Source organism: Odontesthes bonariensis, chromosome 22 (assembly GCF_027942865.1).
Source record: "Odontesthes bonariensis isolate fOdoBon6 chromosome 22, fOdoBon6.hap1, whole genome shotgun sequence".
Classification (NCBI taxonomy): Eukaryota; Metazoa; Chordata; class Actinopteri; order Atheriniformes; family Atherinopsidae; genus Odontesthes; species Odontesthes bonariensis.
The window spans coordinates 4,326,048-4,461,021 of record NC_134527.1 but is presented as its reverse complement, the minus strand read 5'-3'; the positions used below and the strand labels follow the sequence as shown (position 1 = coordinate 4,461,021).

Here is a 134,974-nt window from a genome sequence, read left to right as displayed (position 1 = left end):
GTTGACGAACCGGCGAGGAGTCAAAAGGTGCAAGCTATGTCGACCGAGAAGGTAAGAGTAATTAAATGTACCTGGGAGCGTGAGAGGGGTCTATTTGTTTTTGCGGTAGGTGTGCCAGAAAGCAAGTCGAAGTGCTTCCGCTCAGCTCCCGGGCCGGTCCAGCAAAGTTACATAGCGCAGTTTTTCCAACTCAGACCCCCGAAGGGCATAGGAGACAGGCCAATCGTAATATTAAAACTCAAACTCTAAGGTAGAAATGTTACATAGTATTGCTTTAAGACATGGGGGGAAAAAAATCATCGGGCAACTTTTTCAAACCTCAAAGGGCGTGGGCATGGCAACGCCTCAAAGTTTGATGACTCGTAAGAAAATGTTCATAAATGATATTGCTAGTATGGGATGTCATACAGCTACATGTCAAAAGAGGCGAACTATCCCTTTAAGTCCATATGCGTGTAAAGGCAGATGAGCGAATACTTTTGGCGATATCGTGTAATAGCTAATGAAGAATGAATATATTGGGTTTGCATTTTCCATCCTAACTTTTTCTGATTTGAGGTTTACAAAATAAAAGGCTCATATGATGCTTCATCTTAGTTATTTCTTTATATTATTATATAACATAGAATTAGCCAATCATAAACACAGCACAGGGTGACAATGTGTATCACACATTTCACGTTGTGAGCACACATTAAGCCAAGATAAATAATGGTGGTGCGTGTTGTGTTGTGTTGTGTTGTGAATGGAAGGATTGAGTACGAGGAGTCCTGTTAAGTTGCATTTTGCATAACAAGTAACTCTTTTCTGCCTCCTTTTAAGAAATGTCATCAGCATCTTGGTCATGAACCCAACAGGAGACAGTAGATCACCACTAGATGGCAACAATGTACAGGATGTATGCATGAAGACAATCAAGTTAAAACCTCTGACGACTTACTGCTCCTTCAGACTTAGAACACCATTTTTAGGATTTTACTGAGGTGGTAAAAAGATTTAACTGGAATAGGAAGATGGCAACAACAAAAAACCCAGAGGAAATGAGGTAAATAAATAAAAATTTAGAGTTTAGGAATAAAATACTGTCCACATGGTGCCAAACATTTCAACATGGATGTGATGTCCACACATATTTAGCAAACAATCAAGTGAAAAATGCTCGAATATGAGCCGTTGGAATTTTTCTAACCTTTATCTAATCATCCAATGTCAGCTTGTGAGGGCCTTATCCAAGATAAACACGAGTGATGCAACCACGGCTGTCTTTCTCCAGTGAGGCTAACCACTCAGCGGATTTCATCATTTGTTCTTTTGAATCAGAGAGCACAAAGTGCACACTGTTCACAGGAAAAAATACTCATTGCCGCTGGTGACAAATGCAAAAATACGAGGGCAAAACAAAGCTCTCAGAGGGCCGAGGCTCGGAATGGAACACTGGGTCCTTGTTCGTGACTCATTGGGTGAACTGGGGCAGCACAACAAACATTTCTTCACTCAGGGAATTCCTGAACTCTGTGCAGAAATCCTGCCCACCCCTCCCATCTCCTACCAGGTGATTATATCGCCCGGCCTGATGCGGTGCCGGATCAGACGGAAAACTGAACTCTGAGCAGCACATCATGAAGGTAAAAGCCCCCAAATTCACTTACCGTTAAGATGTATCCAATATTCTTTAGACTGTGTGATAATGTCTGATGTTTAGCGTTAATAATCTGTGTAAAAAGAATTTAAAATATCTTTTTTCCTCTTTGTCCACAGCTGAATTTGGCTGCAGCTTTGGTGTTATCTGTTGGCTTTGTGTCACAGATCCGGTAGGCATACTTACACATTTACGTCTTTACTAGGGCTGGGCAACGATTAAAATGTTTAATCTAATTAATCACATGATTTCCCTGATTAATCACGATTAATCGCATTTGTACGCAGAATCCAAAAATGAATCCAAAAGTATTGTATAGCTTTTAGCATTTAGTTTTATTTTAAATGTGCTGCCATATGAATGAACGTGCCATAACATTTGTTGTGCAAACACACTTTTAACATCAGCATCTTTCTGTAGTTTTTATGTAGAAGCCTCGCTCCACTGTCTGTTTCCTTGAATGACTTGCTGCTATCAGTTGTGTGTTTTGCCTTTAAGTGATATTTTAGACTGGAACTACTACGCTGAGAAGACAATTCAATTGCCAATGAAAATGGCCGAGTAAAAGTTCCGTAACCTTCTCCATGTTTGGTGGATCCGCCGATTACTTTCTTTTCCGATCTCTCTGAACTTTCCTATCCATTAAAGGCACAAAAGCCCTCCAAAAATTTAGTTTTTTTAAATAAAAAAATGTAAAAAAATTACAAAAATTACAAAAAAAACCTGCGTTAATGCGCGATAAAATATTTATCTGCGTTAAATAATCAATGCGTTAACGCGATAATCACGAGTTAACTCGCCCAGCTCTAGTCTTTACATTTCGCTGCAGTTTGTCAGTTGAATCATCTTATTAACGTGCATCTCTTCTGCGTTTGCTGTGGTTTTGAGCTCTATTTCCAGTGGCTTGTGTTAAATTTAACGGAGCTTGAAATGTCCCCTTCTCTCAGCTGTCAGCAGCCTGTACACTGCAGATGGGGATCTTACGGAGGCTGGTCCGACTGTGATGGCTGCACCAGGACAAAGGTGATTCAGAGCACTGCTCTCTTTATACTTCGTCATGCTGCTGGGAAAGACATATTCAGATGTTTGTGTTGACAGAAAATCATCCGAGCACTGTTAAGGTGAAAAGCACTCAGGCAGGTTTATTGAATAGTTCTTGTACAAGAGAGAGCAAGACTTCATTCGTCTTATTGTACCCGAACACAGGAGAAAGAAAAAAATGTCCTTTTATCAGACTGTGCAAGCTGACTTCTTCTTATCTCTCGATGAACCTCAATGAGCTGGACGGCCTTGCAGAGTGCGCAGAACAGAATGAACAATGAAACAAAGAAATGTTTGATTGGAAACATCTTGTGCCTGGGAAAAGAAGACCAAGGCTGTGTTCGAAATCGCATACTTCTCCCACTACTCATACTAACCTTTTGAGTTAGTATGCGAGTTTGAGTAAGCGAGAAGTTCCCGGATGCATACTAGATTCTCTGAAATGTTGGGTATGCATCATGAGGTTACTACTCATACTCAAACTACCCAAGATGCAACGTAACGTAACGTCGCCGATCGTCATTTCCTGTCAAAACGGCAGTTTCAAGCTAGCTACAACGAGGGTAGGTTCACTTCCTGTTTTCAAAACAAAAGCGCCAATTGTATGGTAATGGCTTTCCCTATGATAAAAGGCAACGGGTATTTTATTTTGTGAAAATAACAGGAAGTGCGTTGCTCACTGCGGCTAGCTTTAGTAGCGCCGAATTTGTGGGAACAAAATTGTAAACAGCCGGTATTTTGTCAGGTTTTCAACACGTTGGGGATCTAAACGACTACTTTCTCACCTGAAAATGTTTCAAATGTTGCTAAAGTTTACAGAGTTTAGAGCTTAAGAGAAATCAGCTTCAGGCCGGCTGATTTCGGCTCGGGCAGGAGCAAAATGCATTGTGGGTAAACGCTCTGCATACTGTCTGATCGATTAGTATGCAGTATGGAAGTATGTAGTATGTAGTATGCGGTTTCGAACACAGCCCAAATCTCACAAGGGATTTAAACATGATGAGACACAAGCATAAGGCTAAATAAAATGTTCCATTGCACTACACAGGATTCTAGGGGAGCTCAGACAGTTGTAGGTACATTCAGGCTCTGAGATGACTGGTGTGTCATTGACCAATCGGAACATTCTGCAGGCAAGCAAATGATGGCATGTGCCAAAATTGTGTCACAATAGCTCGAGCTCCGGGCGCTGAGGTGTTATTAAAGGCCACTGCAAATATTACAAAAACAAGTAGTTAATAGCCGAATCACACTCTTTTATTTTTTATTGAAGTACTTGAATTTACCTGGATTATTTTAATTTAAGCTATTTTGTAATTAATTAATTCATTTTAATCTATTTTATCAATTGGATGAACTCTAATTTGCCTAAAGGTGATTATTTAGTATTTTTTGTCTGTCTGATTGAATGCTTGTGTTAACAAATAAATCACAAACACGGTTCTTGTTCAGGCCTGTCACAGTTTCGGTAGTCACCATAGTTTTTCCCAAAGGGGGGGTGGAAGGTGAGGCAGGGGGTGTGTAGGTTGTTGCAATCTGCAACTTCACCAAGAAATATCACAACATTTTATGCACTGAACCTTTAATACTATTTTTGATACTTTATTATGTATTAAAGATACTTTAATACAGGTCTTTTTTCTGACCTGGGCCTCTTCAAATCTAGGCTAAAAACCTACTTATTTAGGATTGCTTTTAATACCCAGCAGTATGATGACACTTTTATCTTATTTAATTTTGTTGTATTTTATTGCTTTCACTGTTCTTTTATTGTTTTTATTTGTTTTTACTTATTTTTCTCTTTATTTATTACCTGCTGTAAAGCACTTTGGTATACCATAAGGATTGTCTGTAAGGGTCTGTATAAATAAAGTACATTTACATTTACTAATCAAATGATAAAATTTTGCTTGTGGATTTGACATTTCTGTGGGTTTCACGGTAAGTTAGTGTCATTTGGGACCAGGAACACACAAAAAGAGAGGCTGATCTTACTAGTAATGGATTTGTTTGTTTATTTTATTAACTTAACTTTGTTCTTTTTGCTTTTTTTAGGTGCGAACTCGTCACGTGGAGGTGTACGCTCAGTTTGGCGGGTTGCCATGTTCAGGAGACGTCTCTGAAACGCAGTCATGCGTCCCACAGAAGAAATGTCCCCTGGATTCAGGCTGCGGAGGCAGATTTCGCTGTACCTCTGGTATGTTGTAACACACAGTCAATCTTTCATAGTTTCATTCCTGTCTGCTGCCCACTCCAATATGTGGTAAAAACTGTTTACTGTTTACCTGATGCAGGTCAGTGTATCAGTCAATCTTTGGTGTGTAATGGAGACCAGGACTGTGAGGATGGTCTGGATGAGCGAAACTGTAACATAGACGACAGCCAGTACTCATGTGATCTTGCCAAAACACCTCCGAACTCTGACTTCACAGGCAGAGGGTGAGTAGTCACCACACCTTTTAGTTTACAGAATTAACCAGAACACGAAGTTAGGAGCAGAAAAACGTGTCACCTGTTGGATAAAAGTAAATAAAAGCATTTGTTGTGTCATCTCAAAGGTACGACGTGCTGACAGGGAAACTGAGAGCAGGCGTCATCAACACTCTGAGCTTTGGAGGGCAGTGCAGGAAAGTCTACAGCGGGGACCACAAAGTGACGTTTAGGCTGCCACAGAATATACTCAAATACAGCTTTGAGGTGAGTCAAAATACCGACCGTTTGTGGTTTTAACTAGATCGTGAATAGATAATAATTTGGATTTTTATAATCTAAAAGAAAAGGTTACAAATATTACAGTTTTAAAGGGATAGTTCGCCTCTTTTGACATGAAGCTGTATGACATCCAGTATCAGTAACATCATTTATGAACATCTTCTTACCCCCTGCTGCGTCCCGTGAGCCGAGTTCCAGCCTCGTTTTGGTGTTGATGAAGGTAGTTCGGCTAGTTGGCTGGGGTTTAAAAAATAAAGCGTTTTGCTTCTCAAAACAATATGCGTTCAAAAGAGTAATACATTTGTATCACAAAATCGTTGTCCAGGAAAAAGTCAGACCTCACAATCTCTTGGCCCTATTTTCTCTCCCTTCGTATCACTGCCTGCTGCCGCCTGCCGACAGCCGCGCCTGTTACGGTGTTTGCTGCTCGGAAGCAGGGGACTGCTCGCTCTGCACGGTCTACACAGCAGGCAGTGTCGTTTCCAGCTGGCACATAAACATTACAGTCAGTGAAAATCTTCATCCTGGAAGGTGTTTTTTCCGGAAAAAAGTTTGGTTTCAGTGTCCAAAACTGCGCTTGCTTTTGTATTACAGGTGCTAATGCATAGAAAAATGTGCAGTTATCAAAATCCATGTGTTTGTGTGTACAGAGTCTAACATATGTTCTTTGGGGCCAGTGATTATCTGCAAAAAACCTTCACTGCAGTCCACATTGTAGCTATTGTTGTTGAGTATCTCAGCCTGGATCGAAGGTGTGAGCTAACAACTTTGCATCAATGTGGTCTTAGAAGCTAAGACCAAAACAGGCAATATATATATTTTTTAGTATTTTTGGGGGCTTTTTATGCCTTTATTGGATAGGACAGTTTGATAGAGACAGGAAGCAGGTGGCAGAGAGAGGGGGAACAACATGCATGTACATGGGGCGCCTGCTCAACCCACTACGCCACGGACCACCCCAAAACAGGCAATATTGTATCAGAAGCTGCCCGAAAGGATAATTATTGAGGCGTGTTGCATTTGTCTGTATCTTAGGTGCAAGTGGACAATGAAGAGAGTGATGAGTCCTATGAGAGTTCCTGGTCCTACATGCAGCACATCCAGTCAAACGCCCTGCTGGGATATGACCGGCGCACCTTTCACAAAACGGTCAAAGATGATAAGGTGATTGTATAACTTGATCTGCTTCCCAAATCTGTAAGTCCATGATGGACCAGCTAAAAGATCTTTGTTGGTGGGCAGTCAATGACTTTTCCTAATTATCCTCCAGGCTTACAGACTCATAGTCTTGAAGAATAAAGTGAAGCTGGCCCAGTTTCAAAACTCTGCCCCCCAGTACCTGACTCTGTCCGAGGCCTTCTGGAAGGCCTTGACTTCACTGCCCCTCACTTACGACTACTCGGCTTACCGAAAGCTGCTGCAGACTTACGGCACACACTACCTCTCAGAAGGGTCACTGGGAGGCGAATACCAAGGCTTATTAGAGCTGGATCGCCAGGCGTTCACTTCAAGCAGTAAGAGCTCTTTGTGTGAATACTGCTGCTTTTAGTGTAAAACTTTTACATGCACAAATAACTTGATTTAGCTCATTAAATCTAAAGGGGAATGATGCCAGCTTATTATAACAAACTGAGGATGTACAAATGTTACCTTTATGCTGTTACTTCTTTCTGTTTTAAACCCCACACTTTAGATCCATTTGTCCCATTATGTATCAATTATTCACAGAAAAATCTATCAAAATAAACCTTGATGTGTTTTAAGTGAGAAAAAATGTATATATAGAAATATCTATACGAAGACATCCATCTTAAATTTGTTCTCTTATTCTAAAATATACATATAGTTTGCAAGAACGTTGAGTTCAAACTTGTCTTGACTAAAATGACACTTAGACAGATGTAACTTTAAACATTTTAACGTCTTTTAATACTAATCGATGGCGTGAAGCCCTGGTTTTGGTGGCATATAACACGGTAAACACATTACAAGAGTGTAATTTCATCAAATGATCTGTCATTTTGTTTGGTATGAAGACATCTGGAGTGTTTTATTCATGTTTGTGTCCGTCTTGCTTGCATACAGGTACAACAGATATAGAGTACCAAAAGTGTTGGAAAAAGGTGAAACGCTTTCTTTTCTTTAAGAAAACCAAAATCACCTGTGTTAAAGTGAAACAAGCTTTGGCATCCAGTTACGGTGAGTCAAAGTTCCCATGTTGAGACTTTCAAATGACTCTTGGGAGTCAAATAAAATCAGATAGACAATTTCAGTCAAAACTTGGCTATAAACAGACTTGATTTCCATTTTTTCCACAGGAAACAGTGTAAACAAATTGCCCATTAAGGTCAATGTGTTTGGCGGAGATCCGGCCTTCATAGCTAGTCTTTCTGTTGTGGATCTGGAAAACCCAGAAGCTAACGGACAGGTGTACAGTGACTGGGCCTCATCTGTCAGAGACTTCCCTGATGTTATAGACCAGAAGGTAGGAGCCACTTATGTCCTTGGGTGTGTCATAGGTATTGATTATTTGTGCATCAGTGCAAGTGCTGATTGTAGGTAACGGATACTTAAAATCTGTTTGGAGTTAGGTCGAGTTCAGACTGGCTGACGGTTGGATTAGGCCAGACCTCATTCCTGCAGAATCTCCTCAGGGTTTAACAAGCAAGCCTTTGTTTAGCCCAACATGCAGCTTTGTTGCTTTGTTGTTACCGCTGACCTAGCAAAGATTAAAAATGATCTGACTCACCAGCTGTTTCCAGTCTGAGCCGGTAAACAATAAACTCCCCAGATCTGATATGATATCACAGATATTCCCAGAGATTAAAGTACTTCCATAAAAAGACATCTTTTCCATTTTCTTCTTGTCCACCACAGCTGTGTTTTCTTCCTCCAGTTCTGTTTCCAGTTAGGGCAACGACTTCTACTTAAATGTAACCACTAGCATTGCAGCTCACACTGCCAAAGCTACACTGCTTAGTCGACCTCAAACCGGTCAAAGGAAACATGTGATTCACATTTCTTTTTTTTTGCATCTTCTCAAATAGAGGAGATTAGCTTCAGATTAGCTTAGTTACTCAATGGAAACCCAGCTAACGTTGCAGCCTCATATTACCAGCCAGTTAATTGAGGTTAACTGTGTAAAGTAGCTGAAAACCTCTATCTGATTTTTGATTTGCATGGATTATGATCAAAGGTGGGTAGAGCAGCCAAAAATTGTACTCAAGTAAAAGTACTGTTACTTCAGAATAATACGACTCAAGTAAAAGTAAAAAGTAGTCGTCCGAATAATTACTTGAGTAAGAGTAAAAAAGTGCTCGGTGAAAAAAACTACTCAAGTACTGAGTAACTGTTGAGTAACGTCTGATTTATTTGTTAACACAAGCATTCAATCAGACAGACAAAAATACTAAATAATCATCTTTAGGCAAATTAGAGTTCATCCAATTGATAAAATAAATTAAAATTAATTAATTAATTACAAAATAGCTTAAATTAAAATAATCCAGGTAAATTCAAGTACTTCAATAAAAAATAAAAGAGACTTAGGAAATGTTTAAAACATATGTAACCCATATGTAACCTAAAAAACAAACATTCACCTATCCATGGGGGAAAAAACGAGTTTAGGAAACTTACCGCTACATGTTTCCTCAAGTTAGATGTTGAGTTTCTGCTGAAATGTGCGTTTGTTTTGGTTGACACAGAAGACACATAATGTAGCTGCTGTTTCTCACTCTTTGTAAGGTAAACATGCTTTCAGTATGAGGCCTCGTCTGCGTCTTCATTCCCCACCGTTGGTTCTGACATTTTTCATCTGTTTCTTTGTTTGTTTGCTACGACTGCTAATGCTAAAGCTAACCCGTCCCGCCGCTGAGATTGAGTACGGTCACGTGACCCGACTGCACGGCTGCGTCTGATTGGTGGAACACAGTCAGGTGGTAGAGCCTTTGGAGGAAGTCTCTCTCTCTGTCAGAATAAAACATTAAAATGAGGCGTACGCGGGGGGATAAAAATAATGAGGCGCAGAATACCAAAGAGGTAAGAAGAAAAGTAACCAGCTCATTGTAGCCTAATGTAGCGGAGTAAGAGGACAGTTTCTGCTGCACACATCTACTCAAGGAAAAAGTAAAAAGTATAGAGATTTAAAACTACTCCTAGAAGTAAAATTTTTTCAAAAACTTACTCAAGTAAATGTAACTCGTTACTACCCACCTCTGGTTATGATTGTATTACAATGAATTGGATAGTTATTGGCTTAAATCAGACTGTATCTCTGAAGTGCCTGTGGTCTTGTTTCCCAGCTGCGCCCCCTGTACGAGCTGGTGAAGGAGGTGCAGTGTGCAGGTTTGAAGAAGCTCCATCTGAAAAGGGCCATAGAGGAGTACATGGCAGAGGAGCATGCCTGCCACTGCCGGCCCTGCCAGAACAACGGCCAGCCGCTGGTGGCGGGCAGCGAGTGTCGCTGCGTTTGCCGGCCTGGGACCTCCGGAGCGGCCTGCCAGATAGGAACTGTGATCGGAGAACAAGCAGGTAAACATGGGGAAGTTTAAAGTTCATTTTAAACTGGCATTCAGCCTAAAGCAGCAAGTTTTGACAGGACATGCCACAAAGCACAGTGAAATGATTAAAAAGGATCAGTGGCAGCTACTGCAGTTGGGAAAGTGGGACAAGAATGAGAATCTCTTCCTCTCGTTCTCACAGGGGTGATCCATGGCAGCTGGAGCTGTTGGTCCTCATGGGGATCTTGCTCTGGCGGTAGGAGATCAAGGACCAGAAGCTGCAACAATCCTGCCCCTAGAGGAGGTGGCCAGCACTGCATCGGGCTGCAGGCGGAGGACAGGCGTTGCGAGGAACCAGATATCCAATATTTACAGTGAGGACACTCAAACCCTTGTCTTTATCCAGTAGGACGGCAAATTTGCGAATTATTTAATCCCAAATGAATAGTCTTATGTTTAAAATGTAGATTTATATTGTACTTTTGTCAGTTTTCGCCTACAAAAGATAATTATGACCACTCACATTGTATTTAATCTAGGGCTGGGCAACGATTAAAATGTTTAATCTAATTAATCACATGATTTCCCTGATTAATCACGATGAATCGCATTTGTATGCAGAATCCAAAAATCAATTCAAAAGTAGTGTATAGCTTTTAGCATTTAGCTTTATTTTAAATGTGCTGCCATATGAATGAAAGTGCCATAACATTTGTTGTGCAAACACACTTTTAACATCAGCATCTTTCTGTAGTTTTTATGTAGAAGCCTCGCTCCACTGTCTGTTTCCTTGAATGACTTGCTGCTATCAGTTGTGTGCTTTGCCTTTTAGTGATATTTTAGACTGGAACTACTACGCTGAGAAGACAATTCAACTTGGCTGTAAATGCAGGAGTTTTTTTTTAAATTTATTTTGAAATACGTGCTTTTATGTTGAAACAAGTAAAACAGGAAGTAGCGCCGGTTAGCTCCGTGAGCTTCACACAGAGACCGAGGAGCACCTGTAGCGGTGATGTTACCTGCTAGTTTATCTTTATTTTATTAACTGTGTGAATGTGATGCATTCAACAGACTTTTACAATAATAAAACCTGCGTTAATGCGCGATAAAATATTGATCGGCGTTAAATAATTAACAAGTTAACGCGATAATAACGAGTTAACTCGCCCAGCCCTAATTTAATCTACAAATAGAAGGAGAACTAGAAAGCTGCAAGCAGCTGTGAGCGGGACCGAGGTGTGCGTACGTTGGAATGTGCGTACGTTGGGGCTGGAGCTGGACGCTGTAGTCGCGCAGCTGTGCCCTAACACACGATACCCTCTGCGTACGTACGAGCACATAATAAGCCGAATGCGGAGGGGTTTTTGAAAATTTCTAGGGGGCTCCACTGAGCCATTTTGCTCCGCCCACACACGATACCCTTTACATACGTACGAGGTCGTCAGGGTGGACGTGTGTGCCAAGTTTCATGACTTTGCGATGATGATAAGGCTTTCAAATCATAAACGCCATCACACGATTTTCACCGCCTGGCCACGCCCACACCGTTCAGAGTTTGGAAAAGTTTCTCCATGAATTTTCGCCCCCATGTCTTAAGACTAACCTGGCCAAGTTTGAAGCTTGTAGCATTAAATCTGTAGGAGGAGTTTGAGGTGTGGAAAAAAAAGACGTTTCCAACCACCAGCAGGTGGCGCTATAGGTGTTTATCACTATGATAATATGTACGCGTTCAGGCTGGGTCCAGCAATAACCGTATGAAGTTTGGGACAGATAGGATAATGTATGTGGAAGTTATAAGCGACTTAATTTTTAATGGCGAGTCATAAATTTGAGGCGTCGCCACGGCCACGCCCTTTGAGGTTTGAAAAAGTTTCTCCATGAATTTTTTCCCCCATGTCTTAAGAGTAACCTGGCCAAGTTTGAAGTCTGTAGCATCAAATCTGTAGGACAAGTTCGATCAAATGCGAGGTGTAGGGAAAAAAAGAAGTTTCCGACCACCAGCAGGTGGCGCTATAGGTGGATGTCACTATGATAATATTTGCGCGTTCAAGCTGGGTCCAGCATTCACCGTATGAAGTTTGGGACAGATTGGATAATGTATGTGGGAGTTATAAGCGACTTAATTTTTTGTGGCGAGTGATGGCGAGTCATCGAACTTTGAGGTGTCGCCACGGCCACGCCCTTTAAGTTTTGAAAAAGTTTCTCCATGAATTCCCCCCCCCATGTCTTAAGAGTAACCTGGCCAAGTTTGAAGTCTGTAGCATTAAATCTGTAGGACAAGTTCGATCTTAAGCAAGGCGTGGAATCGGTCAAAAATGGCACGAAAACGCACTTTCCATCCAAAATGGCCGCCTTCCTGAGGACGTGGGACCATTGCGGCCTGAGACTTTTTTGTGCGTCTTGGCATGTTGAATGAGTGTACCGAATTTCATTGTTCTACGCAAAACTAACCCCATTGCGGGCACCATTTTTAAGCATTGTAGGGGGTGCTACAGAGTCAATGAGCAACTCCCAAAAATGTAAAGTTTAGATTCTTTCATGTCGTCGACTGGCAGGTGGCGCTCGCAAAATTTCCTGAGTTTTCGCATACCTTTTGCAAAGAATAAGAAGAAAGAATAATAATAACTAGAAAGCTGCAAGCAGCTGTGAGCGGGACCGAGGTGTGCGTACGTTGGGATGTGCGTACGTTGGGCATGCGCTGGACGCTGGAGCCGCAGCTCTTCCCACACGCACGATACCCGCTGTGTACTTACGAGCACAGCATAACCCCAATGCGGAGGGGTTTTTGAAAATTTCTAGGGGGCGCCACTGAGCCATTTTTCTCCGCCCACACACGATACCCTTTACATACATACGAGGTCGTCAGGGTGGACGTGTGTACCAAGTTTCATTACCTTGAGATGATGATAAGGCTTTCAAATCACAAACGTAATCACACGATTTTCACCGCATGGCCACAACCACACCGTTCAGAGTTTGGAAAAGTTTCTCCATGAATTGTTGCCTCCATGTCTTAAGAGTAACTTGGCTAAGTTTGAAGTTTGTAGCATTAAATCTGTGGGAGGAGTTTGATAAAATGTGAGGTATGGAAAAAAAAGACGTTTCTGACCACCAGCAGGTGGCGCTGTTGGTGGATGTCACTATTTTATCTATGCGCGTTCAGGCTGGGTCCAGATATCACCGTATGAAGTTTGGGACAGATTGGATAATGTATGTGGAAGTTATAAGCGACTTAATTTTTCATGGCGAGTCATAACTTCAAGGCGTCGCCACGGCCACGCCCTTTGAGGTTTGAAAAAGTTTCTCCATGACTCTTTCCCCCCATGTCTTAAGAGTAATCCGGCCAAGTTTGAAGCTTGTAGTATTAAATCTGTAGGACGAGTTCGATCAAATGCGAGATGTGGAAAAAAAGAGATGTTTCCGACCACCAACAGGTGGCGCTATAGGTAGATGTCACTATGATAATATATACGCGTTCAGTCTGGGTCCAGCATTCACCGTATGAAGTTTGGGACAGATTGGATAATGTATGTGGAAGTTATAAGCGACTTCAATTTTTGTGGCGAGTGATGGCGAGTCATCGAACTTTGAGGCGTCGCTACGGCCACGCCCTTTAAGTTTTGAAAAAGTTTCCCCATGAATCTCTCCCCCCATGTCTTAAGAGTAACCTGGCCAAGTTTCAAGTCTGTAGCATGAAATCTGTGGGACAAGTTCGATCTTATGCAAGGCGTGGAATCGGTCAAAAATGGCACGAAAACGCACTTTCCATCCAAAATGGCTGCCTTCCTGTGTACGTGGGACCATGGCGGCGAGAGACTTTTTTGTGCGTCTGGGCAAGATGAATAAGTGTACCGAATTTCGTTGTCCTACGCAAAACTAATCCTATTAAGGGGACCATTTTTAAGCACCGTAGGGGGCGCTACAGAGTCAATGAGCGACTCCCAAAAATATAAAGTTTAGATTCTTTCATGTCGTCGACTGGCAGGTGGCGCTCGCAAAATTTCCTGAGTTTTCGCATACCTTTTGCAAAGAATAAGAAAGAAAGAATAATAATAACTAGAAAGCTGCAAGCAGCTGTGAGCGGGACCGAGTGTGCGTACGTTGGGATGTGCGTACGTAGGGGCATGCGCTGAACGCTGGGGCTGTAGCTCTGCTCACACGCACGATACCCTCTGCGTACGTACGAGCACATAAAAACCCCAATGCGGAGTGGTTTTATGAAAATTTCTAGGGGGCGCCACTGAGCCATTTTGCTCCGCCCACACACAATACCCTTTACATACGTACGAGGTCGTCAGGGTGGACGTGGGTGCCAAGTTTCATGACTTTACGATGATGATAAGGCTTTCATATTACAAACGCCATCACACGATTTTCACCTCTGGCCACGCCCACACCGTTCAGAGTTTGGAAAAGTTTCTCCATGAAGTTTTGCCCTCATGTCTTAAGAGTAACCTGGCCAAGTTTGAAGATTTTAGCATGAAATATGTAGGAGGAGTTTGATCAAATAAGAGGCCTGGAAAAAAATGAAGTTTCCAACCACCATTAGGTGGCGCTGTAGGTGGATATCACTTTTTTGTATGTGCACATTCAGGCTGGGTCCAGCATTCACCGTATGAAGTTTGGGACAGATTGGATAATGTATGTGGGAGTTATAAGCGACTTAAGTTTTTATGGCGCGTCATAAATTTGAGGTGTCGCCACGGCCACGCCCTTTAAGTTTTGAAAAAGTTGGCCAATGATTTTTTCGGCCCATGTCTTAAGAGCAACCTGGCCAAGTTTGAAGGTTTTTGTATTAAATATGTAGGAGGAGTTCGATCAAATGCGAGGTGTGGAAAAAAAAAAGACATTTCCAACCACCAGCAGGTGGCGCTATAGGTGGATGTCACTATTTTATATGTGAGCTTTCAGTCTGGGTCCAGCATTCACCGTATGACGTTTGGGACAGATTGGATAATATATGTGGGAGTTATAAGCGACTTCAATTTTCGTGGCGAGTGATGGCGAGTCATCAAACTTTGAGGCGTCGCCACGGCCACGCCCTTTAAGTTTTGAAAAAGTTGGCCAATGAATTTTTCCCTCCATGTCTTAAGAGTAACCTGGGCAAGTTTGAAGTCTGTAGCATTAAATCTGTAGGACAAGTTCGATCTTAAGCAAGGCGTGGAATCGGTCAAAAATGGCACGAAAACGCACTTTCCATCCAAAATGGCCGCCTTCCTGTGTACGTGGGACCATGGCGGCAAGAGACTTTTTTTTGCGTCTGGGCATGATGAATGACTGTACCGAATTTCGTCGTCCCACGCGAAACTAATCCTATTAAGGGGACCATTTTTAAGCATCATAGGGGGCGCTACAGAGTCAATGAGCGACTCCCAAAAATATAAAATTTAGATTCTTTCATGTCGTCGACTGGCAGGTGGTGCTCGCAAAATTTCCTGAGTTTTCGCATACCTTTTGCAAAGAATAAGAATAACTAGAAAGCTGCAAGCAGCTGTGAGCGGGACCGAGGTGTGCGTACGTTGGGATGTGCGTACGTTGGGCATGCGCTGGACGCTGGAGCTGCAGCTCTGCCCACACGCACGATACCCGCTGTGTACTTACGAGCACAGCATAACCCCAATGCGGAGGGGTTTTTGAAAATTTCTAGGGGGCGCCACTGAGCCATTTTTCTCCGCCCACACACGATACCCTTTACATACGTACGAGGTCGTCAGGGTGGACGTGTGTACCAAGTTTCATTACCTTGAGATGATGATAAGGCTTTCAAATCACAAACGCCATCACACGATTTTCACCGCATGGCCACGCCCACACCGTTCAGAGTTTGGAAAAGTTTCTCCATGAATTGTTGCCTCCATGTCTTAAGAGTAACTTGGCTAAGTTTGAAGCTTGTAGCATTAAATCTGTGGGAGGAGTTTGATAAAATGTGAGGTATGGAAAAAAAAGACGTTTCTGACCACCAGCAGGTGGCGCTGTTGGTGGATGTCACTATTTTATCTATGCGCATTCAGGCTGGGTCCAGCTATCACCGTATGAAGTTTGGGACAGATTGGATAATGTATGTGGAAGTTATAAGCGACTTAATTTTTCATGATGAGTCATAACTTTGAGGCGTCGCCACGGCCACGCCCTTTGAGGTTTGAAAAAGTTTCTCCATGACTCTTTCCCCCCATGTCTTAAGAGTAACCTGGCCAAGTTTGAAGCTTGTAGCATTAAATCTGTAGGACGAGTTCGATCAAATGCGAGATGTGGAAAAAAAGAGATGTTTCCGACCACCAGCAGGTGGCGCTATAGGTGGATGTCGTTATGATAATATGTACGCGTTCAGGCTGGGTCCAGCATTCACCGTATGAAGTTTGGGACAGATTGGATAATGTATGTGGGAGTTATAAGCGACTTCATTTGTTGTGGCGAGTGATGGCGAGTCATCGAACTTTGAGGAGTTGCCACGCCCACGCCCTTTATGTTTTGAAAAAGTTTCTCCATGAATTTCTCCCCCCATGTCTTGAGAGTAACCTGGCCAAGTTTGAAGTCTGTAGCATGAAATCTGTAGGACAAGTTCGATCTTATGCAAGGCGTGGAATCGGCCAAAAATGGCACGAAAACGCACTTTCCATCCAAAATGGCCGCCTTCCTGTGTACGTGGCACCGTGATGGCAAGAGACTTTTTGGTGCGTCTGGGCATGATGAATGAGTGTACCGAATTTCGTCGTCCCACGCGAAACTAATCCTATTAAGGGGACCATTTTTATGCACCGTAGGGGGCGCTACAGAGCCAATGAGCAACTCCCAAAGATATAATGTTTAGATTCTTTCATGTCGTCGACTGGCACGTGGCGCTTGCAAAATTTCCTGAGTTTTCGCATACCTTTTGCAAAGAATAAGAATAATAATAATAAACCTTACAGATACAATAGGGTCCTTGCAGTTTCACTGCTCGGTCCCTAATAATGATAACTAGAAAGCTGCAAGCAGCTGTGAGCGGGACCGAGGTGTGCGTACGTTGGGATATGCGCACGTTGGGGCATGCGCTGGACGCTGGAGCCGCAGCTCTGCCCACACACACGATACCCTCTGCGTACGTATGAGGACATAATAACTCCAATGCGGAGGGGTTTTTGAAAATTTCTAGGGGGCGCCACTGAGCCATTTTGCTCAGCCCACACACGATACCCTTCACATACGAACGAGGTCATCAGGGTGGACGTGTGTGCCAAGTTTCATTAAGTTGCGATGATGATAAGGCTTTCAAATCACAATCGCCATCACACGATTGTCACCGCCTGGCCACGCCCACACCGTTCAGAGTTTGGAAAAGCTTCTCAAGAGTTTTCTTCCCCCCTAGCTTAAGAGTAACTTGGCCAAGTTTGAAGATTTTACCATTAAATATGTAGGAGGAGTTTGATCAAATGCGAGGTGTGAAAAAAAAAGATGTTTCCAACCACCAGCAGGTGGCGCTATGGGTGGATGTCACTATGATAATATGTACGCGTTCAGGCTGGGTCCAGCATTCACCGTATGAAGTTTGGGACAGATTGGATAATGTATGTGGGAGTTATAAGCAACTTAATTTGTTGTGGCGAGTGATGGCGAGTCATAGAACTTTGAGGCGTCGCCACGCCCACGCCCTTTGAGGTTTGAAAAAGTTTCTCCATGAATTTTTCCCCCCATGTCTTAAGAGTAGCCTGGCCAAGTTTGAAGTCTGTAGCATTAAATCTGTAGGACAAGTTCGATCTTATACAAGGTGTAGAATCGGTCAAAAATGGCACGAAAACGCACTTTCCATCCAAAATGGCCGACTTCCTGTGGACGTGAGACTTTTTTGTGCGTCTGGGCATGATGAATGAGTGTACCGAATTTCGTCGTCCCACGCAAAACTAACCCCAATGTGTGGACCATTTTTAAGTACCCTAGGGGGCGCCACTGAGCCACTTTGCTCCGCCCACACACGATACCCTTCAAATACGTACGAGGTGTTCAGGATGGACGTGTGTGCCAAGTTTCATGACGTTGTGATGATGATAAGGCTTTCAAATCACAAACACCATCACACGTTTTTCACCGCCTGACCACGCCCGAATTGTTCAGAGTTTGGAAAAGTTTCTCCATGAATATTTGCCCCCATGTCTTAAGAGTAACCTGGCTAAGTTTGAAGCTTGTAGCATTAAATCTGTAGGAGGAGTTTTATAAAATGTGAGGTGTGGCAAAAAATGACATTTCCGACCACCAGCAGGTGGCGCTATAGGAGGATGTCACTATGATAATATGTACGCGTTCAGGCTGAGTCCAGCATTCACCGTGTGAAGTTTGGGACAGATTGGATAATGAGTGTGGAAGTTATAAGCGACTTAATTCTTCATGGCGAGTCATAACTTTGAGGCGTCGCCACGGCCACGCCCTTTGAGGTTTGAAAAAGTTTCTCCATGACTCTTTCCCCCCATGTCTTAAGAGTAATCTGGCCAAGTTTCAAGCTTGTAGCATTAAATCTGTAGGACGAGTTCGATCAAATGCGAGATGTGGAAAAAAAGAGATGTTTCCGACCACCAGCAGGTGGCGCTATAGGTGGATGTCGTTATGATAATATGTATGCGTTCAGGCTAGGTCCAGCATTCACCGTATGAAGTTTGGGACAGATTGGATAATGTATGTGGGAGTTATAAGCGACTTAATTTTTTGTGGCGAGTGATGGCGAGTCATCGAACTTTGAGGAGTTGCCACGCCCACGCCCTTTAAGTTTTGAAAAAGTTTCTCCATGAATTTCCCCCCCCATGTCTTAAGAGTAACCTGGCCAAGTTTGAAGTCTGTAGCATTAAATCTGTAGGACAAGTTCGATCTTAAGCAAGGCGTGGAATCGGCCAAAAATGGCACGAAAACGCACTTTCCATCCAAAATGGCCGCCTTCCTGTGTACGTGGGACCATGGCGGCCTGAGACTTTTTTGTGCGTCTTGGCATGATGAACGAGTGTACCGAATTTCGTCATCCCACGCGAAACTAATCCTATTGCGGGGACAATTTTTAACCATCGTAGGGGGCGCTACAGAGCCAATGAGCGACTACCAAAAATATAAAGTTTAGATTCTTTCATGTCGTCGACCGGCACGTGGCGCTCGCAAAATTTCCTGAGTTTTCGCATACCTTTTGCAAAGAATAAGAATAATAATAATAAACCTTACAGATACAATAGGGTCCTTGCAGTTTCACTGCTCGGTCCCTAATAAACCTTACAGATACAATAGGGTCCTTGCAGTTTCACTGCTCGGTCCCTAACTAAAGCGTCACTGTGATTTCTTCCATTACAAATTCCTTCAAATATATTTTCGTCTCCAGTCTGAATAGTTTAGTTTCACTAATATCAAAGGTTGATCTTATTTTTCTTATGTTTGCTCTCAGGACGATGGAGCCTCAGTGTTTTAGTCTCTCTGTGGCCCCACCAAAAACCTGTGGGTCCCCTCCGCACCTGTCCAATGGCTTCGTTCGGGTGAGGATGTGAAACCAACGCTGTCAGCTTTTTTTTGAGCCACTGCAGTTTCTTGCATGTGGCCCGAGAAAGGGTTGCTTAAGCTTTGCAAAGACTAGAGGAATGTTTGAAAAGTGACGCTTTTATGGTTGGTTTGGTTTTTTTCTCTTAGAATCCCAAAGATTTTTACATGGTTGGAGACAGAATGGATTACAGCTGCATACCGGGGTATTACCTCACTGGAACTGCTGAAGTCACCTGTGAGGAGGACCAGAGTTGGAGCGCAGGAGCGAGGGTTTGCAAAAGTACGTCTTACCAAACTCTTGTGGATGATCTATGTAGGTCCATATGATATTTGTTACATGATGCTTGGTGGCAAATTAGGCGATTATGAAGTCATAAATTGCTGCCATGACCCGGCTGAAGGCTGTAAGGTTGTCATAGCTCATGAAACATGTGGTTAAAATGTTGTCGTTTGTTTGGCTTCCTGTTCAAAATTCCCTTTTTTCTTGTTCCAGCTGCCACATGTGAGATTCCTACAGTCAACAGTTTGGTTAAAGCAACGCCCACCAAGAGCGTTTATGATATCGGAGAACACGTGTCCCTGTCCTGTCCCGCGGGCTGGGTGCTGGACGGCGACGTCTCAGAGATCATGTGCAGCTCCAGTCTGCAGTGGTCTCCTTCTCCAAGTGATTTTCATTGTGAATCAGGTAGAGCACAACATTAATAACCTCACTGTCACTGTTGTGAAGCCTTGTACCTTAAAGGGATAGTTCGCCTCTTTTGACATGAAGCCGTATGACATCCCATATCAGCAACATCATTTATGAACATTTTCTTACCCCCTGCTGCGTCCTGTGAGCAGAGTTCCAGCCTCGTTTTGGCGTTGATGAAAGTAGTCCGGCTAGTTTGCTAGGGGCCACAAAAATAAAGCGTCTTGCTTCTCAAAACAATATGCGTTCAAAAGAGTAATACATTTGCATCACAAAATCATTTTGTATGAAAAAGTCAGACCTCACATCGCTTGGTGCTATTTTTGCCTCCCTTCATATCACTGCGTTCAGCCACCTAGCGATAGCCGCACCTGTTACGGTGTTTGCTGCTCGGAAGCAGGGGACTGCTCGGTCTGCTCTTCGGTCTGCACAGTTTACACAGCAGGCAGTGATACGAAGGGAGAGAAAATAGGGCCAAGCGATTGTGAGGTCTGACTTTTTCTGGAGGGACGATTTTGTGATGCAAATGTATTACTCTGTTGAACGCATATTGTTTTGAGAAGCAAGGCGCTTTATTTTCGGGACCCTAACAAACTAGCCGGACTACCTTCATCCACGCCAAAACGAGGCTGGAACTCGGCTCACAGGACGCAGCAGGGGGTAAGAAGATGTTCATAAATGATGTTGCTGATATGGGATGTCATACAGCTTCATGTCAAAAGAGGCGAACTATCCCTTTAAACCTGTGGACGTCTCTGTGGTAAACACACTGTGACCTATTTTAAATCACTGAACTGTAGGAATTTGCATACGTCATCACAGTGTTTGTGGTGAATAGAGGGGCTCGAACTGACTGCAGTTTCATCTCTGAACCTAAACTTACATGTTGCTACAGAGAAAATAGCTCTTGGTTGTAGAGGAGAAGTCAGAGAGGAAGCTTCTCTGTTTCACTTTTAAGTGTTTATGAAACTTTTGTGAAACATTTCCAATTGCTGCACCTTGTTGGGTTTGGATGGGCATGCCAACCAGGTTATATAAGTTTTGCATAAATCAGGAGCTACAGGTGAGCACACGAGGGTGAAAACAGCATCCGTAAACCAAGCGTCGAGGAAATATTCGGCATTTTACCTGCTAGATATTACGGAAGCCCTAAACAGACATACAAAGATATATTTTATTCCATCCGTTTTCCCGTGATAACGAGATAATTTTCCTCCGTTTACTAATTACTACATTTGATGAGAAAAAAGTTGCATATTCTTGGAAAGACTGAGTTTTTGCTGTGTAATGAGATGTTGTGTTGTTGTGGAATGAAAAATCACACTGAGGAAATATTTTTGTATTTTACTTTTGCATTCAACTGATTTTAAAATTTAATTATGATGTTAATCGTATTATTTCACAGTCAAATCATATTTGGTGAGAGAATACACCAAATAGCTGCCAGGTTTGTATAAATTCTGATGCTGGAAAAGTAAAGACCAGCTCGTTTTGCCCTTTTTCTTTGTTTCTTTGTATATGATTTGCAAATAGCTCGCTGTGAACGGCTGCAGCCTCTGTTGGGGTGAACAAAGGCTCAGCCTATCTTCAGTTTAGTTCAGTTCAGTTTTATTCATATAGCGCCCAAATTGCGATAAATGTCATCTCAAAGCACTTCAAAGATACAGCCCAATTCATTGTAATAGAATCATCCAATCAATTCCAGTTAATGGAACTCCAAATGATTTTCTTCTCAGCGCCCACAGCTCCTCAGCCTCCGACCGGCCTGAAGTGTAAAGTGTGGGAGAACGTGGGAAGACGAGGGTGTGTCTGTAAAATGCCATTTCAGTGCCCGTGAGTATGATTTTAGATAATTATTTATTATTTCTCTTTTTTTCTTTTTTTCTTATTTTTACAAAAAAAACAACATTTTTCTCCAAACGAATCTTCTTTCAGGACTTCGCTTCAGTTGTGTGTCAGGCTGACACCCCAACAGAGACCCCGTTTATTAGGAGTGTGCCAGCTGGGAGCTCTGCGGTGTTTGGGACGGAGCCTCACGTGGACCGGTGACGGAGACTGTGACTGGTCGGAGGAGACGTTCACGTCCTGTGAGGACTGCCAGCCAGGGACAATCTGCCAAGGTGAGACTCCCTTATCTGTAATTCCTTAACTCAATGTAACGTTTTTGTTAGAGCCCTGGTTGGAAAGCCTTTTAAAAGTCCTTTAACCTGGTGTTATAAGTGTGCAACTGCAGAGGTGTAATCAGACTTTTCTTTTTTCCTTTTTACTGTAGAATCAGCAAGAAAATGCATTTGTCAGAATGCATCAGAATGCCCTAAAGACACGCCCACGCTGTGCGTCCGATCCGGTGTTGACGGCGCCTCCATAAGCATGACAGAATGTGAGGCGGGGGCCCGGCGGTGCTCTGGCGAGCAAATCAGTGTCATCAGCATAGAGGCTTGTCCAGAGTAAAGAAGGCTGTTATTTGATTTCTTTTTGAGTTGTAAATAGAACAAAACATATTGTCTAACACGGTCTGTATTTGTTATGATGTTTGAGGGCATCTCAGTTAATGTTTTGTCAGTTTTTGTTATAGAAAATGAATAAAACATTTTTTTTGGAATAGTTTCGGCTCTCCTGATTTTGTCACAGATTTGAGGACGTTTCTGTCAAGATGTGTGGCGTCGACCAGAATGCAGATATTAAAGGGGAAGTTCGGGATTTTTTAAACCTGGACCTTATTTTTGGCATAAAATACGTTCATCTACTCACCGATAACAGTTTGGTGAAAGTCGGCGTCCTTCGGAAGATATTTAGATCACTGGAGATCGGCGTATATCCATATAACGGGAGAGAACAGGGCAGAGACAATACAGCCTCTAAATAAGGCATTATCTGTCTTTATTTCACCAATACTTGTAATCTTAAATGTACATGTTTGATGGTGTTATGTAAAGGTCTAACAAAGCATGGCCTAAATTGGTGAAGTAAAGTGAAAACACTGAAAGGTGTGCGTACGTATTCCCCCTTTTGTTTTGAAACTCTAACATCACGAACATCCAAACAGGTCGGGAACAAATTTAGAAGAAATTGAGATTAGGCTTAGAAATTAATATGAGAAAAACCTCAGAAGCGCTCCATTATATCCATTTACCAAAGGATATATGTGGCGAAATAAGATGGTGGCAGCATCATGCTGTGGGGAAATTGTTCAAAATATAAGGAATGGTTGATGGAACTAAATATTAGACACAGTCTTGAAGAAAAATCTGTTTCAATCCAGATAATTCAGACTGGTTCTGTGTTTACCTTTCAGCATGACAGCAGCTCTAAGAGTACCGCAGAACCATCCAGTATTAAGGGGCCGCGGTAGTTCTGCTCAGGCTTAGAAAGTCACATTCCAGGATATTTGCAGCCGTCAAAGGGGGCTCTGCGACACGGCTGACTTGGTGGGGGGTGTAGGAGCTATTTTTTTTATTTTGTAATATTTGGCTCACTTATTATTTTGTTATCTTTTGGGGGTTTAGTTTGGGGAATACACCTTTTTTGGTTGTTTATGATATTTAGTATTGTTTGAGTTAATTTGGGTATTTAATTATGCTTTTATTTTGAAGGCACTGGTTAGCTGGGGCGCACTGGGAGAGTTTACTTATGGGCAGGCAGTCACAGGTGAGTAAGGCACCTGGGATGGTTTTTTACAAGGGCAAGAGAGGCGGCAAAGGCCCATTGTTCGTTTGCTTGGTTAGAACAATAAACCTTAATTTTTTTGGCAATGAACAATGGACTCATTTACATTTTTTAGTTTTTGATTATTGACACTGAGGACTAATAGCCACTACGGGGGGAATACTTATACACATCAAAGTTTAAAACTGCAGTCTGTCAGGATTTGTTGTTGTCATACGTAAAGTCCTAATTTTTGGCATTTTAAGAGTTTACATGATCTATCAGAACACTTGAAGTTGAAAACAGTGACCTCCGTAGTCGCAAAATGCAAGAAATGCTTATTCTTTAACCGAAAAATAAAAAGTTATTCAACTTCCTGTCCCGCCTTCATTTTTTTTTGTATTGGGGTATTTAATGTACTACTTTCAGAATCCCCGGACAGTTCCAGGCATTATGCTTGAAAAAGAGTTGCAGACTGCAGCTTTAATGTATTGTTTATTTCACATTTTGCAAACTTCTAAAACTTCTTTAAATTTGTGGTTTCAATGCAGAAAGTAGCCTCAGCGAATCGTAAGCATTTCAAACAATATGATCATTTTTACTGCTCATCTGGTCGGGCAGGGTCCCTCGTTGACAATTTCAAACTGATGGCCGGAACATTTGCTGCTGGCCAATAAGCAGAGGCTAAGGCTGCGCGTCACCTCGCTGCCGACCAACTTCACGCAGTACATCTTGTCCTGGTCAGATCTGGGGCAGTCACGAGGACTTCGGCACTTACACTCATTGTACTCTAAAAACACATTAAATCATTTTAGCCTTAAACACTTTACACCAAACGCAGCGTGCAAACCTAATTTCTGCTCACGAAGTCATTTTCAGGAGGTTTAACTGCACAGTATTAAGCTACCCTAACACAACCACAGTCAAATGCAAACTAGCAAACAGCTAGCAAACTAAACTAAACTAAACAGCAAACTAAAGTGGAAATCTCTCGTTGAACAAACTCACCGGAGCAGGTCTCCCAATCGTAACACGTGTCAAGACCACAGGGCACGTGAACGGAGCTCTTGGAGGACATCTTGGCTCTGAACTTGGCCCACTCCAGCTTGTCCTCACCTGCAGGATCACACTTACTCTCTCTGATGAAAAAGAGCGGATCGCCGTGGCATCGACCAGATTGGAAGGAGCAGAGGGACATCGACACGGCGACACCAAGGTCTACGTTCAGGACGCAGATGGTCTCTGGCTTTGAGCTGCGCACACGTGTACACTCAAAGGTCAGTCCAATGACAGATTTTAGACCGTGACACGATGCTGAAATGAATCCTGAAAACTTACAGGCAGCTCTCCCGTTCGATACAAACACAGCGAGAGCCCTCGAGCTTCTGCCCTGGACCACACTGACCACCGGGAACAAATGGTTCCTCTACGCCCAGGAAACACACAGGAAATCCCAACATTAGTCATTTAAGATTAGCTACTCTGATCGAAGATCCAAGACTTCCCCTCCAGCCAATCAGAGCATCGCTGTTCTTAACAGATCGATACTGGTACCCAGGAAAAACGCTCCATAATAGGTGACATTTTTGATGCCAAAGAGGGAAAAATGACAAATCAGCCCAGCCAGCATGTCCATGTGGGGCCCATAAGGTTTAAATTTGGGTTGCAGATAAGGGTCCCAAGTGGGTTTGTCCAGTTTCCATGGTGGCCTCACCTGTGTTTGCCCATATGGGTTTCAAGTTGCTGTGTGGCTTTAGTTGGACTTTGCATGTAGCCAATTTGATTGTCAACATTCTTTTACTTTGTGTGATGTGTTTATCTGTATTGCCTTTGGAATAATTTAAGGCTTAGGGTAACCCTAACCCCTAACCCTTCAAGTTGCACTTTGAAACCCATTTGGGCAAACACAGGTGGGGCCACCGTGGAAACTGTGGACAAACCCACTTGGGACCCTTATCTGCAACCCAAATTTAAACCTTATGGTCCCCACATGGAAATACTGGAGGCATAAAATGTTTAAACATCAAAGGGCTCCAGTCTAACTTTTTCCACTAGCAGCACAAAGTTTAGGTGCTATAATTTCATACTTTATTCATGTTGACCACATTACTGATAGATAAACGATTGGTCAACAGTTTAAATAAATCAGACTAAATAGTTCATTACCAAACATTTATCAGTAATAATGTAAAGATGGGAAAGATATTGGTGTCACTTCCATTGAGCTGTTGTTCCTGAGAGTCAGATTACAACTTTGTTTTTCCACCACATGAATGTGACCCATAAATGCAGACCAATCAGCTTCTGCGCTTGGCAAGTGTTTCCTGTTTAAAGTTGGCGGTTGAGTCAGAAACACAGTTTTTCTCCACTAATGTTGGGTCAGATGGAGAGTTCTTCTGAACTGTGGAAGGGGGGTCTGAATTCTTTCTTCTTTCTTTTTAAATGAACCAATAGTTCAAAGAGCAGTATGTTTACACGCATGTTTTTAGTCAAGCTACGGCTAGAATTAGACTTGGCCATTAGGTCTTTCATGCATTTGATAGCTGCCTGCCTTTAGGCAGTAGATCTGGACATACTGTGTCTTCCTTTGCATCTTTCTGAGGTTTTCTGCTGAGCTTCTCACTGTAAAAACACAGATTTCTGGGACTTATTTTCTGCACTGCTGGAAGGACTTCTGCCGTTAATTAGGGGCCGAGCAGTGAAACTGAAGGACCCTATTGTATCTGTAGGAATTATTCTTATTCTTTGCAAAAGGTACTCGAAAACTCACTTGACATGAAAAAATCTAAACTTTATTTTTTTGGGAGTCGCTCATTGACTCTGTAGCGCCCCCACGATGCTTAAAAATGGTCCCCACAATTGGGTTAGTTTTGCGCGGGACGCCAAAATTCGGTACACTTATTCATCATGCCCAGACGCACAAAAAAGTCTCTTGCCGCCATGGTCCCACGTCCACAGGAAGGCGGCCATTTTGGATGGAAGGTGCGTTTTGGTGCCATTTTTGACCGATTCAACGCCTTGCATATGATCGAACTCGTCCTACAGATTTAATGCTACAGACTTCAAACTTGGCCAGGTTACTCTTAAGACATGGGGGGAAAAAATCATGGAGAAACTTTTTCAAACCTCAAAGGGCGTGGGCGTGGCGATGCCTCAAAGTTCGATGACTCGCCATCACTTACCACAAAATATGAAGTCGCTTATAACTCCCACATACATTATCCAATCTGTCCCAAACTCCATACGGTGAATGCTGGATCCAGCCTGAACGTGCACATATTATTATAGTGACATTCACCTATAGCGCCACCTGCTGGGGGTTGTAAACGTCTTTTTTTTTCCACACCTTGCATTTGATCGAACTCCTCCTACAGATTAAATGGTAACAGCCCCAAACTTGGCCAGGTAGCTCTTAAGACATGAGGGGGAAAAAATTAGGGAAACTTTTCCAATCTCTGAATGGTGTGGGTGTGGCTAGGCGGTAAAAATCATGTGATGGCGTTTGTGATTTGAAAGCCTTATCATCATCACAAAGTCATGAAACTTGGCACACATGTCTATCCTGACGACCTTGTATGTATGTAAAGGGTATCGTGTGTGGGCGGAGCAAAATGGCTCAGTGGCGCCCCCTAGAAATTTTCAACAACCCCTCCACATTGGGGTTATTATGTGCTCGTATATATGCAGAGGGTATCGTGCGTGTGGGCAGACCTGCGTGACTACGGCGTCCAGCGCATGACCAACGTACGCACATCTCGGTCCATCTCAAGGCTGCTTGCAGCTTTAATTATTTTTACATCTGTCTTGATGTATAACAATGACAACAGGAAAGTTGTTAACCTGTTGGAGCAGCTAATTTAGCCCAAATAATCCCTGGAATAAAACCCCAAATAAAGATGAGTTGAACAGGAGATTTGTCAAGAACGCAGGAACAAAATGATCCCTTCATGCCTTTTATTTCTACTGTTTTAATGTCTCTGTAAAGCACTTTGAATTGCCTTGTAGTTGAATTGTGCCGTACAAATAAACTTGCCTTGCCTTGATCATCATGGGAAGTGTGAGATCACTGGCAGATAAACAGGAATGAGGACACAGCAGGAATATCGGGAAGGCAATACCGAGGCATGGCTGCGGGAACAGCTCTAACAGCTCAGCATTAAGATGATACAGGGCAGACGGAGACTGCAGACAGAGCGGTAACAGTGAAGGAGGAGGAGGGTGACAGGTGCTTGCTAACAACAGACGGTGGAATCCTGGACACGTCACTGAAAACGAGCATCTGCATCCCAGATGTTGACCTGTTGGCTGTGAGTTCCCGTCCCTGCTGTCTGCTGGGAGAGTTCACCTGTGATACCTGCCGACGCCGCATTTAAACTCAACGGCTAAGTTGTTGCTAAGCTAACTACAAAAACAACACCCCAAACCCACCGATGGTGAAGATTTCTACCACACCTCCCGCTCCGCTTCCCTTCGGCTGATTTCTATTTTACTTTATCTATCTATAACAATAGCACATCTTTGAGAATAATAAATACTGCGGCAACACAATTTCCCTTTGGGGATTAATAAAGTAATATCGACTTCAACTGAACTGAATTCAATCGGGCTAATGTCCTTGTCGCGGTATACACGCACGGGGGAGGAGGTTGAGCTCCAGATTGAAGCATGTCGGATAACCCGAAAACAGTCGACATTCTGCCGCTTCTAACTTTCTCTGAAGAGATCATCGTACATGTAAGTAATTGCCAAATTCAAAAAGTGAAAAATTGTAGAACTCGTTTTCTCCACAGGGCTACCGTACCATCAGTGCAGCGCAGGTCAGCGGGTAATGGAGGCTCCCAGGCGAGAAGCTTGTTGCAGGTGTAAAAGCCTGGCGGCGCTGGAATTAGGCCATGTGCTTTGCAGTTCAAACCCACAGCATCACCCACTTTGTAAATGTCTTTGGCGTTGAACAGCGTCATGTCATCAGGAATCTTTGGAGGAGCGCAAAACTTCCCTGAAGGTTAAAGGAGACCAGGTCAGAAATCAACGAGATAATCAAAACACATAGTTGCAGACTAAGTTTAAGGATTGCACATCTGGTGACTTACTGGTGCATTCTCCTGTCGGCTCACTCCATGTTCCGTCAGGGAGACAGTTAATGAACTGGAAACCCTCGAGGTCAAAGCCAGTGAAGCACTGGAACTCCTCGTCCTCACCAAAGCTGTAATAAGGCTTCGCTTTCTGGTGGAGGGGAAAAGGGCAAAAGATCCAAATATGCACCCTTGAAATCATTATTAACTTTAAATACCAGTCTTTCCTGTGACCTTTCAAAGTGGTCTCTGACGCTTGTTCTTTTAACATTTTCATTCGGACACTGACTATTTTTTCACTCTTTTTCAGCCATGCCCTAGTTCCTGAGCATCTTTTGAGGATTTTTTTCTGACCTATGAATCATTCAAGTATGGAAACCGAGAGCAATGATCGTTTTCTCGAGATAACGAGTTAATTTACCGATGGTTTTTGAGGACACTTTTTCTCCCCGGTCCGCCCCTGTTTATATGTGTTCATATGTATTTCTGGCAAAGGTGTACACATTTTTACCCCCCTTTCATTGAAAAAATGAAGGATGACAAAACAATGATCGTTTTCTCGAGATAACGACATAATTATCTTGTTATCTTGAGAAAATGGAGGAAAATTATCTCGTTATCATGAGAAAATGGAGGAAAATTGTCTCGTTATCATGAGAAAACGGATGGAATAAAATGTATGTATCTTTGGCCATTTAGGGCTTCCGTATTCAAGCCCTTTTGCACAGTTAACATTTGTTATCATGACTGTAATATGCTTCCGCATTAAATTTCATTAAAATACCAACAGTAGACATTAGTTTTTTTGTCGTTTGCAGTACGATTTTACCCTGAGGAAGCTGTTGGAAGGCCTCTTTGGCCTCAGACAGCCCTGCACACCAGGAGGCAGCTCATCCTTCCAGCCTACAGTGAAGTCGTCATCATTGTCACAGGACTCTTGTCTGCAGAGGACAGAGGACAAAGGAACCGGACGTTAAACCGACTTGTTTCCCCCAAATGAACACGCATGAATGGTCTATTTTCATCCTACTTTTCAAAAAGGGAGACGTGACACGGCTCCTCTTGTTTGCCCGGTCCATCGCAGGTTTGGCCTCCTTTAAGGGGGGCAGGGTTGTCGCACTGCCTCGTCCGATGTCTCCTCATAAAGGCTCCACACTTGCTCCATGACCCCCAACAGCTCCAGTAACCATCCACCACCTCTGTGGAAATGACACATTTTCAGAATAAGCATTACCGAACCTGGTCAGAGTTAGTAGCTGGTAAAGTCTGAGCTTATACAGGCCGCAGAGTTCACAGTGAACCACTAATAGAGCTGAAGACAGTCTGTGGGATCCAGAGGGTCGTACTAATGCGGCAGGACAGTGACTGAGTATCACTTCCATCATTTCACTGGACTTAAATGAATGAAATCACACCGTTTCTGAGAAACAAAACATCATAAGCATCATTAGCATCATTAGCATGTGTCCTGTGTTATCTGGCTAAGGACGAAGGTAAGCTGTTGCCACCATTGTGCTACATAAGCTACCCTTTTAAAGACAAGGGCTGTGTTCGAAACCGGATACTTCTCCTACTACTCGTACTAACGTTTTGAGTTAGTATGCCAGTTTGAGTAAGCGAGAAGTTCCCGGATGCATACTAGATTCTCCAAAATGTTGGGTATGCATCATGAGGTTACGACTCATGCTCAAACTACCCAAGATGCAACATAACGTGACGTCACCGATCGTCATTTCCTGTCGAAACGGCAGTTTCAAGCTAGCTACAACGAGGGTAGGTTCACTTCCTGTTTTCAAAACAAAAGCACCAATTGTATGGTAATGGCTTTCCCTATGATAAAAGGCAACGGGTATTTTATTTTGTGAAAATAACCAGAAGTGCGTTAGCTCACTGTGGCTAGCTTTAGTAGCGCCGAATTCGTAGGAACAAAATTGTAAATAGCCGGTATTTTGTCGGGTTTTCACACGTTGGGGATCTAAACGACTACTTCCTCACCTGAAAATGTTTCAAATGTTGCTAAAGTTTACAGAATTTAGAGCTTAAGCGAAATCGGCTTCAGGCCGGCTGATTTCGGCTCGGGCAGGAGCGAAGTGCATTGTGGGTAAATGCTCTGCATACTGTCTAATGAGTATACATTATGGAAGTATGTAGTATGCGGTTTTGAACAAAGCCAATTTGTAATCATCTAGGGAACCAAGGATACCAACTGTTGCTGTTTTTTTTTTTTAGAGGAATCTCTAAAAGCTCGATACAAGATTTTAGTTGCTGAAGAGTCCATGTTTGTTATTGCCTAAGACTCCTCTTCTTATATTTTCAGGAGTAGACACATATGGACTCCCCACTCCCTTTCTGTCAGAGACGAGCTCGTGTGGCTTCCTCTTAGTATAAAACAGAATCCAGCAGTGGATTGACGACTACTACCTTTCCTGGTTATCACCCACAGGGCCGGTTTTTGCTATGGGCAATGTGGGCAACCGCCCAGGGCAGTAATCTACGTAGATATGTTTATGTCACGTGACTCCGGTTGGTTGACGGGTGAACGGACGGCGTTAATGGGAAAAGCAAAGGTAATAATGTGGAGTCATCATGGATCATCATCATGGTGAAAGACCAAAGAAGCCATCAGGTGCCCAGTTTAGAAAGAGAAGAAGAGGAGAAACGGGCAAAAGATAAAGGGATGCAGATTTCTATCAGTGACGTAGGCTATAGGCTATCTGTTAGCCTCTTGCTAATATGATGCTATTAGCCACGACTGTATTTGATTTACAGTTTTGCTGAACTAGAATTAGAATTGAGGCATCATGTCATGCAGCTAATTTCACCCAAAGGCAACCTGGTCTGGTTTGTGTTTGCAACACAACAATATTAATGTGAATGCCAGCTGTAGACAGGGTGAAAACAGCTGCTACAGTCTGAGCTCTGTTGTTAGCATAACTGCAGGAATATTTTTTTATGCTCCATAGAGTAGCCTTTATTCTATTTTTTTTTAGCTTTCTTCGGTTATTTTTTAGGATTTTGAGGTTATTTTAGGATTTGTGATTGATATTTATATTCTGTATTTAATTTATTTATCGTGTTTTTTCTCAGTTCTTGTACCTTTTTGTATTTAAGATTATAAAATAATCCAAATAATATAATATGTTGCTGTGTTGGTGCCGGGGTAAGTCTTTTTTTGGGGGGGGATAGTTCACCCAGGGCGTAAATCTAGCCAGGACCGCCTGTGATCACCCAGTTCTCACGAGTTATACCAGCAGGTACCTGAGGTGTAGTCAGGAGCCCGTTTCTCACAGTTGGTACCGAAGGTGCCAGTCTGGCAAACACACTTGCACTCTGTGCCAGAGAGAACTGGTTTGGCGTTGTTGGGACACGGGGCACATTTGCAGGTGTCGAACTCTTCCAGGTACTGCAGCATGGCCCTCCTCAGGTGCCTCCTCTTGGTGACGGCGCAGGGGATTCCTCGCACCAGATCTATGATGGGAAGCAGCTGGACAAACACAAACGGACGGAGGTGTAACAGCAGCTTTCAAGATGTTTTTTTTAGGGCTGGGCAACCATTAAAATGTTTAATCTAATTAATCACATGATTTCCCTGATTAATCACGATTAATCGCATTTGTACGCAACATTCAAAAATGAATCCAAAAGTAGTGTATAGCTTTTAGCATTTAGTTTTATTTTAAATGTGCTGCCATATGAATGAAAGTGCCATAACATTTGTTGTGCAAACACACTTTTAACATCAGCATCTTTCTGTAGTTTTTATGTAGAAGCCTCGCTCCACTGTCTGTTTCCTTGAATGACTTGCTGCTATCAGTTGTGTGTTTTGTGCTACAGTCTATAGGCTATAGATTGCTGCATGTTGTTCCCCCTCTCTCTGCCCCCTGCTTCCTGTCTCTCTGAACTTTTCTATCCATTAAAGGCGCAAAAGCCCCCCCCAAAACGCGTTAATGTGCGATAAAATATTTATTAAATATTCGTTATTCGAATTCGAATATTCGTTAAATAATTAACGAGTTAACTTGCCCAGCCCTAGTTTTTTTGGATGCTTTTCGCAGGGAACTCCAAAGTTTACCTGATAATCGACCACAGCGGGGTTGTCGATCACAGACTTGGCCCAGTTCTTGAAGGATAGTTTGTCCGGAGCAGCGCCCTGTCTCTCCCAGGCCAGAGCCGCTGCCTCTCTGGATCGACCTCCTTTTACCATGGAGAAGGACTTCTCTGATGCCTGGATGTAAGACCCTGGACAAAAGGAACGTAATAACTAGACAAAAGAGGCAGTAACACCGAAATGTGCATTATTTCTGGACGACTTTTGATGGCACCTTCATATTTCTCAGTCATCTTGTTGTTGGTGCATCGGGATACGCTGCTGTGTTGAGAGTAAAGGATGACGGTAAAGGTGGTGTCACGGTTCAGGCAGCCTGAGACGTGCTCTTCGGTTTCGCCTGTCAGAGGGGGGAGAGTGCACGGCATTCAAGAAACAAAAGAGCTGAGGGACTCCAGGTAGAGATATTTTCTGCCATCTTTATACCAAACTTTAAGCTTTGAGCTGCCGTACCTGAACTCTTCATCTCCTCTCTGCTGTACTGGTACAGCAGGTCATAGTGGCCTCCCAGTCTCCCTAAGCTCTGGTAGTGCGTCCCAAAGCGCTGGAAGATCTCCCTGTAGAGCGCATAGTTGTACTGAAGGGGAAGAGCGTGGAGGAACTCCAGGAAGGGCAGTGAAAGCACGAGGTCGTCCGTGTCCCTCACTTTGAACGTGGACACGGGAAGAATCTGATGCACTCGGAAAAATTTGGAGTCCTTCAAAGCAAAGAACAAGAATTAAAGAGACTCCAAACTGCAGGTGCAACGAGTAGAATCTGTGCATGTGAAAAGAAATGTGTACATGATTGTGCTTGTATATATATCTTTGTGGCGTCCTCAAATCATCCTCCTCATCAACAGAATTAAAGGTTTCCTCTCCCAAAAACAGACCAGGAGAAACTCCTCCATGCATTCATCTCCAGCAGACTCCATCACTGTAACGCTCTTTTAACTGGACTTCCCAAAAAGAGCATTAAACATCTGCAGCTCATCCAGAACGCTGCTGCTGGAGTTTTAACCCGGACTAAGAGATCTGAACACATCACAGCAGCTTTAAAATCTTTACACTGGCTTCCAGTCAGTCACAGAATAGATTTTAAAAGCCTGCTGATGGTTTACAATCTGTGATCTGTTCAGAGAATATAAAGCCAGCAGAGCTCTTAGATCCAAGGACTCAGGTCAGCTGGTCCAGTCCAGAGTCCAGACTAAACATGGAGAAGCAGCATTTAGCTGTTATGCTGCAAACAAGTGGAACAAACTGCCAGTGGAGATTAAACTTTCACCAAATGGAGACATTTTTAAATCCAGGTTAAAAACATTTCTGTTCTCATGTGTCTATGCATGAAATCTGCACGCTATCTTTGAACTTATCTGGACTGTTGCTTGTTTTTAAATTCACATATTCATACATATTCTTTTATGTATTTTTAATGCTTCTTCCACTCCCTGCTGCAATGCTTTTATTTTATGTGAAGCACTTTGAATTGTTTTGTACATGAAATGTTTTATGCAAATAAATTTGATTTGATTTTGATTTGAAATGTTTGGCACTGCAAATATATCAATGATGACGGCATCGGCCACCTTTTTCTTGGAGGCTTCGAAAGCAGCCTTGTTAGAGGTGATCCCTGAGCTAGATGATTTGTGGAAGAACAAGAGGATGAAGAGAAAGTCGTTTCGTTTTGGACCGTAGTTGGTAGACGATGAACTGGTCTTCAGATCGACGGGCTCGCTGTGCAGCGTCTGGGGCTCGGTGCTGAAATCCTCCAGCTCGCCAACCTAAACAACAACAAACGCATCAGCAGAATTACAGCCCACACCAAACAGTTTTCCTTTGGAGAAGTCTCCTACAAAACAATTTGATTTGATTGTGTTCTACTTTCTTGCCTCAGTCCAAACTCTTAAAGAGGATTCCAGAGGTCCGTTTCACGAAGCAGGTTTAGTGAAAACTCTGAGTAGATTAACCCTGAAATGAGGGAAACCCTGAGTTTTCCGTTTCACAAAGAGAGGTAACTCAACCTCTCGGTCAGTTACCGTAGTAACAGACTCTCTGAACCTAACCTGGTCGGGACCAGGTTTTCCTCAAGAAACCTCGAGTTTCTTTCTGTCTCCGCCCTCTTTCAGCCACACACGCCATTTGATTTCCTCATTCAGTCAGTCAGCAGAGCGAGTTCTTCTACTTCTAGAAGTCCATTAGGCACAGTAGGAGGCGACTTTTTTCACGAACATGTCCTTTTGACAACGATCCCGTGGATGAAGGTGCAGCATTACTGCGCAGAGAAATAAATATTCGTCGGAGATGGTTATCAGACCGCGCATAGATGTTTTTGCATTTACAGACAATTATCTTTTTGAGCGGCACCATCAGAATGTGTTGGGACAAAAGAAAAAAAAGACATAAAAGACAAATAAATATTTGTATGAATAGGCTTAAAAAAGATATATATAGGCCTATTATGTTTTATAAAGACACTCGTGTCTCAGCCACTGGCCTCCCGTTAGAGGTGGTGGCCACCACCCGTTTTACGGGCATCTGCCTTCTTTCTGTTGGCTCAGTAGAAGTCTCTTTTAGTTTAAATAGGCTTAAGTATTTAACAGAACATGATATAGATGAGAAGACATAGTTTATGTGTGTGAAAACAGCATTATGTTGGAAATAAAATAACTGCACAGTCAAATAGCCACTTAATATTTATTTTACAGTGTAAAACATGATCAGAATGAGCCTCCATGCCAAGGTCTCACCTGTTTGAACAATGTTTTTATATTTCATCTTAAACTGCTGCCAAGTGCGCTTCTCTCCCGCGAGATTGCACCTAAATGAAATAAATGAATGGGCTACCATTCAAGCAGTTTCCCTGTAATATTATTGTGATTGCAAAGGTCTGCATTTAAACTTACACTTTTGCTGCTGCAGCGGTGTTGCACTTATTTCTAAAAACGTATTGAAACTCGCCGTATGAGCGCATTAAGATTTCCAATTCGAGGTTGGTGAAAAACGTAGCCCTTCCTCTTCCCCGTTGCCATGGTGACTCGTCGAATCGGGGGTCCATTGATGCTGGCTTTTTGAAGTTGTGGCGCCCATGCAAAACTCAAGGTGAACCTACTCAGAGTTGATTAAACTCACTCAAATCAGCGTTTCTGGAACCGAAAACTCAGGGTTTTCTATCTCAGAGTAGATCAACTCAGAGATCAGGAACAGACTCAGAGTTTGTTGAACCTGCTTTGTGAAACGGACCCCTGGACTCTTGCTGGAGAGTTTTGGCAGGTCATACTCTGAAAAGGACTTGCCCGTTCAATCTCTGAGACTCGGGGCTCGACTTACTTCCTTATTCCGTGGAATTATCCCCAAGGCTTGCAGACTCCTGCTTGTTTTAACAACATAACTTACTTGATCTGCTTAATGGGGTCAGGGTTGTAGGGTTAAAGTGGGACTGTTACTGTAGCTGCCTTTTTATCATTTCTTTTAACGTTCCTGCCTTCCTTATTTTGTACGCATTATGAATTGTGACTTGACTCTCTGACTGTTATAATCCTTCAGACCTCATTTGTTCTGGTTCTAAAAATGAGAAAAATAAAAGTCAGAAGAAAGGAAATGTTAAATGTATTCATGATACATCAGCCATCTCACCGTAGGCTGAAAACCCACCTCTTCAAGAAAAACTACCCTGATCCGCCCTCTTAGGACAGCACCTGCGCCGTCCTAGTTCCTTACGCACTTATTGTTTCCTCCACCTCTGGCACCCTCTATATTTTCATTACCCCCTACCCGAACCAGGGTTTGCATCCCCACCCCGCTGTGACTGGTGTGCAGTTGGTGAGAGGCTGGTTGGTTATCGCACTTACTCTAGCACTAGTTTTGCTCTTAGCTGTTTGGTATTAGAAGGAAATATACTTATGATTTCTTGTGACCTGAAGTTCTTTTGCCTACCGATGTTGAACGCACTTATTGTAAGTCGCTTTGGTTAAAAGCGTCTGCAAAATGACCGTAATGTAATGAAATGTAATGCCTCGGTCATTCCTATATAAGGTCGATTTGGTTAGATTGGATGTAAGACTGTGATAACCGGCTGATGGTTTCTCCGGCCGGTGAAAACATCTCGTCAATGAAAGCATGACAACGATACCAAAGACTACCTTCATTTCAAAGCTCTCCATGTTGTGAGGAATGCGATAGTACGTGTTGAAGTTTCGGGGCCTCCTGATGGTGCAAGTTCCTCCCATAAACATGTTGTCGAGCACTGCTCCCCTCGGCTCCTCTGCAAGAGCATCGAACCTTCAAACACATCAAGGTGGAGTCAGATCCTGTTTAGGTTCTATTGAACTTAAAGGGATAGTTCGCCTCTTTTGACATGAAGCTGTATGACATCCTATATCAGCAACATCATTTATGAACATCTTCTTACCCTCTGCTGCGTACTGTGAGCAGAGTTCCAGCCTCGTTTTGGTGTTGATGAAGGTAGTCCGGCTAGTTGGCTGGGGTTTAAAAAAATAAAGTGTCTTGCTTCTCAAAACAATATACGTTCAACAGAGTAATACATTTGCATCACAAAGTCGTTTTCCAGGAAAAAGTCAGACCTCACAATCGCTTGGCCCTATTTTCTCTCCCTTTGTATCACTGCCTGCTGTGTAGACCGAAGTGCAGACCGAAGTGAAGACCGAGCAGCAAACACCGTGAAACAGGCGCGGCTGTCGGCAGCACGCAGTGATACGAAGGGAGAGAAAATAGGGCCAAGCCGTTGTGAGGTCTGACTTTTTCCTGGAGAACGATTTTGTGATGCAAATGTATTACTCTTTTGAACGCATATTGTTTTGAGAAGCAAGACGCTTTATTTTTTAAACTCCAGCCAACTAGCCGGAACTACTTTCATCAACGCCAAAACGAGGCTGGAACTCTGCTCACAGGACGCAGCAGGGGGTAAGAACATGTTCATAAATGATGTTGCTAGTATGGGATGTCATACAGCTTCAAGTCAAAAGAGGCGAACTATCCCTTTAAGTACAAGACTTTAAGGGTGTCACAAGATATCCTTGATACAGTGGGGAAGACATGAGGTTGTCCTCTTGGTCACCGTTGCATGAATTTACTGGTATTACTGTACATGTACCCTGGTTGTGGCCTGTATGTGTGGTTTTCTTCTGTTAACTGCGCTGCTGTCTTTGCCAGCACTCCCTCGTAAAAGGGATAGTTTATTTCAATGGCATTTCTTCTTGGTCAGATAAAATTTATGACGTAAATAAACAAAAGATGTCTGCATCTTCACGTCTGACTTTAGATGGCGTCATCCTCCAAACCAGGCGAAAAGTGAGGGTTGCGTGAACATTTTCTAAACGTATACTTGGATATACGTGCACATTGCGAAAGGGAACTCAGTGGGGGGGTATTAACCGTTAGCTCACCCATTTCCCACCAGGTCAGCCCCGGGGGCGACTGCCTTGTCAGCTGGGCATACAGGTGTCGTCCTCCTGCAGTCCTTCTCATCGGAGTTATCTCCACAGTCGTTCTGTTCGTTGCATGTCAGTGTGGCGTTAATGCAGCGCCCTGCAGCAGGAGAAACCTCTTTTAGAAGTGTGTTGGTGTCTGTGCATTATGAAAACACATGGCGAAGTCTGCGTTCGGTGGAGGGAGGAACATAGGAACATAAAGTAGCGGGACTCACCATTTCCACACTTGAATTTCTCCATGCAGTCAATGGCTGGCAACTTGCACTCTTTGGCGGGATAACAGGGCCGCTCCTCTGCCAGCTCCACGCTGCAGGCTGCTCCACCGAACTGGGAGGGTCTCTCAATGGACCGGGTACGAAACTATGTCAAAAAGATAAGAGAGAGTCCTTAAGTTAAATGGCATTAGAATCTAGCCACGCCCCTGCTACTCTTTAACCTGAACCTGGCGAATGAAACTGGACACCCTGGAAAAACTGGGGTTAGAATCAAAGAAACTCAGATGTGCATTTACTCATGCAGCGCCCTCAATGTGCGTGACATGAAATGAACTCCGGAAAATAGGGCTGGAAGAACTTATGAATTAAAACAGACTTTTACAAAATAAAAGCCTATGAGCAACAGATTTTTACAAAATAAAATAAATAATAAAACAGGGGTGGTCCGTGGCGTAGTGGGTTGAGCAGGCGCCCCATGTACAGAGGCCATAGTCCTCGCTGTAACTGGCCCCGGTTCAAGTCCCGCGTTGGACTTGAACCAGGACTGCGTGTCGTTCCCCCTCTGCTGCGTGTCGTTCCCCCTCTCTCTGACCCCTGCTTCCTGTCTCTCTGAACTTTCCTATCCATTAGGCACAAAAGCCCTCAAAAATAATAATAATAAATTAATTAAATTATTATTTTTTTAAAAACCTGCGTTAATGCGCGATAAAATATTTATCGGCGTCAAATAATTTAATAAGTTAACGCGACAATAATGAGTTAACTCGCCCAGCCCTACCGGAAAGACATGAAAAGTCTTACAGCTTTCATCCCAGTGAATTAGTTTGTGCCTTGCAGGTCGGGCGTTACTCTCTTTTCTGAACTGAAGGAGCTAATCTGAGTTAGAATTTCTGCCAGGATGCATTTTTTGCAGGTTGAGAGACGGGACGCGGCTGGAACAACGCAACCATGTGTTGTCCTGGTTTATAACAGGAGATGTTGCTCACTTGCAGGCTAAGTTCATCATTGCTTCTCCTCATCACACAAATGTCCTTGTTTCCTGTTCTTTCCTGGCTTTTTTAGGAGGAAGAAACCAATGCACACCAGAAGTTTCGAGGTGCAGGTAGCGGGTACTAGTTCACTTCAAAGGAGAAGATACCGCACACTCTTGTCCATCATGCTGAATTTATTGTACAAACAACGTTTCGGCCAGTGTGGCCTTTCTCAAGTTTTTACACAAGCAAAGTGAAAACACCTCTTATAAATTATCCTCTACTATGTGATTGGTTGACAACAATCAGTTAATTAGTCCCATGACACCTGCCAATCAAAGTGGAGTCTCGTCACACATTAATCAATCACATATGTTTACATTGGCAAATAGTGTCAAAAGGACAGGTAATAGGTTTAGACAATTTATAAGTATTGAAAGAAAAAAGAAAAACATAAATATAATGATACACCAGCCCCTGTGAGTGCAAAAGATCCAAATACCAAGTGGTCTATATACAATATAGTCCCATGGTGGGAAGACAAAATAATATAAAGACAATACTTGCAATGTTTAAATCATGAGTCTAGTTACAGAAAACATTTAAGTTCAAATTCCACATTTAAACCAAAAGGAATTAGTGTCCTAAGGGAATGAATATAATAATTTTCTCTCTGAGATAGTAGACGTTCAAGGTTACCACCCCGTCTAGGTAGAGATACCTTTTCAATGCCTATATATTTTAGCACAGAAACCGAATGACCAGCTTCCACAAAATGCGCTGTAACTGGATAGTTAAGGTTTTTACAGCGAATAGTGCTGCGATGCTCCGCAATGCGTACTTTTAACTCCCTACTAGTTTTACCAACATATGACTTTCCACATGGGCACGTAATCAGATGAATAACAGACTTTGTGTTACATGTGATAATGCCCTTAATTGGAATACTTTTACCTGTATGTGGATGTTTAAATGAAGTACATTTATAAGTATAACTGCATTGCACACAGGAGCCACATTTACGGTTGCCATCCGGAATAGGAGTTAAGACAGACTTAGGGGGCGAAGTCAATGGTGGAAGATCAGAGTTTACTTGAGAAAACTTAAGAAAGGCCACACTGGCCGAAACGTTGTTTGTACAATAAATTCAGCATGATGGACAAGAGTGTGCGGTATCTTCCCCTTTGAAGTGAACTTTCCTGGCTTTTTGCAATCTTCCTGGTATTCTCTAAGATTTTCTGACTGTGATCTGTTCATCCACTTCCTTCGTTCACGGACAACGGGGTCTTCGCAACAAGAAGTGACAGTTTTTGAGTCTGCATGCACCTGACAGCAAAAACCTGAATGGAACATGTGAGCTTTGCACAAAACATGGAGATGAAAACAAAGATTGTGTCGTCCTTGCCTGTTTCTTGGCGCAGGGCGAGCAGTCGGACCACGGGCCAAAGTCTGTCAGAAGGCAGTTTATCGGACATGCGTGCTCATTGCATGCTCTGGTGTCATGATTCACACACATCTGTTGGCAGCTGCTCTTCCAGTAATAGTCATCATAGGTAATGACCCTGTTGAAAAGATATAGAAATCTCTTTTGGATGCATGAGCTGCTGCATTAGGCTTTTGGTGAAACTGATTAAATTAGCAGAGAAAAGATGATTACTCAGTACAGCATTGCTAACACATCTCACCAGTACTTGCACTGTAGATACATTGTGTACATGTATACATCTTATTACAGAGGTTAGAAGACTGGTGGGGAATCTCTGGTCGTGCTTTATCTATCGGGAGGACAGGAAATATTTTGTTGAAATCGGTTACTGTGTGTCAGACCAAATGGCTATGACCTGTGGGGTTCCTCAGGGGTCAATCCTGGGACCCCTGTTGTTCAATCTGTACATGCTTCCACTAGGCCAGCTAATACGCAGCTATAATGTGTCCTTCCACAACTATGCAGATGACACTCAGATCTACGTGTCACTGACGGCAGGAGAACACGGGCCTGTAGATACATTGTGTCGCTGCATCGAACAGATCAGTGTGTGGATGCAAAACAATTTCCTCCTGCTGAACTCAAACAAAACGGAAATCATTGTCTGTGGCCCACAGAAACAAAGAGAAAGTGTTATCAGTCACCTTGAGACTCTCTCTCTAAAACCTAACTATCAGGTTAGAAATCTCGGGGTAATCAGTAACATCAGCAGCTTTTTACCATCTAAAAAACATCACCAGAATTAAAGGAATAGTGTCTAAACCAGACTTCTAAAGACTGATCCATGCGTTTGTCTCCAGCAGGTTAGACTGCTGTAACGGCCTGCTCACTGGGCTCTCTAAACGGGCTGTAAGACAGCTGCAGTACATCCAGAACGCTGCTGCTCGAGTCCTGACAAGAACCAGGAAATACGACCATATTAGTCCAGTGCTCAGGTTTCTGCACTGGCTTCCTGTCGCTCAGAGAATAGACTTTAAAACAGCTCTGGTCTTCATGGTGTAGCACCAAAGCACATCTCTGACATGTTAGAGCCACATGAACCAACTGGGGCTCTGAAAATCTCAGGGAGGGGTCTCCTGCTGGTGCCCAGAGTCAGGACTAAACAAGCTCACTGGAAAAAATCTAAGTCTTACCAAGTATATTTGTCTCATTTCTTGTCAAAATATCTCATTACACTTAATATAAGACACAACTGCCTAACAAGTACCATTTCTGCCAGATATAGGGACTTGTTTGAAGACAATACATCTGGAAAAGTCTTGAAAACAAATTGTTTTGAGTCGGATTTCATATGAAACAAGCTTTTTTTGACATTTGAAGAGGTTTTTAAGCTAATTTCAAGATCACTTTTATCTCAAAAGTCCTAAATATCACATCTTATTTCAAGAAATCTTGACAAGCCGATTTTCACTAGTTCCATTGGCAGATTTTTTTTGCTCATTTCAAGCAAAAACGTCTCGTATTTGTTGTTTTTCTTACTTATTTTTGGAGGGGCATTTTTTCCAGTGCTGAGGCTGCGTTTCAGTTTTATGCCCCTAACATCTGGAACAGTCTTCCAGAAGATGTGAGACAGGCCTCAACTCTGACAATGTTTAAATCCAGGCTGAAAACTGTTCTGTTTAGCTGTGCATATGACACCTGAAAGTGTTTCATCTGCACTCTGTGCTTTTAATCTGATGAATTAATGATTATTTTTATGTTTTTTGGAATGATTTTATTGCCTTCTTGTGATTTTATGTAGCTGTAAAGCACTTTGAATTGCCTTGCCTTGCCTCACATGTAGTACTGATGCGCGTGCAAAGCCTTACCTTTGCCTGTTCTGAGTACCGTGGTTGCAGGTCCTCGAGCAGGTGGACCAGGGGGTCCACGAGTATCTGTCGCAGTGACAGGCCAGACCGGCTGAGATGCAGCTCAGGAGCTGCAGCAGCAGGATCCAGCTGCTGGACGGGGCCATCGTGGGAGCTCCAACTGTCTCAAACCTTCTCTGAAAATCATTTTAACCAACCACCATCAACAACAATCCCCGATTATTCATTCGGAACGACGATCCGTTGAGGGACAATTCACACGCAAAGTGGTTCAGCTGTAATATTTGCATTTAACGATAAGAAGAAAGAAAGAAGATACATTTAAAATGTTAAATCTGACTCACCACACCTAATGAAGTCCTCCTCCACAGGTATATGAACAAAAACTAACTGGATACAGCTGAGCAGAGCAGAAGAGGAGTCTGTGGTTTGTGCACTGCAGGCAGATCTGACTCTGAGGTTTGAGTTGACTGCAGGGTTATTAACTCCACTGCGATTCTCCTGGGTATCATCTTTCTTATGAGCTCAAATGGACCAATCAGTGTCCAAAAACCCAATAATAACACCACAAAATACATAAATTTCTTTCATAACCTTTTTGTTCCTCGTTGTTACGGGAAGAGCTCTGGAGTTTCCCAGCTGCTGAGATGTAAACCAGATGTTCTGTGTTTGGAACCTGACAGCTAAAGTTGCAGAGTGGAGAGGACCTTTCCTCGCTTCCATTAAACATTTTCACAATCTGGGAGTTTACGCAATCCTCCCATCGTTTGAATGACTTGTACGGTTGCAACACACCGAGAAACACACACACAAAAAACACATTTTATAGAAAACTTTATTGGTGTTATAAAATTCCCGAGGCTGTACATGAGTTAAGCCGTGTTTTTCTACGTTGCAGGACACGTACGCCGAGTCGTACACGTGCCAAATCAAACGAAAGTTCAAACATCATCACGTTACACTGAAGGAACAAACAAGGGCACAGACACTTATTTACAAGCCACTATGCACCTACATTCAATGTGACAACGGCTGAACTGTTTGAGATGAAGAACCACACAAGTAGATTTAATATTTGGGTGTTTTTGGTATGTGTGCCTTTCAAAGTATGTGGAACATCTGCTGAAAAATGTGGTCGTTTTGGGAGGGAAGACTGCGGGGCGATGAACACACTGAGGACACTGTTAGAGCGACAATATGCCAGTAAAAATGAGTAAGGAAGGTTTTTTTAAAATTAGAACAATCGATTGAATTGTTTTTACGACAATGGAGCGTGAGAAGTGTTCTTGTTAGGGCTGGGCAATGATTACAATTTAAAATTTAATTAATCACATGATTTCCCAAATTAATCGCGATTAATCGCATTTGTACGCAAAATCCAAAAATGAATCCAAAAGTAGTGTATAGCTTTTAGCATTTAGTTTTATTTTAAATGTGCTGCCATATGAATGAAAGTGCCATAACATTTGTTGTGCAAACACACTTTTAACATCAGCATCTTTCTGTAGTTTTTATGTAGAAGCCTCGCTCCACTGTCTGTTTCCTTGAATGACTTGCTGCTATCAGATGTGTGTTTTGCCTTTAAGTGATATTTTAGACTGGAACTACTACGCTGAGAAGACAATTCAACTTGGCTGTAAATGGTTTTTTTTTAAATTTATTTTGAAATATGTGCTTTTATGTTGAAACAAGTAAAACAGGAAGTAGCGCCGGTTAGCTCCGTGAGCTTCACACCTGTAGCGGTGATGTTAGCTGCTAGTTTATCTTTGTTTTATTACTCCATGCTTCGTGGTGTTTGCTGTAACTGTGTGAATGTGATGCATTCAACAGACTTTTACAATAATAAAACCTGCGTTAATGCGCGATAAAATATTTATCGGCGTTAAATAATTAAACAAGTTAACGCGATAATAACGAGTTCACTCGCCCAGCCCTAGTTCTTGTATTATATCAATTCTCAGAACTCTTCATACTTTGACTGCTTCTGTTGTGGTAAAATGTGAAAATCTGGGGGGCACGGTGAGAAAATAGCACTCGTCAGCCAGTAAGTCAGAATAAGGAGATTTATGTGCCGTGAGGGACTGTTAGACCCTAAAAAAGTAACTATTAAACTCTGAGCAATGCAGATGTAGACGCTCGAATACGTGTTCAAAAATTACGTCTTAAAAAGACTGAACTGTGTTGTTCTGTATTGTGGAGTTAGACATTTTACATCGTTGTTCTTCAGTTCAGGACCTTTAGACCATGTTTGAAACCTTGATTCCATGACATTGCATTGAGTATTAAAGGCAAGCAAAAGTGCACCCTGCCCCTAAAACTGTACGGGTGAAAAGAGGCCTAAGTAGTTTACGGTAGTTATAATGCATTAGCCACAAACAAGCCATGCCGTGTTGCTGCGTATATGACAACAAGCTGGCTAACGGTTCTGCCTTCATCGCGGAAACGCATCTTCCTCGGATGCGGCGACTTTCAGAGCTTAGGCTGTTTACTTAAACTGCGGAATAATATTGAGAAGAAAACAACTGGATTAGGGCCAGTTTCTATCACTGCATCACTCAAAGCCCCCACGGATGGGTGTGTTTTCAGTGCAGATGGACAGACGTGCAATACTCCAAGAAGCTATCAGCGCATAGGCTAAAGTCTAAAGGTTTGCTCGAGCCCCGGGGCCCAGAACATACAGAGGATGAAGCACCAAAAAACAATAAACAAAGACAAGCCTAGGTGAAAAGCACTGAAACAACCTTCCTTATCTAACGTTTAGTTAAAGCAGATCTTTGTCCACCCTGACTTCTGTGTTTTCAAGCAGATAAGCAAAGCTAAAGCATCAACAACATCACCAACACGACCAAGAGCGGCCCAGAGCTAAACTTCCTATTCTGCCCCGGCTACATTCATTTACACTCAGTGGATAAAGGGTCACAGTAACCATACTGAACCGCGGTCTTATTCTATGCAATAGAAGGTTTTGGAAGATGATAAAGCCGAGGTTAGTAATGTCAGTGATATCCATCCAATATCCATATAACCGATAAGTTTTTAAGGACCAACTGGAACCGCAAAGAGTTCAGAAAGTTACCAAAAGCGATTAGAAACCACGATCTGTCCAAACTCGATCTATCCAATTCTTAAGTAAGAACTCTTTGTACTGGACAGGCTAACCGACCCACATTAATGGTGTTATACCAACAACATCAAAGCAAAAAAAAACAAAAAGCTGACGTAGAAACACTTATTTTCTATTTCTGGGTTTATTTTATACACACACTGCTGAGTAAATTCTAAATTCTTTTTAATCTAGAGTAGGAGAAATGCTCTAAATCAAGCAGCCATAATACCTTAATACCGTAGATGACTTGCTTTGTCTAAGTGGTGGTCATATCACACAGGTGAGCAGAGATCAGTGAGTCTCCACTAAGAGTCGCTCAGGTGAGGCATGAAACAAGCAGTGAGACAGCTGATAACTGGAGATGCCTGTGCATAGCCTCAACATGTACATTTAGTGAGATCTGAGTTCTGCCTGTGTCTGTAAAGCTCAACTCAACTGAACCTGAACGATGCCGCCAGTTGTAAAACAGCAGCGATATATATATAGATATATATATATGCTTAATTTCACTCAATACCAGCTGGAATTTATTCCAGTGTTTGCTGGCTCTGAGACAAAGTTTCTGTTGAAATAAATCTGGAAAACAAACCAAACCCAAATAGTCCGAAACTGTGCACACATAAACATGCTGAACCTGAACAAGCTGTAGAAGTCTGAAGAAAGCAATTTATCCAAACGAGAGAGAAAAACAGCAAAGCAATTAGCAGATATTCCAGGATTACAATTTTAGATATTTGTTTAAAAAAAGAACAAACAAAAAAACCCATGAGGAATTCAGTTAAATAGCCTCATTATACACCACTTAAAGAAACAGCTGAAGTTAGTGTCCATCAGACTGTCAGCCAGACACCATGCAGCAGAGTCCGGGGAAACGTCTCTTCCTCTGTCTGACCAGTGGGTGTGGAGTCAGGTTTAACAAGCTGCTGTCATCTGCAACAGACAAACATCACACCGTTCAGTTTCCATCCAAGATTTACCAATAAACTGCTAAAAGTTCCTAGCCTGGGTGCCAGCCGAACTTAGCCCCGCCCATAAAATTTTGGTCTCGGGAAGTTCGGTCTGGCTGCTCAGTTGGGAAATCATTATGCTCGACATCAAAACAGTCGACCCAATCAGATTGCCAGGGCGGGCTTTATACGATGATGGACAGATGATCAACAGGGACATTATCGACTACGTCACTAAAGAGTGCTTGGTTTGAATTCGTTTGAAACAAACATGGCTGCCGCTGGAGAGCTAGGGTGTGTAGATTCTGCCATCGAGTCTGTTCTACAGGATCTCCACATTGCATTCATTTTGAAAGACGAACAGAGGAACGCGATAAAGGCTTTTATCGATAGAAAAGATGTTGTTGCCGTCCTTCAAGTGTGTGTTGCTTAATCTACGTCACATACTACGTTGCTCTGATTGGTTGTAGGTCTATCCAATTGAGCGAAGAGGCATTTTTTCTCCTGGTTCGGTTGAAACACGCCATACTCAAAACTCTATCCAGCGGTATCAGACTCACATTCTGACTAGAATCGTGAGTATGACGTAGTCAGGCTAAAAAGTTCCCCAGCTACACGCATAAATTACCTTGGTTTTTCAGTGGCAATGGCATCGTCTCCCTGAGTTTGCTGAGTAAGTTTCGCATCTGTCTCATATCCCTGTCAACACAAAGAAAAAAAAACAAATCAGTTTCCGGCACCAGGAAACAGGACAAAAACTGCGTTTGGAGGGTGTACCTCTCTATGTTTTCAATATCCGTCCCCACCAGCCACTGCTCCTGAGGGAAATCAATGGGAGAGGAGGATCGATCCTCCAGGATTGGAACGTCCGAGCTCTCATCCAGCCTGAAGTCCACTTTGGGCTCAGAGTCTGTACCTGCAGGACCAAACAGAGACAATGGTTTTAGCTACATGCTGTATCCTATAATGCCAACATCTGTGTGGTGTCAGTCATTCCCTCCTTTAAGAAACAGGTGGATGTGAGCATGTCTCATTTGTCTGTGTGGCCCTGCTGGGTGAAGCTCCAGCCCCGGCGACCCTGAATTGGATGAAGCGGGTACAGGAAATGAATCCAAGAGTCACTGCAAACATACAACTCTGCTGCCCCCTGCTGTTAAAACAGGGTGCAGACACAGCTGTGATCTAAAATAGGAAACTTGGGTTTTCTATTTATTATTAGGGCTGGGCAATGATTAAAATGTTTAACCTAATTAATCACATGATTTCCCTGATTAATCCCAGCATTTTGATGTAGTTTTTATGTAGAAGCCTCGCTCCACTGTCTGTTTCCTTGAATGACTTGCTGCTATCAGTTGTGTGTTTTGCCTTTAAGTGATATTTTAGACTGGAACTACTACGCTGAGAAGACAATTCAACTTGGCAGTGTTTACAGATGACTTTGGTTCTGTCGACTCCGCCGTCTGGAAGAACTTTAACATGAAAATGGCCGAGTAAAAGTTCCGTACCCTTCTCCATGTTTGGTGGATCCGCCGATTACTTTCTTTTCCTGTTCCACAGCAGACAGCAACAGACTTTTACAAAATAAAAGCCTGTGAGCAACAATAATAAAATAAATAATAAAACTGTGCTGCGTGTTGTTCCCCCTTTCTCTGCCCCCTGCTTCCTGTCTCTCTGAACTTTCCTATCCATTAAAGGCAAAAAAGCCCTGAAAAAAAAATTTGTTTTAAATTTAAGAAAAATAAATAATAAAACATGTGTTAATGCGCTATAAAATATTTATCGACGTTAAATAATGAATGCGTTAACCCGAGAATAACACCGTTAACTCGCCCAGCCCCAATTTATATACAGTAAACTGTATATATATTCATATCTTTGATTATTTTTTGATATTTGATTAATCGATTATGGCTTGTCACGGCGCTCTCTGCTGGCCAAAACATGTCCGCAGATATTTAATAAATACTTAAATGTGTTACATGAAATTTAACTTGTATTTCATGGAATTTAGGGAGGAAACTGAAGCAAAGTTGCTCTAGAGAAGAACTCTGAAATGCTGGATATACATTTACTTATCTGTCTTGTTTTGGTACCTTGATGCATCACTGAAAAGTGGAAGGATGAGAACTGCAGGGTCTTTCTTAGCTTCCACTTCAGGGAAGATTTAAGATCCTAAATGAAAGTATGACTGAATTCACTGCACAGGTGTTGTCTTTAAGTCACTTGAATGGTGACTTTGTCAGACGTTTCGTTTATGAAACCAGGATTTTATTAGAACCTGATGGGCTGCTTTTCAAAAGCAAAAGACAAAAGAAACAAAAAAATAAATATATATACATGTGAAAGAGAGCAGCTTTATATGAAACGTGGCTGTATCAGCGTACTGTAAAGCAACAAAAAGATGCACGCTGAAGCTTGTAGTTATCCTCTGGTTTTACCAGCTTCTTCTTCTGTGCACTAAATGGGAACTTCGGAGCATGAGCAGAGCAGCTGTACCAGTTTGAGTCTAAATTTTTTATGATTTCAGATGGACTACCGTGTTTTCATCCATTTTAAAAGTCCAGTTTTGGCTGAACTAGCACACCAATTTCTTATTTGGGTAGTTAACAGACATCTGGAGCCAAAAGAGACCCAATAAGAGCAGCTCTATAAACTACAATCAGCGTGAACGACACTGGAAAAAATCTGCCTAACAAGTACTATTTCAGCCAGATATAGGGACTTGTTTTAAGACAATACATCTGGAATATCTTGTTAAGTGAAAAAGTCTTGAAAACAAATTGTTTTGAGTCACATATCATATGAAACAAGCTTTTTTTGACATTTGAAGAGGTTTTTAAGCTAATTTCAAGATCAATTTTGTCCCAAAAGTCCTAAATATCACATTTTATTTCAGGAAATCTTGACAAGCCGATTTTCACTAGTTCAATTGGCAGATTTTTTTTGCTTATTTCAAGCAAAAACGTCTCGTATTTGTTGTTTTTCTTACTTATTTTTGGAGGGGCATTTTTTCCAGTGTACACAGTTCCTGCGGTGCAGAAGAACCACAGAAAAGCATCTGTACACTCAGAGAGTCTGCAGAGCGTTTTAATCCGAAGCTCTAAGGCTTCATGACAAAGGCGGATACTCATGAATCTTTTAAAAGATCTGCAAATGATGAGCTACGAATCCGAGGACAGTCCTCTAAATGTGGCGCACAGATTTCAGGGCAATTTTTCAAGCATTTGTCACCCGAAAAAAGAAAAGTCTTCGATTTCGACGCAGGATCTGCAAGCCGTCCCTTCAGCCAGAAAGAGATGGTACAACTCTGACCAGCTCAGAGAACCAGCTGAAGGAGTTTACAGTGAACATACAGGCAGATATCAGGCCGTTTTCTTTGCAAAAGAGACGGACGGATGAAGGAAAAAGTAGCTTTGAGCTGACCTCTTTACAGCAGAAAAACCTCCCACCAGCTGTGAAGCTCTGCATTCTGCATCAGAGTGTTTGATGGTTATATGACACCATCTGTCGGGACATGGATCTTACAGCAAGTTAATGACCCGCAGAAGACGGGCAACATCAGAAAGACGAAGAAGAAGAAGAAACGGAGGGTTGTGGAATAGTTGCAACCAAAAATTTGCAGTTTTTGTAAGAAATCCCTCGTAAATCTTAAGATTTTTCAACGATTTTTCATCGAACGTTGGTGGAGAGTTTCGTAAAAATCCTACAAATTACGTCTGAGGTCAAAGTTGCTCTTTTTCAAAGTAGAATGGAACATTTTCATTCAATAAATGCTTTAAAGAGGCTTTTATTGCAGTTTAACTACATCGTGTTTATCTTTAGGCACGAAAATATAGTTTCATCCAACAAAAAGAAAAAAGAAAAAGCCAACAGTGTCAGTGAGATGATGGCTTCAGTATATTCCTGCTCTTCTTTCTCAGGTTTTTAAGCTTTTCCGAATGCTTCAACAGATTCAAATGAGAGCAGATTATGTAAATGAAATGTACTTGAGTGAGACATAAGTGATTCCTGTCTGAAGAATGTCTTTATGCAGAAATCAGGGGCAGCGAAATATACAAGCCTTATTTAAAATAACCTGCAGAGATCTTTTTAGATGAAACAAAAACAAAACTTTTTTAAAGCATTGGAGAAAAAAAAAGAAGAGAGTGTTGTTTGTGTACTTTTTCTGTGAAGCTGCAGCACCCCCAGCAGGCACATGGACTTCAGCATCTCCGTTACGAACATCTCCAGGCAGCACTGCAGCTGGATGAAGAGCCGGCAGATTTCAGGATGGATCTCTCCGTCCTCCGGCCTGCGGCGTGCAGAAACAGAGAGGGGGGAATGGAGGGAAACAGGAGTCTCAGTCACACCCATTCATTTACACGTTGCATTCCAGCTCAGAATCCAGGCTCTGAAACGGGTTCTTTGCACCTGATGGAGGTTTTCTCTATTTTTCTAACATTAATTGAGATAAATCACCTTTTTTTTAACCTCTCTATAAATTCTAACGTTTCAAACACAAAACATCTCTCTGTAAAATATATATTTATTAAACTGCAAAGCTTTTCCTGTCATCTCATTCATTAACAACACAAGACTTCACCTGCTTCAGTGTTAAAAATGACGCTTTTAAGTGGCAGACGGCCCTAATTCAGCTGTCATGTGTGAAGTGTGAGAAACACGAGCTTTGTTTCCATGATCACTATCCAACATACCAGCGCACAGGCCGAGCCTAACAACAGTGGAAGCTTTGCTGTTACCCTGAGACGGAGATGACGGCCAGGTCCTGGTACGCAGCCCGCGCCATGAAGCATCCTTTGGTCCGCGTGTGGTGCATCTGCGCCCGCAGGGACGGACAGTCGGCGGAGATCTCCCCCACGGAGATCACCTGCTCCCGGTACAGCGCGACGAGGGTGTTGAATTCCTGGACAGTCTGGACAGAAGTCAGCAACACCGGACAGCTGGTTAACCTTTGCAGACTGCGGCATCACACAGTCTCACAGCTCTCCTCACTGGTTACCAGCCTGATTTTTATTTTTTTATTTTTTTTGCTCTGTACCCACCATCCTGCTGTCGTCCAGCTCCCCCGCCGCGCTCGCTCGGCGCTCGGGCTCCGTCTGCGCCCCTCTGCTGGTGGGAAAAATGCTCCCCGAGGATCTCGGGCGCTTTTTCCGCCCGTACGGTGCAGAACACATGCATGCACACCCGCCACCCGCAGACAGACACACCAAGAGATGTCTTTCCTGCTGCCTGCGCCACCCTATGAAAGAAAACAACACCCCCCCCCCCTAAAAAAATAAAAAATAAAGGGTTTTTTTGTCCGCTTTGACGCAGGTGGGTCGATTTTGGTTGACGGTCAAAGACACCGCGGGAGCGCGCGGTTAATGCCCCGGAACAGGACCCGTGTTTCGGGCCGACAGGACACCCAGCAGCTGCCTCTGCATCCCAGCCGAGAGGAGAGTCACCTTCAGCCCCTCCTGAAGGCCGAGAGGGAGGGAGGCTCCTCCGTCTTCCGCGGCCGCCTCTCGCTCACGTGTGACGGGAGCCAACAGCGAGACAAGCCGTCAACCTCCGCCGAGCAATTAACTGTTTATGAGCACCGCTGCCCCCCCCTGCTTTCACACCGCTGCTCGGGTTAAACACGTTTAATGTTTGCAGAAAATAAACAGAAACCACTAACATGAGACAAAATAAAGCAAAAAACATGCTTTTAATTAATTAAAGAAAATTCTGCATAGTGATATTGTCACCTCAGTTCATTCAGACATGAGTCACTGGCCTTTTAGTGACCAGCTGTATGTCTCACATATTACATTTCAACAGGATTCTCCCCATAGGACTAGTTCATCTCTCACTCCCTTCACCGTCCCAGTAATGGCTGTCTGGTGAGGGGCTTCAGCTCAACCGGGGGTCGTTTTTGCCCCGGATTCTTTGCTATTAAAGTAAAAAACAAAAGGTTTTATCATCATTGCAGAAGGGATTTTTAATGTTTAAAAATACTAATTTATTTTTCATGCTGCATGGGACCCCTTTTTTTAGGTATTTTGACTCCTTAACTCTTTATGACACTGAGGATATTTAAATATCTGACAAACCTGTAAGCTTATATTTTTTATGTATCTGTACTTATTTATTTAAACTAATATTCTTAATAATTTATCCCTTTTTTATTTATTTATTTAATTTTTTAATTTTTATTATTTTTATTTATTTTTATTTTCTCTTTTGTTGGCCTGTGGGTGGGTCAGGGGTTGACAGAATTGTTGCTGCTACTGATTGTATTTATAATTTTATTCTGTCCCAACAATGCTGTTAAGTTTAAAATGTCAAATAAACAAAGTTTAAAAAATAAAAATAAAAATACATAAAAGAATATGTATGAATATGTGAATTTAAAAACAAGCAACAGTCCAGATAAATTCAAAGATATCGTGCAGATTTCATGCATAGACACATGAGAACAGAAATGTTTTTAACCTGGATTTAAAAATGTCTCCATTTGGTGAAAGTTTAATCTCCACTGGCAGTTTGTTCCACTTGTTTGCAGCATAACAGCTAAATGCTGCTTCTCCATGTTTAGTCTGGACTCTGGACTGGACCAGCTGACCTGAGTCCTTGGATCTCAGAGCTCTGCTGGCTTTATATTCTCTGAACACATCACAGATTGTAAACCATCAGCAGGCTTTTAAAATCTATTCTGTGACTTTTATAACTCTAAAGTCACCCATCGGACACCTGAGCACAACACTGGGGTCTTTGTATGTGTACAGGTGGAGAAAAAAACAAGAAAACTGTGTTGGACATCTTTTCTTGAGCTACCAGGACTTTATTCACAGACCATTTCATTATGAGTTAGCCATCAGTCAGACTTTCACCTGAGAAAACAAACCACCTGTAAACAGATATTTTTCTCCTCCAGCGTACGTATTCCGGCTTGTTATCAGTTTTTCAAGCAGCACCGTATGTGCAAGCTTTAAACTAAACTGTAAACTTAAAGATTAATAATGTGTAAAGACCACGTGCATTTCATTAAAGGGACAGTTCGCCTCTTTTGACATGAAGCTGTATGACATCCCATATCAGCAACATTTCTGAACATCTTCTTACCCCCTGCTGCGTCCTGTGAGCCGAGTTCCAGCCTCGTTTTGGTGTTGATGAAGGTAGTCCGGCTAGTTGGCTGGGTTTTAAAAAATAAAGCGTCTTGCTTCTCAAAACAATATGCGTTCAACAGAGTAATACATTTCCATCACAAAATCGTTCTCCAGGAAAAAGTCAGACCTCACAATCGCTTGGTGCTATTTTCTCTCCCTTCGTATCACTGCCTGCTGCCGACAGCCACACCTGTTATGGTGTTTGCTGCACAGTCTACACAGCAGGCAGTGATACGAAGGGAGAGAAAATAGGGCCAAGCGATTGTGAGGTCTGACTTCTTCCTGGAGAACCATTTTGTGATGCAAATGTATTACTCTGTTGAACGCATATTGTTTTAAGAAGCAAAACGCTTTATTTTTTAAACCCCAGCCAACTAGCCGGAACTACTTTCTGTGTTTTTAACTTTTGGAGGGACTGTGAACTCCTTGATTCATCCAGAATAAGTAAGTAACATTTGTCTAGTGTACCATTCTGCTTTTTGCTATATTTTGACTGCTAAGTAAGCTTGCTGCTGGTTTAGTTTCTCTGTGTGATAACAGCCCCCATTGAAACTAGTTTCAGCCAATTGTCTTCCCATTTGTCTCGGTACCTAACTTACCGCGCTTACTCCAGCACTAGTTATGCTCTTAGCTGTTTGGATTTGGAAGGAAATGCACTTATGATTTCTTGTGACCTGAAGTTCTTTTGCCTACCGATGTGGAACACACTTATTGTAAGTCACTTTGGATAAAAGCGACTGCAGAATGACCGTAATATAATATAATGTACTTTCGTCAACACCAAAACGAGGCTGGAACTCTGCTCACAGGACGCAGCAGGGGGTAAGAAAATGTTCATAAATGATGTTGCTAGTATGGGATGTCATACAGCTTCATGTCAAAAGAGGCGAACTGTCCCTTTAAATGAGAATAAAACCAAACTGTCAGCAGCATCTCCAGCTTCCCATTTTGTAGGTTTGCTTGGAAAAAGAAAAAAAGAGAAAGAGTGGGACTGAATGACTGAAGGAGCGCTTGATTTTAAAAGCTGTTTTATTGCTTATTGTTGATTGACTTTTCTTTTTTTTTGGGTGTGTTGGGATTTAAAAAATAACAGCATTTGCTTACAGAAAGAGAGAGAAATCAAAATATTTAGCAATAAAGTACCTCTGGTAAGGGTTAGACTATAAAGTGCCCTCAGCAGACTGAGGATATAAACTGAAATATTAGCGTTTAAGCTGACGTAGCCAGAGTTTTCAGCAAATAACCCCTTTGTTTGGTAAAGCTGAACACTTTCCAACTCACAAATAAAAGCCTGATATTAGGCAGAATCCTTCAAAAGTTCATAGAATTTTTAATGCTAAACGTGGCAGAATAACTTGATTCAGCCTAAAAGGGAAAGAAATCTATTTGCTTTTGTAAATATTAAAACAAAACGACTCAGATATTCCACAGAAAAACAGCAGCATGATGTTGTAGAAAGTGAAAACAGTCGAGTGAACCCATGTTGTTGACTTTTTTTGTGCAAATTCGCTCTCTTTCCCAAGTGTTCCCCAAGATAAATCAGACCATCGAGGCAGGAAATAAAACCCTTGCGCCCTCCTCGGCGTGTCAGAAGAAGCAGTAGTACAGCAGGATGCAGAGGAGCAGGAGCGCCAGGATCCAGTTGAGCGAGTGGACGCAGACGATGACCAGGCCGATGTCGAAGAGCCAGCCTCGCATGTCGTGGAAGTTCAGAGCTTCGAGTGTGAAGCCTCCGTGGGCAAAGTGCCAGCGTCTCCGTGCGGTCGCTGCGTTCCTCTGATATTCTGAAGCACAACAACCAGAGGTGCGTAGTAACGAGTTACATCTACCCGAGTAAGTTTTTGAAAAACATTATACTTCTAGGTGTAGTTTTAAATCTCTATGCTTTTTACTTTTCCTTGAGTAGATGTGTGCAGCAGAAACTGTCCTCTTACTCCGCTACATTAGGCTACAATGAGCTGGTTACTTTTCTTCTTACCTCTTTGGTATTCTACGCCTCATTATTTTTATCCCCCCGCGTACGCCTCATTTTAATGTTTTATTCTGACAGAGAGAGAGACTTCCGCCAAAGGCTCTACCACCTGACTGTGTTCCACCAATCAGACGCAGCCGTGCAGTCGGGTCACGTGACCGTACTCGATCTCAGCGGCGGGACGGGTTAGCTTTAGCATTAGCAGTCGTAGCAAACAAACAAAGAAACAGATGAAAAATGTCAGAACCAACGGTGGGAAATGAAGACGCAGACGAGGCCTCATACTGAAAGCATGTTTACCTTACAAAGAGTGAGAAACAGCAGCTACATTATGTGTCTTCTGTGGCAACCAAAACAAACGCACATTTCAGCAGAAACTCAACATCTAACTTGAGGAAACATGTAGCGCTAAGTTTCCTAAACTCGTTTTTCCCCCCATGGATAGGTGAATGTTTGTTTTTTAGGTTACATATGGGTTACACATGTTTTAAACATTTCCTAAGTCTCTTTTATTTTTTATTGAAGTATTTGAATTTACCTGGATTATTTTAATTTAAGCTATTTTGTAATTAATTAATTAATTTTAATTTATTTTATCAATTGGATGAACTCTAATTTGCCTAAAGATGATTATTTAGTATTTTTGTCTGTCTGATTGAATGCTTGTGTTAACAAATAAATCAGACGTTACTCAACAGTTACTCAGTACTGGAGTAGTTTTTTCACCGAGCACTTTTTTACTCTTACTCAAGTAATTATTTGGATGACTTTTTACTTCTACTTTTGGCTACTCTACCCACCTCTGATTATCAGTTACCCTACTTATGTTCGCTGTGAACAAGCTAGACTGAGAGTTTTTTAAGAGAAACAGACAAAAACATAATTTATACGCCTATAACTGGCGCAGGTTCTCACCCCAAAAGGACCAGAAGTGTTTGCGGAAGCTGGGTAGAGGCCATTTTGCACACAGCGAATTCTGGAAGTTCTGCTTGCGAGCGACATAGACTCTGGGGAAGAAAGTCTTTGCAGTCTGGTTGAGCTCTGATGGGGAATGAGGACAGTTTTAGTCAATTACAATCGGTTGTGAATTCTTCATTTTCTGTTCATTAAAGGGATAGTTCGCCTCTTTTGACATGAAGCTGTATGACATCCCATATCAGCAACATCATTTCTGAACATCTTCTTACCCCCTGCTGCGTCCTGTGAGCAGAGTTCCAGCCTCGTTTTGGTGTTGACGAAAGTAGTTCCGGCTAGTTGGCTGGGGTTTAAAAAATAAAGCGTTTTGCTTCTCAAAACAATATGCGTTCAAAAGAGTAATATATTTGTGTCACAAAATCTTTCTCCAGGAAAAAGTGAGACCTCACAATTGCTTGGCCCTATTTTCTCTCCCTTCATATCACTGCCTGCTGTGCAGACCGAGCAGCAAACACCGTAACAGGCGCGGCTGTCGGCAGCAGGCAGTGATACGAAGGGAGAGAAAATAGGGCCAAGCGATTGTGAGGTCTGACTTTTTCCTGGAGAACCATTTTGTGATGCAAATGTATTACTCTGTTGAACGCATATTGTTTTGAGAAGCAAAACGCTTTATTTTTTAAACCCCAGCCAACTAGCCGGAACTACTTTCGTCAACACCAAAACGAGGCTGGAACTCTGCTCACAGGACGCAGCAGGGGGTAAGAAGATGTTCAGAAATGATGTTGCTGATATGGGATGTCATACAGCTTCAAGTCAAAAGAGGCGAACTGTCCCTTTAAATAAGAACGACGGCGGACGCTCACCTCTGTGGAAGCTGGTGTGTGAGATGAGGGTGCGGCACAGAGGGCAGGGGGTGCTGGCGTGCCGGTTCTTGGCGAGCGTGCGGAGGCACGGCTCGCAGAAGACGTGGCCGCAGGGCTGGCAGCTGTACGGACTGAAGTAGATGTCCAGGCACACGGCGCAGGTCACGGCCTCCCTGCCCTCCTCCTCACTGTCCAGCGGCGAAGCGCTCTCACCTCCAGCCTGCACGCAAACATCTGAAGATATCACATCTGGTTTGCTGGCATGAGAGTGGAAAACATCTCCCATCCATCCTCTGAAACTGGCTCCTCTGCCACTCTTACATGTAACAACTTCTCTTAACTTTAGATGAATAGTTAAAATATTCTATTCCTGAGAGAAATGCAAAAGTAAAAACAGAATTCTGAGTACCGGCTCCTTCTCCTGCCGGCTGTGGAGCCATCTTTCTCTCTTCCTCTGTTTCCTGCGCTGACTCTTCAGACGGTTCTTCTCTCTTTTGCTCAGCCCTAATAAGTCTGGGGAGACCTCAGAGGCCCGAGGCTGCGAGAACAACACAGAATAAGCCACCGAGGACAACCAAAAGAAAAGCTGACACACAACAAGAGTGCTAATGTTATTTGGAGATGTATTAAAAGTAGGGCTGGGCAACGATTGAAATGTTTAATCTAATTAATCACATGATTTCCCTGATTAATCACGATTAATCGCATTTGTACGCAAAATCCAAAAATGAATTCAAAAGTAGCGTATAGCTTTTAGCATTTAGTTTTATTTTAGATGTGCTGCCATATGAATGAAAGTGCCATAACATTTGTTGTGCAAACACACTTTTAACATCAGCATCTTTCTGTAGTTTTTATGTAGAAGCCTCGCTCCACTGTCTGTTTCCTTGAATGACTTGCTGCTATCAGTTGTGTGTTTTGCCTTTAAGTGATATTTTAGACTGGAGCTACTACGCTGAGAAGACAATTCAACTTGGCAGAGTTTACAGATGACTTTGGTTCTGTCGACTCCGCCGTCTGGAAGAACTTTAAAATGAAAATGGCCGAGTAAAAGTTCCGTACCCTTCTCCATGTTTGGTGGATCCGCCGATTGCTTTCTTTTCCTGTTCCACAGCAGACAGCAACAGACTTTTACAAAATAAAAGCCTGTGAGCAACAGACTTTTACAAAATAAAAGCCTGTGAGCAACAAACTTTTACAAAAATAAAAGCCTGTGAGCAACAAACTTTTACAAAAATAAAAGCCCATGAGCAACAGACTTTTACAATAATAAAATATTATATAAAATATTGATAAAAATATATAGATAAAATATTTATCGGCGTTAAATAATTGACGAGTTAACGCGATAATAACGAGTTAACGCGCCCAGCCCTAATTAAAACAATCCCGTGCAGCAGCTTACCTCTGCTCCCTCCTCCAGCTCGGCAGCTCTGTTAGAGGTGGATCTTCCTCTGTGAGAGGGCAGGGACTCAGAGAGCTCCTGGTGGACCGATGCGGTGGCCAAAGCTTCCACGTCCGCCTCAGCCGGCAGCGGCTGCTGATGCAGAGGAGGCCGTGCACCTCCTGAGGCAGCCGGACGGCAGCGGACGGCGTTAACTGAGGCTTCCCTCGTGGGGCTGGTGGGATAAGAACCAGACGATCCCGACCTCATCAGATCCACAGCAGACATGCCGGGAGGGCCAACGGGGCAAAAACACGACCTGAAGTCTCCCCCGTCCTCCAGGCTGCCCCTTCTCCTGTGAGAGATGCAGTAAAGGGGGCTGAAGGAAAACGGCTGAGTGCTTCCAGCGTGGCTGAGCTGATGCGAGGCCTCCACCGGACGGATGTGGGACATGACGGCAGTGCAGTTGAGCTGTAAACTGTCCAGGGCCGACCTGCTGAGTTCAGGCCGCTCTTCCTTCCTCTGAGAGCAGTCCGACAGCAGACCCGCCCCGGGCTTTGTCCTCCTGGGCTGGACGATGAGGACGCAGCGCTTGTGGTCGTGATCGACGCGGCTCTTGCTGAGGTGGACGGCGGCGTCCTGGCCGCAGGGACAGTCGGAGCGATTAATGAAGTTGAAGCCGCCCAAACGAGCCCCGCAGTTATGGCAGTTCAGCTTTCCCACGGTCCACTGGGCCTGGAGAGACACCACAGCCACGAGTTATTCATTTATTCTGATAAAAATATCAAATCTGGAGGTAAACAGCGGGATGCAACTGCAGGTAAAACGATTGTGTTCATCGATTAATCAGATTTCTCATCATATGGCTTTTATTGTGTTGCATAAGACTGATTAAGCACCTACAGCAGCCATGGGGTTGATGTCAAAGCGTGAGGAACTGACTTGTTAGAGTTAAAAATACAAACCTGAATCACAGAGTATAGGCAAGGCAAGTTTATCTGTACAGCACAACTCAACTACAAGGTGATTCAAAGTGCTTTACAGAGACATTAAAACAGTAGAAATAAAAAGCATGATTTAAATTAAAAAAAAAAAGAGAAAGAAATAAGAAAAATTGATAAAATCAGGAGTTAAAATGTGATTAAGTTTTGAAACTCAAGCTTCAGATTTGGAGCTTTATTCAAACGCAGCTGAAAATAGGTGTGTCTTCAGCCTGGACTTAAACACACTGAGTGGCTGTGTTCGAAACCGCATACTTCTCCTACTACTCCCACTACTCATACTAACTTTAACTTTTTTTAAGTTTCCGGATGCATACTAGATTCTCCTAAATGTTGGGTATGCATCATGAGGTTACTACTCATACTCAAACTACCCAAGATGCAACGTAACGTCGCCGATCGTCATTTCCTGTCAAAACGGCAGTTTCAAGCTAGCTACAACGAGGGTGGGTTCACTTCCTGTTTTCAAAACAAAAGCACCAATTGTATGGTAATGGTTTTCCCTATGATTAAAGGCAACGGGTATTTTATTTTGTGAAAATAACCGGAAGTGCGTTGCTCACTGCGGCTAGCTTTAGTAGCGCCGAATTCGTGGGAACAAAATTGTGAATAGCCGGTATTTTGTCAGGTTTTCAACACGTTGGGGATCTAAACGACTACTTTCTCACCTGAAAATGTTTCAAATGTTGCTAAAGTTTACAGAGTTTAGAGCTTAAGCGAAATCAGCTTCAGGCCGGCTGATTTCGGCTCGGGCAGGAACGAAATGCATTGTGGGTAAATGCTCTGCATACTGTCTGATCGATGAGTATGCAGTATGTAGTATGTAGTATGTAGTAGGCGGTATGGAAGTATGTAGTATGTAGTATGTAGTATGTAGTATGTAGTATGGAAGTATGTAGTATGCGGTTTCGAACACACTGAGTGTTTCAGCTGATCTGAGGCTTTCTGGGAGTTTGTTCCAGACATGTGGAGCATAGAAGCTGAATGCAGCTTTTATTTATATACAGTCATTAAAGAAAAAATGTTTTAGGATTCAGGATATAATAAGAATAATTATACCAGAGGTCTGGACCATCAGAACACCTTGATTCTTCTCTTCTTCACACATTCTGCTGTAGATCTGCTGCTGTGTTTGGGATCTTTGTCCTGTTGATGAGCCAGTTTCAGCCCAGCTTTAGCCTCACATCTGACTCTAGAACACTTTGGTATCCAGAGGAGTTCATGGTGGACTCAATGGCCGCATTCGGACAGAGCAGTTCTAAGAACGGTCCACCTGGATTACATTTGTTGTGTTCACTCCTTTCCACTCCTCCAGGGAGGTTGTATCTTTTGTTTAGATCGCATCGATTCGGGTCTTGACGAAAACCGGAAGTGATGTAGTTCAGAAAATAAAAACGGGATAAAACGGGAACTTCTTTGCCGTCATTAAAAGAAACATCCCAGCTACATGAAACCGAAGAATACTTTCACTTACATTCTGTACATGTGTTTTTTCTGCATGGGTTGTTTGGCAGATTAGCATTATGCTATTGATGGGTAGTTGTACTAGCTGTTTCTAAGGTTTCTGTACGTTAGCGGCTAGTTAGCGAAATGCTAGCACTTGTCTAGTGCATTAAACAGATTGAGGATGATGTGTTCAAAGGGGAATTATATATGGCTTATAGGGCCATATATATATATATATATATATATATATATATATATATATATATAAAATTTACCTAAAATCATACAATAAAAAAAAAATAAAAAAAATCAGCTTTTTCTTATTATTTCCCCCATCAGCATAATATCCAGTTGCCATGGTGACACACTCACCTGATGAACCGAGGTCAGGATCCACTCCGGCAGCTTGTCAACATTCACGTGCCAAATGGTGCAAACAGCAGCCGAACTTTCCTCCGCGGCCTGAAGTTAAACACACGGACAGACGCCGGCTTTAACAACCGCTGCCAGCTTTGCATCTGAAACTCCGAGGTCTCTCACAGCTTTACAAGCTGTCACTGCTCAACATTTTCAGATAAGACCTCGAATTTGAGACGTTACATTTCAGCAGATCTGCTGGGAGGTGGATGAGATTACAACAACGATACAATCAGCCACAACTCGGGATATTTGGCACAGAAGTTTTTGTGTTGAGTTATTTGTAACCACAGCCCGCACCAAGGCAGAGAGTAACAGCTGTTAGATAAAAGCTGCTTCGTGCCACAATTATTCATGGTGATTAAAAATGAGTGATGCTTGACCGAGCAGCAAACACCGTAACAGGCGCGGCTATCGGCAGGCGGCAGCAGGCAGTGATACGAAGGGAGAGAAAATAGGGCCAAGCCATGTGAGGTCGAAACGAGGCTGGAACTCGGCTCACAGGACGCAGCAGGGGGTAAGAAGATGTTCAGAAATGATGTTGCTGATATGGGATGTTACACAGCTTCATGTCAAAAGAGGCGAACTATCCCTTTAAACGAAACACTTTGCAGTATGTCGGATACACCAGATTTTCACCAACCATTGACAGGCACATCAAGTCTGCGACGGCCTTCCGACACCTTCTGCAGCGGAGCATGGTTCCCCTCCTCTACACACCGACCAGCAGTGTCCTCAGTCCATCTGCCGTCTGTGGTGATGGCAGCCGGGACGCACACGTGCACAACATGTCCACGACTGTGCTGAAACAGAACAGAACAATAAAAAGATTTAAAAAAAGATTCTGTTAAAGAAACAAACTGGTGACTGAGGAATGGAAGATGTGTTTGTGGTTTCTGCACAAACAGGGAGAAAGATGAATCTCTTGATCTTTAAAAGGGCGTTAAACACTGGATACAGTCGCAGTTTTCTTAAGCATGGAGAACTAAACCCAACCTGGTGGTGTTTCCTCTGAGGCTGCATTGGTTCTGGTGAGACTACAGTCACACTGAGCCTCTTTTAGACAGTTCAAGTTCTGCACCTGAGCTCTCAGATCCAAGGACTCAGGTCAGCTGGTCCAGTCCAGAGTCCAGACTAAACATGGAGAAGCAGCATTTAGCTGTTATGCTGCAAACAAGTGGAACAAACTGCCAGTGGAGATTAAACTTTCACCAAATGGAGACATTTTTAAATCCAGGTTAAAGACATTTCTGTTCTCATGTGTCTATGCATGAAATCTGCACGATATCTTTGCATTTATCTGCTTGTTTTTATTTATTTTAATTATTGTATTTGTTCCTCTTTATATTCTTTTATGCATTTGTAATGCTTCTTCCACTCCCTGCTGCAATGCTTTTATTTTATGTGAAGCACTTTGAATTGTTTGTACATGAAATGTGCTACAAACAAATCTGATTTGATTTGATTTGATCTTAAGCTACGAAGCTTTCAGCCATTTCTCCTCGTTTAACCACAGAGGTGACATCAACGTTTATTCTTCCACATCTTTTTCCTTGTGTAAAGCACAAAGCTGACAGCAATTGTGTCAGAATAAACAACCTCCTGCTAACTTAGCTGCTTAGCCACCTGCCGCTATCAACAACAACAACAACAACAACAACAACAACAACAACAACAAGCTCTCCGCGGCGGGTGTTCGTCCCCTCGAAAGAAGACATTTTAAAAGAGAACGTTTCTCTGCTTACCAGACAGCTCGGGGTTGTTCTCGGCTTGAGGTGACGCCGCACATAAATCAAAGAAAGACTTAAACTAAAGAAGGAAGTCTCTCTCTTTTTTTCCGGCTGTAAATATGTCCGTGACGTCACAAAAAGTGGGACTCTACGGGACGGCTACTAGGCCAAAATACATCCCGCGCTGAAAGCCTCAACGGTCATTTCTCCCGTTTTTTTGTGAACTGTTATCTTTGTTTTAAATCTGAAATGTTTCATCTCCACTTCATTTCTATGTTTCGAATTATCTTTATTAGGGGAATTAAAGTGAATGAAATAAAACAAATGTCAAAAATATAACATATTGGACAGATAGTTGGCGTTTTGTCGTCATGTAGTTTTTGCTTAACTGCAGAGAAATTAAGTACATTCAGTCCATTTTCAGCAGGGGTGGAAGTAACGAATTACAAATACTCACGTTACTGTAATTAAGTAGATTTTTTGGGTACTTGTACTTTTCTGAATATTTTTTTCAAGTTGTAATTTTACTCATACTTGAGTACAATTTACACCATGTAATCTAGGTCGGTACTTTTAAAATCAAAAGTCGCTACTGACTGTCGTTTACAAGACTTCAACGTCTAATCTCAAAAAACACACTACAGGAAGAGGTTTTACAACTATACTTGTATGATATCTTATTGTTCATGTGTTAAGGTTATTGATTTGGCTAAAGCTGCCATTGGTCAGCCTGATAATAAGATGTGTGTGCCATCTGTTTAGACTCTGGCCTCGTAACAGTCACATCATTGCAGTAATTTCACTGGATAAGGTGAGCTGTTTTTGGTTAAAAAACCTGGCGCACAGTGCTGAGCTGCATCTCAAATTAATATTCAGGTTCCCAGCTCTCTGCTGACATATATCACAAGAGCAGGGGTTTAATTCACACATTAATCTTGCCTAAAGATTTCAAGTTATCTTGGGGGTTAACTTGAAATTTAACGTTTTAACGCAAAATTAGCTTTTTAGGCAAGATTAATGTCACACCAGGCAGCGTTTTTCCAATCTTCTCTATTGTCCAGCTCTGGTGAGCCTGTGGGAATTGTAGTCTAGTACTAGAGTACTTAAGTATTTTTTTCAACACTAGTACTTTTACTTGTAATTGAGTACAATTTAAGCAATCTAACAGTACTTGTACTTGAGTACAGATTTTCAGTATCTTTCCACCTCTGATTTTCAGATACTTTATTTCTGGCACAAACTCACTGTACAAGTTTTCTTAAACAATAGTTCTTCAGGCTTTCTGGAAGACTTTCAAAGTTTTTTTCTTTTTCACTTCGGCTGCTACATTTTCAGTCCAGTTCTTGTACCTGACCATTTTCAGAAGTATGCAGTTTTTTTTTTTTAATTATTAAGACACTTATTACTAGCCAACAAATCATTCAAGCATAAAAAAAGGCACACAAGGGATGAACCAGTGTTATGTCTTCACATAACAGAAAACCTAGCAAAGGACAGATTTCAGTTTTAATCTTTAGGTGCTTTTTTGTTTGCAGCCTGTCACAAAGACACATCATTTATTCCCATTTCTTTTGTTGCATCTACAATAAAAAGCCAACAATAACACAATTTGACAGACAGAAAATAGTTTTTCTAGTTTATAATAATAGTTTTTAAATAGTTTTTAAATGATTTTGGCACCAACAAGAGGATTTCCAAAGAGCTATTTGCCAGATCTTGGCATTGCGTACAGTGGGCCTTAAAAAAACGAGACTTGTTCAGGAGATAAGTGTCAGGCCTAAAAAGATGAGCATCTGAAAGTGATGTCCTTAAGAAAGAGGAAAACATCCAGCAAAGACCTGACACAGGAGCTGAGAGATGCATCTGGACCTTCAGCTGATCCATCTGCTGTTGGCCCAAGCCTCATCAGAAATGGGCTCCATGGAAGGGTGGCTGTCAGGAAGCCGTTCTTAAGGAAGGGAAACAGGGAGAAAAGGCTGAGCTGTGCCAAAGGACACAAGAAGTGGGCTGAAAATCAGTGGCAGCAGGTCTGATGGAGGGATGAATCCTCCCCAGAGCCCGGAGCTCAACATTACTGAAGCAGTGTGGGATCATGCTGACAGAGAACGGAACAAAAGGCAGCCCACATCCAAAGAAGAGCTTTGGGATGTCCTTCAAGAAGCCTGGAGAACTATTCCTGAAGACTCCTTAAAGAAAGGACAGAAAGCTCGTCTGAGAGGGTTCAGGCTGAGTTGAACTATCTTGGTTTTCATACCAAATACAGACTTTCATGCTCGTTAGAATCCAATAAACTAGTGCTGTTCGTTATCAATTTGAATTCTTATTTCAGTAAAAATGTGCATATATTATACACGATTATTTGATTTTTTTTTAAATGGTTTATGCGTGCGTCATTCAAACTGTGAGAACACAAAGTTTCCTTTGTTATAACAGCAGGCCAACGCCAGGTGGCAGTGTCACTGCCATAGATCTGTGTGGTCATCTGAGTGCTCTGACCGTGCAGCTGAAAACAGAGGATGTGAAGTTAAAGAAGAAAAACAAGGTGATGAAACACATTCTCACTGACAGGGCTCAGTTAAAACATCCCATTTAATGTGAAAAAAAATCAAAACCATCAATCACAACTTCAGGAAGATTCAGTTTCAACAAATAAACACAAATCATGAAGATAGCAAATACACGCCTTAACCTGCAAAATGAAAAACATCCAGAATCGAAAAATAACTGTTTAAACGGATTTTTTTTTCATTGCTGCCAAAAACCTTGTTGTTTGAGCTGTCGACTAAACGGACACAACCAAACTAAACCAGCCAGACTCTGCAACAGCCTCACAGACAAATGACGCGTTTTCCATCACTGGTATAAATACGCAGCATCATTCTCCGTCAGCAGCCGACACTTGCAGTCCACGGTAGTTCTGAAGCACCCCACAGTCCCGCAGTCCGCCATGCGCCCTGCAAGGTGCCACCGCGCGATGAACGCCGGGCTCTCCATGGAGTGACCGAATCTCTCCAAAACGCAGAGTTCACCAACAATGGAGGGCGCAAACAACACGACAGCCTGGCCCCAGTTTGAAAACTCAACAATCAAACCCTCCAACCCTGAGGACGAGGAGGTGAAGCTGAGTTACCAGGTGGTCACGTCCCTCCTGCTTTGCGCGCTCATCCTGTGCGCAATCTTTGGGAATGCCTGCGTGGTGGCGGCCATCGCGTTGGAGAGGTCCCTCCAGAACGTGGCCAACTACCTGATCGGTTCTCTGGCCGTGACCGACCTGATGGTGTCGGTGCTGGTGCTGCCCATGGCGGCGCTTTACCAGATCTTAAACCGGTGGACGCTCGGGCAGGTTCCGTGCGACATCTTCATCTCCCTGGATGTGCTGTGCTGCACGTCGTCCATCCTGCACCTGTGCGCCATCGCGCTGGACAGATACTGGGCGATCACGGAGCCCATAGAGTACATGAAGAAGAGGACGCCGAGGAGAGCCGCGGTTCTCATCAGTGTCACTTGGCTCGTCGGGTTCTCCATCTCGGTGCCGCCCATGTTGGTCATGCGCTCTCAGCCCAGCAGCATGGCGGAGGACAGGGCGAATCCGAAGCAGTGTAAGATCAGGCAAGACCCCTGGTACACAATATACTCCACATTCGGGGCTTTTTACATCCCGCTGTCCCTGATGCTGGTTTTATATGGACGGATATTCAAAGCTGCGCGTTTTCGGATCAGGAGGACTGTGCGTAAAACTGAGAAAAAGAAAGTTTCCGACTCGTGTTTGGCGCTGTCCCCCGCGCTGTTCCACAAAAAGCCCCACGGAGACGCGCAGGGAAAGAGCTGGAGACGGAGTGTGGAGCCCCGGGCGCCGCCGAGCGCCAACGGCGCGGTGAAGCACGCGGAGGACGGCGAGTCTCTGGAGATAATCGAAGTTCACAGCAACTCCAAAGGCAACCTGCCGCTGCCCAACACCCCGAGCCCCGTGCCGCTGTTCGAGAGCAGGCACGAGAAGGCGACCGAGGCGAAGAAGAAGATCGCGCTGGTGCGGGAGCGCAAAGCGGTGAAGACTCTGGGCATCATCATGGGCACCTTCATCCTCTGCTGGCTGCCCTTCTTCATCGTCGCCCTGGTCATGCCTTTCTGCCAGGAGTCGTGCTACATGCCCCGCTGGCTGGAGGATGTGATAAACTGGCTGGGCTACTCCAACTCCTTACTGAACCCCATCATCTACGCATACTTTAACAAAGACTTCCAAAGCGCGTTCAAGAAAATAATCAAGTGTCATTTCTGCAAGCCGTGATGGTTCCACGTTTAGTCTCTTCGTCTTTTAATTAAAAACAAAGTATTTATTTTATGCGCCCTGGAAGCCTCCAAAGAACCTGCTCTGAATCAGGAATGGCGCTAAAGATGAAAAGCGATTACTGTTGATAATCTCCATGGTTCATATCTCCAGAAATGTCTGTAGCCTATGCATAGATAAAGCTGTGATTGTTTGATTGAAGCTCCATGTTCCTCACCCATCCTGCTCTGTAAAGTCTAATAAAGAAGAACTTTTTAATAATCTCTTTTTTCTGAATTCATCATTTCAACATTTAATAGATTAACGCTTTCTAGGATCATTAGTTGTCTTAAAAGTGTACAAAAATGAAGTTTTAATCATTGGATTCAGGTTTTTGTGGAAATTTGCTGCTTTTTGCACATTTATGTTAAACTGATCATTTGGGTGAACAAATAAACAACTCTGAATCTGAGAAAACCATCACTTCATCTAAAAATAGGCTATTTTTTTCCTCTAACAGTGACACTAATAAGCAGATTCTCCACTATACATTCAGTGTTTTCTACTTTTCATGCAGCAGTTGGAATTTAAAGCTCCGTTACATTCATCATAGACAATATGATCTGTAAACTTAATGAAAACATCTGGCCCCTGCCACTGAAAGCTGTGCAGGTGTATGATGAGACACCAGAAGCTGTCAGCAGCCCAGACTGCAGCATCCTGCCGTGGATTGCTTTGTTTTTTACCTCTCTACATGAAGCAGAAAGTAAAATAGGACTCATACACCGTGATTAAATAACCTCTTGGCCTATTGACAGGTCAGTCATTGCAAACTCATTCAGTGCTTGAAGATGTTTAAACTCTCAGAACTTTCTCACACAATCTGTAGGAGCTATTTCTCTATTTTTAGTTAAGTCTTAGAATTTAGATTTATTTTATAGCCTATTATTTGCTTAGTTTTTGGTTGATAATTAGGATTTTAGGATAAATTGGTTTGTAATTAATTTAATTGATTTTTTGTTTGGGAAATGGGCGTTTCACACATAAATACAGAGGTTTTAGGCAGCTCTGGACGCACTTGGGTGGTCACATTTTTTTTTTTTACCAGTCGTCATTCACCCAGCCAGTCAATCAGTGGGTGAACAGGTGAGGCAATCAGGCAGAAATTGTGGGAATCAGAGCAGGAGAGGCAGGAAGGGATCCGGTGAAGCTGCCATGTTTGGTTCTGCCTGCAAACTTGGAATAAATCCATAATGAACTACATTTTTTTAACCTTTTGGACCTTCTTGTACTGCATAAACCAGAAACCCCTACAGTGTGTGATGTTTATTTTTAGTTTGGTCACCTTTAAGTCAAAAGTTTTTTCTATTATTTTTATAGACAAATAGTCACTACACAATTTGGTGAAGATCTCGTAAAAAAAAACAGTGAATTTTTGGGGAAGTATGCGTTTGAAACACACGTTCAGCATACTGAGAATGTTTAAAACTGCATACGAGGAGAAGTCTTTGGAATATGAACACCATAAAGTGTCACTGAAGAACTGCACTGTAAAGAATTTCCCCGTAAAATAACAGCAGCTACTGTTATTTATTTCAACAGTATATTACCGTTTTTTGGATTACAGTATATGACAACCGTCGGTATACCTCGGTGACGCAGAGATAGCAGCGTCCACAGCAACCACCTTAACAACGGTAGAAAACGTGATATTCTTACGTTTTTTCAAGGAGATCCCAAAATCTTCGGCGAAACTAATAAACAAAAGATCGTCTACATTCTCTGAACGAAGATTCTGAAAATATGATGCATAGTTCTCGCTGGAAATTCCATCGAAATGCATACAAATGCAGATGGTTTCTTAAAATATTATGTTTTTCACAGAAAAAAGGTCGACAGTCGGCCATTTTCCTTTTTTTAGCTGAGGGAAACTTGATAGTCACGTGACCTGGTTGCGAAGCAAATGAATAGGCCAAATAAAACGTGGTATTGTCACAATTTTGGGGGCCAAATTGTGACAATACCACGTTTCCCCTTGTGGACCAACGTAGCTATTACACGTAGAATAACGGTAGGTGTTGTGGTTATTTTACAGTGCAACTACTGTTATTTATCAAGCAGTATAATACTGTTTTTTTAATTGCAGTACATGACGGTAGGATAACTGTTATTTACAGCGCATCTTCCGGAATTGATTTAACAGTATAATAACGTATTTCGGATTACAGTATATGGCAGTCGGAGAACTACAAATACTGTTTTATGCTGTTAAATTACAGTTATCTACTGGTATTGTTAAATGACTGATTTAACTGTTAATTTACATGCGAGAGAAAAGTATTCAACAGTATTTTACAATTATTATAAAATACAGTAGGATACTGTTGTAAATCCACCGTACATTTACAGCAATTCATTACAAATATTGTTTTATGTTGTTAAATTACAGTTATCTACTGGTACTGTTAAATCAATCAATCAATCAATCAATCAATCAATCAATCAATCAATCTTTATTTATATAGCGCATTTCATACTACAGGCAACTCAATGTGCTTTACATAAAGACATAAAAAATACAACACAGGAATACAGAGCAAAATTAAATTAAGCTAATAGTAAGATTGGTATAACTATAACAGGTAATTTGAGTAAACTAACAAAAGCTAACAAACATGGATAAACTTTCCTCTAAGAGGAAGCATTTAAAAATATAGCTAATAACAGAACGGTTGGTATAATAAATGATAACAGATCTTCAATACTGTATATGAATATGACTAAGAGGGAGCATTTAAGCCGTTCAATGGTCCATAAATCAAATTAAAGGGGACTGGGGTAAAAAACTTTCATCTGAGAGGAAATATTAAGGTTTATACAGTGATAATAGGTCTTAATAAACCATTTGAATATGACTAAGTTAAATGACTGATTTAACTGTTAATTTACATGTGAGGGATGAATATTTATTTTACAATTATTATAAAATACAGTAGGATACTGTTGTAAATCCACCGTAAATATACAGCAATTCGTTACAGTGTGGAACAGAGCGGAACAGATTAGATGTGAGATCCTGACAGACAGTGTGATAATTGATCATTAAGGGGAAAATCCTCGTCTTATGAATTGTCACAGCAGGACTCCGGCGCATCTCTTGGATCAGAGAACATTTTTCTCCTCATTCGGCCTCCTGAGACTTCAGATGGTTTCTACTGATTTCCACTATACTGATCATCTAATGTGAAGCATGTGTGGATCTGCTGTTTCCCCGATGCTGATTGCTAATCAAAGAGAGTCTGCTGAGTTTAGTCATTCCCCTGCAGTGACATAACGAACACCTCGGGTGGGCTAAGTGGGCAAACATACAAATAGAAATAGAAATAGAAAAATACTTTATTCATCCCCCAATGGGGGAAATTCAAATGAGTCAATTAGCTCAAAAAAAATGATAAAATCATTAATATTTACAATTATTGTATATTAACAACAACAATAATAATACCAATTCTAATAAAATACTACTACTTACTACTACTACTAATAATAATAATAAATTACTAAATAAATAAATAAATAATCAATAAATAAAAAATCAATAAAAAATAAAAAAAAATAAAATCAATCAATCAATGTAGATTTATTCAGAGAGAAAGAGGCAAGAAAAGAAAAAGAAACACTCACATACACACACTGGTCAAGAAGGTTAAGGTGGAAGAAGTTTCTGCCCTTTTCCTCCATCACCCTTCTTCATGTAACATAAAAGTCTGTCTTAAAAACGGCGTGAAGGTGGCGCACAGATGGATGCTGGAGAGGTGGTCACCATAGCGACATATGATGGGGAGGAGGGGGGGGGGGTTGCAAACTCCGGGGGCCGGGGAGCAATTACCCGATCAAAGGCCTGCTGGGACACAGGAATACAGAGGTGTGTATGAGCGGGTCCACAGCTGGCAGACAATAAACAGGTGTAATTTTCATTGTGTCTGCTTGTGTATTCATGGAAGGACTGAAGAGTTCTAATCTTCTCAGAATAAGAGTCCCACAACCCTCTCTCTCTTTTCCAGAGTTGGACTACTGGCTGTTTTCTGAAGGGAATAAAAAGCACGATGATTACAGGCTACTGTAGTGATTTAAACAGGGAAACTAAGATAAAAGTGTGGGGGACCAAACATAACTGTTGCTTCCTTCCTTTATCTGGATATTTTTCCTAAAACTGTCACTTCTATTGATTTATTTATACAACTATTAGGGCTGGGCAACGATTAAAATGTTTAATCTAATTAATCGCATGCGTCAAGCCAGCTTCAGCGTCAAGCCAGATTTTAATGTTGATTTTAATGTTGATTGTTGTTGATTGTTGTTGATATTGCTCATGTTGGGGGTGGTGGGGGGGTAGTATGTGTGCAGTGTGGTTGTCGGTGTGATGTTGTGTGTGAGTTTATGAATTGAATTGATTTTATTACTGATTTCATTATGTAAAGCACTTTGTGTTGCTTTTTTCTTTAGTATGAAAGGTGCTATATAAATAAAGTTTGATTTGAGTTTGATTTGATTTCCCTGATTAATCCCGATTAATCGCATTTGTACGCAGAATCCAAAAATGACTCCAAAAGTAGCGTATAGCTTTTAGCATTTAGTTTTATTTTAAATGTGCTGCCATATGAATGAAAGTGCCATAACATTTGTTGTGCAAACACACTTTTAACATCAGCATCTTTCTGTAGTTTTTATGTAGAAGCCTCGCTCCACTGTCTGTTTCCTTGAATGACTTGCTGCTATCAGTTGTGTGTTTTGCCTTTAAGTGATATTTTAGACTGGAACTACTACGCTGAGAAGACAATTCAACTTGGCAGTGTTTACAGATGACTTTGGTTCTGTCGACTCCGCCGTCTGGAAGAACTTTAAAATGAAAATGGCTGAGTAAAAGTTCCGTACCCTTCTCCATGTTTGGTGGATCCGCCGATTACTTTCTTTTCCTGTTCCTCAGCAGACAGCAGCAGACTTTTACAAAATAAAAGCCTATGAGCAACAGACTTTTACAATAATAAAATAAATAATAAACAGGGGAGGTCTGTGGCGTAGTGTGTTGAGCCCCATGTACAGAGGCTATAGTCCTCTCTGCAGCCGGTTCGAGTCCCGCATCGGACGGCCCTGTGCTGCTTGTTGTTCCCCCTCTCTCTGCCCCCTGCTTCCTGTCTTTCTGAACTTTCCATTAAAGGCACAAAAGCCCCAACAAAAATGTTTCTTTTAAAAATGCGTTAATGTGTATCGGTGTTAAATAACTAGCGAGTTAACAGCTGCATTGATTCACTGAAACATGTTCAAACATGAATATAAACACAGAATATGAGACAGAAACGGAGCTTTAAAGTGAATATTTGGCCTGAGCGCCTTTATTCTCAAACACAGCCTGAACAAATGAACAAAATCAAAGTCAGCGTAACTCCAGGATTATTTTCCCATTTCCACAGTGATGAGATCTGAAAAGAGTCTGTGATAAAGGAAGGTCTGCTGACTCCTCTGCTGGGCTCCATGAAGTGGAAGAGAAACAACAACATACAGACACACCGACACCAGGATCCCACTGATGTTTAGAGCTCAGAGAAGTTTAGATTTGAATATTTCTGTGAATCAAACTCCTCATCAGCAGTGATATCCTCCATGGCTGCACAGACACAGGAAACAGCAGCAAATAAACAGCAGAACAGCAGCAGAGACATCCCAGCAGCCAGCTGTCAGCCACAAGCTGACTAAATACATTTATTTCACTTTACACAAACTCTGCTGAGTCTCCATAAGAATAAAGCCAGATCCCAGCACAGAGCGGCTGAGTGAATGTGGTCTGGACTCTGTGGAGGAGAGTCATGGTTCCAGAGACCCTGTAGAAGGACAGAATACCTGCTCTGTGATCCAGGTACACTCCCACTCTGGAGGGCAGAGGACCTGAGATGGAGGTTCTAATGCTGTTGTGCATAAATATATAACTGTTTGGGTCACAATGTAATACCCAAGATTTGTCATTAAATCCAAATCCACATTCATTCCCTCTTCCTGCTCTGCGGATGTTCTTGTATGCGACTGCTACAACTCCTCTCCCTCTCCACTCCACCTCCCAGTAACAACGTCCAGTCAGACTCTCTCTGCTCAGGACCTGCCAATAATCAGTGAATCTGTCTGGATGATCAGAATAAGACTGAGGATGTTTCATAAATCTCACTTTTCTGTTCCCCTCTGACAGTAACAGCTTTCTGTTTGCTGTGTTTGGATCCAGTGTGATTTCACATGAATATCTTAAGAATCCAGCTCTGCTCGTTGGTTCTGGTTCTGGTTCTGGTTCTGACAGTAAAACATCCACTTCAGCGACTCTCAATGAGATGTTGGCCCATTCCTCTCTCAGGATGTCCTGTAGTTTATCTCTGAGCTCTGACACAGCTGCTGTCACATCCTCAAAGTGCCTCAGAGGACGGATCTGGATGCTGGATGAGTGTGTAGCCCCCCTGAGTGCTGCCACTGAGGGGCAGCTGTGCAGAAACTGGCTCTGATCCTCTGTGTGTGAGAGCTGCTGCAGCTCAGCATCTTTCCTCTTCAGCTCAGTGATCTCCTGCTCCAGCTTCTCCTGAAGCTCTTTGACTCGACTCCCTTCGGCTTCCTGCTGGGATCTGATCTGCTGCTTCACATCAGAGCTTCTTTTCTGGAGGAGACGGATCAGCTCGGCGAAGATCTTCTGGCTGTGCTCCTCTGTTTTATCAGCAGACCGATCGATGGCCTCCAGCTCCTGCTGAAGCAGCTTCACATCTTTCTCTGCGTCCTGGATTCTCTGCTGGATCTGCTGCCGACTCCCCTCCAGCTCTCTCTGCCTCTCAGTCCTTTCTGCTGCAGCTGACACTGTGTCGTGGCCTTTATGATCGTCCATTAAGCAGAGATAACAGATGCACTTCTGATCGGTACGGCAGAAAATCTTCATCACCTCACCGTGAACAGAGCAGATGTTCTCCTGGAGCTTCTTGGAGGGCTCCACCAGCTTGTGTTTCCTGAGTGGAGCTGAATCATAATGAGGCTGAAGGTGTTCCTCACAGTAAGAGGCCGGACAGGATAAACAGGACTTGGTGGCTTTCAGCTTCCTCCCAGAGCAGACATCACAGGCCACATCTTCAGCTCCAGCATAGCAGTGATCAGCAGGAGCAGCTTGGAGTCCAGTCTTCTTCAGCTGCTCCACTAAATCAGCTAACATGGTGTTTTTCCCCAGGACAGGCCTCGGTATGAAGGTTTTCCTGCACTGAGGGCAGCTGTGGATCCCCTTCTGATCCTCTCCATCCCAGTGGGCTTTAATACAGCTCATGCAGTAGCTGTGTCCACAGGGAATAGCCACCGGATCCTTCAGCAGATCCAGGCAGATCGAACAGGAGAAGCTTTCTCGGTCCAGCTGAACTCCTTTCTGCGCCATTTCTCCTCTCAGATCAGGACGACTCAGTGAGTTTCACTTCCTGAAAGCTGAAACTTATCTGAGCTCTGAGCTATAAATCACGTGTCTGTGCAGATAACAGAGCCGTTCGGTTCACATTCTGTTGGTCACACCCATCATGAGCTGCAGATCTGAAGGGGAGGGAACAACAAGTGAGTCGGAGCTGATTCACAGCAGACTTCATGGTTAAAACACGGGTCGATTCTTCTTTTAATCCCTTTGGAAAGAAGCTTCACTTTAATAGTAAATGCAGCAGAGTTTTGAACCTGAAAAATCAGGAAGAACATTTAGAAACTAGGGCCGGGCAACGATTAAAATGTTTAATCTAATTAATCACATGATTTCCACGATTCATCACGATTAATCGTATTTGTACGCAAAATCCAAAAGTAGTGTATAGCCTTTAGCATTTAGCTTTATTTTAAATGTGCTGCCATATGAATGAAAGTGCCATAACATTTGTTGTGCAAACACACTTTTAACATCAGCATCTTTCTGTAGTTTTTATGTAGAAGCCTCGCTCCACTGTCTGTTTCCTTGAATGACTTGCTGCTATCAGTTGTGTGTTTTGCCTTTAAGTGATATTTTAGACTGGAACTACTACGCTGAGAAGACAATTCAACTTGGCAGTGTTTACAGATGACTTTGGTTCTGTCGACTCCGCCGTCTGGAAGAACTTTAAAATGAAAATGGCCGAGTAAAAGTTCCGTACCCTTCTCCATGTTTGGTGGATCCGCCGATTACTTTCTTTTCCTGTTCCACAGCAGACAGCAGCAGACTTTTACAAAATAAAAGCCTGTGAGCAACAGACTTTTACAATAATAAAATAAATAATAAAACAGGGGTGGTCCGTGGCGTAGTGGGTTGAGCAGGCGCCCCATGTACAGAGGCTATAGTCCTCGCTGCAGCTGGCCCCGGTTTGAGTCCCGCATCCGACGGTCCTGTGCTGCATGTCGTTCCCCCTCTCTCTGACCCCTGCTTCCTGTCTCTCTGAACTTTCCTATCCATTAAAGGCACAAAAGTCACAAAAAATTATAATAAAAAATAAATAAAATATGTTAATGCTCGATAAAATATTTATCGGCGTTAAATAATTAGCGAGTTAACATGATAATAACGAGTTAACTCGCCCAGCCCTAACAATTACATACATTATTCAATTCATTATGTGTATGGATGGAAAGGAAATCATTTTTGATACTTTCCCCTTAAAATCCAACCGAACATATTTGGTATTGGTTGAGACCTCCTGGAGGCTTTCTGTTTGGCTGCATAGTGTTAGGCTGTTAGGGTTGAAGATGAGAATAATTCCGGTTTATCTTCTGAAATTAACCTTTTTTCCAGCATCTATTGGGTTTAAATGTAGTTAATCCATGTAGTTTGTATTTTACAGGTAGATTTGAAGCTAATTTGTCTTATTTTTTGTTGAACTAATCTAAAGCCAAAGAAGAAGTAAAACAGTATTCGACTTAAAGCAGTGTAGACGACACAGGAAAGTCAAAGGTTTCTGGGTTCCTCTTAGATGGATGTTAAGAACCAGTCAGATGGGGAAACCAATGCAAACACCCCTAATCTTCAGTGTTATCCAGCAAAAAACAAGGATTAGCTGATAAAACACGAGTCAAGTTGCATTTCTTCCTATAAGCAGGGTCCGTCAGGCAGGTTAAACCTAGGAAATACAGAACTTGCTGACTAAAATGTCCAACTCTCACCTGAGAGGAGTCCAACTTCAGGAGGTCACTTGAAAGTGTGTCTGATACTAAAATCACTAAAGTGCTTTTTGAACGCCTCTGTCGTCTGCAGGTTGGTTCTCTGAACATCCTCAGACTGCTGCTGAGTGCACTTGGCTGTAAATCAGCGCGTTGATAGAGGAGAGGAGCTTGGATTAATCTTGGTCCGTATGCTCTTGAACTGTTCAGCCATGTTTCCCCTGCAGGGCTGCTGGTGGCATTCTGCTGTCAGAGGAATTACACTCCAGCTTTTCACAACAGTGCAGGACCCAGCGGTGGAGGAAAGCCTCGCTTTCTTGGTGGGCTTGTCAACAAGCTCAGAGAAAAACAGCAGAAAACGTTTGAAGTAGCACTCTTGTACGGTATATTCTATGGCTTATTTATGGAAAATACATCGTTACTATAACGGTTTGGAACTGAGACATTTAAAACTGAAAATAAAACAGTGGAACGAATGACTGTTGTCTGAATTAAGTTATCAAAGCCGTAACTTGTGGAATATTTATTGTATTTAACCTTCTTCTTCCTTTTCCTCCTTCTTCTTTCTTAAAGGGATAGTTCGCCTCTTTTGACATGAAGCTGTATGACATCCCATACTAGCAACATCATTTATGAACATTTTCTCACCCCCTGCTGCGTTCTGTGAGCCGAGTTCCAGCCTCGTTTTGGCGTTGACAAAAGTGGTTCCGGCTAGTTGGCTGGGGTTTAAAAAATAAAGCGTTTTGCTTCTCAAAACAATATGCGTTCAAAAGAGTAATACATTTGCATCACAAAATCGTTCTCCAGGAAAAAGTCAGACCTCACAATCTCTTGGCTCTATTTTCTCTCCCTTCGTATCACTGCCTGCTGTGCAGACCGAGCAGCAAACACCATAACAGGTGCGGCTGTCGGCAGGCGGCAGCACGCAGTGACATCCAAGTGACATATTTTTCAGGGAAGGTCCTGCACGTTTCAGCAAGACAAGGATTAACCGTAACATTTTACTCAACGTTGCAACCTTAATATGCAGAAACTCTAAGAAAACATAGTGATCATGTCAGAAGAAAAGGTTTTAGACCACAAGTTTTACAGAGAGGTTAGTTTTACTATGAGAACTTGTGGCTTGGTTACATACAGTAATGAAAGAAAGCTCATAAAGTCATTAAATAGCAACAATTTAACAAGCAGTTAGATTGCAGCACAAACACTGAAATCAGGATCTACAAAAAAAACCAAGAAACGCTTGCTGCCTGTTATTCTTTGTTGTTTTGCTTTCAGGATCTACTTTCCCTTCGCTGCACCCTGTCCTGACCTGTGAACCTGCAGCAGGTGCCACTGCTGTGACTTTGTTGGGTTTCACAGTCAGACTTTTTAAGTGGAGCATCAAACAGATGCTTGTTGTTTGATGCCTTCCTGCAGGTGTGCCTTCCCTGCTCTACGTGATATGAGCACATACGTCTTTTTTGTGTTCATATGCGTCATTTTTTGGTCTCGTTTTAACCATTTTACATCTTTTTGATGCTGCTTCTATTTTTTGTTGCTTCTTTAATTTGACCTCAGCCCAATGCATTTTGATGCGTATAATGACATTATGTTTTTGCCTCGTTATGCATGTAAATCTACCAAAGGCTGTTAGCTACAGCCAGAAAAACGTTAGCTGGGGAGAACTACAGTGTATGCAGTTACTCATCTGAGTCTTTGGTGGGGCTGGGCAGGTTTCCTAGGAGCCCGGGGCGGAGTCTGGATCGCTCCTGCTGTCACACCTGCTGCTCATCTGCCCTCATCAGGACACCTTTGTATGTGCTGCAGGAGCCACCAGTCTTAGCCGGTTATTAGCCAACAGGGGTGGTCCGTGGCGAAGTGGGTTGAGCAGGCGCCCCATCATGTACAAGAGGCTATAGTTCTCGCTGCAGCTGGCCCCGGTTCAAGTCAATATTAAAGTTTTATGGGCGTCTCTCTTACTGTTTGTTTATTCTTTGTATTTAAATCATTAAAGCTGAAGTTTTTCTGAAAATGTTATGTCTCTTGGGTGCCTGGATCAGTTCCCAGTATGCTTAGTGAATGCACACAGTCAATATGAGTGACACATTCTGACAAAAGCAGGGTTAGGGTTTGCATGTATGGATCCTCGGTGTGTACTGCAGCTTCCGCTCACCATCTAAAAACGGTTGCACGGTGCACGATTGTTTCTGCGTTGGCCCTGTCATGAACTGGCGACCTGTCCAGGGTGTACCCAGTCTTTCGCCCCATTGCAGCTGGGATAGGCTCCGGCCCTTGAACTGGATTAAGTGGTTATTGAAAATGAAAGATATGCTGGGGGGGTGGATTGTGGCCCTATGCACTGATATTTAAGCATGGTTATTATGTAGGATCATCTATGTGTATTGCATGTTCATGCACACACACACATTCACACACATTCATTAGCCCAGTAGCATGCGCGCTAAGCAGTGTTGTGCTGTCCTGTGGTTAAAGGTCACCTGTGTATTATATGTGATTGCTGCTGCTTGTGCTTTTTTGTTTGTTTGTTTGTGTGTTTGTTCTCTGCTTGTCTGCTTACAGGTGCTCCTGGTGTCTCTAAGGCTGGATTCCCAACTGTCTTCAGTTTTGTTTTTACAGGTGTAGCAGGTGGTTGTCTGATTTTTCATTGTTTTCTATTTTTTTCTCTTCATATTTCTGTTCCTTTTTTTTTTTACTTCTTCGCTCTCCCTCTCTCTCTGTCCCCCGGTCCGGTTCGGCCCTATCACATTAAGTCTTGTAGCAAAAATAAATAAATAAATAAATGAAGAGTTGATGGGCATCAAGGGGAGCTTTACATTCATAAAGCGTCCCTTGGCATAGCAAATGGGTTTGGCATAAACAGTATTCAGATTTCAATTCTGCTGCCATAATGCTGGACAGGACAAGGGGTTTAAAAAAAAAAATGGAAGACAAACATTTATAAACCAGTTCCACCTGCTTTAAAACTGCTGCATGGCAAACCAGTGGTCAGCACCACCACGTAACTAACTAAATAAACTAAATCTAATCTTAATAAGCAGAAAATTTGGACAATTTGTGGATAGTCACGCTTACACATGCTAAAGTCTTTCCTTCACAGACCATAGCAATGTTTATGCATGTGCAACCTACACACTGCTGCCTAAATCTTAAAAGTTTGAGCTTAAACATTTGATAAGACTCGATTAGCTGAATTCAATTAAATCTAAACTAATGGATGTTGTGCAGGAAGAACTCTTGAGTAAAGAATGTAGAATTATTGGTGGAATCACCTAAAGCATTCCAGAATTCAGGTAACAGATTCACCACGGAATCAGCTCATTCTGTTGAGTTCAGCCGGAGCACAACAAGCGTCAAATCGAGACAAGAGTCAACGATACTTTGTGAAGCTGAATTCAAAGGACCAACCTCATCGTGAGGTAATTAACTCTGTTCAGACTTGCACTCAGCCCCTCAGCCTTGGACTAGATGAGGCACTTGCAGCTAAAAAAAACAGAGAAATATTCAGTTTTACAGGTTTTTCATATTTTGTGTAGATTGTGTGTATCACAACTGGTCATAAATGCAGTTAATTTTAATTTAGCCAGCTAATTTATACTAAATTTATGCTAAAAAAACCCTTAATTTTCAACTTAATATTTAGTTTAAATGGAATAATTTTTCAAATGTACTTTTTGGACTCACTGATTGATCTCGTTGGACGTGGTCTAGATTTGTTTTTCTTGATTTCATCTCTTTGGAAGGTTTTACAACAGTTTATAATCACGACACTTCTAAACCCTTAATACTTTACAAAGCTGATTGATCAACTATTTCAGCTGTTTATTTGTAAACTAATCACGAAACAGAAGGCGTGCGGATCAACAGAAATGTTTTCAAGAAGAGTTATACTGACTCAAGATTTCTTAAGGGGGAGTAAAATCACAAGTTCTTCTTCTCTACGGCCCCAGTTTCACCGTCAGCCATCTTTGACAGAAGCAACATGCACGGTTGTACTTGGTCATCATCGTCCACCTTCAACATCCCTAAAAACTACAAGGTACTGCAGATCCTGGGAGAAGGCACTTTTGGAACGGTGATCAAGTGTGTGGAAAAGAAAACTAAGGAGATTGTGGCTGTAAAGGTCAACAAACATGAGTTCTACTATGTGGAACGGGAGGTCAGTAAATGCTGATCTGGACTGAATTGCAATTCAAACTTTGAGGTGAAAATTAGACAATTTTAATCATCAAAGTTGTTGTTAAATCCGTGCAGGCATTCATGTTGAGGATCCTCATGGCCCACCACCTGGAGAACTCCAACATTGTTAAGTATAAGGGTGAAATCTCCACAAACTGGACACAGAGCCTCATGTTTGAGATGCTGGACTTCAGCCTGCAGGATTATCTCGAACGCATAAAAACGCCGATGCGGCTGGAGAACATCCGGACGGTCGTTCAACAGGTATGACACCAAATGCCCTTTTTTGTTTGTGGTTTAAGCACCTTTGTGACATTTGCTTGCATGTTTAGTTGATAAAAGGTTGTCCTGGTATTATCTCCATGCGTTAAACTTGTTGATTGATCAGATGGCCGTAGCTCTTGATGCCTTGAAGAGACTGGGGGTGATCCACACGGATGTGAAGATAGACAACATCATGATGGTGGATCATGCAAGACAGCCTTTCAGAGTCAAGCTTATTGACTTCGGCTCGGCTATCTTCAGATGGCAAACCAAGCTGAAAACTGTTAAACAGGCACTTTCTTTAGTGTAAGAAACACTGATCCCTTTAGAATAAATAAAATAACAGATCTGAGATACCTTTTTTTTACCAATGTTACTTCTTTTATTTAATCATTTCTTCTACGTTCAGAGCACCAGAAGTTATGCTCGGGCTTCCAATTTCAGAGGCCATCGACATCTGGTCTTTGGGCTGTGCGATTGGCATCATGCTGTTTCGTGTTAAGCTCTTTCCAGCACATTACTATCACGAAGAGGTAAGTAATTTCCCATAGCTGACGCAGTGAAAGAACAGGTGTTTTGCAGCTACAGATTGCAACTGATTGGCGGCTGATCTTTTCTTACTGGAGCTTACAAGATGAAGAGAAGAGCCAGATCAATGTCTAAAATAGGGCTGGGCGAGTTTACTCGTTATTATCGCGTTAACTTGTTAATTATTTAATGCTGATAAAGATTTTATCGCGCATTAACGCAGGTTTTATTATTGTAAAAGTCTGTTGCTCACAGGCTTTTATTTTGTAAAAGTCTGCTGCTGTCTGCTGCGGAACCGGAAAAAAAAGTAATCGGCGGATCCACCAAACATGGAGAAGGGTACGGAACTTTTACTCGGCCATTTTCATTTTAAAGTTCTTCCAGATGGCGGAGTCGAGAGAACCAAAGTACAATACAATCCAAATTTATTTATAAAGCACTTTACAACAAGCTCAGTTGACCAAAGTGCTGTACAGAAAAATAAAAACAAAAAATTAAAAGAATAAAATACAAGAATAAATTAAAAGACATACAACAGATATATCATTTAAAACAATAATAATACTAAAATAAATCAAATAAAAAAAACAGAACCAAAGTCATCTGTAAACTCTGCCAATATGCCGCCCATTGATTGGATGCAAGACTCCAGTTCTTTTCACAGATGTTTATTAACGCCACCTCACCACCGTAGAACTAAATGTTCGAGTAAACAAAGTAAAAGACGACATTAGTTGTTGTTATCATTAAAGAAATAGCATTCTTAGCATTGTCGCTGGTACCAATAAATAATCAAAGTATTTGGCCATTTTAGCCTTTTGCTTCTAAACCAACGACTCATTCCCCAGAGGCAATCTTCACGGTCAAAACTAGGATTCTTTTACAGCAAACACCACGAAGCATGGAGTAATAAAATAAAGATAAACTAGCAGCTAACATCACCGCTACAGGTGTGAAGCTAACGGAGCTAACCGGCGCTACTTCCTGTTTTACTTGTTTCAACATAAAAGCACGTATTTCGCAATAAATTTAAGAAAAAACTCCTGCATTTACAGCCAAGTTGAATTGTCTTCTCAGCGTAGTAGTTCCAGTCTAAAATATCACTTAAAGGCAAAACACACAACTGACAGCAGCAAGTCATTCAAGGAAACAGACAGTGGAGCGAGGCTTCTACATAAAAACTACAGAAAGATGCTGATGTTAAAAGTGTGTTTGCACAACAAATGTTATGGCACTTTCATTCATATGGCAGCACATTTAAAATAAAGCTAAATGCTAAAAGCTATACGCTACTTTTGGATTCATTTTTGGATTCTGCGTACAAATGCGATTAATCGTGATTAATCAGGGAAATCATGTGATTAATTAGATTAAACATTTTAATCGTTGCCCAGCCCTAGTCTATAAACATCTTGATTTTATTAGCCATTGTGTGTTGAAGCAATCGTCACACCTAGAAAAAATGCATCATATGTAACGTGTTGCTGTTCTTTGTCTGCAGCTCCGATACATGACGGAACTACTGGGTGCACCACCAGCGTGCCTACTAAATGCTGGGAGGAAATCAGATTTGTTTTTCAAGAAAATAGCTTTTAATTCATGGCGACTGAAAGTAAAATATCCACAAACGTATTACAACACTGATTTTTACTTCAATCTTTACCATCATTATGACTATTAGATGCTCTAAATGCTTAAATCTGTCTGTTTTAGAGGCCTGATGAGGTCAGTGAGTACTTCACAGACCGCAGGAGATACAGTTTCCGCTCCCTGGACGCAATGAAAACGGTTGGTGGTTAAGCACATGAAAAAGTAAAGTGATTCCCTATGACAGATCACATAGTCTTTTTCACTTGGGAAGTTTCCCAACTGAGTGAAAGGTCCCAGAAGTATCTGGCCAGTGAGGATTAGAGCTATTCAAATTCTCTAAATGCTATGAAAAAGGAGCCTCGGTGCTTCCTTCATTAGCTTCTCTAACATAGGAAAGAATTAACTGTAGTTATAAAAAAAAGAAGGAAATAATTCTGTACCACAATGCTATGCTCCATTTCTTTCCTTTTTAAATGACCAACCTTGAAAATAAATATTATATATCTTATTATGTCAATTTTGACATGTGATATACCCATATATGTGTTATAATGCCATACAATTTCATAATAAATAAAATATCGTATTGAACATTGGTGGCTCTATGCTGCAGACCAACATCAAATTCAGAGTAAGTGTGGTCAGATGGTCTTTTCATAAAGTCTCCAACTAGCTTTTCTTAATATTTTCCAATAAGGTAAGAAGGATAATAGGTTAATAAAAGAGAATAGGAGTTGCATCTTTTTAGCCCCCTGCCTTCATTCATGTTTCAGGAAGATGACTTGAATGCTGTTGTATTTCCCAACTGTTTCCTGAGCCAGGTGCGTCTGGAGATGGACAACCCGACAGAGACCGATGAGAGGGGGGAGTGCATTGATCTGCTGAAGGAAATGCTCCAGTGGGATCCAGAGAAGAGGATCACCCCCGATGGTATCCTGAACCATCCTTTCATCACCAAAAGCTACCTGAGTTGCATCTCTGAACACAAACCCTGGTAAGTGGGTGTATTTCTATCTGCATTGTGGTTTGGTACTGTGCTAAATAAGTCTTTTGGACTAATAGGGATGCACCGATCCGATATTTGGATCGGATATCGGTACCGATATCGAAGAAAATTCGAGATAGGGTATCGTGACAATGGGCCGATCCATATCGGCCGATTCTTTTCTTCTTTTTTTTTTCAATTTTTTCCTCCTTGTCTTGTCCAGCATTGGCATTGATCAAAGGGCCTTCTGCCTCCTCTAGTGGTGAAGTTGGAACTACATCTGATTTTCTTTTTTCTTTTAGTTTTTTACCGAACTAGAGAAGCTATTCTTTTGTTCAGATGCTTTTGTAATGGATGTTTAATTCCCATTTGCACTAAACTATATAAAGAGCTGATTGCTATTTATTTTGAAAGTCTACCAACCAAGCTAGTGAATCTATTGTTTTTTTTTTCTCAATTTCAGCTCCTTTATTATTTAATATTTTGTTTTATATTGGAGTTTGAATCCATAATCGCACTGACTGAATCAGTTACACTTGTTATATTTTTATGGTTTAGATTGTTTTACTGGTGCACAATTATTAAACAAATAAGTAATTTAGTACATTTATATCTGTTTATTTGTTTTAAAAAAAAATTGGAAAGAAATGTTTAAGTCAAGTCTGATGTTGCCTTGCACAAAAGAATGATCCCAGTCTTTTCCACGCAATGAAACTTACCGTTTGTTACCATAATTCCGCACTGTGTTTCGGACTCGGTATCGGCCGATACTAAGGCTAACTTTACACGGAAACGATCTGAAACCCAAACGCAAAAGTGGCGTTTCGTTTTCACTTTTAAATCGGCATTTAGACGAGCGTTTTAGGGTGAAAATCTGCGTGCATACGCAGGCCCGCCGATAGGGGGGGACAAACGGGTATTTTGTCCCGGGCCCAGGAATGGGGGGGGGGGGGGCCAAAAAAATAAATAAATAAATAAATAAAAAAAAATTTAAATTAAAAAAAAAAAAAAAAGGAATATGCGCATTAGTCCACAAATATGTCCAAATGTTTCAGGCACGCACGCCAATCAGGCTGAATTGATTTGAGAATCATCCCCGGTCAGCTGAATGACAGCCAGTGTAACGCGGCTCTCGTGTAACCTTATTTTGTTTAAAATAAGCCAGTATAGACATGGCAACGTGTGAAATTGCCATTTAGATAGAGTTGAATGTAACGAATGGGTTATAAACGTGACGTTTTGGGGTAGCCTGTAACTTTCGTTACAGGGGGGGGCCCATTCAGAGAATTTTGTCCCGGGCCCAGCCAAACCTGTCAGCGGCCCTGTGCATACGGAAACGCAAAAGTGTGTGACGTTTCATATTTATCGATGCAGTAAACACGCCAGATGGCTAGGTGGCAACACTCCCAAGACCAAGTCTTTCTACTTTCTATGTGACGAGAAACGCAGTTTTGCGTTTTCATCGTTTACACGGTGGAGGGCGGTTTCACTTTTTTGCGTTTTCATGCCCCCAAAACGCCGTTACCATCTAAACGATATAGTGCATCCGCAAAAAGGTTTTGCGTCTTTAACCCGTTTTCGTTTCCGTGTAAAGTGCCCCTAAACCTCAGATATCGGTATCTGTATAGGATCGGTATCGGCCGATCCTAAACCTCTGATATTGGTATCGGAGGTGAAAAAAGCGGATCGGTGCATCCCTAATAAATACATTCTCATTTTGTTGAGTACAAACAAAGCAGTATGAACATACTTTTTGGTAGCAATGAACCTGGACCCAGCACCAGCAAAGCCCAGAAAAGCATGGCAAAGACCCACTTTGAAGAAAGGTAAGCTTTAACTCATCGTTCATCAACTATGCTCGGAGGCAGATCTGTCAAAGCCGTTCATAACAGCTGTGTGAGTAACTGTACATTTCTAACTTCAGCAGCTCAAGTGAAGGACTGCCACGACGCATCATCCTGGTTCGGTCGGAAAACCGTTTCAGTGATACATCTGATGAGGACTCCAAACCGATGTAAGATTTTTTAACTAATCTTTCCAAAAAGAGTCAGAACTGACCCTAAACACGAATAAGGTGCTAACTTAATGTGCACTTGTAGGTTTAGTCTTCAAACGTCAAGTCCTGCTTCCTCTTCGGACAAAGAATCCCCTCCCATGACCAGCAGTGAGCACAGTTAAGATTTAAAATGTCACGCCGATGCTGCTTTTTCATTCAAGGGGTGGCTAAGACGCTTCATTACTACTGATTTTTCAGATGGCCACAAAGCGAAGAAAGAAAAGAAAAAGGAGAAAAGGATGAACCGCTTTAAACGCTTCTTCTCTTGGATGAAGAAAAAAACGTGTTTCAAGTGCTCTGTGGACATAATGAGGGAGTGAAGAAAAAGGTTTTTATGTTTAACTCACATACAAAACGAGCCGGCTTTTACCTGTGCACTATTTCCAACATTAGGAGCGTCCTTTATCAGCTTATCAGAAATACTGCAGCGAGGGTTCTGAGTATGATAAGAAGGAGAGATCATTATTCTCCAATTTTTACCTGTAAAACGTATAAAACTGATAATAAACTAGCTCTGCCATTTCTTAAAGATATCATAGATCCATTTAATCCGAACAGAGTACTTTACTCTTAGACTAAAGGCTTACTTTTGGCTCCTAGAGTTTTTTAAAAGTATAATGGGAGGCAGAACCTTCAAATTTCAGGCTCCTCACTCGTGGAACCAGCTGCTTTAAGCCTATGCAGATGACAGACTCCTCTTTCTCTTTCTTTAGTCCTGTCCTCTCGCCGCCCTTCCTGAGTCTGGTTCTGCTGGAGGTTTTCCTCTCCACTGTCGCCAACAGCCACGTGCACGCTCAGGACGGGGGATTGAATTGAAGTGAATATTCAATTTCATCCTTTGGTTTCTCAGCTGGGTAACTTTTCATAAATTGACATTATATGAATAACGAATGCCAATAAAATGGACTGAACTGTTGTTTTTGTCACGTGGGCACCTTTGTGGCCTCACAGAGGCTGGCTCAACCAAACAAGCTCAACTCAGGGTTAACTTTTACTACCTCAAGCCAGACTTTCCCCTTCAGGTTCTGTGATTGAATGAAAAAGGGCGCTGTACACGTGATTTGAAACTTTTTCCATCATCATAAGTAAAAAGCTACTAGATACGTCTGATCGAATGCACATCATTAATTGTTAATAGGGAAGTGTAAGCATCGGCATAATAGAAGTTTTTGCTGGTCTGGGTCAACAGGAAGTAAGACACTGACAATGTCGTACAGAAGACGATCACTTCAGCTTATTGTGACCAAAGCTGGTTCTATAAACTGGTTTTTCCACACACTGCTTCTGCATCTGGACTTAGTTCGATGGATAATGACACGGTGTGACGCATCATGTGCTGTTGATCTAAGCTTTTTCTAATTTCAACGATGAAGTGAAGACCGGATTTTATATTTTTTTGTTTTTATCAAGACCTAAAAACCTTGGAAATATATTTAGCTCCAACCTATGAATGACTTTGCAAAACCTCACTGATACAACAACAATCCAACAATCGTTCACTTGTATGCATTACACAAGCGTATGCACTCTAATTCTGAATAATGTCCCTAAGATCCAATCGGAACAGCAAGAGCTGTTGTTACTATATTAGCTGTCTGCTCCTCAACCATCCGCTGGTCCCTATGAAATCCCAATTGTGCAACACAGGAAAGAGTCTTTCTTGTGTGCTGGCAAAAGTGTGCACGGCACACAGGGACCACCTGAAGCGTGGCTGTTTGAAGAGAAGACGTTTGTCAGCTGAGTCTGATCCCTCACTAAATATAGAAACAGCTTCTTTTGTTGTTGAGCTGCAAACAGTCATATTCAGACAAAGGTCAGCGATGGTAGATGTGTTCCAAACGTCTCGTGCTGTGAGACGTTTGCATGTCTGTGGATGAGAAAGGTGGGTAGTTATATCGGTCCTGAAAATCACGGTTTGCATGGTAAGAAACAAAAAAGATTTTAGGTCTTTAGAGGTGTTAACAGACAGAGCTTATTTGGCCGTACTGTATCTCATCTAGATATCAGCCAGGCAGCAAATTGGTGTATTTCATGAATTAAACATATAACCAATACATTTCATTAATATGCACTACGGTTGGGCAACAATTAAAATGTTTAATCTAATTAATCACATGATTTCCCTGATTAATCACGATTAATCACATTTGTACGCAAAATCCAAAAATGAATCCAAAAGTAGTGTATAGCTTTTAGCATTTAGTTTAATTTTAAATGTGCTGCCATATGAATGAAAGTGCCATAACATTTGTTATTAAGCGGCTATAGTCCTCGCTGCAGCTGGCCCCGGTTTGAGTCACGTATCGGATGGCCCTGAGCTGCGTGTCGTTCCCCTTCTCTCTGCCTCCTGCTTCCTGTCTCTCTGAACTTTTCTATCCATTAAAAGCCCCCCCCCCAAAAAATAACATTTAAAATAAATAAATAAATAAATAAATTAATTAAAACCTGCGTTAATCCACGATTAAAATATTTATCGGCGTTAAACAAATTAATGAGTTAACTAATTAACGCCCAGCCCTAATATGCACATTATTTTAAGCAATGACATTTGCCCAACATTTTTGTTTTTTTTAAATTTCTTAAATTTAGTTCATCCATTCTCATATTAACCATCATATTAAATGATGGGATATCCTTTGATTGAGAAGGGAAAGATCACAGTGTACTTCAAGATCCAGGAAGGTGATGTGCAATGAGACCAAAAAGCTGATGTTCAGCCATCTAAACCTAACCAAAGATGACAGATGTTACCTCCAGATTCTCATGTGAGAGTGCCACAGCCATTGTCCATCCCAACCACCTCCTGGCAGCTCGTACATGAAGGTCCTTATCGCTCATGTTGCCATGGAGGCAATGCATGCAAGGTAAAAATTTAGATAATAAAGAGAGAAATCATCAATCAAATTACTCAAATCATCAGTAATTTGATTAATTTAAAGCCCTGTTAATTAAAACTGTTATGATATTAACAAAAAAAGAACATTCTGCACTGAATCGTCAAATTGTTGTGATTTCCTTTCGTTTTCTTCTTCCTATTGTTTTCATTTTAAATCCCAAATAACCCAGAGATGATTATCCTAAAACTTACTCTTGTAAAGGTGCTTTAAGTTTTTTGTGCCACTCGTTGCTTTTGCTGCACACTCAGAGGGGGAGACTGACGTGGGAGGTTGCCAGTTTGGGTTTTAACAGGTAACCACTGGACTTAAAGAGTAAAGTTAGAGCTGGTTTTCCCATGTTCCATAACCAAAGAACACAAGTTGGATTCATTTTTACAATCAAACACTTGTAAGGCCTATGTCTTCTCTATAATATACAGTATGTTTACGTTTTTACTGTGTGGCTACCGAAGCAGGACAGATTATTTCCTCAGAAATAGATCAAATGCCACCAAACCTCATTATTATTTGATTATTTCCTGATTTTAGTGACAGGGTCCCTGCATTCTCTGTGTTTCCTGTCTTTCCCTCTGAGCTACAATGCAGGCTTAAACCATGACTCCTTTTAGTAAAAGAGATATCACCGCAATCTTAAAGTGACTGTTCGACACATTGGAAACAAACCACAACAGTGAAGCTGGTTAAATAGTGCAGACAGCAGACAACTTTGCAACTCGGTGGCCAAACCAACAGGAAGCACAGATTCATCACCGTAACCAACCCCAGCGGGACACATGTCCGCCGCTTCTACGGTGCTCTTATTAAGTATTTATCTAGACAAATTTTCCTTCAACATTTAATCATGTTTCCTCAACCAGTCCCTCATTTATAATTTAATAGTAGTTTGTAAATTCCTGAGGGATTCATGAGGGACTCTGTTTTGGTTTGTGGCAGTTTGTTGCTGTGCTCGGCATGGCTCTCCAGACTGTTAATCATTTAATGGGAATGTCTGCAAGGCCACTGTCTCCATGCTAAAAGCCAGTTAGCCTAATCTGTGTCTGCACCACTGCATCGTCTGCTAATTGGTTGTAAAATGAGAGGGAAAGGATAACAATTTGTAACAAAATACTGCAGAGACAATAGAAATGAGTGAATATTAAGCTGACATGAACGTGTTTAATATTAATAAGAGTGCCCCCATCTGAAATTGTTACTCATCCATTTAAAGAACACTTTTTAAAAAAGGAGGCGGGACAAGATGCCAAGTCTTAAATAACTTCTGTCTTCGTGTCACTGGTATCTAAATGTGTTTCAGAGCCGATACGTGACCAGATTTTTGCCCAGGATTGTTTCCACATTATTTTTTAGGTATATTTAATGACATGCCTCCAGGTTCTGACGGCCGTCAGACTCCACATGACTAATTTCGGGGTCACCATTATTCTCAGCGTGGGATTGGGTTATTTGGTGCTTGAAGGCTGCAGAAGCATTTGACAAAGAGGTTGATTTACAGCATGTTTTAAATCTTTAAAGATGTCGTTTATCCTTTTTTTTTCTTTAACATTTGAAAGGAAATTCTGTGACTGATGAATTTCTTATAATATTAATATATTTTTAATATATTTATATTTTAAAATATTTTTCTTGGAAACACGCCGGCACATTCAACTGTGATTATCAGATTAATTGTCATCTCTTTCTTTACTTTGAGTCACTAGTTCTGTGCCTGTTTTTCCTCTTGGAAAACATTTAGTTTCACACTTCTGTCCAACACCTTTTAGCTTCTTCACAACCAGGATTTTTTTCAGTCCCTTTATGTCACCATTTTGTGAATGAATTTAAAAAGAGTTGTGAAGATGGACTCTTTGGCCTGATGTTAATGTTGTTGTTTTTTGTTTTTTTACCAAACCAGTGGCAAATCTGGAACGTTTTTGATTCTCCTGTTGGTCACTCCTATCCTACAGTGCCATCAAACAATAATACATTCATCCGCATGCTATTACAAGCTAGTGAAGTCAAGCATCGTAAGCCATTCAGGTTCCTAAATGTAGAGCTACCCAGATAGTAAAAAGACTTGAAGACACTTTGCTCCCAAAGGGAAGCGGCGTTTGAAGGATTTTGCCTACAAATTGATATTCCCCTTTGGGAGCAAAAGCCTCTACGCTCCGAGAACCAATCAGATCACAAGATCGATTTTCTTTTTAACTTTCCATTGCGGAGATGCTGTTTTGTGAGAGGTCCTGTGAACAGTTTTACAGGCATCTGTTTTACTATTGTGGTCTATGGGAAAAATGCTTTTTAGGCTACAGGGAATTTTTTGTTGCAATACCACAAGTGGCCACTGGGGACAAAAATATAATACATCCATGGTCCGGATAGGATCCGGCGCGGTGTGCAGGTGGACTCGAGGCGGACCCGTTTTCCGGATCCGTTGCGAAGGCGGTGCAAGTCTTTTTTGCTGTCTGGGTAGTTATGTTTGATGCTTAAACTTTCGTAGTTTTTTTTTTTTAACTGCAACCCAGCCAAAGACAAGCTAGGACTAAAAGCTGAAGAAAAGGAATGAATAAGAAATATGGCTAAAATATTGCAAAAGAAAAGGAATGCTTTATGATTATGTTTTCAGAAAAATATACATAACACACAGCACCAGTAATGAAGCATGAACCATGTCCTGCTGGTCAGACCGTTTTCAATCCAGACTTTTGGTTTAATCAGGAGTTTCCCAGCATGCAAAATAACCCTGTGGTGGAGTTTTTTAACATGCAGGGGACGTGTCTCCATGGCAACATTGAAAATGCTGGTGACGTTAAATTTTAAAAGCTAACTATGATGTGTTTTTAACCTAACCAACACAGGATAAAAACGTTAGTATCTGGTGGTATTCTACCTGTCACCAGTCCTACGTTCTGGTCCTTTGAAGCAAGGACATTAGCCGTTCACCTGTTTCACACCTGGGGCGTGTGCGTTCACCTGTTTCCAGGATTGAATTATCATTCTGCTGTCAGGGGCAAATCCGTTTTGTGATCATCATGTTCGGCACTCTTCAGATCAGGGAGCTGTGACAGTGATCAGAAGTTTTTAATCCCGCATACTGCTAAACACGCGCCTATCTTCATCCGGTTTGTTTATGACCACAGATGGAAATTTCACACACCTACGTTTTCATGCAATCCAAGTGCTAGCTGAACCTCATCAAGTACTAGTCATGTCTAATCAAGTAGTGGTAAGGTGAATGAATGAAAATAATCAAATGGTTCGTATAAGATATAAAAGCAGGAAGTGGAAAAATGCTGGTCACATGGCTGGCATCAAACATTTTCAAGTTTACAAGGCCTGTGACTATCATCTCCTGGCAAGAAGTTCCAGAGTGTCAGACAATGAAAAGTTATTTTGTCTGGAAGCTCGTGTCTAAACTGTACAGCCACACAGTGTCTGTGTGTTTGATTATCACTAAAGTTGACCGTAAGTTCAGAGAGATGAGTGTTCAAACAGGATGACCGTTGACTGGCTGGAGAGGCTGGACAGCCTGGAAGGCCTGAAAGCTCCAATTCGAGAATAGACGTCCGCGTCCGAGCAGGCGCCCCACGACAAGTGAGGGCTGGGTGGGGTGGTGTGGATGCCCGGCAGGGCGATGGGAAGAGACAGCACACGAGGCGTTGGAGGGTGGGAGCGCTGAGGGTGGAAAGACGTGAGTGGTAAGACAGGAGGTGGAGGAAGTGGAAGGGTGAGTGGAGAAGTCACAGGTGGAGGGGCGACGACAGCGGGTGTCACTGCAGTTATGGTTGGGATCGGAGGGGCGTCCTCTGGGACCGCTCCATTCTTGGTAGGCAAGACCTGACAAGGAGTCGGCTGCTTGAGAGTGTAGGTGGCGCTGTGGTAGAAGCTGTTGTACTCCAGAGCGTGTCTTGCCCTGGCCAACCTCAGCCTGCAAACAAGAAGAAAAACAAAGTGGCACAGGTCAGTGCATTAAGAGCAGAGCTGTGGTTAGCTGTCCACGGCTGCCTTCACACAGTGAAACACATAGAAAGTATAAGGTTTTATATATCAGGTCATCATAAAGAGTCGGCTGGTCTTCATCAGGTCTTAAAGGGATATTTCGCCTCTTTTGACATGAAGCTGTATGACATCCCATATCAGCAACATCATTTATGAACTTTTTCTTACCCCCTGCTGCGTCCTGTGAGCCGAGTTCCAGCCTCGTTTTGGCGTTGACAAAAGTAGTTCCGGCTAGTTGGCTGGGGTTTAAAAAATAAAGCGTTTTGCTTCTCAAAACAATATGCGTTGAAAAGAGTAATACATTTGCATCACAAAATCGTTCTCCAGGAAAAAGTCAGACCTCACAATCGCTTGGCCCTATTTTCTTTCCCTTCGTATCACTGCCTGCTGCCGCCTGCCGACAGCCGCGCCTGTTACGGTGTTTGCTGCTCGGAAGCAGGGGACTGCTCGGTCTGGACGGTTTACACAGCAGGCAGTGATACGAAGGGAGAGAAAATAGGGCCAAGCGATTGTGAGGTCTGACGTTTTCCTGGAGAACCATTTTGTGATGCAAATGTATTACTCTGTTGAACGCATATTGTTTTGAGAAGCAAGATGCTTTATTTTTTAAACCCCAGCCAACTAGCCGGAACTACTTTTGTCAACGCCAAAACGAGGCTGGAGCTCGGCTCACAGGACGCAGCAGGGGGTAAGAAAATGTTCATAAATGATGTTGCTGATATGGGATGTCATACAGCTTCATGTCAAAAGAGGCGAAATATCCCTTTAAAACCAGGTAAGTTGAACCTCAGATGAAGAACGAGGCATAAAACACTGTATGAAAAACTAAGTACATCTGTTACGGCCCCTGGCCTCTAGAGGCTGTGCAGTCTCTTTGTTTATTTTTATGCAGAATCAAGTGTGGGAGCACTCTCCGGTGATTGGCTGCCTGGGAGCTGCAGAGCAACCCTATTGGACCAGCAGGAGATGACAAGCCAATTAGTCAACGATGAAGTCCACCTGCACTCTATAAAAGGCTCCTGAACTCATTTCCCCCCACGGGGACAGCTTTAGAAACTGCAGCCTTTTGTTGACTGTTTATGGAATTTGTACTTCCGCCTTTTGCTCTGTTTAACAGTTTGAGTTAACTGACTCTAGTGCTTCTAACTAGAAGTTTGTGTTTGGGGGAAGTTTGTTACCCTGTTTGCCTGGATTATTTTGAGTTTGAGTTATATTTGCTACTTTGCTACTTTGGTTATTATTATTAATATTCTATTGTTGGGGTTTCACCTTAGTAGTTTGTGAGGTTAAAGTCTACCCCCTGTCTTGTTAATGGAACCTTTTTCTTTGTAATAAATTATTTTAAACTTTACTTTTTCCCTCTGGACACATTTATGTTACCACCCTGATCCCCTAGACATGGGGTCGTAACAACATCCCATGATCCAACAGCTTGGAGAACCCCCTTTATCAGCTGTAACTGATGACATTTAGCCTGTAAAAAAGTTATGGTTTTCTGTGGGATGTTAAAAGTTTTACACATCATTCAGGAGGAATTTTGTCCCCCTTGTTCTTTACATTGTTGCTTCTGCTCATGGAGGTTTGCTGGCATTCATTTATGCTCTTAAGGCACTGCATTTCTTCAGATTAACCTCTCTGCACTTTGACGGGACCTTTTACAACACATTGATTCTTTCTGTTTCAGACATTCTGTTGTAGATTTAAATATTGTAAATATAATAAACATTGTTATTTATTTATGTAATGCACTTTGGTCGACCCAGGTTGTTATAAGGTGCTATATATAAATAAACGTGACCTTGATCTTGACCTTGACTTGCTGCTGCATTTGGGCTCTCTGTCCTGTGGAGCTTTAATTCTCAGACAGATGGCCTCACATTTGGCTCTTGAAGAAATTCAAGGTTGACTCAATGACTGCAAGGTGTCCAGGTCCCGTGGCTGCAAAATAAGCCCAAATTATCACTGCTCCATTTCTACGCTCCAAAGAACATTATTCTCGAAGTCTTGTTGTTTCTTCCAATTTAAATGAGCAAAACTAAGACGTGCTGCTATGTTATTTTTAGAGAAGTCTACTTGCTCCATGTTATACTTTGCGTACTGTCATGAACTTAAACATTTAACATGCTAACCGAGGCCTGTAGAGTCTGAGATGTAGCTTTTTGCAGTTTCTCTGAGCATTGCATGGTCCTGAGAAGATTGCCAACTGCCTCTTGAGAATATTTTTTCTTTCTGTAGAATGACGCACAATTTCTTTGCAACACTTTCCAGAATAATGGACTGAAACAATTGCTTTCCTAAGACCATTGTTGATGTCTTTCCTCCTTGGCATTTGTCATCAAACTGACAAAACTGCTGCTTTTATAGAGGTGTTCATACTTTTTGATTATCAGTTAATCATTAGTAGCACCTCGCCACCGCTTACCCCATTAATTCCTGCTAAATTGCTAAGTTTGACTTAGTTTCTGTTCAACAGATCAAGTCATATTATGTCTTGGTATGTTGATCATTTAAAGTTTAATTTGCCTAATTTTGAGATCCGGAAAGTACCAGACAATTTCTATTATGTTCCTAAATGTAGAAGGGAGCGTATAGCGTATTTTTTTAGGGCTGGGCAACAATTAAAATGTTTAATCTAATTAATCACATGATTTCCCTGATTAATCATGATTAATCTCATTTGTACGCAAAATCCAAAAATGAATCCAAAAGTAGCGTATAGCTTTTAGCATTTAGCTTTATTTTAAATGTGCTGCCATATGAATGAAAGTGCCATAACATTTGTTGTGCAAACACACTTTTAACATCAGCATCTTTCTGTAGTTTTTATGTAGAAGCCTCGCTCCACTGTCTGTTTCCTTGAATGACTTGCTGCTATCAGTTGTGTGTTTTGCCTTTAAGTGATATTTTAGACTGGAACTACTACGCTGAGAAGACAATTCAACTTGGCAGTGTTTACAGATGACTTTGGTTCTGTCGACTCCGCCGTCTGGAAGAACTTTAACATGAAAATGGCCGAGTAAAAGTTCCGTACCCTTCTCCATGTTTGGTGGATCCGCCGATTACTTTCTTTTCCTGTTCCACAGCAGACAGCAACAGACTTTTACAAAATAAAAGCCTGTGAGCAACAGACTTTTACAAAATAAAAGCCTGTGAGTAACAGACTTCTACAATAATAAAATAAATGATAAAACAGGGGTCCAGGTTTGAGTCCTGCATCGGACGGCCCTGTGCTGCGTGTCGTTCCCCCTCTCTCAGCCAAAATATTATTTTTTTTAAATTAAAAAAAAATTTAATAAGAAAAGAAAATAAATAAATAAAATAAAACTTGCGTGAATGCGCGTTAAAATATTTTTCTGCGTTAAAATAATTAACGAGTTAACGCAATAATAACGAGTTAACTCACCCAGCCCTAATTTTGTAACATGGTAAAGCGAACCATTTGAGCCATTCGGTCGTGTCTGTTAGAAAAGCTGTGAGGAAAACAGCAACATCACCACTCCTGTACACACCTGTGCCTCATCTGTAAGAGTTTGTACAGCAGCAGCAGGATCACAGCTCCTGCCAGAGTCACTAGAAGCACTGCCACCCTCAAATCCAAGTTCCAACAGGACTTCCCAGCAAATCCAGGTGAGCTGCAGTTCCCAGGGGGCAGCGGGGTCTGTGGCTGGAGGGGTTCCTCCATTCCCCGCTTAGGATTGATGATGGCCCTGACCAGGATGGGCTGGATGTTGTCCAGAAGGATTGGGTGTTGGCTTCTGAGGAAAGCAGCCTCCGCCTGGTGAGGGATCTGTGGAGAGGTGCTGCTGGTGACCTGATGACCGAGCTGCATCACTGCCACTTTGGTCCGTGAGAGTTAGGTGGTGTGTTGCCTGATGTAAATTAGCTCTCCATCTGTTCTCGGAGGTGTGTTTAGGAGTCTGCAGGAGGTAGTTTGCCCTGTAAAATAAGAGTTCTTGGTTACCTCCCATTTATTTTTATGCAGTAAGAGGTAATTTTATACTTTTTGGGTATGTATCACAAGGCTTTTTATATCAAAATATGGAGGGAGTCATCTTAAAAAAAGAACCTGCTGTGTGTGCTTCCACGTGGCTACGGTTGCCCAGAAAGGACAAACCAAGCACTGGTTTCAAACAGCATTTTTACATTGAAAGGATTGTGAAATTCTACTTGTCACCAGTCCTACGTTCTGGTCCTTTGAAGCGAGGACATTAGCCTTTATTAAGCTCATTCCCAGGCCTGAAGCTGCCCTAGAGGTACCACAGTTCCTAACTTTGATTTCCAAACACAACTGTGTTTGCTTTGCGGTCGCTTGACATATCTTAGATTTACATCCCACAAACTGTTTGTTAATTTACTGCAAAGAGCTAATAAATTATTCAAATTCTTACTTCAGCTGCTACACAGTTTACAGTTGTGCGTGTTAGCTCTTAGTATGCAGCACAATCTTGGGACAGATCATACAATGTGTCTGATGGTTCATAGAAAATATGAACAATAGAACAATTTCATAGTAAGAGTAATAGATTGCATCATTTTCCTTCCTCTGTTCTCTACAACGACAGTTTCAGTCACGCTGCTCGAGATATTTTCACTCCTGTTGCAACATGACTAAGTTGATGTTGGAGTTTTTCAATCTTAACTAAAGATTGTTTTTGAAACTGTTTGCATTATTCAGATGTAGGGTTCACTGGAAAAAAATCCAAGTCTTACCAAGTATATTTGTCTCATTTCTAGTCAAAATATCTCATTACACTTAATATAAGACACAACTGCCCAACAAGTACCATTTCAGCCACTTTTTTGAAGACAATACATCTTGAATATCTTGTTAACTGAAAAAGTCTAGAAAACAAATTGTCACATATCATATGAAACAAGCTTTTTTATTTTACATTTGAAGAGGTTTTTAAGCTAATTTAAGCTAATTTCAAGATCATTATTTTTGGAGGGGCATTTATTTCCAGTGTTTGGTTCCCTGGTTCTTCTCAACAGTCATATATGTTGTTTTTTTTCTGATCTACTTCCACATTTACACACTTTTCAACTTAACTTCAGCCCTCTACTGGTTAGGGTTCGGAGTTTAAAGTACACATTTAGGTACATGCATCCATTTTCTATACCCATTTAACACAATATAAAGTCGTGTGTGTTTTTGCCATCCTTCTCAGCTGGCATCTGGGTTAGGTCTACATGTTTCAAAAAACACTTTTAATTTAATACTTTTAATACTCTTTGCCTGCGATTCCTGTCCTGTGACGCAATGCTATACTGTGCAATACTAGGAACCTAAATCCTAGGGACTACGGATGAAAACTAGCTTTGTAGCTATAATCCGGCATATTTACATTTGTTTTTATTCTGATGTTCATTAATGTGCATTGTCCCTATTCAAATAAATAAAATGAAATACTGGGATCTTTAAGCCTATCGTGGAGCGACTACGTACTGGATCTGTTGACACATTTTCCTATTTTGCAGTTTATAGTGAAACTAAACCGAGTTTCGTCTTTCAGTACTTTAAATATTCTGCATGATGATGTCTTGCTTTCTGCCTGTGAAACAAATTAGGGGCAAACACGATGTTAAAGATCTCACTGGGGTCCCTTTAAAATATCTAAACATGAATCATAGAGCAAGACATCTCGATTTATAACCGTTTTACCGACAGCTGGGATTGTCTTTATGAAAGTGACTTGATTTAAGTATTTTCTTTAAGTAAATAAACTAGGAAGACAATTTTTAACAAAAATAAAATCAAAGAAAACTACAACTAAATATTAGGTAGATAATTCTCGCCTAAGATTTTACAAGGAATTTCAAACTTACGTCATTCATAAGTGGCAGCGTTGTAGGTAAATTCATTGGAAAAACAAATGCTCTGAAAGAGTGAAAATGAATTAAACTAAAGCTCGGGTGAAGAACTGTGCAGCTTTCCAGGACCCAAATGCCGAAGCTTGAGTGTACTCAAATGGAGAGGAAGCCCGTGAAAACAGCAGGAAACACGGCACTTCCCTAACGCACGGAACAAAAATGTGATTGGAGAGCACTTCCTATCACCATGGTTACAGGAAACTGGTCAAGGATATCTTTTTTTAATTGGACGCAGAAAGAGACTGAACAAATCACACAGGGTTAAACTCAGCAGAATAGATGATACGGGGTCTTTTTTTTCACAAAAGTAAGACTAGATGAGCTCCAATCCATGCTATGAATACTACTGGATATGAAGCAATTTAAGCCTCTAATCATTTTATTTAATCATATCATTGTTAAAAGGGTTTGAAAGGCTTCTTCACTTGATAAATGAGAGTTTGAAAGGCTTAATAGTACGGAAGCCCAGAGCGGCCGTGGTACGTCTAAACTTTTTTTTTATGGTTTTCTCGAGATAACGAGTTAATTTATCGATGGTTTTCGAGGCCACTTTTTCTCCCCTGTCCGCCCCTGTTTATATGTGTTTTATGTGTTCGCAGTTTGTTTGTCTTGTAGAGATAACTTTGATACGGCCGGCTCGACTGCAGCCCAGCAGGCGTTTACACCTCAGTGATCCTGCTGATGTAGTCGACTTCATCAGTGACCGGCTGAGGGGACCAGGCCGTCTCCATGGTTAACCATGGGTAACCATGGCCGTCTCCATGGTTACCGAATGATGCATGAGAGGTGCTGTTATCGTTTTCTTGAGATAACGAGATAAATAACTCGCTCGTCACACCAGCGGGATTTGCTTTGTGCATTTTCACAAACGCTCCACATTCCATGTTTGCTTCATAGGCGACTTTATTCAGTTTTCAATGAAAGGGGGTAAAAATGGGTAAAAACCTTTGCCAGAAATACATATAAACACATATAAACAGGGGCGGACTGGGGAGAAAAAGTGGCCTCGAAAACCATCGGTAAATGAACTCATTATCTCGAGAAAACCATCAAAAAATTTTGATGGTTACGATTATTATTTACGAGATAATTAATTCGAGATCTCGAGAAAACAATGATCGTTTTCTCGAGATCTCGAATTAATTATCTCGTTATCACGAGAAGACGGATGGAATAAAATGTATGTGTCTATGGCTGTTTAGCGCTTCCGTATAATAGAGCAGCAGGATCACATGTTTACTACCTTAAGTTTAGCTGTGTAAAAATACTGCTATAGCTGCTCTTTAACAGCCCACATGAGCCCCAACTGTGGCAGCACAGGTCAACAGATGCAGGGAGATGGTGGATGCAGTGAAAGGCTGGTCACTATCTGATTGAGCCGGTATTCACGGGCTGAATAAACCACATAGTCACAGAAAGAGGCCAGCTCTCATTTATCTGTCTGATAAGTTTTGATGCCGGGCCAAGCCGAGAGGGAGAAACTCTTCCCTGTCTGACATCCTCACAATCCTCCGATATTAAAGATGGGAGCAATATTAAAAGATCTGTTATCAGAGGCCCATTTGTAGTTCAGAGGGGGGGGGATCATCCCAGACAACCTGTCAGAGAAGGATTCAGAAGCTGCTTAAAATCACAAGGACAATAAGATGTGTTTTCATTTCAATCTTCAATCAGTTAATTAATTCTTACTATCTTCTTAATGATGTAGAAATCGGATTAATTCTGTTTTGTGATGACAATGAACACTTCTCTTTCATAACTAAGTCAAACAACTGGCTGCTTAAGCATTTCCTTTAGCTGCTGTGGATGAATCAGTCTTCTGTGGATGAGTCATCAACATAAACCGTCAGTAATGGAGCGAAGAAAAAAGGTTCATAAAATGTTCTGTCAAATTCAGCTCTAACTTGACTTTGTAAAATTAATGCAACACAATGAAATGTTGATGTGTAATTGCATTAAAATATTTATTTTTCATGGAAGCTGAGCTGCACATCTGCATTTGTAAAACACCAATTCCAAAAGAGTCGGGACATTGTGTAAAACTCAAACGGAAAACAGAAAGTGATGATGAGCAAACCAATATTTTATTCACAACAGGGACTGAGATCAGCACTCTGTGCAGGCGGGTCAGGTTCTTCCACACCAGACTGGCTCATCCAGGTCTTTATAGACCTTGCTTTGTTGTGTGCAGTCATGCTGGAACAGGAAGGGGCCATCCCCAAACTGTTTCCACAAACTGTTTCCCCAAACTGTTTCCACAAACTGTTTCCACAGAGCTGGGAGCATGAAATGGTCCAAAATCTCTTGGTGTGCTGAAGCATTCAGAGTTCCTTTCACTGGAACTAAGGGGCCGAGCCCAGCTCCTGAAAAACAACCCCACACCATAACCCCCCCTCCACCAAACTTTACACTTGGCACAATGCAGCCAGACAAGTACCGTTCCCCTGGCAACCACCAAACCCAGACTCCTCCATCAGATTGCCAGATGGAGAAGCGTGATTGGCCCCCCCAGAGAACACGTCTTCACTGCTCTAGAGTCCAGCGGCGGCGTGCTTTACACCTCTGCATCCGACTCTTTGCATTGCACTTGGTGATGTACGGCTTGGATGCAGTTGCTATGGAAACCCATTCCATGAAGCTCTCTACGCGCTGTTCTTGAGCTAATCTGAAGGCCACATGAAGGTTGGAGCTCTGTAGCGACTGACTCTGCAGAAAGTTGGCGACCTCAGCATCCGCTGACCCCGCTCTGTCATTTTACGTGGCCGAGGTGCTTGAATGTATACACCTGTGGCCATGGAAGTTACTGGAACACCTGGATTTAATTATTTGGATGGGTGAGTGAATACTTTTGGCAATATAGTGTTTCAGAGCTGAGTTCAAAAGTCTGAATCTTTGATGGTACCGGATCCATTCGTACCTATGGAACCTGCAACGTCTGGAAAGGCACCACCACATCTGAAAGGTAAATACAGATTTTAGAGCTCCCTTCCTTAATGAGAATGAGTGACACTATAGATAACTGTAGAGATGATGAGGCTGTCAATGATAATGTGAAAATGAGATGTCGCCAATGAGAATAATGAAGATTTAAAGAAAAAAGGTGTGATAATGATGATTAAAATTAGGGAAATCCCTTAAGATGATGAACATGTACAACTGATTATGATGAAGCTGGGTACTATGACAACAAGAAAGATGGCAACAGTGGTGATGCTAAAGAATAATGATGCTGCCATATGCCAGTATTACCAACAGTCATGACAATGAAACATCTAAATATCGTATCGTGTTAAGTATTATGTTGGTAAATGTTTGCGTCAAACAGTTTGTTTTCATTTAAATATTAGTTAAATATTGTGTCTTTGTAGAGATGATGAAGATAACGATGAGAATGATAACGATGAGAATGATAACGATGAGAATGATGACGGATGGTAGAGTATGATTATTATAATAGAGACGCAATGAGAGAGATGTTGACAGTGATGATGGAAACCAACATGGCAACAGCAGTCAGTGGGGTCACATGGCCCTGAAAGGATCAGATTATTGGCTAAATTACAATCAGACTGAGTTGAGCAAGGATAATTCTCCTTGGATATATGGCGGTGAATGAATGGGATCAGAGGCACAAAGCGTGTCATACCCCGGTATGATAGGTGGCGCTGTACCCATTCCAGCTGTTGCTAATAGAGCCACTTCCTGTTGACCTCTTCACCACCAACAACAACAACAAACTCAGGCATTGGAGAAAGATGGAGAACGCAGAGCCAGATGAAGCTACGTCCCTCTACATTTGCTCTGTGATGAGCTGCTTGTTGCACAAACTCGATGTCCAACGGAGCATTCTCCATCGCGTTGTTTCTTTCTTTCTGACGGCGACAACAACAGGAATATCGTCTCCTTTGACTTCTGGGTCACGACCCCGGGAAAACATCTGGAGCATGCGCAGAACGCAAAGTCTGATTCACCACGAGCTTCAGCGTCTACAAGCAGGTTTAATTTGACTTTCAACCCAGTTATCTCGGGGTCTTAATCCGATCCGATCCAATTTTTAATCAGACTAAGGTGTAAACATGAATTTAATAACTCAGTCTGATTGTAATTTAGCCAATAATCCGATCCTTTCAGTGCCATGTGACCCCACTGAGTGAGGCTGCTGCAGTTGGGCTACAACAGCTCACTTGTTTTACCAATCAGAATTTGTTACTTGGAGGCTCTGAAACTGACAGGAACAATTCCCAAAATCTTTCAAAAAAAGTCTTTAAGACTGATCACAGCCAGCTGCTAACTCTTTGTCCCACTGTGTGTGGCTGATGTCTGTGGTTAGAGTCGCCATCTGTCCCGTAAAATACGGAATCGTCCTTTATTTGGCAACTAAAGGTGATTTGTTCCGTATTTTGAGAAATATCCAGAGGTGGGTAGAGTAGCCAAAAATTGTACTCAAGTAAAAGTAAAAAGTAGTCATCCAAATAATTACTTTAATTATAATAACTACAACTCAAGTACTGAGTAACTGTTGAGTAACGTCTGATTTATTTGCAAGCATTCAATCAGACAGACAAAAATACTAAATAATCATCTTTAGGCAAATTAGAGTTCATCCAATTGATGAAATGAATTAAAATTAATTCATTAATTACAAAAAATGCGATGCCCAACGGAGCATTCTCCATCGCGTTGTTTGTTTCTTTCTGACGGCGACAACAACAGGAATATCGTCTTCTTTGACTTCCGGGTCACGACCAGTTCTTAGTCAGATTAAGGTGTCTACATGAACTTAATAACTCAGTCTGATTGTAATTTAGCCAATAATCCGATCCTTTCAGTGCCATGTGACCCCACTGAGTGATGCTGGTATTGCTCTTAGTCATAATGAAGGCGAGAGCAATATGAGGAGTTTTATAATACATTGAACCTGATGAGACCGATGTTTGTGATAATGATAATAATTAATTAGGTGATGATGGTTTAAAGCTGGCAGTAACACCTGTGGTGTTAATCCATTGGAGAGAATCCTCTAGTCCAAGAATCACAGAGATTTAAATCTATTCATGTCATCGCAGAGTAAAGGGTTAAATATGGCTGTTTTTATGTGAGTAAGGCCGTGAGCTGACAACTGAAGTAGGAGTTCAGTGATTGGACCCCTCTCTCTCTCTCATTGTGTATGACTAACAACTACCAAGAAGCTGTTAAGTGCTCTCTGGCTGGCCACCATTAACCCAAGCTCTTAAATCCAACAATGTCCATCAAATCCCACGAACTGCAGATGCCATCAATAGGCTACATGATGTGAATGAATGGTGCACTTTAAAATCCACACAGAAAATAATAAGTCCCCACCAGGCTGGGTTTTTATAAAGTTAACATTCAAAGAAACTTTGCCTTTTTAATTGTATTTTGGACATTAATGGTCTTCATTTGAAAGGGGCTTGACAGGAAGGTGGGCAGAGTGACAGAGAAATGATGCTTTTAGGTCAGCGGAACACTGAGGGCCCTCAGTTTCTCTGCATGGGGTGTCTGCTTAATGAGTCGTGTAACCTAGAATGTTTTCTTTTGACATACTAGCTCATTTCAGGTATGAAAAGATTGCACAGACTTCCCCCTCAGCTGATCAGACAGATTCTTTAAGAAGAGAAGACCGGGAGTTAAAGAGTTAACGAGAGTGCAAAACCAGACCGTCTCCAGACTGCTAAAATCTACTTTATGTACACTTATTTGTTTCTCTTGTTGATAGTGTTGTGATAATGTTTAAATCATGAGGTTAATGGGAGTTGAGCTGATGCTAATAATGATCTTGGGTGAAAACTATCAATCCTCCTTTGAATCGTGTGCTGTGTTAACCAGAATCTAACTATTAATTAAGAAATTACAAGTAAAAACTAAGGCTGGGCAACGATTAATTTTTTTTATCTAAATAATCACATGATTTCCCTGATTAATCGCATTTGTACGCAAAATCCAAAAATGAATCCAAAAGTAGTGTATAGCCTTTAGCATTTAGTTTTATTTTAAATGTGCTGCCATATGAATGAAAGTGCCATAACATTTGTTGTGCAAACACACTTTTAACATCAGCATCTTTCTGTAGTTTTTATGTAGAAGCCTCGCTCCACTGTCTGTTTCCTTGAATGACTTGCTGCTATCAGTTGTGTGTTTTGCCTTTAAGTGATATTTTAGACTGGAACTACTACGCTGAGAAGACAATTCAACTTGGCAGTGTTTACAGATGACTTTGGTTCTGTCGACTCCGCCGTCTGGAAGAACTTTAAAATGAAAATGGCCGAGTAAAAGTTCCGTACCCTTCTCCATGTTTGGTGGATCCGCCGATTACTTTCTTTTCCTGTTCCACAGCAGACAGCAACAGACTTTTAAAAAATAAAAGCCTGTGAGCAGCAGACTTTTACAAAATAAAAGCCTGTGAGCAACAGACTTTTACAATAACAAAATAAATAATAAAACCTGCGCTAATGCGCGATAAAATATTAATCGGCATTAAATAATTGGTGAGTTATCGCGATAATAACGAGTTAACTCGCCCAGCCCTAGTAAAAACAGATTTAAGTTAAGATTCAAATTGGTTATAATAAATTGCCTGTAATGCTCGCAGTGTACTCAACTCATTACATAAAGTTTGAAAAAAAATTAATAAAATACCACATGAGCTGAGTATCTTGTTCATGGCCATCTCAACACTGTCTGACTGCAGGGTGAGAACTCTTGGACAGTTTCTCTGGCCGGACCGATTCAAAAGGGAGAAAAAAAGACGAGCTCTAATTGTTTAATTGACGTGCAAAGTGCCCGTGTTAATGGCTTGACACCTCCCAATAATCCTCCCACTCCAAATCCATCAGTCAGTCAGCCTGAGTCCTGGTGGCTATCTGTGCTCCCACATGTCTGCCTGTGGCCCCGGGCCCTCACTGTCAGATCAGCTTTCCACAGGAGACAGCACAAGGTCATCAGATGACGACCCTCAGCCGGGGCTACCCCGCGGTTGCTCAGCTGTCCACATTCATTTTCAGTCGGCCGTTGTCCTGCACTCATCAACCGTCAAGGTGGCACCACCCTGCAGCCGAGTGGAACTTTCCACACAAACACATGCAGACATCTGAATCTTGATATTAAAGCTCCTAACACGTTGGGAAATTCAAGGATTAGCTGTCTTTGTGATGGTAAAATATTTTACATCATTCATTTGTAAACAGTCACTGCAGAGGCAACTCAGTCTTTTTTTTTTGAGAGCTGAGTGGGTGAAGAAAACATTGTTGGTATATACTTTACCATCACATTATGCAGAGAAAAGCAAACATTTATTCATTTAAATTTAAATTTAAATTATTATTATTATTATTATTATTATATATTATTATTTAAAATAATTCATTTAAATCTTTAAATTAATTAACAATTAATTGAAGAGAAAAGTTAAACTTGACTTAAACACAAATCAAATCAAATTTATTTGTAGCACATTTCATGTACAAAACAATTCAAAGTGCTTTACATAAAATAAAAGCATTGCAGCAGGGAGTGGAAGAAGCATTAAAAATACATAAAAGAATATAAAGAGAAACAAATAAAATAATTTAAATGAATTTAAAAACAAGCAACAGTCCAGATAAATTCAAAGATATCGTGCAGATTTCAGGCATAGAGACATGAGAAAAGAAATGTTTTTAACCTGGTTTTAAAAATGTCTCCATTTGGTGAAAGTTTAATCTCCACTGGCAGTTTGTTCCACTTGTTTGCAGCATAACAGCTAAATGCTGCTTCTCCAAGTAAAACATCCAACCTGTATGAGATGTAAGAATGAATTTGGCAGCAATCAGCTGTTAGTGATGTAAAGACACCATGGAGTGACGCAGGCCTCACCAGAGAACAAGGTCACTCCCTCTGTGAGCTGTCAGCAGATCTTCTCTGTTAGGGGATGAGCCAGCTGAGGCCGTTTTGTCTGCAATTTAATACATGCGAGTCCCTGGAGGAGTCTGGTGGAGAATGTCCTCCTCCAAAGAAATCACAATTTACATTTCAGTAAATTTCTGGAGAAGGGGCATAATGTGTCTCCTTCTCCTCGAATGTCATTTTCTAGTTTTAAGGGTTTAAATGAACACATTTCCACAAACATAAGACTATTATTGCTGCAGTCTATCAGACACTTCAGCCCTGAGAGAAGAGAACATGGATTTTTGAGATGAGGTCTGTCAAGTCCTGATTCAAATGAATGCTAATGTCAGACTTTGTTCGTGTCGCATGTGAAGATGAGATCCCGGTTAAAAGCCTTTCATTAGTCTCCAACCAACTGGCTTGATAAATGTTTCACACTCATCAAGCAACGGTCCATTTGACTGCATAATTTTCAGGCTTATTTCCATATTCATACCAGTGAAGTGGAGGTCAAAGATTAAATATGGATATTAAAAGTCCATTCTTGATCTTGGAAACTGCAAAACTACTTCATATATAACTCTAACGCCAAAGAAGTTGGGAAACCATACGAGGTGTAAATAAAAACTAGGGCTGGGCGAGTTAACTCGTTATTATCGCGTTAACTCGTTAATTATTTAACGCCGATAAATATTTTATCGCGCATTAACACAGGTTTTATTTTTTTATATTTTATTTTTTTTAAATTGAAAAGGATCATTTTTTGGGGGGCTTTTGTGCTTTTAATGGGTAGGAAAGTTCAGAGAGACAGGAAGCAGGGGCCAAAGAGAGGGGGAACAACACGAAGCACAGGGCCATCAGATGCAGGACTCGAACCGGGGCCAGCTGCAGCGAGGACTATAGCCTCTGTACATGGGGGGCCTACTCAACCCACTACGCCACGGACCACCCCTGTTTTATTATTTATTTTATTATTGTAAAAGTCTGTTGCTGTCTGCCCATTTGAAAGTTCTTGCAGACGGCGGAGTCGACAGAACCAAAGTCATCTGTAAACACTGCCAAGTTGAATTGTCTTCTCAGCGTAGTAGTTCCAGTCTAAAATATCACTTAAAGGCAAAACACACAACTGATAGCAGCAAGTCATTCAAGGAAACAGACAGTGGAGCGAGGCTTCTACATAAAAACTACAGAAAGATGCTGATGTTAAAAGTGTGTTTGCACAACAAATGTTATGGCACTTTCATTCATATGGCAGCACATTTAAAATAAAGCTAAATGCTAAAAGCTATACACTATTTTTCGATTCTGCGTACAAATGCGATTAATCGTGATTAATCAGGGAAATCATGCGATTAATTAGATTAGAAATTTTAATCATTGCCCAGCCATAATGAAAACAGAAACCAGCGATTTGCAAATCTCATAAACCAATATTTTCTTTTCAACAGAACATAGAGAACATTTCAAATGTTGAAGGCGAGACATTGTTTGTGGTCATGAGAAAACTAGCAGCTTATTTTCAATTGAAAGGGTGCAACACGTCTCGAAAAAAGTTTCCACTGGGCCCCTTTAATCCTCTATTTTAACAACACACATGAGCTTATCGGAACTAACCAGTCCCTGGACTTTTGGGAAAGGAGTGGTGTCCCAAACTTGGCCGGCCAGGAAGGAAGGAAGGAAGGAAGGAACCCAACAACAGCAAACTAAGACAGTTTAGAGAAGGATCTGGAAAACCAGGGAGTATTCAAACTGAGGGAAGTAACAGCTTCATGCAGAGCAGGTGTGGCCAACAGAAATAGAAAGCTGGTGTGGTGAAAAGCAAACAGGAAAACTAAAACAGGAAATACAAAAACCTAATATGTAAATTCAAAGATCCACAGAACAAACCGACACACACTGAATATTCTGTTAATGTTACATTTATAAATCTTACAAATATAACGTATTTGTGTGTTTGAAACTGCTAAAGCGCCATAGATGTTCTATAAGAGCCAGCATGTACGTAGTGTACCCTTCATTTTTCAGTGTAGACCAAGGGGAAGGTTCATCATTCCATATCCTGTAGAACTATCTTTCATAACACGTTACCAGACTTTGGAGAGTCCCAGAAGTAACTGATACAAAAAACAAATTAAATAAATTAGAAAACACAAACATGTAGCTTTTCTCAGCTGACATTCAGATGGTTTTAGACGCAGGAAATGTGGTCTGACCGCGCTAGACTTTATCGTTTATCTGTCATTTTGACTGACAGGGTCATAAAAATCCCGTCATGATCTATTTCTACCCGTCGCTTTCATTTTAAAAATGATAATAATAACATGTTCAATAGCATTTAATTTCATTCATTTTTAATTAATATTCAGTCCGAATAAGCTGAACAGAGAATCCACGCCATGTAACTTTTTCTCCACAGTGACTAAACCACCGACTGTGGCCCCAGTAGCTACATATGAACGATGAAATTAAACGACTGCACTTAAAATGTGAACAGTTCACCTGGTGTAGCCTGAACGCAGTCTCACAGCTTCCACCTGGTCCGCATGGACTTGAATTTGTGCCCTTCATCTTCCACGCAACAGTCCCTCTTTTATCAACACCATTATCGTTATTGGGCTTTTTGAAGAAACTTCAAACACTCAGCTAATGTCACATTTTTCCAAATAATAGCTACAATAGCTAATAATTAATATGCTCACTCGCCACCAAGTGGTCAGGGTGTGAATTGCAATCTGTCAAAATGACAGATGGCCTTCAGATTTTTCCGACGGAAAATATTTGGTTAAAGCGCCCCTGGGTAAGATAAAAAAATAATAGTAGCCTGTTTTGATGTGAGTCGTTTGGCTAGCTTGTTCTGAAAAAATAAGGCAGTGACTCTTTATTTTTCAGATATATCATTTGTGAAGTCAGACCATTAAGAATAAAGCCGTAATTTTGAGGTAAAATACTATTTTAAAGACAGAATTAACATACAGTTTAAAGCCAAAATGTCAAGTTTCCCATCATTCACATCATGTGGATGTACACACAGTGGGAGGTGGTGTGCAGTCGCCCCCTCTAAACTCGATTTAAACTTTTCCACCTCTTACTTTTCTTTTCACTAATAAATGCGTGCCGAATCATTTCTACAGTCTGTAGCCTCTACTGTATAATCTTTTACACAATTAACATGTTCTCATTGTAATCCAAGTGTGTCCATTTCAACGACACAAATAGAAAAGCTCTGACTCAAATGTCATTTAGCCGGTCTCAGTCCTCACTTCCATAAACCAGCAGGCGCAAAATTTCCAATTGTTACTTTGGCTATTAAGTGCACTTTAGTCACTTTAGGTGACTGAGCACCTGTCAGCGCCTTTGTTCTAAGTAAAACATGTGCGTTAATCCACACATGGATTAAATAATTAATTTATTGAACTATTTAACTCTTCTTTCCCCATCTTAGAATTTCAAGAATCAGTTAAAAAAGTGAATTTCTTGTATTTCTTTTGAATTTGATGTCAATCAATTGATTGGTAGAATAGCCAAACTGAAACTACAATCAAAGACAAAATATGTTGTTGAAACGTAAGATACAACCTGAATATTCAAATTTGTTTTTGGTAATGAGGCTACTAAAACTGCATACAAGCTGACTTTTCTTCAAATCAAATTATCTTGCAGCATGTCCAGTAGCTGCAAGTATCGAGGGCAACATAAAATAAATAGAGCAGACTGATGCAGGAGTTATTCTAACCCCAACCGCATTATCTGGAGGTGCTACTCTGGTTCCTGATAGGCTTGAGTTTAAACAATTTTGATCAGACTAAAATATTTAGATGCATTTTGAAAGTCTTTCTTTGGTTAAAGTAACACAATCTGCATCTGCAGCTCATCCAGAACGCTGCTGCTGGAGTTTTAACCCGGACTAAGAGATCTGAACACATCACAGCAGCTTTAAAATCTTTACTCTGGCTTCCAGTCAGTCACAGAATAGATTTTAAAAGCCTGCTGATGGTTTACAATCTGTGATCTGTTCAGAGAATATAAAGCCAGCAGAGCTCTTAGATCCAAGGACTCAGGTCAGCTGGTCCAGTCCAGAGTCCAGACTAAACATGGAGAAGCAGCATTTAGCTGTTATGCTGCAAACAAGTGGAACAAACTGCCAGTGGAGATTAAACTTTCACCAAATGGAGATATTTTTAAATCCAGGTTAAAAACATTTCTGTTCTCATGTGTCTATGCATGAAATCTGCACGATATCTTTGAATTTATCTGGACTGTTGCTTGTTTTAAAATTCATTTGAATTATATTATTTGTTTCTCTTTATATTCTTTTATGTATGTTTAATACTTCTTCCACTCCCTGCTGCAATGCTTTTATTTTATATAAAGCACTTTGAATTTTTTTGTACATGAAATGTGCTACAAATGAACTTGACTTGACAATGATTTGTTATTTTCTAGTGTTGTGTAAATGTGCTTAGTGTCATTATAGTTGTCTGTGGGGTTCACACCTCTCGCCATCTTCTCTGCCACATTCCTGGCATTAAGATTAAACGCACTGGTCCCAACCAGTATCTCAGACAACTGGATTCCAAATACAAACCATGCAGTTGGATGTCATGTTCTTATGTACAACAGTAGGCTATTGCAACAAAGTCCATAGCATGTCTAGGAAAGATGCCTATAAACAGAAAGATGTACTATTCTATTATTCTTTGTGTAGTGTCCCCTTCTTTTCTTCTTTTGAGGAAGAGCCTAAAGTGCTGTTCACAGATGGCATGCACTTTTTTGAGGAATTCAGCTTCCCTATAATACTGCAGCTGATGAAGTTGTTTTGGAATAATGGGTACTTAACGTTCTGACAAAAATCCCATAATAGAAATTTAAAACCAGCACATGTGGTTATTGAGCATGCTTTCAGCATTTTCTAAACTAAATTCGTCAGGCTGAAATGTTATTTTATGAAGGGCATTGAAAATATCAGAGCAAAAGTGACGCCATGCGGCATTCTTAACTGCTTGCTTCCCAGCAACTGTATGACAACCAGTACAAAGCTGAACTGTGTAGGTGCGATCAATGCGATCAATGTAACCTGTGGTATTCAAACTAAGAGGAAAATCTGATTGAGTTAAGGCGGCAGAATTGTTTTTTCTATATGATGTGGCCTCCAGCTCATGCCATACCTGTGCAAAGAAAGAAAGGAAGTAGAGAAAGAATTGTAATTTCTAAGCAAGTGAAAAAGCAGTGAACATAGTAAAACACAGTAGTAAATAAGGCAGACATTTTTCGGTCAATCAGCTCATAAAACTTTGTCACAGCGACGCATACAATTTTTGTTGGTCTTTACAATAGCATCTTACTATATGTAGCCAGGTGAACTGGGGTTACAGTGCTTTTTGTGTACTTATTGAGTTAAAGGGGCGTAAAATGGGTTACTGTCACTTTAAGATTAGCTCGACTGCAAATCTCGAGAGAACTCGGAAGTGCCATGAGACCTGATAGACCCGCGAAATATTGGTGACCATCAGGGGCGTCGAGAGACCTGGTGATTCGGGGCTGAAGCATACAGCATAGAGACCAATAAAAGAAGCGGGAGAGTATTTATTTTATGTTTGCATCGGTAAAGTTTAATGTTCCTGTTGCATTTGAATGCACCGCACAGTTCGTATGACCCCACGTGGGGAACGCCTCAACAGCCAATCAGGGGCTACGCAGGCCACGTTCAGCCTCTCAGCTCGGAGGTGAACTGCAGGCGCGCGATTTTTACGTTATTTTCTGACCTTAACCAGAGAAGTAAAGCGCAGCTACTTGTGAAAAGGACAGAAAAAGGAGAAAAATCCCGAGTTACACTGAAAGAAAGTCAGAGCACATACCGATTGGAAGTCCGGAGACAAGTACGTCGGTAAGACGAGTCAGTTATCAAAATAAAGGCTTGTTAACGCTTACCATCGTTCATGCTAATGCTAGCTCTGTGTCTAACAGGCTAACACTCACCTGTCACCTGTAGAGCCGCTGCAAGCTCTGTGGCTAACAGGCTAACACTCACCTGTCATCTGTAGAGCCGCTGCAAGCTCTGTGGCTAACAGGCTAACCACTCACCTGTCACCTGTAGAGCCGCTGCAAGCTCTGTGGCTAACAGGCTAACACTCACCTGTCATCTGTAGAGCCTGCAAGCTCTGTGGCTAACAGGCTAACACTCACCTGTCATCTGTAGAGCCTGCAAGCTCTGTGGCTAACAGGCTAACCACTCACCTGTCACCTGTAGAGCCGCTGCAAGCTCTGTGGCTAACAGGCTAACACTCACCTGTCATCTGTAGAGCCTGCAAGCTCTGTGGCTAACAGGCTAACACTCACCTGTCATCTGTAGAGCCTGCAAGCTCTGTGGCTAACAGGCTAACCACTCACCTGTCACCTGTAGAGCCGCTGCTAGCTCTGTGGCTAACAGGCTAACCACTCACCTGTCACCTGTAGAGCCGCTGCAAGCTCTGTGGCTAACAGGCTAACCACTCACCTGTCACCTGTAGAGCCGCTGCTAGCTCTGTGGCTAACAGGCTAACTCACCTGTCATCTGTAGAGCCGCTGCAAGCTCCGATATCGGCGTACTTTCAAATACAGAGAGAAACGGTGAGAAACTTGTCTTTTTAGCTGCTCTGAGGCTATTTTTCTGTTGTTTCTCGGTGTGCTAAAGAAAATTGTGGTGATACAAAAGTCTATGAGAGTGAACTGAGGTTGTTAATGGTGTGATATTTTGGAACTTGTGTGTATTGAGTCTTTTATTTTATGCCGATATATATAGACATATATTTAAGGGGAAGTTGTTTTGTTTTCCTAATGCCAATTTAAAAGGAAAAAGAAAGCAATTTGATATGTCATGATGAATGTAAAAGAATATTTTGCTATAATCGTCCTGTTGATTAAAAGCCAACAAGGCGCACCTTACTTCGCTACAAAACAAAGCTAATTCGCTTTAGAATCTGATGGATAAGGGCTATAGCTAAAAGAAACTCGCCTAACACACATCAGAAATGTCCAGCCTGAGACTACATAAAATACCTAGTAGAGACAAGGATAACTCTTAATTGTGTAGCAGCTGGTCATGAAGTGTGTTAAATTTTCATTTTAACACCCCCTGAGTGTTACAGAGCTAATAAGCTGGTGTAGGGCAAGTGAACATAACATAATTTGTTAGTGGGAGCAGCTCTTCTGGTGTGCGCCATCTCCATTCTGATGAGAACGGAGCTCAATGGCGGATCGGCGTAAGTGACACAATATGAGTGATAAAAGTCCTTACTATTTTTGTATTGTGATGCCCATCACAGAGGGGAGAAGGAAGACTGTTTGTATGCCGTGTCCAGGTGTGAGTTGAGGCTGGAGGCAATGCAATGGATGTGAGTGAGATTATGATTTACATGTTAAAAAGAAAAGTCATTTAAGTTCAAGTAGGGTCAGTTCTAACATCCTGGTTGAATGATAATATATTTTTTCTGTTAATTTATGTACTTTTACTGCAAATGATTGTGTTGGTGATGTGACAGAGTAAATGGTAATGAGCAGGGCTGCCAACTTTTCAAAAAACCTTGGAGTGAGATTTGGTGGAGCCAACCAAAATGTTGCCGCATACACAGCAGAAAGACATAAGACACAGCATGTCTCATTTTGTGCAGGTTTAATCATCATTTCATATTACATTCTCATACTACATATTAGTAGAAGTATTAACAATGATGATAAGAATCAAACACTGACCTGGCAAATGGTTTGCTTTTTCTTTAAAAGCAATTTCATGGAGCCGTGTGTGGCCCTGCAGGGCTGCAGGCATCATGAACTTTGCATCCAGCGTGCGAATGAAGCTCGCCGCCTACAACACAGACATTTACAGGTTAGAAAACAGTGGGTGACACTTGTACAGGCTCACAGCAAATAACACCAAATAGAAAATGCACACAACAGAAGAAGCATATCCCACTCTCCCAATGTACCTCATCATGCAATAAAAACACAGGTGACTGCTGTCTCTGGAGCAGGAGGTTGAACGAGGTGAATGTTGGTATGGTGGCCTGGAAGAAGAGTGGCTACACCTCTGTCATGGGGTCAGAGAACGCCTCCAGAAGTCTCCTGAACCTCGCCTGATTGGCTATAACCCAAGTATACACAATTTTGGCTGTTTGTAGTAGCTATATAATGACAGCCCATCGTACAGCCTCAGAATCCGGGTCACACAGCGCTCAAGGCTCAACCAACGAACAGAGACATGCTGGAGGATCTCCATAAATTCTGCCTCGTGCATTAATTATAAATTACATGTACTCAAAGCACTGTATTTCCATATTATAATGAACACTGTTAAAAGTACAGGCCTGCCAAGTACCCCTTCCGGTTTGTGCTGCCCTTGAGCCAGTAGCCAACATCCACTACAAGGTCCTCCAGATCAAATTTGGACACCACAAATGTTAAGTCAGATTAGTAGAATTAGGCCTTTACTCACGTCCAAAAACCGCGCCACAGCCAATTTAGCGGTGTTGTGTACTACATGACATGGGCAACCATGAAGATAAATGCTGGGGTGTTCTTTCAGGGTTCTGGAGGCGATGGAGTTATGTGACCCTGTGTTCACAGAGAGGCCAACACAGTTTGGCCATGGGATGCCCTTTTCTTCCAAGGTGGCACAACGAATTAGCAGGTGTTATTTATGTTATTTAAGTATCGGATCGGGACTTGGTATCGGCAGATACTCGAAATCAAACGACTCAGACTCGGGGGCAAAAAAACCTGGTCGGGACATCCCTACTCATAACCCAGAATTGGCGCTGCCAAATTCTCCACTACTACGGCACTAGCATGTAGCAATATTGGCTAAAAACTCTTTTCACGGCAGATATTTTGATTTGATTAATTTATTTACAATAATAAAAAAAATTTTTTTTTTTAAAAACTGCGTTAATGCGCGCTAAAATATTTATCGGTGTTAAATAATTAACGAGTTAACGTGATAATAACGAGTTAACTCGCCCAGCCCTATTTGTCTTTTTTAAACAGAAGGGTTTGGATTGTAGGCGCAGGACCAACCTTTTGTTAAAGCTTTTCGTTGGTTCCTTATCATATAGAGTGCCCTGTAAAGAGTGGAACAAAGCATCCTTCCCTGTGCTCACATATGACGTATATTGTCAAACAATAATAATAATAATAATATTAGACCCAATAATTTCTTACCAAACCCCAAAGAGATACATAATGACATAATGATGGGTGTCTCCGTAGCAACCGGAGGGGGGGGGGGGGGGGCATCCCCCCACCCCGCCCCGCCCCCCGGTTGCTACGGAGACACCCATCATTATGTCATCTGATGTGGGCAGATTGTGGGCGGAGCTACATGTTCAGAGTGTGATGTCACAAGGCGTCCTTTGATGACATCAGATCTGAATATAGGGTACCTTCCAGAATGCATGAATGTTAAATTCATTCCTGTTCTGACTGTGAATCAGACGGCATATCTTCACTGCATACTCTGCACAGAGCTTACAATACTGACCAAAATCCACCTATAGTATTTAGCCAAGAGCTTAAACAAGCCACAACTAAAAATGTTTCTGCTTAAAAGGTTTCATGGGTGTAAACCTGTTCAGGAAAACGACAATAAGGGACCCAAGGATCTTTATTCCAAACTGTGTTCTGTTCGCAAAGAAACACGAGAAATAGATCAAAAGAATGGCGCCCTGTCTCAGCAAAAGGATCAAGTCAACACTAAGCTGGAAAGTACCGAGGATCTACAGGAGAGATACAAAGAACTCAAAGCCGAGAGAAAGGCTGCGAAAGACGTTAACAAGCACTTGAAAAAGCGAGTCAAGCACTTAAATGAGAAATATCGGCCTCAAGCAGCTTTGGAAGAGAAATATCGGATGGAACAGGAGGGAAAAGACAACTTAGTCCAAAACAACACCGCTCTCCAGAGAGAAATCGCTGCTCTCGAGTTAAAACTAAAGGATCCCGCCGCTTTGGACGAGGAACACAGGAAACTGAAAATGGAGAAGGAAACCCTGACCCAGCTAAACAACCAACTGCAAAGGCAGGTTCAGGAACTCCAGGAGGAAAAATTAAAAGGAGATCCCCTGAGAGAGGAGTGTGAGAAAACCACGAGGGAGAACCAGTCTTTACGCCAGAGCAACGCAGATCTGGGGCAAACGCTTCGGAACTTACAAAGTAAACTTAAGTTTGAAGACACGATGAAGTTCAAGTATTCAGTCTTGAAAGCTGAAAAAAAGGCTATACTGGATTACAACTCCAAACTCCAGTTACAAATGCAGGAACTCCAGAGGCAGTATGAAAGTGCAAAACCCTGGATTGACGAAGTTAATACGAACAAACGTCAGCTGGATGCCGCTTGTGGTAAAAGGGCCGAGCTGGTGGCCGAATACGTGAAGCTCGACAACGAGCTCAACCAGATTAAAACCTTCCACAGCCAGAGTCACGAAATCCAGTCTGCCGCCATGATCGTTCACATCGAGAATCTTTGCCTCTCCCAGAAAATTCAGAAACTCCACAAAGAACTCATGAATTTTAAAAGCATGGAGGACAGCGAAGGAAGGAAAGAGACAACAGACAGCAAGGACTCTAGCAATGGGCTTCAGCAGCACCGTGAAATGATGAAACCGGACCCGACTCTCCCGTGTGTCCAGGGGGCCAACAGGGAGCCTGCTGAACCTATCCCAGGACCTCCAGGGAGGCCAACGAGAACCTTACAACGTGCTCCTCATCATTCCCAACCATCCATTATCCCAAGACCTCCAGGGAGGCCAACGAGAACCTTACAACGTGCTCCTCATCATCCCCAACCAACCATTTAAAAGTCAATCTGTCGGAGAGTACCTCTACTCTCTAAACATAATCATTTAGGTTTAATACTTATACATATGCAATTCTTAAGTATCTATTTATAACAGTATGTGCTGATGCTCCAAGTATTCCCCATAGTTGTGAATGTCTTTTATTTTCATGAGGTTTTTATCTCTATTGGCCCTACTACGAATGAGTGTGGTCCAGATGGGATAAAGTCAGACTGAAAATATTTGAAATCCAATTGTGGGTTGAGTTCTTGGAGCTCGTGCATAGGAATTATAACATAGATCACTTAAAAGACTTAAAACTATGTATTGAATTTGCATTTTCAAATAAATAAGGAGGAACACAGCAACAACTGTTTAACAAAGCAAGATCTCGTAAAAACTAAAATAATTTAGGCTCAACAGGCGCTACTCAAAGCAATAAATGAACACAACTAAAGGAAATCCTAACTTTGAGTAAGTAATACCAGTCTTACATTCGCCAATGAGAAAAGGAACAAGCAAAAACCTGTATAGAGCAAAAATACACTTTAGAGAGTAGCCTCTCTAAAACTAAATAAAATCTGAATAAAATAAAAAACAAAAAGACTAACTGTGAGTGTGTGTGAGGATTAGACTAATCTCCAGGTACAAACAGAGAAATCTAAGTTATAACAAACTAAACAAGTATCAACTGGTGCAGGCTGAGAAGAAAGCATGGACCAAATATGTGCATTAAATAAAAAAAATTAGATTTAAATTAAATTAGAAATTGAGTTGGGGATTCTTTTCTTTTCTGTGTATGCAATATGTTACTGTATAGCATTGGCCTGTTGGTCATTTGATCCAGATTGACCTAAGTTACAAACTGATAAATGGACCTCAGTGCCACCTGCCATTTCCACAGCCAGCGGAAATGTCATTTTTCCGTTCCGCCAATAATTCGACTGCGACTGAAATGGAGACTCTTCAGACCAGGCGGCGTTTTTCCAACCTTCTGTTGTCCAGTTCTGGTGAGCCGGTGTGAACGGTAGCCTCAGTTTCCTGTTGTTGGCTGACAGCCACCCGGTGTGGTCTCCTGCTGCTGTTATTGATCATTTTATTTACATTGAAAATGTAGTGATATAAGTAGTGATATAACAGTAGTGATATAAGGGCATAATGGGTGTCTTATATCACTACTGTTGTCTGGGTATAACGAAGGTTAGAGTTCACAAAATCAACTTTGCTGAGAAGGTAAGCACTGTTTTGATTTCATATTTTTTTTATTTGAATGCATTTCATACCACCCTCAAAATTGTAAAATTAACGCTGTGTTCTGTCCGAGTACAGTCTGGGAATAAACCAACCCACAAAAATATTTCTTTGGGGCCCAGAGGTGATGGATATATTGGTTTGAAACTGCCATAATCCGAAATAATAAATAAATAAATGGCTATATGTGAAATGGCTTGATAAAAAAGTTTATATGGTGATAAATGCTACTAAAATTGAATTATATTTTCAACTGCATTTATTTAAGCTTTATTTATTTACTTTGCTATTAATTTTTAATTCTTTGTTTCTTACTTTCTTAGCTGCAAAGTATTTATTCTTTGTTTGTTATTCCAGTATTTATTTCTGTATATGGCCTTTGCATTGTATTTATTCATTTTCCCTCCAAATGTTTTATTTCTTCATTTCATTTCACAGTGTATCTTTTACTTAATTTTTGTAATTCATTTCTATTTAAAGATGTAGATGTTATAGATGTTCTCAGTTCCATTATTTGCATCCTTGTGTCTGTTTTGACGTTCCTGTATGCATTTCTACCTCATGATGCAAATGGGATGGCTCCAATTTTACTACCCGGTACAACACAGCCTTTGTTTGGGTGAGAAAATACTGAAAAAGTAAACAACAGTCAGGTGTAATAGTGATGGGCTCTGAAATAAAAACAAATACATTTTAGCATTTATCTCGCTGAACCCAGAATTTAATCAAATTTTCCAGCTCTCTGGAACAAGTTGCCTGGAAAAAACAAAGTGAAATGTTCTCAGAGACTATTTTAGGACCTGATTCCCAATGTCAGAGATCAGCAAGTTTCTTTAGAAAGCAAAGGTAGCTGATCTAAGTAGTTTCCATTCATCCACACGGTAGCTGTTGTACTGCTTTTGCTTGCATCACACTATCACTCTCTGAGTTTTTCCCCATTGTGTGTGTGTGTGTGTGTGTGTTCTATTCTTCATGACTCCTTTCAGTATGAACGCTGTGTTTTTGCTTGGAAAACTGACGAGCACACCTGTGCATTATGTTGTCGGTTGACTCCTGCTGGGCACGCACCTGTGGAGGATCCTCATCCGTAGAATAATTAAGTTTAGGGCTGGCAGCATGCTGTTGCAGCACTTAGCCTAGTTACATGCACTATATATCGTGTTGCATGCAGTAGACCAACAGCTTCTGGTGATGGAGTAACAGCACAAATTTGCTTTAATTTACCTTCAAGCGTTATACATTTGAATCCCTCCACCCATGGAGGTCTGAGGACTTTCTTTCTTTGCTATTCCTGAACCTATTTATATCTGTTTTTATTGTCTTACATAATATTGATCTAATTTCTGTGTCTTATTGTAACACGAGGGCACACATTGTGGAAACGGGAGAAAACACTGAATACTGAACAGGAGTAAACAAAACAACGACGAGACAGATAAACCTACGTAAACAGAAGGTGTGAAGAGAACATGACATTAGAAACCAGGAACTGACATAGTCAAAACACAAACTCAAAGACCGTGACAGTTTGCCTTCCCCACCTCCAGGATCTGTGTCCGTTAAGCCAAACGGGACTCCAACGACACAATCTGACAACTCGCATGCAGGAATGGTAAAAAAGTGAAGAAAGTTGGCAATAGATAAACAGGAGAATGCAAAGTGGAAAGAATAGAGAAGCAAATGCATCCAAGAACAAAATAAACTGCACAAATGAAATGGAAGTATTGTGAAAATGAAATGAAATGAATCATTTGGAGGGAATACATCACTATGATCGATATATGATACAGGTAGGGCTGGGCAACGATTAAAATTTTTAATCTAATCACATGATTTCCCTGATTAATCACGATTAATCGCATTTGTACGCAGAATCCAGAAATGAATCCAAAAGTAGTGTATAGCTTTTAGCATTTAGCTTTATTTTAAATGTGCTGCCATATGAATGAAAGTGCCATAACATTTGTTGTGCAAACACACTTTTAACATCAGCATCTTTCTGTAGTTTTTATGTAGAAGCCTCGCTCCACTGTCTGTTTCCTTGAATGACTTGCTGCTATCAGTTGTGTGTTTTGCCTTTAAGTGATATTTTAGACTGGAACTACTACGCTGAGAAGACAATTCAACTTGGCAGTGTTTACAGATGACTTTGGTTCTGTCGACTCCGCCGTCTGGAAGAACTTTAAAATGAAAATGGCCGAGTAAAAGTTCCGGACCCTTCTCCATGTTTGGTGGATCCGCCGATTACTTTCTTTTCCGGTTCCACAGCAGACAGCAGCAGACTTTTACAAAATAAAAGCCTGTGAGCAACAGACTTTTACAAAATAAAAGCCTGTGAGCAACAGACTTTTACAAAATAAAAGCCTGTGAGCAACAGACTTTTACAATAATAAAACAAATAATAAAACAGGGGTGGTTTGTGGCATAGTGGGTTGAGCAGGCGCCCTGTGTAAAAGAGGCTATAGTCCTCGCTGCAGCATTTAAATTTAAATAAAATAGCAAAACATGCGTTAATGCACGATAAAATATTTATTGGAGTTAAATATCTAATGCATTAACGCGATAATAACGAGGTAACTCGCCCAGCCCTAGATACAGGAAATAAAACTGACTGGCAAAGGAAAAATGAATTCTTTTTAAAACTTAATATTAGTCAAATTTATTGTTATTAACTTAGTCATTAAGACATTCATGTTGCATTTATTTTGGATTAAGGTAGTTTCAGTCCTCTAAAAAAAGGCAGCAGTGAGATTTCGTGGAACTTAACTGAATCTTAGTGATAAACTGTTGATCTGGAGATCATTGCTTACTTTGAGTAGAGCAGTTTCTGTGTTATGGATGGCTCTGAAGCCTTAAAACTGCACATATGTGATCGACCTACATGGGTTAGGGTCATGACACACACAAAGTGCAAGCATCCTGAAGGTTATGGTCCAGCTCTGTTAGGAGACCATTTGCCCTGATAACAACACCCGTAAAGTCTGGCCAATGATTTGGACGAGTGCCTCTGAATTTGTCACTGTGTGCCACCGGCATTTCTTCCAGTAACAACAAAGTTATTTTAGAAAAGCAAATCTTCCAACGAGTTTAAACCAGTTAAACTGCTAAAAAAGACTCCCATCTGTGCACATACAAACAACATTAACACTAATTGAAATGTAGCTTTAAGTGCCAGAAAACCACCTGCTAAAGAGGGTAAACATCTGGCCTCACTCCATACTACTGCACAGAATATGCACTCTTATCCTTTTAACAGCATCGCTGCTGCGTGCTGAGAAGACACTCAAGCTTTTGTTTAACATGAGGACATACAAATGCAGCCGTCCAAAAGCAGAGCACTTTAGTCCGTTGGCAAAGTGAATCTGTCTCTCTGAATGTCTTGTAGGTGTTTGAAAGTAGACATTTGCCTACTTTACCCCCTCCTCCGATGATTGGTTTTAAAAAGTAAGGAAATTAGGAATTGATGGAACCTTAAACTCACACAAAGCTTAAGGGATACTCCAGCAATCTGACCACGAATTTCAATAGCATCTACACAGAAATAGATTAAAGACACTGAAAAAGCAAAGGTTAAGATATCCCAACTTAGCCTTGACCTTTGATATGAGTCAAACCAAAAAGCTAATTTTAACATTTACTACAATCCAATCTTCTTTAATTGAACTCTCCCCGACTTTTAAACACTACATTCCCAAACTGAAACGACCTCAAGCCAAAGCTGTCACTTCCCACTTTATTAGTCTAACACACAACATTCGGTTCAATACGTACAATCATTTGGTTGGCAGGTTGAGAAATTACCCAAACACGTGCTCTTTGTAAAGAGCTGTCCAGTTTTTCCGTGATCCTTTTTATTACCATTCCCATCTTTTTCTGGTCTAAGTCTATTAATAAACAGGGGCCTGGGGCTTATTCCGGCAAAACTCTGCACACACCGGGCCATTAATCAACTATTCAGATTCCTATGATTAGCAAGTCCATTAACAAACAACATAAAGAAAGCATTGCTGGATCGTGTAAATGAAGAGATGGAGGCTTTGGGCTTTTTCTAAAGGAGCGGGAGGGGCCATCTTTGTCCTGGCACATCTGCCACTGTAGAGGTCGTCTCTTTACATCCTTTTATTATGTTTCTTCGGATTTAACAAGAATGTTTTTTCACTTGTTTAGAATTTCTTGAGTGAATATGTTATTGAAATCCAAGTTAAGCTGTTTGGCCTGATAATGGACTGGATTTTTTTGTTTGCTCCCTCTCCACCTGCTTGTTGCTCTCCGTATACAAAGTGAATAATTGGTTATTTTCTACAACAAAAAGTACCATTGTTTTTAAATTCTTCCTCCTACAGACTGCGCTGCAGCCATCTGTTTTGCTCATCTTGTACAAATGGAATAGTTCGAACTTAAAAGTGCAAGATGCATCAACTCAGACCAAAACACTTGAGATCCTTTTTAAAAACAAAGAATAGATCTGGAAAGTTACCCTGAGCTGAATGCTCCAGAGTGTTTTTTTTTTTTTTTTTTTTGGGGGGGGGGGGCTTTTATGCCTTTAATGGATAGGAAAGTTCAGAGAGACAGGAAGCAGGGGGCAGAGAGAGGGGGAATGACATGCAGCATATGGCCATCCGATGCGGGACTCGAACCGGGACCAGCTGCAGCGAGGACTAACCTCTAGCTTCTTAATAGCAAATGTTATGGCACTTTCATTCATATGGCAGTACATTTAAAATTAAACTAAATGCTAAAGGCTATACACTACTTTTGAATAAATTTTTGGATTTTGCTTTCAAATGCGATTAATCGTGATTAATCAGGGAAATCATGTGATTAATTAGATTAAAACCATCTACATGTGGCGCCTGCTCAACCCACTACGCCACGGACCACCCCACAATGCAATTAAAAATGCAATGTGTTTTTATACCCAAAGCTTTGTATTTTGTAAACAATAATAATAGTTTCCCAAAGTAAGATTAAGATTACTTTATTGTCATGTCGTCACACGAAATTTAACCCATCCAGGTTGCCACCTGTTGAACACACACATCAGAATCAGAATTAGTTTTTTATTGCCATACATGCACAGGGTCCCACACTCATGGAGACAGATGCAATATACCCTGGAGCGGTGGGCAGCCAATCACAGCGCCCGGGGAGCGTGGGTACAGTGACCGTAGTAAATCTTTTTGAGCAGCGAGAGTGGGAATCAAACCGCCAACCTTCTGGTTATTGGACGACCCACTCCAACCACTGAGGCACGGTGGTTATAGTCCGGTTATGAGCGTTTTCTTTTCTTCTAAGTGAATATCAAGTAGCTGTCCATTATTTTGTTGATAGAATAGAAAAAGGGACTTTCGTCCATGGAAGCCACATAATCATAAAAAACTAAATTAAAATTTTCGAGACGTTTATGTGTGGTTTCATGGCATTATAGACTTTCATACACCGAGTGAAGCGCTGCCTTGGGAAAAACAACCAATTTCTTTTCCACTCGAGCTCAATTCACAAGTGCTGCCTCTCTTGCCACTGTAGTGTGTTTTTGTGTGTTTGGAAGCCAGGTCGGCTGAATTAGCACAGAAAAGAAAAGGAGATATCTGGTAAATCTGCCAGGAGGTTTGAATGTCAAGTAAGTAAAATGTCCCCAGGGAGATCAAATGTCATATGATAAAGTCTCCATAATACAGGAGTGAAATTCCTAGAGCCAAAATCAGCCGGCCTGAAGCTGATTTCGCTTAAACTCTAAACTGTGTAAACTTTAGCAACGTTTGAAACATTTTCAGGTGAGAAAGTAGTCGTTTAGATCCCCAACGTGTTGAAAACCTGACAAAATACCGGCTATTTACAATTTTGTTCCCACGAATTCAGCGCTACTAAAGCTAGCCGCAGTGAGCAACGCACTTCCTGTTATTTTCACAAAATAAAATACCCGTTGCCTTTTATCATAGAGAAAGCCATTACCATATAATTGGTGCTTTTGTTTTGAAAACAGGAAGTGAACCTACCCTCGTTGTAGCTAGCTTGAAACTGCCGTTTTGACAGGAAATGACGATCGGCGACGTCACGTTACGTTGCATCTTGGGTAGTTTGAGGATGAGTAGTAACCTCATGATGCATACCCAACATTTCGGAGAATCTAGTATGCATCCAGGAACTTAAAGTTAAAGTTAGTAGGAGTAGTAGGAGTAGTAGGAGAAGTAGGCGGTTTCGAACACAGCCAGAGTCTCCAGGCAGCTAATGAGCTTGTGAGTTATAGGCACATTGGTTACCACCAGATTTCACTTGGGAAGAGTGGGGGGGAAATCAATAAACTTAAATAAAGTAGAGCATTTTCAGTGTTACTGGACTCTGAGCAATAGCAGAGCAATCTGATATACAAGGCTGATGTTATTCCAGTAAAAAAAAAAAAGAACCAGTAACTGTCTGACACTCGTAAAGTGCACAGCATTTAAGAAGACATCATGTCACCATTCTGAGATGTACCAGGGACATCACCCCTCCGGACATAAACATGTAAGATGGGCTGCTTTCAGAGAGGAGAGTGATCAGGCGGCATCTTACCCACACAGCCAGTGATAGCTGCAATCAGTAGAAGAAGTAGGAAGGGAACTCAAGAGGGCGGCTCGTCAGCTCTGATAAGGCCTTTAGTATCGCTCCTGATTGAAATGGAATACTTAGAAGATGCACTGTAATTGTAGTCATCGCTGCTAAGAACTGTGCGGGTGTGTTGTATGAGCATCTCTACCGTTTTGTATCTGTGTGTGTTGGCGAGTGGGCGAGGATGTGGGTGTGTTTGTGTAAGTCAAGAGCTCGAGCTTGAAAATACAGATATGATGTGGTCTATCATCTTCCATCATGAGATGTAATGTTCCATAAGATGTAAGATATATTTACACTAAGGCCATTTTACTTAACCCCAGAACACTGATGTCGGGTGATTTTCACCCATGTGATGCACATGTTCCAGGAACGGATGCAACATGTTCCCAGCTTTTAATACAGTTTTAATACATTCAGATGAGAAGTGTTTTCTTTTTGGGGGGGTTATATCATGTAAAAATCACTGTTTTCTGTTTTTGAGACTATAAATTTGGGTTTCTGCTGGTGACCAGGAAATGAAAAACTCTCAAAAACACGACCCTGGCATTCTTTTTAGTGCTGCTTTGTTTGAAAGTGGCTCATTCAACGAGCCGTTCTGCTTTTCATTTCATCCCTGCTCAGGGTCACTCCACCTCCTTTTACAAAATGACTGTATTTAATTTAATTAATCCAGTTCAACTCTGGGCAACAAAAGAGGGATCGGGTCCAACTCACAGTACCTGAACTTCAGAGGAGGGAAATCTTCATTCTCAAAATTCATTTTCAGCCACAATTTCTGACACATTAAACTTCCCGATAAAGAGCCAGAAAAATATGTGAATGAGCAGTTCTGAGAATTTTCTTGTGTTAAAAGACATTCATGCTTCAAATTTACTGAGATGCACAAAAGATAGAGTTTTGGAGCATGCACCAAATCTGGGAATATACATACAGGACTGATTCAAACTGAATTTCCTGGGTGTGTTAATTCACTTTTAGAAGTTTGTAGGGTTAGACGCTCAATTGTGGCGATAATGTTATGGTGAGGGGCGAGGGACTGCAATTGTGTCAATGTCGTGACCCTCTGTAGATAAGTTGCTCCCAGGCAGATTCCCATATACGGACAGTTTCAAGTGGTTTCTGTTTTACTTTTCCCCTGCTGAGCCTGAAGCACCTCTTTCCTCTTTCCTCAGAGTCAAAGCTCAAATGAAAATGCATTAATATGCAGAGCTTTACATTCTGAGATCCAGATTCTGCAGTAGATCTTTGTTCCGGAGGGATTATTCTTAACATGACAGCGAAAACAATTTTTATCTGGACGTCCTGGATTCATTTTTTGTCTGTTTAACACCGCAGCTCTATGCACATTACAGACATTTACTGTAAATCAGTTTGTTAAATCGCTGTTAAAATATAGCCTTTAAATGCCCAGCAACATTTTTTAATGTGAAAAAGATGAGATAAGATAAAGATTCCTTTATTGTCGCTACATGTAAGCATTGTGCAGGGAAATTGGGGCAGAGCTTTCATTTCAGAAGACTAGCATACATGCATTCTTATGTGTTTTCACTCATGCATTCATTCCACATTTCAAATCAAATCAAATCAAATCAAATCAAATTTATTTGTAGCACATTTGATGTACAAAACTATTCAAAGTGCTTCACATAAAATAAAAGCATTGCAGCAGGGAGTGGAAGAAGCATTAAAAATACATAAAAGAATATAAAGAGAAACAAATAAAATCATTTATATGAACTTAAAAACAAGCAACAGTCCAGATAAATTAAAAGATATCGTGCAGATTTCATGCATTGACACATGAGAAAAGAAATGTTTTTAACCTGGATTTAAAAATGTCTACATTTGGTGAAAGTTTCACAAATTTCACAAACATTGAATCTAAAAACAACAAACACACCTAAAGTACTATGTTACTATATATTTTCTCCCATAATTAGATATCTTTATGATGTATATGCTGTGACTCTGCCTCCCCTGTTTATTCTAACATGTGGGTAAATCATCTCTACATGTTTGAACCAGAGAGAAATTGTCAGAAAAGAGGAAGCTGTGTTCTAAAAGGTTGCATCCAAGTGTAAATCTCAGAATGAGAGTGTATTCACTGTCTGTCACTATCACCAATATCAGATATGCACCGCGTGCTAGCTGGCCAGATCCACGGCTGCTCAAAGCTTGGTTGGTTCCAACTATGCAGCTGTGGCTGCCAGCAGCTGCCGGCCAGTCCAGCTCAAACAGGCAACTGCCACAAGCGAGCAGAAGCCCAGTATCTAGGCCACGCAGGCCGGTTTTATTACCAAGCCCAGCAGCCTTGGTGCAAAGCCAGCCTCGCTGATGGTTGAAGGCTAACCCAGAGCCACAGATGCTAAATGGTTCAACAAGCTACTATTGGGAAAAGCAACAGAAAGTGATACTTCCACTGCTGTAACAGCCATGTCTGCCAATGGATAACTCCTCATAGCGTGCTCTAGCTTCTCATTTAAGTGGTTTCTTTACGATGCATGTGTATTACTGTGAGTGCACTGAAAAAAACAACTCATAAGATTTACTTAAAAATCCCTTTCTAATTATTGTAAATTATTTAAGTAATATTTAATGCTGTAATATCAAGTACATTTTTACTTACCATAAAACATAACAGTTTTGAAGATATTAAGTAACATTTACTAAATTACATCTAAGTTTTAAGTTATTTAAACAAATGAAATAAAGTCTACTTGTTTTTCATAGGCAGGAACATCATTTTACTCAAAATTTTAAGTAAATTTTATATATCTGTAGTATTTGCTGTTATGAAGTAACTTAGTAGATTTTAACGATACACTTTCAGAGTAAAGTTTATGTAGTATTTCTAGGTTTATGTACATACAACTATTAAACATTTAAATTGTATGAGGAAACCTAAGTAAAACTTACTCTTTCCCCATAATTCATGTATTACGTTAATAAAATGTTTAATTTTACTTAAGAAGCTCCAGTTCTTACTGAATCTTAAAAATACAAGGTAGAAATGATGACAGTTACTCTAATAGAGTTTACTTCACCAAAAAGTCACTTTTTTCAGTGTATGAACCTCCAGCCTACAAAGGGTCAGGATTAGTTGCTCTAATATTCTGTTGCCTTTCTAAGGCTGCATAAAAATGTGTTTTTCTCTCCGAGAGGTACTTTAAAGCTACATGGATAGGCCATGTTTGTTTGGTAAAATTGCCTCGTAAGTCTTTAAATGCACACACAGATGGACTCCTTTGTCTTGGACTTAATCGAGCTGAGGCTAAACTCCAGCCTCAATCAAACTGTCTGTTTAGATTGCAGACCTTTCTCCACTTCAGAGATAATTACCCCCATTATTCTATTCATCAAGTGGCACCTGAAAATCCCTTTAATGTTTTACCCTCTTTGTATTTAGCAGGAGCAACATGGCTCTCGTGTCGTAAAAGCAAAAACAAAATATAAATTCTAAGGACTCACAGGTTCAGCATACAGGAAAATGAAATGCACCCCCTGCAGCAAACTAACGTGACGGAGTATCAATCCTGCTACATATCTCTGCTTTCAAAGTATAAATGAAACCAGACCTCGTCACCTCTTCTGCACTTGCCATTAAACAAAATAGAGACAGTTTTTCAAATGTTAGAGAAATCTTGCTATGCAGTCGACAGCACATCCACACAGAGTGAACAGCAGCCATCCTCATTAGTTTTGCAAACTAATTCAGACCTATTAGCAGCCAGGCCAATTAATTAGGCAATTGTTTGGGAGCAGAGGGAGTCTGTCACAGCTGGAGATGTCCAATATTCTCATCTCCCATGGAGGTGCGAGTACATTTCCTATGGCTGAAATATCTCCACATTACGTCTCCTTTAAAGGACCGAGTCATTTTTGTTGTGTTAACATGACAAAAGTGTTTTTGCATCAAAGAAACTAACGCTGGGTTAGTTAAGGATGTCTTGCCCACTAATTAGTGCCCATAAGTCACTCAGTGGGTCTACATGGTGAGATAAATTAGATCACAGCTATAGTTGGATTATGCTCCTTATTTGAGCAAAGGGTAATTCTCCTTGGATATATGGCGGTGAATGAATGGGATCAGAGGCACAAAGCGTGTCATACCCCGGTATGATAGGTGGCGCTGTACCCATTCCAGCTGTTGCTAATAGAGCCACTTCCTGTTGACCTCTTCACCACCAACAACAACAACAAACTCAGGCATTGGAGAAAGATGGAGAACGCAGAGCCAGATGAATTTACGTCCCTCTACATTTGGTCTGTGATGAGCTGCTTGTTGCACAAACTCGATGCCCAACGGAGCATTCTCCATCGCGTTATTTGTTTCTTTCTGACGGCGACAACAACAGGAATATCGTCTCCTTTGACTTCCGGGTCACGACCCCGGGAAAACATCTGGAGCATGTGCAGAACTTCAAAGGCTGTGTTCGAAACCGCCTACTACATACTACATACTACATACTTGCAAACGGCATACTCATCGATCAGACAGTATGCAGAGCGTTTACCCACAATGCATTTCGCTCCTGCCCGAGCCGAAATCAGCCGGCCTGAAGCTGATTTCTCTTAAGGTCTAAACTGTAAACTTTAGCAACATTTGAAACATTTTCAGGTGAGAAAGTAGTCGTTTAGATCCCCAACGTGTTGAAAACCTGACAAAATACCGGCTATTTACAATTTTGTTCCGACAAATTTGGCGCTACTAAAGCTAGCCGCAGTGAGCAACGCACTTCCGGTTATTTTCACAAAATAAAATACCCGTTGCCTTTTATCATAGGGAAAGCCATTACCATACAATTGGTGCTTTTGTTTTGAAAACAGGAAGTGAACCTACCCTTGTCGTAGCTAGCTTGAAACTGCCGTTTTGACAGGAAATGACGATCTCCGACGTCACGTTACGTTGCATCTTGGGTAGTTTGAGTATGAGTAGTAACCTCATGATGCATACCCAACATTTCGGCGAATCTAGTATGCATTCGGGAACATAAAAAAAGTTAAAGTTTGTATGAGTAGTAGGAGTAGGAGGAGAAATATGCGGTTTCGAACACAGCCAAAGTCTAATTCACCACGTGCTTCAGGGTCTACGAGCAGGTTTAGAGTGACTTTTAACCCAGTTATCTTGGGGTCTGAATCCGATCGCAAGTAATCTGATCCAATTTCTTGTCAGATTCAAGGCCTCGGTATGCTTCTCCATTGCTATCCGTCTCTGTAGTCACGGAGAGACTCTCCGTCCATTCGAAGTTCTGCGTCGGGATGTCGGATACGCAAGGCAGTTCACCTCGCGATCAGTAGGCGTCGCTACGTTAAACATTCTGGCGACGTCTATGGTGAAAGTGGTTGATCGATTGTTCACCTTCCGGCTCCGTTCCACTCCTCACAGTGAACGATGGCGACCGAGAGAGAAAGACTGTTGTTGGAGTTGGAGCTTGTTAATTTGGAAATGCAAATAATTTTGAATGTTTACCAAATGTTGACCGGCACAGAGCAAACTCTTTTAAAAATGGCGGTGTTGTTGTTCTGAGAGGACCAATCACAACCCTTGCGGTCTCACCTCGACGGATAGATAGATAGGAAGTTTGGCCGACGCACGCAAGCGACGGAGAGCGTCTCCGTAGGCGACCATGAATCAGCCTTCAGGTGTCTACATGAACTTAATAACTCAGTCTGATTGTAATTTAGCCAATAATCCGATCCTTTCAGTGCCATGTTACCCCACTGAGTGAGTAAGTTATGGAAGTCTTGCCCACTGATTAGTTCCTACTTAGCGACACACTAGGCTGCAGCAGCAATCACTTCAACAAGTTGCTCATAACAGTCAAGTTACCGACTCGGAGCAAATGATTGCTGCAATTTATGTCAAAAACTGGTGTCGTTACTCTGTCAATTCTTAACACACATATATGTAACACATGCCATAATCATACTCAGTGTGACCAAAACTATCTGAGGTTTGTTTACCTGAAGTGCAACATACATTGAAAGGTGCAAGTTTGTCAGGATGAAAACAAAAGAGGCAGAAATTGCTGGCGTGTGGGTAATGCTGTCCGTCTGATTATTGACAGACATTTTAATGCTGTAAGGGTTCAGTTACAGGGGGTTTAAAATAGGACAAAACCATGTTGTTTTCAATTTTCTGTGACTTAATCTGAGTTAAAGGCACAAGCCACTTTGAAAAGAAAAATGCTGCCCTCTACTGGTTTAAAGATGAACTGAGATTCAGTATCTTTACAGATAAAGGATAATAGAAACTGGTTGCATAGATTTGCTCATAAATTTAGAACAAGATTCTGTTATCTGAACCTAAAACTGCTTTAAGTTGATAAGAAACAGTTTGACATTAGACTGCTTTGATATTTAACTGTCTGCTCTTTACAAGCAAGCATTAAAAATCCACAAAAAACTTTATAAAAGGCAAGTGTGGTTACCATTATTTCCACATTTTAAGTAAACATGAGATCAGTTTTTATTTCTAATATGTAAAGTATTAATGTTAATGTAAAGTTTCTTATTGTAAAGTCCCATTTAGTTGAATATTATTTGCTCAGACAGCTTTTTCTGTGAAAGTAAAGATTTGGAACTCTGAAAAACTTCCATTTTTTGTTCAAAGGTGCTTATTTCAGCCACAAACCTATACTCGCCTCTATTTTCCAAGCACTCAGCTTTTTATCGTGACTTTGCTTTTTTATTGTTATTTCTAACGAATAAGTGAAAACATTTATTGTACCGCCTCCGCGAATCAAACTCGGAAAACCGCGAGAAAAGGGAGAGGATATGTAGAAGAAGAAGAACAAGAATACGTACGATAATGAGTAAGAATGGAAAAGAGGCTTTTACCCTAAATAGTGACTAAAATTAAGACAAAATTTTAGCAACTCCGCTACATTTCTGCATTCTGTTGCCCCTTTCAAACCACAAAGTCTTCCCTGTAGCACCATACACGGTCCACGCATTTCACCTGGTTGCCCTTTAAAGGTTAATGTCTTTAGTTACATCTTTAAAATAAAATAGTTCATATATATATATATATGTATATATATATATATATATATAACAAGTCTATGTAATTTCGGTCAATGCGAGCGAGAACTCGTGAAGTAGCACTGTGAGACTGATTAACGTTCGCTTTAATATGAAGGATTTTTCCTTCTAAGGATGGTGCCCTTTATCGAGTTTATTTCATTTGATAGTGAGAACAGTATTTGTAAACTGTTTACAGTCTTCTGGTCTGTTTCCTACATAATAAATCCAGCTTTAATCAGCCTTATTACAAGAAACAGTGACTAAGGTGTTACTTAAGTCCACATTGTTGACTCTCATAGATAAATAAATAATATTAATGGCTGAATAATAATAATAATAATAAAAATTATTACTGTAAAATACCAAGTAAAGGGGTTTCTTTTCTGTGTTGTAATGTGTAAGAATAAGAAAAAGCAATGTTTGCATCTGTTACAGTGTGAATTCTGGCCCAATTTTCAGATTGTCATATTCTGTCCTCTAATCACAACTTTAAAACTTTAAGTTGCAAAAGGTGTAGTAGAGCGAGCAGAGAAAGATATGCAGTTTGATATTAAAGGGACAGTTCGCCTCTTTTGACATGAAGCTGTATGACATCCCATATCAGCAACATCATTTATGAACATCTTCTTACCCCCTGCTGCGTCCTGTGAGCAGAGTTCCAGCCTCGTTTTGGCGTTGTTGAAAGTAGTTCCGGCTAGTTGGCTGGGGTTTAAAAAATAAAGCGTTTTACTTCTCAAAACAATATCCGTTCAAAAGAGTAATACATTTGCGTCACAAAATCGTTCTCCAGGAAAAAGTCAGACCTCACAATCTCTTGGCCCTATTTTCTCTCCCTCTGTGTTAGTGAACATATGAACATGTCTGGTTGTTTTTTTTTTTTTATTCCTGGTATTATAATAGGATGAACAGCAGTATCAGAGGTGCTCAGAGAAAATGTTGTGCTACGGGGAAGAATCATCTGGTTTTCTTTAGTTCATTCACTGCCTTTCATAAATAGAAATGGTGTCAGACTTTGAGAAACAGGAAAGGGCCTTTTTCTTTCCTCGATTTTGATTTGATGAAATCTTGCAGCAGTTTGAAACCACAGACTGACAACAGGCGGTGTTAACCCAAAATAACCAAGGTGGCACACATGCTGCAGGTCACCATTTGAGACGGTTGCTGCTAATCCTCTAAAACTTGGTTTTAAATAGATTAACTGACAGTGTTAAGACTGAATATACCTGTCATTTATCTACGTTACATATTGGAAAAATTACAGCCATGCCAGCCTCTCTAGAACATTTGTAAACTAACCTTTAATGAAACTATGTATAGCAATTAATCTTAACTTGAGTCGGACACCTTTGAAACCAGCCCTAAGCCACCGGTTTTAACTGAACGGAAACCACAACTTTCAGAGGATTCAGAACGTTTTAACTTTAGAATTATGAGCCTTTACAGGATGAACATGGGTGTACAAACCATTAAACAACCTGTGGAAGCAGCTGTACATCGCCTACAGTGGTAGCTGTGTCATCGTATTAACCTCCTTAACCACAAGTCAAGTAAAGAGGCAGCTTTAGAAATTACCTTTGGGGACTTCAAAAGAACTTTTGAATTCATGAGCTGATTAAAAGGTGAGAAATCTGCATTTTGGTTGAACAATAAGTCTGTTATCCATTGGCATTTTGAGTTGGAACTTTGTGGAGTTTCTGTACAGTGATTACGTGATAGGTTGAACCTGCAGTATTTCTTACTAACACTAGATGTCAGTAACCACCAGGGTTTGACATGTCAACATCTTTCTTTGGAGGCACCAGTTACACGTTTTTTACACTTTTTATACTTAAATTATGTGCTCCTTTGGCAGTTTGACATAACAAACCAAAAACCATGTGCAGAAATAAGTATATGTCTAAGCTTAGTACTAAAGTTGAAAACAGGATTGTTTTTAA

General features: G+C 41.4%; 6 protein-coding genes across 11 annotated transcripts; 2 read left to right on the top strand and 4 right to left on the bottom strand.

Annotated features, from left to right (window-relative positions):
* The first annotated feature begins 1,486 nt into the window (after positions 1-1,486).
* On the top strand, positions 1,487-22,669 carry LOC142372882 (complement component C7). Its single transcript, XM_075455883.1, has 18 exons — positions 1,487-1,625; positions 1,759-1,811; positions 2,587-2,662; positions 4,736-4,877; positions 4,975-5,119; positions 5,239-5,377; positions 6,428-6,556; positions 6,663-6,906; positions 7,478-7,591; positions 7,711-7,877; positions 9,697-9,925; positions 10,097-10,268; positions 19,286-19,373; positions 19,525-19,657; positions 19,871-20,062; positions 21,802-21,898; positions 22,001-22,185; positions 22,338-22,669. The coding sequence occupies exons 1-18, from the start codon at positions 1,620-1,622 to the stop codon at positions 22,514-22,516; spliced, it is 2,490 nt and encodes an 829-aa protein (XP_075311998.1). The 5' UTR covers positions 1,487-1,619; the 3' UTR covers positions 22,517-22,669.
* Positions 22,670-24,186: 1,517 nt separating this feature from the next.
* On the bottom strand, positions 24,187-52,421 carry c6.2 (complement component 6, duplicate 2). 3 transcript variants are annotated; one of them, XM_075455882.1, is made up of 21 exons: positions 51,888-52,421; positions 51,585-51,757; positions 51,006-51,136; positions 47,623-47,761; positions 42,793-42,924; positions 40,904-41,060; positions 38,528-38,672; positions 38,268-38,409; positions 37,005-37,143; positions 34,452-34,646; positions 33,341-33,584; positions 33,105-33,227; positions 32,855-33,021; positions 32,041-32,266; positions 29,813-29,981; positions 29,612-29,723; positions 28,801-28,933; positions 28,512-28,706; positions 25,049-25,136; positions 24,719-24,963; positions 24,187-24,500 (listed from the first exon to the last, which is right to left on the bottom strand). In XM_075455882.1, exons 1-21 carry the CDS (start codon positions 52,017-52,019, stop codon positions 24,316-24,318), a joined length of 3,372 nt encoding a protein of 1,123 aa, XP_075311997.1. In that variant the 5' UTR covers positions 52,020-52,421; the 3' UTR covers positions 24,187-24,315. The 3 variants fall into 3 exon arrangements, with proteins under 3 accessions (XP_075311997.1, XP_075311995.1, XP_075311996.1); XM_075455880.1 differs by lacking the exons at positions 47,623-47,761; positions 51,006-51,136; positions 51,585-51,757; positions 51,888-52,421 and adding an exon at positions 43,137-43,236 and having other exon boundaries at positions 42,793-42,968; XM_075455881.1 differs by lacking the exons at positions 47,623-47,761; positions 51,006-51,136; positions 51,585-51,757; positions 51,888-52,421 and adding an exon at positions 43,142-43,236 and having other exon boundaries at positions 42,793-42,968.
* A 2,565-nt stretch (positions 52,422-54,986) lies between these two features.
* On the bottom strand, positions 54,987-63,828 carry rnf180b (ring finger protein 180b). Of its 4 annotated transcripts, XM_075456080.1 has the most exons (9): positions 63,719-63,828; positions 63,055-63,107; positions 62,617-62,776; positions 61,929-62,018; positions 59,131-59,844; positions 58,135-58,263; positions 57,726-57,945; positions 56,863-56,988; positions 54,987-55,759 (listed from the first exon to the last, which is right to left on the bottom strand). In XM_075456080.1, exons 3-9 carry the CDS (start codon positions 62,671-62,673, stop codon positions 55,563-55,565), a joined length of 1,533 nt encoding a protein of 510 aa, XP_075312195.1. In that variant the 5' UTR covers positions 62,674-62,776; positions 63,055-63,107; positions 63,719-63,828; the 3' UTR covers positions 54,987-55,562. The 4 variants fall into 4 exon arrangements, with proteins under 4 accessions (XP_075312195.1, XP_075312194.1, XP_075312197.1 ...); XM_075456079.1 differs by lacking the exon at positions 63,055-63,107; XM_075456082.1 differs by lacking the exon at positions 63,055-63,107 and having other exon boundaries at positions 62,617-62,771.
* Positions 63,829-66,577: 2,749 nt separating this feature from the next.
* Positions 66,578-68,230, top strand: htr1ab (5-hydroxytryptamine (serotonin) receptor 1A b). The gene has a single exon (XM_075455487.1). It carries the CDS (start codon positions 66,738-66,740, stop codon positions 67,986-67,988), a length of 1,251 nt encoding a protein of 416 aa, XP_075311602.1. The 5' UTR covers positions 66,578-66,737; the 3' UTR covers positions 67,989-68,230.
* Positions 68,231-73,331: 5,101 nt separating this feature from the next.
* Positions 73,332-75,418, bottom strand: LOC142372677 (tripartite motif-containing protein 16-like). Its single transcript, XM_075455627.1, has one exon. The coding sequence runs from the start codon at positions 75,409-75,411 to the stop codon at positions 73,738-73,740; it is 1,674 nt and encodes a 557-aa protein (XP_075311742.1). The 5' UTR covers positions 75,412-75,418; the 3' UTR covers positions 73,332-73,737.
* Positions 75,419-92,198: 16,780 nt separating this feature from the next.
* On the bottom strand, positions 92,199-99,565 carry LOC142372662 (uncharacterized). Its single transcript, XM_075455614.1, has 3 exons — positions 99,439-99,565; positions 97,122-97,548; positions 92,199-93,541 (listed from the first exon to the last, which is right to left on the bottom strand). The coding sequence occupies exons 2-3, from the start codon at positions 97,439-97,441 to the stop codon at positions 93,085-93,087; spliced, it is 777 nt and encodes a 258-aa protein (XP_075311729.1). The 5' UTR covers positions 97,442-97,548; positions 99,439-99,565; the 3' UTR covers positions 92,199-93,084.
* Between the last annotated feature and the right edge of the window lie 35,409 nt (positions 99,566-134,974).

What these genes read in the sequence shown, in the direction of transcription:
- rnf180b (XM_075456080.1), bottom strand. Translation starts at nt 62,673, where the DNA reads ATGCTCCGCTGCAGAAGGTGTCGGAAGGCCGTCGCAGACTTGATGTGC. An exon ending in ACTTGATGTGCCTGTCAATG is followed by an intron (nt 62,019 to 62,616) that starts GTTGGTGAAAAT and finishes GTTTAACTTCAG; the next exon opens with GCCGCGGAGGAAAGTTCGGC. An exon ending in ACACTTCTGGTCCTTTTGGG is followed by an intron (nt 55,760 to 56,862) that starts GTGAGAACCTGC and finishes GTTGTGCTTCAG; the next exon opens with AATATCAGAGGAACGCAGCG.
- LOC142372882 (XM_075455883.1), top strand. An exon ending in TACTCAAATACAGCTTTGAG is followed by an intron (nt 5,378 to 6,427) that starts GTGAGTCAAAAT and finishes TCTGTATCTTAG; the next exon opens with GTGCAAGTGGACAATGAAGA. An exon ending in TGTCCAATGGCTTCGTTCGG is followed by an intron (nt 19,374 to 19,524) that starts GTGAGGATGTGA and finishes TTTTTCTCTTAG; the next exon opens with AATCCCAAAGATTTTTACAT.
- c6.2 (XM_075455882.1), bottom strand. Translation starts at nt 52,019, where the DNA reads ATGTGTTCTGCACCGTACGGGCGGAAAAAGCGCCCGAGATCCTCGGGG. An exon ending in GGTACTCAGAACAGGCAAAG is followed by an intron (nt 41,061 to 42,792) that starts GTAAGGCTTTGC and finishes TCTTTTCAACAG; the next exon opens with GGTCATTACCTATGATGACT. An exon ending in CGCCCTGCGCCAAGAAACAG is followed by an intron (nt 38,673 to 40,903) that starts GCAAGGACGACA and finishes TTTTTGACATAG; the next exon opens with TTTCGTACCCGGTCCATTGA.
- htr1ab (XM_075455487.1), top strand. Translation starts at nt 66,738, where the DNA reads ATGGAGGGCGCAAACAACACGACAGCCTGGCCCCAGTTTGAAAACTCA.
- LOC142372662 (XM_075455614.1), bottom strand. Translation starts at nt 97,441, where the DNA reads ATGCAGCTCGGTCATCAGGTCACCAGCAGCACCTCTCCACAGATCCCT. An exon ending in CTCTTACAGATGAGGCACAG is followed by an intron (nt 93,542 to 97,121) that starts GTGTGTACAGGA and finishes TCTTGTTTGCAG; the next exon opens with GCTGAGGTTGGCCAGGGCAA.
- LOC142372677 (XM_075455627.1), bottom strand. Translation starts at nt 75,411, where the DNA reads ATGGCGCAGAAAGGAGTTCAGCTGGACCGAGAAAGCTTCTCCTGTTCG.